We start from the raw sequence: 144,179 nt of genomic DNA, 5'->3' as shown, positions 1-144,179 counted from the left end.
ACTCACTAACAGGTACATAAATGAAGGCAGGATTTTGTTCTTTATTTGTACTCCCACCTCTTTGCCATCTCCACCTGGCAATTCCCTCTAAAGAAAGAGAGCACTTATGCACAAAAGACAGTGGAAAAGATGCTCATCCAAAGAGCTCTCTCTGTTGACACACACACACACACAAACACACACTGACAACTGCACTGACTGGGTTTTTTACGTCACCTCTGTCTGAGGAACTTTTGAATACTTTACTTTCCCTACAGACCTGGATCCAGGCTTACCCAACACTGGGAGAAGTGAGACTCTGGCCAAAATCATGTCAGCCAGAGTCAACCTGACAAGGTGTGAATCAAGTAGTGGATGTGACAGAAGGTAGGTGTGAGAGAGGTTAGCAATTTAAAGATATTGAGGAACTGAGGTAGGAAAATGGGCCTGGAAAAGGAATTCTGTGTCATTTTGGAATTTCCACGAAGACTAAGACGCCAGCGAGACAGGAGGAGCCACACACTTGGCCCCAGTAGTTTCTCCTGAGCACAGGAAGGAAGGACGTATTTGAAGATGTAAACCAGTGTCAGACAATAGACAGGCAAGTCCAGCACTGGAACCTCACCAAGGTCACCCAGAGGGCATCGGTGCAATAGAATGTTAATTATATCCACGTGCAGGATGAACAACAGAGATGCCAATGTCCCTCACAGAGATAGGTTTTCCCTGATACAGGCAGAACCAGGCATCCGATTACAGAAGTTCACAGGATTTGTATCTGTTTCCCTCCACATCTTTTGTTTAGAATTTTTACTCATCTAAATGGCAACTGCAATGAAACTGTTTCATAACAAGGGTAGAGTTCCAAACAAAGTTCTGAGTCTTCCACAAGCCCACAGTGAGGTGCAAAGGACAGCAATGGAAACAGAGGAACAACAATGGGAGATTTGTTGAAGATCACAGTGGAGATAGATCTGGACAGCCTGTTCCCCACATTCATCTCAGATTAAATATCTCAGTGGGATTGTAGCTGTGCATTAGTACTGCACTGATGATAGATCTACCCCTATCAGGTTTGGGTGGCAGAAGGCAGCACTGCACAAATTGTAGAAATATCTTTATCTATTAAGTCCTCCAGAACTGATTCAAAAGAAAGGAAATTTTAAATATATGATAATGATGTCAAAACACAAATTATCACATCCTGGCTCTGCCAAATCAGACTGAACACACATACACGTACAAACCAAGAGACACGGAGAACAAACCCTAGCACAGAGAAGCTGTGGCTTCTCCATCCCTGGAAGTGCTCAAAGCCAGGTTGGACATGGCTTGGAGCAACCTGGGGTGCTGGAAGGTGTCTCTGCCATGGCAGGGGGCTGGAATGGGATGAGCTTTAAGGTCTCTTTAAGGTCAGGAGTTGTGGTCAGAGATCACAAGCCATGTTGGGTTCTCTCACTGCAAGTAGCACCTGTATCTCTGTTTTCATTAATTCTGCAGCTTTCAATATCTTCCTGTACCCAAACACCTGCACAGGAGCATCTGGACAAACAGAAATCTCCCTTGTGAATGCTGTATTTCCAGATTTATTTCAGACATAAAATAATAATAATAGAATGGTCAGCCCCATCCTGTAATGTTGAACAGCGATTACCTTTTTGTGCTATTTAAGCCTTACACGCATTGTAACTTTCCAATTCTTTCTAAAGGGTCAGTTTGATTTCCTGAAATGCCTCAGTATAACAGGCCAGCTTCACCAACTGCTCAAGAAATTAGGCAAGTTTCAATGTTTTTGTTGTTTTCCCAGGGAGGTATTTTCACCGACCAAGCGGCCCCTCCACCCCACTCCCACCCACTCCACCCCAAACCCTTTGGGATCCTGGGAATCCGACTGTAAATGACACTACCAGCTGAGATGTAATGGGTGTTGGAGCAGCAGCCGTTTCCTGTCCAGCAGGAACCCAAAGGTACAGGAATGTGGGAAGACTCCAGTGAGCCTCCTTAAGCAGCCAGAGCGGGCTGGGAACTAGAGAAGAGATAAGGGATGCCCTTTCCTCCTCCACCCACTGCAGCAGATAAGCATCATATGCCTCAGACATCTTGTCCACTGATCTGGGCTTTTCTCCCGTGTCTCAGTATCTGTGACTCTACCTTCCTTCCTCTGCAGAACGGGCCAGCCCGCCCGCGCTGATAACGGGGTCTGGTGCCTGCAGGGATGCAGCGGGGCTGTAAAGGCTCTGCAGCCAGGAGACACCTGGCTCTTCCGGGGAAGGGACGCGGATGAGGCACCAGGGCTCCACAGAGAGCAAACGCCTGTGTTTGAGGAGACAGGTGTGCTCCAGCAGACGGAGTCAGAGCCTATTTGCTCAGGCAACATCCACAGGCCTGGCTCCAAAAGTAATTAATTTATAGTTTGTTTGGACACCAACACAATCACGAAATTGCAACACCTTGCTCTGCAAACTGCAGTGAAGTGCCACGGCCCTGTCAGGGGAGCGACACACAAACAGCAAAGGAGCAGAGAGGCAAAAACTGGGGTTTAAGAGCCATGTACAGGGGGTGAGACACTGGTGCTGTGAGGAGTGCGCTGGGACAGCACAGGAACAGGCCATGGGGCAAAGAAGAAAACACCACATTAAGAGGATCCAAGAGGTACCAGAAAAGACTGATCACAGATTCCAGCTCTCCTGTCTCTGGAAGCAAAGTACTAAATAACTGACTGCTCTGCCTCACAAGCTTGCAGGCTTCAGGCCAAGATAATGACAGTAACACAGGCTGCATGTCATTCCAGAGCATCCCACAGTGCTGAGACAGAAGGCAGCAGCCAGTTAGGCAGTAAGGGAATTTAGGGCCAGGAGAAACACAAGATAAAGAAGGAAAATCCCTAGAAAATAGATCTGGGGAATTTAGATCCTGTGACAAACAGAAATAACCTTTCCACCCAGACACCTCCCCCTTCAACCTCCCTGAGTAATACAATTCCAAAATTAGCCCAGCTAAAACAATCCTGAGTTTATCTCTCTGACGATTCAGAGGATCAGAAAGCCTGAGCCTTTTACACTCTTTCAGGTTTTCTTGTTGCTCATCTAAGTGTTTGTCAGGGAGATTGTGCAAAGAAAGAATTCTGATTCCTGGCTTATTGTTGGCCCTGCTGCGGGAGCCAGAAGATAAGAGCAGGCAGGACTGGTCCCAAGAAAAAAACTCGCAGCTCTGGCACTGAAGTTTTCTTTTTGGCTGAAGAATTGCTTGAAGTTAAGGAATGATGCATTGATTTGAATGAATAAAAACAAAACAATACTCACACAAAAGCAAAAACCAATCAGATTGAGCAACATTATAAGGTTTTCCTTTGGAAAATGGGAGAATATAAACTTAAAATCATCTTTCCACATTATCCCTTGCTATAAGCCTTCCTAGAAGAGAAGGAATGGTATTTCAGCTCAAGCCTTGAGCTACTTTATCTTCAAAGTTTCATTATTACTGCAAAATTCCAGCAATCCTCCAGACCTTGCTGCCTTCTGACTAAGCCTTGGCCTACTTAAACATTCCTTGCCTGAACTGATTGCCCACTTCAGGAATTCCTCCTCATCTGTGCTTCCCTGACATAAAACTGGAAGAGCTGAGATGCTGTTAAAGAGGTGGGGCCCAAGAGTTTTCAATTTCAGTTTTGTGCAGCCAGCTTCAAAGATAGTAAAAGACAGTAAAGGACAATCCTTATCTGATCAGGTTTTTCCATGTGCTGTAGAAGTTCATGCTGAGCTCTTCTCTGATGATAAAACAAATTATTCAGCCCTGCACATGCACAAGTGTGTCACTGAACACACAGTGCCCAGCCCCTGCATTGAACTGAGAACCACAGGCACCACCTGAACCCTTCCATGGTAGGAACAGCCTGCACCTACCATGAATTCAAGAATGTATTTTAATTCCCACAGAGGGGGTCACTTGCTCTTGCCTATCCATTTGCAGTGATATCCTGAGAATGAGGACTGGCCGCAGTCTGGAGAACAGTGGTATTTGCTGTCTCCGCTGCCCCCAGCCCTCCCACACATCCTCCTCTCCTTTGGGGCTCTGATTGACAGACTCTTGAATTATGAAAAGGTAGAAAGAGCCTTGGTGAAACTCAGAGGTATTTTTATCACAGTTTGTGGCCCCCTACCCCCATCATATATATCAGAATAAGAATGCTTTTACACAGGAAAAAAAAAAAAATCTATAGAGTCCTCAAAGGAACAGTTTTTCTACTCCTCTCAGCAGCCTGTCCTCAGTCTGGTTCCCTTTTCAATGGGCTGCTGGCTCCTAGCTGTCTGCTGATAGGAAGGATTAGCTACAGAAATGGCACAGGGAAAGAGTCAAAACTTGAGGGGAGCACAGCCCTCCAGCCCACAGGGCCATCTGTGTGCATTCAGCCACAGTTTGTTAAAAGATCAAACTGCAGGTGCTGCAATATTTCCTTTCCTTCTGGCTGGGCCATCCCTATAAAAAGCAGGAGTCAATCAAGTGTGCTCAAAAATGCTGAGAAAGGTTACAATTAAACAGGAAAATTTGAAGTTATTAATGTAGTCATGCTTTCTCCCTTTCCCATCATTTTTTGGTTTAGGGACTAATATTTCACATTGTTCTTTACAAACACGGACAGATACTCTAATCTGTTTTCACACTGAATGCTGAGAGGCAGTTTCCAAACCCAGATGCCAGACTTCACAATGTGAGTCAGTCATTATTCCTGAAGTGTTGAGCATTCCCCCTCTCTGCCTTCCACAGGAATCTTGGGAATCTTAAAAGCCAGGTTTCCTTCTCTGAGATGCACAAACATAATTTAGGAGGTTACATTTTCGGCACCAACCTTTCCAATGAGACCCTGCTCAAGGCTTTGGATGAGCTCTTCCCCAAATGCAGGCAGGAGCTGTGAGCCCTGGGAACCAGCCCTGCCGCACCAATGGCTTTCTGCATTACATCCCAACCGCCAACACTGCTGGAGCTGCTCCTCTCCACACCGCACAGAACAAGATTTTTTCATGTGCCAGAATTGTTTTGGGGACAAACTTTCCAAAAAGGCATTATGTACCTAATTCCTGTTCAATAACATGAGGCCTAAAGAGTTTCAACCTTTGAAATTGTCTCTTGGCTCCAGCAGGACAGTAGTTGTATATACACAGTGCATTTTTATATTTATTTCCCAGCAGTGTAAAAAATCATCTTCTCACCCTTTTTAAGTACATGAGCACAAGTAGGCCAAGGCCTGCCTTCCTGTTTTAAGAAGTGAAAGCACTGGGGCAGACTGCCAGAGGACTTAATATAGTCTCAGATCTAAATTTAACAACAATAACATGGCTCCAGTCTGACCCTACAAAGAAAAGTTTGGAGAGACAAAAAAAAAAAAAAAAAAGGTAATTCTTCACAAATTAAGAAAACAATAAAGGTCCCTTTCAAGTGTCAAGGAATATTCTTAGCCAGCCTGTAACACCTAAATCAAGAGAGAGGTTGTTAAAATGGCATAATACCAGGAAATTCGCCTACAGGGTCTACTTCCTCCGTGGAGACTCCAGCCTGGAGTGCCGGAGTCAGTGTGCTCGCCGTGGGGGAGGTGGGAGGGAGGAACAGGGAGCTGACTAAAGCGACTCTATAAAAAAAGCCCAGGCTGGGTATCAACACCACCGTCCCTAGATCTAAGATGATACAAGCAGCCTTCCTGGCCCGAGATTCCGAGTCACATCAATAGGCTCTTTAATCCTTTCCCACCCAACATTTCCTGACAGCGACCGCAGAAGTCAACAAGTTCAAGCCCAGCACAGAAATTAGCGCTCGCACACAATACAGCCGGGTGATAACGCGCCTGTATTTATAGCTCAGAGCCAGCCTCCTCGGAGCAGTCATTAAAGATCCTGGTGGGAAGAAAACACAACTAGAAGAAAGTTATTCAAGTAAGTTAAAGATACACCTGAACCCTCCCTTCCTCTCCCACCCCTCTCTGAGGTCATAACATCACAATATAGTCTCCTAAGCAAGGACGTTCCTCCGGGACACTCTGATAGGGAAAGTGTGAACAACAAAAGCCCATTGTTAGCAGGGAACGGTGGTGCCACTTAGACCCTCGTTAAGCTCCCCAGGGGCTGTGGTTTGCGTTATGCAGGCTTAAAAATAAAAGGCACTAGGACAAGGGACAAACAAATAATGAAGTCATTTCCATTTACCTAGACCAGCATGGGGGTTGCCAAGCAGGGTAACCGGTTATTGCTGGGTGTTAGCAGCATCTCCGCCCTGGGACTCCCACTCCTCTACTCCACGCTTCTCCCAGCAAGTTTGTCACACTGAGTGCAACTCCATCCCACAGTTAGATATGGATGACACCCACAGACCACTAGCACATCTTACAAACCCCGTGTATTGGGAGAATCTTCCTTGTACAACATCTACTCATCATCCAAAGAACAGGAAGATGCCTTTTAAAAGAGCTGCAAGGTTTTCAGTGTGCATTACTCTTGAGTTCAAGGAAGATTTTTAAAGGAATACCTCAGCTGCATGGCACAGTTAATTAGCTCACGCTCAGATTAGGCCCTGAGCCTTAAATTTGAACAATTACATCACCTAATAACATTCCAGCTACTGAATCTGAAATTTGCTTGCATGACAAACACAAACTCTGGGCATTGCTGAGCTGCTTCACTGATTCCTTTCCAGTCACCCACTAGAGAATTTTCCATCACACTCAAAGAGGAAGGGCTCAAATGGAGTCCCCTTGAGTCAAGATTACAGGGGAGGTGTTAGTGGCTTGGAGGTGCACTAACCAGCAGTTCCTTCTGGATCCAGCCCTTTGGATAACAGCGCTGTGTGGAGTCCTCCTGTGTGAGTGGAGCTTGTGCTTCTCTGTGATGCACAAGAGCTGTTCCAAGAATGTCAGCAGCCTGTTGGAGAGCTCTCCCAAAAGGGTAACTTTGGGTACTACTGAATCCTGGCACTCACCTTCACATCACAGAAACCTCTGGCAGCCTAGAAAGAAGCTTTGCTGTATTTCCATGGATTAGTAAATGCCTGGAAATCAAGATGGTACAGAAGCCCTTCACCACCTGCTGGAGCTGCTCTGAGAGCTGTTCCAGGTCACAGTAGGAGCACTCTCACCCAGGACACAGCAGGAGCTTGCCTCCTGCTCCTGGCTCTGTGCAGCTGAGCTCTAATTTAAACTAATGCTCTGCACCTGGGGAAAGCAGGTGCTACAGGCATCAGGAGTGCTGTTTGTTTCCTTCACCTTTGCCAACTGCAATCCTCCCTCAAGCCTTGCTTTTCCAGCAGCCTTTTTAGGTAAATGCAAAAAATTGGGGGAAAAAATAAATATAGAGTAAGGATAAAGTGGGTCTCTTTGAAGCCTGCAAACTGAACACTTGTGAAGTTAACATTTGAGTTCATTCCAGTCAAGCCACTGAAGAACTCCACTTGCCATTTCTGTCATGTGATCTAGGATTGCATATTTTAACATGTAAGTAGTTATAGCCATAATTATTATCAGTAATCAGAAGAAAGTTGCCCACTTTAATCCTGAAAGAAAATAATAGGAAGGAGCTATTCTGCCCAAAGCTAGTCCTCTTTTATCCCAGCAGCATGGATCTTCCACAAGAAATAACAATACTTAGACTTACAGTGCCCTGGTAGGAAGAATTACCAAAAAGCAGCCTCTAGCCTCAGCTCTAAAATGGTTTGTGACAGTGATTCACTTTTTTCCTTTCCTTCAGCTTCCCAGTATTTATTTGCACCTTGGGTGGGCTGGAAAATACAGTTTTAAGATGCTCCAGCATGCAAATAAAATATTTATCCATGCTAAGTATTATTTTATTTACTCTTGCAGTAGTACAAGCAGCTGTGGCCAGATTAAGGCTGCACAGCAATTTGCAGTTACAGTGGAGATCTCCTCATGTAAAAACACCACACTGGGTAATTAAACCTTTACACAACCCAGGACTACAACCAAGACTGAAAGCTTGTTTCACATTTACATTAAAGTTCCTTTATACTGCTCTGGCAGGAAAATAAATGAGATTTCAAGTGTATGTGATACTTCAAGTCTCTCTGGTACTACTTGTAGCAAGAATTTAGTAGTAAGGCACATTGGACTCTGAATATTTGAGTAGTTCACAATAAGTCTGCTGAGGAGATGCAAAAATATAAGAGTTTTAAACTAAATGGTACTTGAGCTTACTCTCTAAGGCTCCCTTAGGTACCAGGTGGCTCTACCCACATGAGGAAGACCCTAAATACTGATACAAAATCTCAGGCAGGAGCTGTTCTTTTAATAAAACAGTCTCAACCAAGTTCTTCGACTTGATAAACATTTTCTGCCCAGGCTTAGCATAGATGACCTCCACAGCCATGCCTTCCAAACTCCCAGCTTGACACCTAGATGTGTTTCCAAAGTTCAAACTTTGAGTGCAGAAGCCTCAAATTTTCTGATCATAATTTTCAAATCACTGCTGAGCTTTCTCTGAACCCTGAGTAAAAGGAAAGGTAGCTCTCTACAGACAACTGTCAAACACCTGAAAGGGGATTTCATGGAAACCTCTGCACAGACCCACTGAGGGTGACAGACACAGCCACGGGAGCAGCTCCACGGGGGAAATCACACGTGGGCCGGAAGGAGCTGCATTGTTTCATCTTTATTTATATTCTCATTTATTTAGAAGTAGGCCTCTGAATTCTAAGGTCACTTTCTAAGTCAGTGGAGTCTTGTGCAGTCAGTACCATGGCAGCTGGAAAGGCAGCTCAGGGGTGGTTCAGGATTCACACACAGTTCCGGATATGAGGATCAAATGCACCACACAATGAAATACATTTGTTAAGGAAATTGGCACTGCTAAAAAAGAAACACTCTGCGGAGAGCCAAGGAACATCTAAGGCTCCTTAACCCAATTAGCTAAACACTCTTCTGCCACTGAAAAAAAAAAAAAGAAAACAAAAACCACCTCGTGAAATTGAGCTGAGTTTGGGGTAGAAAGTGAGTATCTTGATAAACTGTTGGTATCTTTGCCTGCCAGAGCTATTAGCCAAGAGTCTGCTGAGTCTAGACAAAGGTTTGATTTTGAATTGAAAGGGGAATCATTTGCAGAGAGTAAAGCAATTTAGGTTTTGAAAAACAACCATGAATTTTTAACTATTAACCCAAAAGAGAGACAAGGAGCCTCTGCAGGCACATAAGGCTTTTAAATATTATCCGCTGCCACAGAAGGTCATTGAGAGTGGAGTGATTTTAAGATCAGAGAGCTTCATTAGGCCAAACCATTTAATGTACCCAAGGGCTGGAAGGAAAAGATGAAACTGGTGGAGCTAGAGATGCTGAGGGAGAATTCTGTATTTGTCTCATTTACTGAAATCACTGGTTCTGCTCCATATGATACCAGCAACAAGCAGCTGCTGCCAGCCAGGAACTGCAGAGATGACAAGCACAAGGTACCAGATTGTCCCTGCCCAATGCACAGAAGACATGGATTTAAAGCTTGTTTCTTTATTTGAGTCTCAGAGTAGACTCTAGGCATGGAATTATTTCCCTCTTCATGAACACAGACAGCACTCGGGCTGCAGCTGGGTGGACAGGCTGGTGGGCAGTCACACATTCCTCCTGCAAAGCAGAATATCCCAGTAGGAACTGGGACTCTTCTCAAATAATTTCTTTAGATCTTTAGATCATTTTCTATGAACAGTGGAGAAAACCACTTTCTGCCACACAGAGCTTTGCAAACAAAGCAAATTGAAGGAAAAGGCCTGTCTGAGGAGATGCTTATGAGACCCAGAGAAGCACCAAGCCTGTCTCAGCATCAGCACACTGTGGAGGAAGCCTGATTGCTGTTAGATTCCCCCCATGATCAATCAGCAGATTGTCTAATCAATGCTGCAAAAAGAGCTCTCTGGCTGGTATCAAACTGCCAGCTGGGGCAGGCAGTGAGGCTCCTGTGCCAGGCTGTGAGTCTGAGGAAGGCCCTGCCCCGACCCCACGTGCTGTTTGCTGCAGCCATGGCAGCTTGTAAAATTAGCACATGAGCGTTTGTTTTCCTTCAGGCCCCATGGCAAAATGTTCCAGGAGGCTGGAGATGAGAGCAGGGCACAGAACAATGGGAAACCAATGAAATAATGAAGGAACAGTTTCTTCACCTTCTGTGGCTCGGTGTCACGCAGAGGAGCCTGGAGGCATCTGGTTTGATCTCGGTTTTCTAAAGCACGGATGTGGTTTGACTAACTCCTTTGGTGACTTAATAACATCCAGTTGCTCCGTGTCCCATTGGTCACTATTTCTCAGAACACTGGGAAATGGGGAAACTGAGGCACTGGGCGGGGACTCTGGTGATGTCACCCCGGCGCGTGGTGGCACCCCCGGGCCGTGCCCTGTCCAACAGCGCCTTCTGGTGGAGGGAGAACGGCTGTGCATGGCCGAGGGCGTGGGCACCAAAACCACCCCACCAAATGCTGCCTTGGGGCCGGACTGCGCGTGTGACTCCGCTCCTGTCCTCTAGGAATTGTTCTTCACTCGCCAACTTCGCTTACATACTCAAGCCAGGCTGTTTGAGACAGCAAGGAGTTATTCTGGCCTTTGAGGATCCCTGGTAATCAAGCATCAGGAAGTCTTTGCTTTAGTAGCCACCAGCACATGGCACCCCCAAAGTCACAGCAGTGCAATGGGATAAATATGTTGTTAGGAAGGCACAGGGCATTCAGTCTCTGCTTTTGTGCTCTCATGACAATGATTGTAATGACGCAGCTGGAGTGGGAAATGGCCCAGCATAAATCCATCCTGGCAACAATACTGTGCAACAAAAACTGTAAAAGGAGGCAGGCATGTTTAGGATAACTTGGAGATAGCAATCTGCTTATTTTTCCAAGGCCCCAGTCAACACTGAGGAGATCCTGATTGTGTCACCTGGGCCCCATACCACACATATCCTTTGCAGAAGAACAATGTAGACAGGAGTCTTTTGGCCCATCTGAAAATGCCTGAGGTAATTCTGCAAACAGGAAACGACATGTCTGCAACAGCCCCTTCAGCCAGGAGGTACAATCCCATCTCCTCTGCCATGGGGAGCACAGGCAGCAGTGCCAGAGTCAACTGAGACACCCAGATTTACATCCAGGGACGAGAAAAGCAAAAGAAACTGCCATGAACAAGGCCAGGACTAAAAAGTACAGCTTGAAATGGTTTAACTACTGAGGAGGATGTATCTCATCCAAAGGGAGCTCTCTGGGCTGCTGTATAAGCACCTCATGTTCACATCTAAGAAAACTGAAAAAGTGAGTAGAGGCAAAACAGCTGGTCAGTGGGGAGCTGGTCAGGAATTTAGTGATGAGATCTTCTTTTGGAAAATTCAATTTTCCAAACCAGAAACTTTCCCCTTTCCAAGAATGAAGCATCATCGGGGAAAAAAAATGTAATGAGAGCAGCATTCTCAGGTTCATGAGTGAACTTCCACTCAGGAAAAAAAACCCCAAACTCAGAATAGCTGTAAAGCTGCTGCCCAGGAGAGGTTCTTGAACTCCAGAAGACTTTGGTTTACAGCTTGTCTTCTCTCCCTCAGGAAAGTCCTGGACTGTCACCTATTTTAGGGAACAGTTGTGCCAGTTTGCTCCCAAGGAGGCTTGTGCTTGTCTGCTCCAGTCTGATCCAGTACCTGGCAGCAAAGGCTTTGATTTCAAACCTTCCAGGTGGCCGAGGTGCCAGACTGGGCTGTTCCACACCTCAGAAATTCTTTCTCTTGGGCCAAGTTCCCTTTGGTGTTTGGAAACAGCTTAAGTCACTCCCTTTTATAATAAATATTTCCTACCAAAAATAAAAACAATGCAAAGCCTTATGCCAATATGCCTTATACAAAAGCAATATATTTTCCATCCCACACTGGGTCAAAGAGGTGAAAATCCCCACATGAAGACCACAGTAGCCACCACAGAAAGACTTTATCCATTCGATGGGACAAATACAGGCACTGAAGCTTGTGAGATCATCTCACACAGCCTGACAGGACAGATCACACACATCTCTGCAGGGCTTCCTTTGCAAGCACTAATTCCTACAGTTTTCATTCCAGCTTATCAGTGAGCCACTGGATGTGGTGCAATTGGGATGGTGTTTCAACACAGACACAGATACACAGAGATACTTCTGCTGGTGCAATTAATTTTTAATAAACCCTTTTTCATATTGCTGTCACTGCAGCCACACTGAAAAAAAAATATCTCTGTTGAACTGTGAAGTCAATTTAAGAAAAGCTGCATATTTGCCTACCATGAAGAGGGGGAAAAAAAGATTCCATTCCTGCCTAACTCCTCCAAAAGGCGGTAACTTAGCTCGTTTCTCTGACAACAGGTTGAACTCACAGTGGAGAAAGTTTCTCTGTTCTTAACTTTGGGATTGGTCTCCTGCCCTTGGACTAATTCTTCTGGATTTGCATTTTGTGCTGAGTGTTGTCACCTCCTGTTCCTTGGCTGAGTGCATTGTGATACAGAAGAGGTGCTAATCCTCTAGTAATTAGCACCTCATTGGGAGGTCAAGAAGGGGTCATGGAAGTGGGCTTGTTTATTTTTCAGGAGAATTCTGGTTTGCTCCTTGTTTTCATTAGGGATGTTGAGGTGTTCCAGCTCTCAGCAGGCTGATGCTGTTCAGAACACAAAGGCACTACTCCGAGCAGCTCATCTTCAGGGCACAAGTTATCTCGGAAGTGTAAAACAGCCATGATTCCCATTTTGACTTTCCTAAGCCTCCTCAGTCACCACATTACAGGACCTGACTTTCAGTTTCACTTCTGTCTGGGTCTGGTCTCTCTCCAACTTTCTGCATGCAAATAAATGTTTGCACAAACTTTATGTGGTGTAGTTGGCAGAAGTACATTCACCTGGTCAACAGGATCATAGGATTCATGATTCCTGCTTGAGACATCGATGATTCATTCACACAGTGAGCCAGATTTAGGACTCCAAATTGGCTTAAATGCTTTTTCCTAAGAGAGCAATTGGACAATTTTAAGAATCAAAGAAAACACTGTTCACCTCCAAATCAGACAGGAAGGTCATCTCAGGGGACAGTGGTCTTCCTTTAAAAGCTGCTCTCTGGGTGAGGTCTCCCTCAGCTGCTGACCTGGTCTAACCTTGGATGAGGAAGCCAAGCCCTTGCTGGTTCTACCGACCAACTCTCAAACAGAACCACTTCTCCCCACAGGTCTTCAAATGGCCTTTTTACTATCTCTAAAACACTCATCTCTAACTTAGTGAGGTCGCTAATTTGCCGTCAATTGCCGTCACCAGAAATACATTCCCTGGACACTTAACAGGTCCATCAGCAAAGCAGACCATCCCATCCTCAACCAGAAGCACATCCAAAGGCTTCCATCTCCACTGGGGATCTCACTGCTGCTACAACATGCAGGGAGAGAAAGCCTTGGATCCTCCATGGCAAAACACCAGGGTCTCCTGCCCTACACCTTTCAGAGGTATAACAATACACACAGAAAAACTCAAAAGGTAACTCTATGTTATGCTGCAAAAGGGAACTTCCCAGAGGATCCAGGGTATCCAGACATCTCTGGACTTACCTAGAGAATGCTTGGGAATGCCAGCAGGAGCTAACAATAAATGGAGATCCTTGTTTTCATGCAAAGGCCAGGACAATTGCATTGTCTATGGGGTCATATCACTGTTGGAATCCTCAGCCTCCAGAAATTTCTCATTTCTCCAGAAATTGCAAGCTCCTCCATCTAAGAGCTGTCACAACTGCTCTCACTCCCACTCTCCCGTCCATTCCCAGGCTAATCCAAAGAGACTGCAGAGGAAGAAATGCTCGGACTTAAATCAGCACCAGCAATGCCAAGGGAGCTGTTACTGTTGGAATTCCCTGTTCTTGAGTGGTCTCTATTAAGATCAATGGACCCCTGTGCTGGGCCCAACACACAAATTATGAGCCAGCAGCCAGGTTAACTCTTACCACAGTGTCTGTAATGACACAGCATCCATGATCACTGGTTCCCATCAGGAAAAAATAAAGCCTGATTATTATTTCCCACATCTTCGTAGCAAGGTTCCTTGCTATCTATTTGTGGAAATGATTTTTAAATATATAATATATAAAATACTGACTTAAATTTTTTACAGATTTGGCCAGTTTTCAATATTTCAGTCTATGTGGAATGATCCAAATATGTTTTCAATATATTTCAACACATACAGTTGTCATATTCAGACCAGTATATTTTACTTATTAGCAAAACTAGCCAAGTATGTGCTATTTTTCAATATAGATGCTCTATCGCCTCATATATTTTAGAGACATGATTGTACAGCACATTTTAGGAAAGATATTACAAATGAAGAAAGATCATTTTTCTCTTACAGAAAGGATGTGGTTTGCTAAACCATTTGCAAGACAGAACTGGATTGCTTTGTCCCTGGGAATGGACTCTGGACACGGTGCCTGGGAGTAGAATCAGGGCAGAGGTTTCTGTGGTGCCCACACCAATCTGTGCATGTGCTGCCCAAAAGGTTTGGATGCAAGACTAAGGAGAAGAATAACCTGTTGTATCTCCCCAAAGCAGACTTTAGGTTCAAGAAACAGGAAAAGGTCTGCCATAGAGGACATAGTCCAACACTCTAAAGTTAAGCTGGCATCACAGTGTGACTGATCCCACATGGACGCCTGATGCCAGCATTGCTCACTGACTTCACACTGCCCACAGACCCCACAGTCATCATACAGGAAGAAAACCACTCACTTGCTCACTAGAGGAGACCTAAAAGGAAAGTTGGAAGAAAGCCTCCAGACCTCCCAACAAACAGTTTTGAATCCTAAACTGAGTCCAAAAAGACCTTCAAAGGCTGTGAAACTCCTAAGTATTTTCACTAAACTCCAATGACTCAGCTACAATTTTTCTGTAAAACTTGCACAGGAGATGGATAATTAGATTTGTGCCCATCTGTAGATGTGAAATGAGCATGGCCAACCTGCCTTGCATGGGATTAATGATGCTGCAGCAGAGGGTCTCCAGATGGCCCTGAGCTGAATTCTGCACACCAGCAGTCTTGAAATCATAAAAAAAAAAAAGAAGGGTAACAGAGGAGAGTTAAAAGCAGTGGTCTCCAGGAAAAGAATAAAGAAAAGCAAACTAAGAAACATAAAATTCCCCAAACAAATCAAACAAAACAACCCAAAGAATTTTGTGTGTTGCTGATTCTTGTGTCACTCTGAGGAACTCTGCAAGAGTTATATTCTAAGAGGCAGGATCCCTTCTTTCTCTTCACCCAGCAGCATTTCACAGCACACATGAGAAAAGCTCAAAATTTATGCCTTGCATGGAAAAGCTGCCATCCCAAGGGCTTTGCCCAGCTTTTGCCCTTCTCGTTCTTGTTACTTGTCTTGCAGTAGATTGGTGACATATTTGAAGGCTCTTGATGCCATGTGCTCATGTTTTCTCTTGTCTCCTACACATTTGCAGATGTTTCAGTCACTTACCTGGATCCCTAAGCTGTCCTCCAGATGACTTTTAATGCTCATTTTGAAAGAGGTCCTTATGGTCAGAGCACAGCAAGAACAAGGAGAGGTTGAACTTTGCTACCACAGGAACAGAAGCATGAAACTGGAAGACATCCCCAAGTATTTAGATTTGAAATAAAGCCACCAAAAAAGCCCAGACTTGTTTAACTTGCAAATTTTATACCAAGATTAAAAAAACAACATTAAAATGAGGCAAAAAGTATTTTGCTTAATACAAAGTATCTTTCCTTGACTTACTTTCTTTGACTGTGAACTCAACAAGCATACATTGGTTTTTCTTAACCAGTGTTTCACCTCATGTAATTACGAGGCTTATGCAGGTCTTTAAGTCATTTCCCAGTCACTCCTATAAGGCTATTGATGGCTACAGTAAAACCAAGAGTTTTTTTCCTAGCCTTGCAAGTTCCTCCTTCAGCTGTTCCCCTGTTTTAATCCCAGAAGGCACAGATGAGTTCCTGATGCCTACACCTACATCCAGCCTAACTGATGACAAACCTCCATCTCCCTGCAATGAGCCCTTGCAGCCTGAATCTCAGGGAAGGGGAAGGGGGTTGTTCCCAGCAACACCGTGGCAGCATCCTGTGTTTGCTGGTGGCTCTCCCATGTTCTGGGATGCCATCAGCACATTTCAGCTGATCACAGCTGCTGGGATTATCCTGCAGCTGCCAACCTGAGTGCCTGTGCTCACTTACCTGAAATCAGGTGGCAGATGCAGAGGCTGCAGAGCTGGCAGCCCAGCATTCACAGTGTGCCAGGCTTCCACACTCTGCTGCATTTTCTGAGCCTTGTTTGCTTCTCAAATATTCTCCCCACAGAGCTCACTGAAATGATGTTTCATGTACTGCTCTCTGGGTGCCATAACCTCAAAGACTCCATCCTTGTAAACTCCAACTAGCTCTTTATAATGAAAAGTATTTGCAGAAATGCTGTTTTAAGCAAAGCACTGAATTCTCATTTCAGTAATGAATGAGCCTTTGACCTTATTTTGACATAAGCTCACAACCACAAAGTAAGTTTTAATAGCTGCTTAAGCATAAGGAAAAAAAAAGATTCTCAGGTACTATGGAAGCTTCTTTGTTATAACAAGTGAAAATAAATGAAGAGTTACAACTCAGAGACATGTCCTGAAGGCATGCTACTCTATTCTGGAGTGCCTCTTTTTTTAAGGCACAACTTAGTAAGGTACTAGGGCAGTCATTATTTCTGTGAGTTGAAGATAATTTTAAAAATGAGAGCTCATTTCCTGAGAACACTTAGCTGGATAAAGCCTGGGAAAAACTGGTTAAGGAGAAGTTATGTTGGCTACATACATATAAGTGCTGCTTGACCTTCCACTCTTGATGAATTTCACCAAGGATCTAAAAACTCAAAAACTCACAAAATCATCCATGAGCCTACTCAAGAGAGCAAACAGAGAGATAAAGGCATGAACAAGGTATAGGGGAAGAGAGATGTCCTATTTCCATCCTATCTTTTAGCAGCAGTCACCTTCAGGACCTGAATCAACCGAGTAAAACAGACAGAAAATAAACATAAGCCACAAAACCTCAACCCTCACAGAGACCATTTAGAAGGAGAAACTCACAGGGCTTCTCCATTCCACCTCACCCTACTCATCAAATATTGATAAGGAACAGCAGTGGCAGTTGTTAGCAGGAGCTGGTAACGGAAGCATGAAAAGTAAAAATCAATGGGATTTCTTATTTTGATGAAGAAAGGCAAAACTATGTGTTCTGTGACAGGGTGTGCTGCACGTGGCCATCAACATTTATGTGGGAAGTACAGGGATAGACACACTGGGACAGGATTTGATGCACACAGACACAGGGAATTTTCTGTGAAGTCACATTTCTACAACCAGTGCTGAAACTGAGGAATGTAAGTGCCACACTTTGAACCTTTGTGTCTGTGCCTTCAGAAGGGCAAATTTCTCCTTGGTCAGGAGGGACTGTCCATCAATCAGCTGGGTTGAGTGGCCTTGCATGTAGGGTTGTGTTTGTTGTGTTGTTTCTTCCTCTGAATACAGAGATGCATTTTCACTTTATGGGTTTGCAGAGACACTCCGGAAACTTCAGTTGTTCCATCCTTGCAAGGGTAGCTAATGAGCTCCTCAGTCATTAATATGTGCCCACATTTAGCACTCCAGCTAACTAGCCAGCTTTCAAGGAGAGTGTTTTTGTGCACTAACACTCCAGTAGCAGTAATTAATAGCTATTTACCATGTAAAAATGATCCGATTGCAATGCAGTGCCAGCGAGCCCTCACAGCAGTGATATCACCAGATGAACCACACACTCTGAGCAGCTCAGTGAGAACTGGTGTGTCCAAAAGGGAAGCCAGAGGTGACACCACAACACATTTCAAGGTCTGGGTTCAATGTCTCACCAATATCACACACAGGGTGCAAATTCTTCCACTGCCTTAATGGAAGAGTGAGGTCTTGGATTCAGATACTTCCTACCCAGTCAGAATTACACTAATCACAGCCTTACATTAAAGCTGTTGACCTCTCCTCTTTCAGCTTGGGCTGGTTTGAAGTAGGAAGCTGAATAGAAGGTGTGAATCATCAAGCCTGTCAAACCAATCTCTTTCAGCACCAATGAGTTTACTTAAAATGTGTCCAGAGGAAAAGCTTGGGATGGAGGGAAAGGCTTTAAAGGGAAAACATTCTGCAATTTAAGATAATGGAATTGGGTTCCTCCCTTTATTCTTTGGTCACAGTTGCCTTTCAAAGCAGTACTGCAACATAAAATACAGGAATCTTCTGAAGGAAGAAAAATACGATCCATATTGATAGAATGCTTCTGTTTGCTACCCTTGGCACAGACCTACTGAAGACAATACACAAAGAAGAAACCACCTTGTCCTCTGCTCAAAGCCCCGGGTCCAGGCCCTCTGAGGTGAGCAGAGACTGCAATAGTTTTGTTCTGGGGTATTAACCCACTGAAAGTGAGGAAGCAGTTGCTGGTACATTCCACTAGAATGGCAGCTTTTCTTGGTTTCCCAATTCAGAGAACAATCAAATGGACCATCTGTTTTCTCACTCAGATAAGCCCCCTACAAATCCCTAGGCTGACCTAGAAGAAACTCTTAGGATAGTCTCTCTTCCTAAAGCACAGATAAATGCAAAGGTCCAAGAGAGACTCAGCATGATGCCAAAGAGGAGTTTCATGCCTCGAGATGTGAATTATGATTTCTGGGAGAGAACTGGGCTTAGTCTCTTGGGGTGCACACTTGGAAACTGGCAGAGACCCTGCCCAAGGCCCCACAGCTCTACAGACATTCAGCTGGTGTTCCTTTTGCACATATCAGCAGGTCCTTGCCTTCTCAGAAAGGCACCAGTCCATGCCCAGCTGGAAGCATTTGAGCCATCAGGCCATTGACACTCTCCTGATTCAGATCCATCAAGGAGATCCCTCCCAGCACATCGTTATGCTCTTTTAGTGACATAATCTCTCTTTTAAAATAGATTATGAGAGAGATCTACTCCGAACTGAGCTCAGTGAACATCGCCCTCTGTGATATGATCCCCATAATGTGGTCAAGAAGAGGGCATTTGATTAAACAAACTTCATTTGTTGGATTAAGTTTGTAGCTGGATTAAGCCAAATGAAGACCACAGAGGGACAGTCTCAGTGCTGCAAACTACACATTCCAGTTCTTTATTTTCCACCACTTCCCAACTAACCAGCTCAGCTTTCTGACCTACAAACAATCAGGCCACTGCATTTTTTTTTAGCTTCCTGGGAGCTAGTCTGGCTATCTCAGCAATGCACTGAAGAGTTAGATCCAGAGGGATGAGAAGAACAACCAAGTAATAAGCCGAATTGAAGCTCTGGTGCTAAAGGTGCTCTGTACACCCTGTAGGATCCATCAACAGCCCTAGCATAAGTGCCCAAGCGAAGGATCTGATGAACCCTCATAAGCCATGAACTCCTTTGAAGAGGAAAGCTGAAGAAAGAAAGGAAAGCCATGTACAGCATCTTTCTGTACCTGGTACAAGTCTGGCTCAATATATCCCTGACCTATGATCGTTTGCTTTTCTCCCAAGCTTACAGGCTCTCTTAAGGATGCCATATTCTAGAAGCTGGTGTCTGCAGGGAAGAGGCAGGCATATTTTCATTGTTAGACAGAACTCATAGTTCATGAGCTCGGGATTTGGAACTTAGGTTTTGAAACAAATCACTGCAGAGCTTTCACTCACTTTGTGCCTGCTTTAGTAAAAGTGACATGCTGTCAAAGGAGTTTAAAGGCCTCATACATCAGTTCTGGGATTGCATTTTGAGAGGAGGAAAGAGGCAGAAAACTTTAGATGCCTAAGCCTTTCACCCAAGAATCCGCACATTGTGATAATTTATAAAAAGCTTAAAATTGCCTAGATATCAGTACATTAAAAATTAATTTTAGATTGAAACTTTTATCTGAATGCAGTGGTCTGTGATATATGTATTCGGAACATCCTGCCCAGAGAACCTATTAAAGTACTTTCTGCAATTATTATTTAATATTGAACATTTTATAGCAGCAGTGCCTTTAGGCCAAACAAGTCATCATTGTGTTACACACCAGACAAATGTAACACAATTAAAACAGCTCGAGTTTAAAGTTATTTATGCATTGTTTGCTACAGCACTGCAAGGCCCATTATGGTCCATTTTTAGGAGGAACTAAGGATATGAACATCTTGCGATTTCTAATAAAAATAAGACACTGATCATGGCTCTCCCTCTCCCCTGGTCATGCCTTTCCTTCCAGCTTCTTTGGGAAGGAATGATCGATATAAAAACCTGGATCATGTAGAAAATTATCAGTAAAGTAAGAAAGAAAATAATTTCTTTCAATAGAATGAGGAGATTTTGTTTTCAAATGCAACTCATAATCACAAATTTTTTGAGATGAGAGGAACCCCCAGGCAGGATGAGCTTGTACCTCTGGATGGTGCTTTCCACGGTCACAATGTCTTAAGTCAGTCACAAAACTGCATCACAAGGTTCCAGGTCATTCAAAATCAAGGTACAAATACCTAAACCACTTTGACTTTAAAACACTGAAAGAAGGAAAGTGTAAAACATCTGAAAATCTACCACCTTCAGCTCAAGACAAACCTATGCAGCACCTGGATCTGAGGTGAAATTGGCTGCACCTCAATCCCCAGGTCAAGTACATCCAAGTTTTTATTATCTGGACTTTGTAAACACATGGTGGCAGACAGAACTCTCAGCAGAGTTCTCAACATTGCCAGCTTATTCCCAGGATATATCAAAGACTGGTGCACCTTAGCATCATGAAAATAATTCACATTGGGTAGAGTGAAGAGCATTGTCCCATGTACCAAACTCCCCTTCACCAGCACACCGTGACAGCCAGGTCACTCCTTGCAGGGCTCTGCTTCCAGCACAGCACAGCTTAATTAGACTTTCCCTGCTCATTTTTGAGACTAAAATCTTAGAAGTGAGACAGCATATAGGTACAATTCACATCTGAACTGGTGGTCCTAGCCCAAATGATTATTTCTGAACATATGTCTTACTGACACTTGATGCATGTAAAGTTCCACCTCCAAAAGTCCGACTGGTTATTTCTAAGAAACAACACCACGGAGTCCCCACTGCTCATTCTGGCCTTGCATGTACAAAGCAGACTGTCTCCAATTTCAGGGTAATGAGCTTGATCTCTTAACTGTCATTCTGTTTAGCCAAAATGTCCATGTGTAAATATTGGATGGTCCTCGATTTGGAAAAGCTGAATCTTTGAAATAAAGAATGAAGAAGATGCAATGGCAGAAAACAGTGAAGGTATGAAGAGGAAAAAATGATCATTAGCAATTCTCCCAATTAATTACACAAAGCTAAGGAGGAAGAGGAACAGAGGCCTTCAGACAGCTCATGGCTGGGTTGGAGGCAGGGGGGTGCTATTCCCCAAGGCCTTTTGTGGGTTACCACAAAGAGAGTTCACAGATCCTCCACTCACTTACTTAAATATTTGATATGAAATTGAAGCCCTGTTCCAACTTGTATGACCACTGTCTCCCTGGCTCTCCCCTCCTCCTATTCCCAGCAGACCCCTCCATCCTTCACATGCCTGTCCTCCGCCCAAGACATGAGCACAATTAGCACCAGCCCACTGGCGCCAATTAGCAGCCAATAGTGTCTATATTGTGGCAGGGGGGGCTGAGGCAGCGGGTGCAGTGTCTCCAGCCTGCCTTCACACTCAATTACATTAAGTGGAGTCTCCTGGCTGGGCCTGGCCGGACAGTTGGTGCAGTAATTGTGTCCTCTCTGGCTGCAGGCGATCTCCTGCAGGCTCTCCCTACCCCACTATTGGCTCCCTGCATTGTCCACTTACATCATCACAGTCTTCCTCCGAGGAAAAAGGGGCAGGGCAGCACGCAGAAGCAGAAGGGGCTGAGCAGGAGAGAGACCCCGGAGTCTTCGTTTGAAAGTTTGAGAGTCTGAAACTCTGGGGCTTTGACCTCTCTGGGGCTCAGCAGTGCCTGTTCCCTGTGACTGTCACAGCTCCAGGGAATGCCCTCACTGGATCCAGCCCCTTGGCATCTCACACGGGAGCCCGCTGTCTTTGTGAGGAATGGAACACTAATAACGTGGTTTTAGCTCAGAACCAAACCTGATCAGGCAATGAGCTGGTGGATTCCCATCCCTGCTCATGGCCAATGGCAAATGCTGGGAAACGAGCAGGATAATTGGCAGACCTGTCTGAACCACTGGAGCACTGCACAGCTCTACTGTAACAGTCTGACTTTGCAGGTATCTGGTAAAACCAAAATTCCATAATTTTCAATAAAAACTAAAATACAAAAAGTTTTATATGTGTTCCCAGTTAAATTAAAATTCTCTTCTTAAATGTTTTAGCATTTGTACACGGTTTCATAACACACTGCTCCCAGTGCTGCAACAGGACATACTTTGATGAAATACTGTGCTTTCATTTTATTTTTAAACTCATGAAGGACAACTGCTACTTAGCACCAACATAAATATTTGTCCTTCTTGTGTAGATTCAAGTGTCTTCCTGTTTTTAACAGCCCAGTGTGACTCTGAATAGGAATAATTTCTACTTTAACATCTTTTTTAACATGAGTTGAATGACACTCTGGAGCTGCTGATCTCCTCTTACTGCCTACAGCAGAGCTGTGATGAAGGATCATGAGAAAGCTGGACTAAAATGAGATCAATCACACCCTTGATGGGACACTGTGTGGCACAGTTATTCCAAGTACTACTGAGTTACTACAGTTATTCTAAGTGTTACTGAGATGCAATTTTAAAACAGACATAGAAAATTTTAAATGTGATATCTGATACGAAGAAAGGGAAGAAGCAATCTTCCAAAGAGTTTTCATAGAATTTAAAGCAATATCAGCACATGTAAAATGGTCAATGATAAAATCAGTTCCTGGGAAAGGTTAATAACACCCTCAATCTGTGAGCAGAACTGTTTGGTGCTTCAATAATAATTCTATTGAAAAGAAAGGATAAAAGAATAGAGGGTGACAGTGAGAATGAATCATCTTCAAAATATATAAACCCATAGTTTTATTGCTGCAGCTGATGATGTGCTACATTTTCCTGGACAAATCAGTTGTTGGCTTCTATCTGTAAATCCCAGGTGTGAGCTGCTGTCAGTCAGTTCATAGCTGATGTTCATAGTTTGTGCAATACATAAAAAGGATTCTCTTTTGCTCTGTGTCAAGACTGAGGATTTTCCTGGAGATGCTGACACAAAGGAACCCTCCAAGAGTAAGATTAAAAATATTATATGGCAGAAATACTTTCTGCCCCTCTTTTCCCTTAACTTCTCTAGACCCAAGACTCCTCTTACAGATTATGTCCTATACGTCATCACTTCAGGCTTCTCAAGCTGTTCTGTGAAAAGAACTCTCCACCTGCTGATGCTTTTTTCCACATTCCTCTCTTTTTCTCCATTTTTCTCCAATTCCTCCATATTCCTCGCTTTTTCCATATTCCGCTCTTTTTCTCCTAGTCCATTTCCAGTGTGTTCTCAGTATCTCTCATCTAAGTTCACTTCCACCTATATCTCCATTTTTCCCCCACTCCATCCAGACATCCTTATTTTCCCTATTTTGCCATATCTTCTACTTTCTCTTTTCCTTCTTTAGCTCTTTCCCTTCTTCAATTATCTCCCTTTCCTTCATATTCCTCCCTGCCTCATCTTCATTCCTATTCCCCAATTCCTTCAATTCTGTCTTCCACCTCTTGTACTTGCTCATTGTTCAGGAGTGGGTTGTGAAGATTCCTGGCTCTTTGCTGTGCTCAGGAAACATTTACTGACATCGGAAACATCCTCATTATCTCTGGACAGGTGGGAACCATCTTTGTTTCCTGCAGGCACCATCTCCTGTCTGCTCCCTAAGCCTCAGTGACAGCTGCTCGGCTCTGACGTGGAGACATCTTCTCTTCTCCACCAGTTACTCGGGCCCCAGCTCAAACCCCCCAGGTGCTGAGGAGGAAGAGGTTGATGGGCAAAGATGACCCCAATTAAATTCAGTTAAAACTCTTTCCTCTCTTCGGACTTTGCAGAGATTGGAAGGTCAGGCTCAAGGGCTAAACATTACCAAGCTCTCCCAGCTGACTCTTGCGGAAGGACAGAAATCGAGCTATTAACAGTGTGAGAAACAAACAAAGGAAGAGAAACAACTAAAGATTAAATTTTTGCCCTCAAATAAGTTGTAGAAAATGTCCATTTTTAACCTTGATCTCACTAAAGTGTTGATAACAGATCAATGAAAACGAATGGCTGCAGATCAGGATCTGGTTCTGTTGTTCATTATCATATCCTAGGTAGAAAAACTGCAAGGAAGTAATTTCATTTTAACAATTTAAACTGACACCAGAATTAGGCAGGTTAGTTCTTTGCAAGGCACTTTTTGTTCCATGGTGCATGTGTTCCCTGTGTGTTCCCTGACAAGGCATTGGGAAGTACATGCTAAGACCCACCAAGTGGTTATTTCTTAAGAATTACAATTCACTATAGAAAATCTAATTCCAAGAGCAAAATCTTTCCCTTCAAGAGCTACTCACAAGTCCTTGGTATCAGATTTGCCCAATGCCATCTCCAACCTCATCTGCAACATCCCTGGAGGTAACATGGGATACAATTCACCGCTGAGAAGTAGCTGATTCATCCTGTGGATATTTTTTTCAGAAAGAAGTCACATATTTGATCAAAGGATTTACTGATCTGGAGATGTTCCTGAAACAGAGCTTGTTTTAAAATCTGTTTGGACAAAATGTGTTTTTGCTGGTTTCACCTGATTTGGGATCACACCTATGGATCAGGGGAAGATGGCAGAATTAAAACCCCACCATCCCCTGCCCTTTCAGCCTTTACATAAGTACAGCAGCACTATTCATATTGAAAAATTACTTCAGTCCCCCTCATCAAGCTGCTGCTGTCCCCCCTCTATGAACCAGGGCAGCAACTTCTCTTGTGAAGCAGGACCCACAGGGAAGGTTACCTTTATCCTAAATGCACTGCAAAGATATCTCCAACACATCTTGTCAGCACTTAAACATCCGTGACAGGCTTCCCGCAACATTTTCCAGGTGAGCACCCTGGCTCCTTCTCTCATGTCCCAGGCTCATCATTCAGCACTCAGACACGGTGGGAGCAGCCTGTTGACATGGTTTCTCTCACTTTTCCTGCCCCCTGCAGCTGACCTCCCGTCTCCCCAGCTAGATCAACTCCAGGAGACTGTACTTAGGGCTGGGTCACTGCGTGGTGTTAAAAGCCTTTCTCTTCTCTCAGCAACCAAAGTTAGAAGGTGGCAGGTGGGAGAGAAAACACTTCAAGTTGACTTTCCTTCTGGAGATGTTTCCCGTCAGATAGGAAAGGCTCCCAAGCACAGGCAGGGGTCTTGAAGGGTTTGCAGGATGGCATATTCACACCTTTGGAGATTTAACAACTAGACCAGATTTTCTTCCCTCTCTTGGCTGCAGCCCAAGCAAGGAGAAGTGATCATATATGGAAAGTTCCCTAGTCAGGGAACTTTTCTTTACTGCTGCTTATGAAAACTCAAGAAAACACCTTTGAAGGGAGATATTAAGTTCCAGGATGTTCTCTCAAAGTGAAATTTTCTGTTTGCCATGCCAGTAGAATACACCACTAGTTTGAAGGGGTTGCAGATTTGATTTTGCCTCATAACATATTCCAAGTTTATGTCCAAGTTGAGCTTAATAATCAGCCACTGAATTTCTGACAAAGAATCTGACAAAACACACAATACAAACCAAACACTCCCATTTATGTCTGTGCCAAACTGGTAAGATAGACATAAATGTGATGTTTCACTTCATGCTTTTCCTAAAGGTGTTCTCCAAGGCAGATTCTAGTCTTGTTTCCTTTATGTCAGCAAGGACAACACCTTTCTATTGTACTATTTAGGAAATAAATACAATAGCATCAATCAGGAGTGGGTCATCTGAAGAGAACAAGCCTTGCTCCCTTGCAGAGAACAAAGACTCAATTCTTCGCCTGCAGTTTCCATCTTGGTTGAATGGCACTGTAAGATGACTGATCTGCCCATCATAAAATCATAAGACTGTGCTTCAAACAGTAAAGAATTGAGCACAGTGAGTCAATTTTTAATCAAGAAATTAGTGTTCTATGTTTCCTCAGAGAATCCTCCTCTTTCAAACCCAATCCAATGAAGCAGCACACAATGCACACTGTAGAACTGATCCTCCCCTGCATCACCAGCTCCCTGGGCTCAAATTCAAGCCAGGATGTTGCAGTATTCTTCCACAAAAGATTGACTGAAAATACCTTCACAATCTGGAGCAATTTAGGATCTGGATTCTGCCAAGGACCACATCTATATTTTTTTCTCCATCACATCATTTTTCCTCTGGCCACTGCAGGTAGAGGCATTTCCCTTCATAAAGTGGATCAGTAGCTGATCCTTACATGAGCTGAAACTCAGATTTTTGCCAAGCTATACCACAATTTCTGATCACATAAGCCCCCATCAGGACTCAAGGCCAAGGAACTTCTGCACTCGCTGTGTTCTGTCAGCCACCTCTAGCCATGCTGCTTGTTCTCCATGCAAAATGCTGGTTTTTAACCATGGAAAAATCTGCACATGCAGTGGGGTCCCCCTTCCCAGAAGGGATAATCAAACAACACTTCTACAGAAGCCATCCCCTTACATGTGGCTTCCTTCCTGCCCAGAACGTGGCTGGGACACTTCCTCCAGCCCACGATCTCAGAGCTTTAGGGCACGAGCCATAAAGTGTATTGGCAAGTGAGCAACACTGCAAACACAGGAGTGTGTGAGCATCCAGCATGGCAGATCCTTAGTGGCTTGGCATAAACAGGGAAGGTAAGAAATCCCATCCTTTCAGCAGTCAGACAGATTTCTCAAGTGGCTTTTTTAAATAGGTCATGTGCCTCATTCAGCAGCTCCAGCTGATGCTTCCAAAAGAAACCCATTAACAGACTCCCCTATGTGTTCCTTATTGTTTGCACAGCTTTAATGGCCCCATCTGGCATCATCTTAAAGCCTCCTGGTCAGAAGCAGAGAGCAGCTTCTGGTTACAGTAGCATGAGAAGTTGTACTTTGCAGCCCCTTTCTCTACTCACAAGATCTAACTTTGAGAATAGATAAATGTTTGGAACCAGGCAAGGGTGAGAAGGTGTAGGACCACGTGAAACCTGAGTGACACCACAGTGGAGAACTTCAGTTCTTTTCCTCTTCCTTCACACTATGGCACACTAGGTACCTGCACACCAGGTGCCTCTCATCCTTTGTGGTACCTAACAGTCTGTGGTACCTCTAAGAAACTCATTCCATGGAAAGAGAAGAGGGAACCAAAGCATATCTCCAGTGATGAGTGATTTAGTAGCCAGCCTCTGGTACCCCAGACCCACACTGGCTGAGCAGGTTCCAGTACAGAGGTGTTACAACGCACACTGCTCTCAGAAAAGCCTTAAGTCTGTCATCCAGTTTATTTTGTTGCCAAAGGTGTGACACAATGATTTTTCTACTACATAAGTGTTTGGGTTACTCTGGGCAACTCCCAGCCAATGCAGTAAAGATTAGCAGGACAGGCTGCAGCACACCTGAGAGCAGCAGAGTCCCTGAGTGGCACCTGCTGGTTTGCTCTGGTGACCAGGTATGACTGATTGATGGATGGTTTTATCTGACTGCACAGACATTCTGACACGGGACACATCTCTCCACCTGGGAGGTCTCTGGATGGCTCTGGGCTGCCAGATAAACACAGTTTATCAGTAACAGATGCTGGTTGGATACTCTTCAGAAGGTCATATCCTCTCCAGGCTTGGCTTAGCTACTGCTGTTATGGGAGCTCAGCGCACCTTTTTGAGGTAAGCCTCAGCTTAGCCAAACATTTAAAAGCACATATGCCCTACTGTCCATATACATGAATTCCGTCGGAAAGCCTTATCCTATAGACACCTTCTGGAGCCAGACTCCCTGCATGAAGAGGTTTCCAGTGTGCTTCTGGGAGGAGCAGCCAGACGAGCAGGGTTAGCACGGGAGCAAGAGCCAAGGCAGGAAGCTGACAGTTTGTTCTCTACCCTCTCCCCTTTCTTCTCAAACACAGTGTTGCTGAGAGCCAGCTGAAAGGCCAGAGACAGTCTGCAGTCGGCTGGTCTTTACCAAACAAAAGTTTACTTTCATCCACTGTGCCGCAGCCGCTGGAGTCACTTCCTCCTTCCTCCAGCCTTTTTTCGAGGCGAGAAAACAGTCGGCTCTTTCAGCACGTTAAGAAAGCCATTACAATCAATTTAGGCAGTGCACAGACAGACTCCGTGTCTACTGTATTCTGTTACCACAGGCCGGGGGAGCGGGGGGAGCGGACCCACTGCCCAGCTCCCCTCGCACTCTGCTCCGTAATGGAAAGGATGCCGGCGCCGGCAGCTATTGGGATCTCGCTAACAAATGAAGCTGTCATCAAACACCTCTTGGGGGAAGCGCTGGGCAGCGGGGGGTGCGTTCTTGTGCCTTAGCTGCCTCCACCGCACTGGTCCTGCCGCTAATTGCTCAGCATGGAGAGCACACACTTAAAGCGCTATCGGCCTTGTCAATAATGGGGTATTAGGTGCCTCCTGGTTAGCGTGGCATTGATCTGTTCCAGCTTTCCCCTGTTGTTGTTGTGTTGGGGTTTGAGGGTTTTTTTTTCTTTTCCTTTGTAAGTGTTTTCTGAGCCTGTGTTTAGCGTGAGTGCTGCTTAAGTGCTAATTGTTACACCACAGATTGATTGGCGACAAGATGGCTTGCCAAGTTTCTTCTCCCATCTCACCGGGTGGGGTGTGGAGGAAGGACAGAGGGTGGGGGCTGAGAAGTGGGGAGAGAGGGAATCCTTTTGCACTCACTGACTTTCTCTCTCACTGTCTCTCTGAGCTGGAAACTTTTGGCCTTTCTGAGCTCCTCCTGCCAGTTTCCATTCCTGTTTTGATGCTCTTTTCCCTTCTACAGAAACTGTACATCTTTCATTCCTGGGAATGTCCCTGTTACAATGTCCTTTGGCCTAGATGACTTGGTGGGTATGATGAGTGCTGCAGTGACAAAAGAGGGTCTTGCCCTTTTCTTTAAGAAAAAGAAAAGAAAAGAAAAAAAAAAAAAAAAAAAAAACCAAAAACCACAAAATCTTGAAAGGGTTCCATGCCTCCATACACTCCCTTTCTCCATCACATTCATGCTTCCAAAAACCTGTAGTTCTGAGGCCAATGGTGAGAGAACTGCATAATAAATGACACAGCAATGCCACGACTCTCTAGAATCCTGAAACATCTGGGCAGGTGCTGGAGGAAGGATTTGAAACCCTCCCAGAGAATCTGGATGAAAGCTCTGAAACACACAGATACTGGCTTCAAGACCTGCACTGTCCTGGCTAACATGAAACATGAGGAATGTTCCCCCTACGGTTAAAGAAGGTGAAATTTAAAACACATTTTCTTCCAAGAGGTTCAACTGTTGCTCAGCTGAAGAAGTTCATTAGCCAACATTTTTTATGATTCGAACTAATTTTCCATGGAACCGCAGAATATTCTGAGCTGGAGGGGACCCACAAGGATCATCCAGTCCAACTCCAATATACACAGTATGCAGAACCACCATTTGTTCTGATTCCTCCAGCACAGCAAGCAACTCACAATAATAATTTTGATTGCTACCAGTGCCACTGGTCAAGCCACTGGGAAAGCAACTTTGCAACATTAACAGAGAAGCAAGCTGGGAACTGAAAAAGCTGCCAATGGAAAGTAATACTTGAACTTTGCTTTTGCCAGTTACATGACACTTTGAATGTAAAATTTTGCTCTCCTGATACATCAATTTGTGGTGACTGAACTAAGTAGAATTGGATTTTCTCATAGTAAAAAAGTTCCAACAGAAGACACAGCCTTAAACTTTGTTTTCTAATTAACATTCACACTAATAACCCTTATATACTTGAACATGACCAAGAAGCAAAGGAAAGCCACATACAATTGAGTTGCAATTTGCTTTTCAATTCAAGCAAATATGCACAGGCACTTCTCAGATCTGTTAAAAACACGGAGGTCTGGCAGTGTTTCCCCAGCCCTGGAAAGGCTGCAAGAAACAGCTTTAACATAATCAGCAGCAGCTTGTTGATGACCATTCACTTCCCTCAGGAGGTTTAGGACATCCAGGACTACAGTACCCCATCTTTCTAGGAAAAGCAAAGCACACCCCTCAGAAAGTAGACAAACCACAGCAGAGGGAGAAAAACAGTCCTTTACACCTTACTAAGTTTATCCCCAACAGCAAGTGAAACTCCTCTAGCTCTGGCTGCTCAATGAGCAACACAATAAAATCAGAAACGAGGAACATTCTTTAAAAAATCAAATAACTGGATGTCAAAGAGGCACAGGTAGAGGAGAATGAGAAACACAGTAAAACAAGCAACTGAAGAAGCAGGAAAATGAGACTTCCTGGATTCATATCAGGTAGGGTGTTTTGTATCCTATTCCTAGAGGATGGTATAACAGAAAGTTAACATAGTGATGCTGGTAAGGTGAAAAAATATATAAGCATAATAGTCATTGCTCAGTTCTAGTCTGATTGTCAAAGACACCAAGCACCTGAGGTTCTGCTTTTCTGTGGGCCTTCAGTACCTTTGAAAATAGGTAATAAAAATACATTGAACAAAAATCTAAGAGAAGCTTCGACTGGCAGAAGATCGTCAGAGAGGAAGGATGAGGATGAGAACCTTCTCAGAAAAGGTTTTCTGTACTTAACTCTCAGTTACAGTACCAAATCTGACCTCATTTGGTTACTAAGCCCAGGGACAAATTCCAGCCAAACTTTTCCATTCCCATTTGTAAACAGTTAACTTGTACTCCCAAAAAGCATTTGCTCCGAGCTTCGGCAAGTCACAGTCAGCAACTTCATGACAGAAGAGACCAGAATGTACAGTGGATAAATGAGAATTTAATCACATACACGCACACACACAAAATAGAGAGAAAAAACACCCAAACACACACACTGAGAAGAAAAGACAGCCATGCTAACAGAGCACATACATGGAAAACTGTTTTCTGAGCTAGTTGTGTCCAAAAACCACAGAACAAATTGCTGAGGCTTTTCCCCACTGCACAAAGTGCCTTTTAGCATCCCAGGTTTTCTCCTGAGGGACAGGAGAAAAAGGGAAAGACAACTGGCGTCGAGCTGCATATTGTCTGAAGATGCTGTCAAGAACATCATAAGGAAAGAGCTGTGTCTGAGGTCATCGGATTAGAGGAGAAACAAGGAACGGAGCAGGGGCTGGGGATGGAAAGGAAAGGGGGAGGCACAGTGACCTGGGTGACCTCTGCCGCACTAACTTGATATAACAAATAGTTCTGAAAAACCAAATACTGTTAACCCTTTTAAACTGGGTCATTCCCTGCTGTGGATGGCTCATGGAGCAGAATCCTTAACTCCTTCCTCCCCACACACTTTGAAACTCCTACACTTGGCACTGCATTAGGTAATAGTACATTTGCAGCTGTCACTATTGGCAAAATGGATTAAAGAGGAATCTCTCTCTACCCAAATGAAAATGTGTCATGAGTTTCAACTCCAAATTTAGCCAGCTTTTTCAAGGCAAAACACAGTCTCTGCAAACATGATCCATTTTCCTAAAGAAAAACTCACTTTTGGATGACATAGTCAGTGTTGCTCTCTGCTGACATCTTCACTCCTTCAGACAAAGGGACAGTCTTAAGACCTTTGATAACATCCAGTGAAAAATCTCTTCTTATGAGGGAAGGCAAAGGCAGGGATTCTCCCAACCTGCTTTGGACTCTGTAGAGCAATAAGTGCAACCTGATGGGGAGAAAATCTTCAAGCCTTTATTGGGGCCCCAGTCACAGACACCTCCCTGTAACCCCAGATCCTGGTTCTGACCCACTCCTGACTGCTGTCTAACTGCAAACTGTAGCAAACCTCCCAGCTCTGAAAAACTGGGCTCCAGACCTTGGAGGAAATTATTAACTTGTGTGTGATTTCTAGTACATTTTTACTTCTGCTCACAACTCCAAATGCTCAAATAAATTGTGAGGTATCTTGGTCTTTCTGGTTCTTTTCCTAACCACAAATTAAAATGGAAAAAATTATCCAGAAATTTCAGAACCCTACAAACCAAGTTTAAATTTCACTCTGGTTTTGAACCTGCGTAAGCATTTCAAAAAGAACGTAGATTATCCATTACTATTTTTTTATTCCTTGTGAAAACCCTTAGTTTTCTCCTTCTATTACTGTGATAACCACTCTTTAACATACCCAGCACTATAGTGCAGTTTTCCACTTGGATAAGTGCCATGAACTTCTAATTTTGAGGCTCCAGAAGCAAACCCAGCCTACCTCTGCTCCACAGTTCCACAGAGAGGTCACACAGCCTCCTTTGGCCACAGCCACTGCAGAAAGGCCATTCCAGCAGGGAGGGCTGGCAGGATGCAGCAATGCTGACTCTTGAAAACTCTAATGAGAAAAGATGGTTGTATGGGATTAAGGATGGAGCAGGATTCTGAGCTGCTCTCCCCCTCTTCTTTGAGCTCTTCTTTGAGCTTGGATTGTACAACCTCCAAAAACCCCTTCCAACTTGTATTATTCCACAGTTCTGTAGGGAGCTAAGGACTGCTTTGCAGAGCAATATGTTGGCCTGTATCAGGTGTCTAGAAACAGAAGATGAGGTCTATTTTCCTACGACTAGTCCCGAAAAAATGTGATATTATCAATAAGCTCTATATGGCACCACACTTAATAGAAGAGATAGAAATTGCTCCTGGAAAAAGACACAAAACCTGCTTGCCCATTTCAACACATGAGTGCACAAGGATCTTTAGAGTTCTCCTGAGGCACTGAGGGATATTTTTACTGCCTGCTCATTTATACCCCACTTCTACAAGTCAGGGAAAGGATTTCTCCCTCAAGTCTCTGTGCAGACAGAAGAGGAAGGCAAACAGGTTTCCCCAGATCATTCAGAGTAGGAGCACAGCATGTGTGATTTGTGTCCTAGTCTTATCAATGCAGGTAAGATACCTCAAAGCTCCATAGTGAATACACCCCATTAGTCACAAACATAAGCATATTCCTTCCAGAAAATCATCTTTAGTTTAATTACAGATGAAATAGCATGGTTGATGAGAAGCAGAAGTCTGTGAGTAGGCCAGTAGATTGCCATCGAGAAAAATGACCTTCGGCCTTCCCTGCTTTATTTGTTGCTTATCTGAAATTGAAAGAGGAGTGATGAGAGGATGGGAGGCATTCAGTCACTTTTGAAAAGCTCCTTCTCTGTGTCCATGAGAGAGACTGGGCAAACCATGTCAGAAGCTGGGAATGACTCAAGGGTAGCTTTGTCTCCAGGCTCTGTCATTCTCAGCTGCTCTGCTCAGACTGACAAAGAAGCTTGAGTAGAGGAAAGGATTTTAAAGCCTTATACTAAAGAATTTGATTTTAAAAGGGTTTCACTGACCTCAGATTTAGAATTTTGTCTATAAAGACTATTCCCACTACAAAAAAACTATAGGCATAGTTCTTCCTCTTTCAAAACTTAGAAAAACATTTCCAGAGGTAGGATTCCATCTTCCTGACTCTGGTAGGGTTATAAGGAAGTCTGTCTAGTTTTTTCCACTTCATTTCAGTGGCTACAGGTAAGATGAAAGTATAGTCCATGTCCCATCTTTTCATTTCAGTTGGAGAGAATTAAATCCCTCCAAACCCACTGGCACTGTTCTGGAACGGTTTGCTGTTTGCCCAGCTTACCCAGGCACATAGGTAGGGCACAGGGTGGCAGTACCAGGAATAACAAATGACACAAGGACTAAACTGGGGGTGACAATATTGTGGCCTAACAATCAAGCCTTTATAAATCTTAATAGCAATGGTGTGAGACTAATCAAGAGCCAAAGATTCCTTTGATTCTGCATACATATGAACCTTGTCCATGATGGTTATCAACACCCAGATTCTCTTCTCTTCCCTCCAAACCAAAAAAATGAGCTGCAACATAAGGTGCACACCTCCTCCAGAGAAGACTGGCAGGATAAGCACTACTGAGGAATAGCACTGTCATTCCATCAAGATGGCTATTGCAAATAAATGGGGCATCAATCAGTTGGTAAAAATAATAATTTGCTTTAAAAAGGTGATGTTATTGGATAACTAACTGGCTCAGTGATGCTTTATGAAGTTGGCCATGTCTTTTACATGTAATGTCTTACATGTACCTCAAAGAGTCCCCTACTCACATGGTCAAAATTGCCACTGCTGGAGTGTCCAGCCCTACCTCACACAGAAACACTGAACCTACTGTGAAAGGATATTCAAGTTTAATAGAGATTAATCATGCTGAAAAGGCAAGTGTAACATCAAAGAGGAGACTTCAAACTGAGTACAGCAAATATGGAATCTTGAGAAAGGAAAAGATTAAAGTACTGCAAAAGTTGGTGGAGTCTCCAAATCATTCAGCAATGACCATTCCATGTATCTGCATGGTCATAATTGTGCAGTATCCCCAGCACCATGGATGAATTCTAAAAATTTGCCCGGAGGAAGCTGTGCCAATTTCTTGGCATGGAGCAGAGGAACACAGGACATTGCAGTCTAGCATTGGTATCTACAGCAAGCACAGCAGCAAATCTCTCTGTACTCCAGCTGTAAGAAGGGCTCAGAGCTGTTTATTTCTGCTTCTGTCCCCCTCATACTCATTCCCCCTGTTTCCACCAAGGAACTTCTAAAGCCAGCAAGTGAGGAGATCTGCTTGGCCCTACCTCTCCAAATAAAGGAGAAACTTCGAAGCTGCCTATTGCGGGCTGACTGTGGGGGCAGGGAGGCTCTCAAGCAGCCTGATGAGAATTTACAGGTCGCCGGCTCCCTTTCCCCGCTGTCAAGCAGGGGGCAAACCCTTAATGGGGCGGAACGGGGAGCGCGGGGCTGGCTCCCGGCTCAGCCCCTAATGAGGGCCGGCGGCTCGGCCCGCAGCTCGTTAGGGAAAGGCGGGCGCGGCACAGAGCGGGAGCCAGGGACAGGGGCACACAATGGCTCTTGAGGGACCAGCAGCCGCAGCACTGGGGATCAGGGGAGGGGGCACAACCACCCCCTCCTCCTCTGCCTACTACTTGCCTCTTAAAATCCCATTACCTTCCTTTTATTTCACAGTAGAGACTGGTGGGAGGGAAAGGAGGGGGAGATGTCCGGGAGGAGCTGCCTCTGTCTAGTGCCTTCTGTCAGCAGAGGTCAGGCCCATAGGATCAATTTTTTTCTGTGGATGTGATTTTCTTGTCTCCCTCTCTTTTTTTTTTTTTTAACAAGAATACGGGCGCCAGGCTTACAAGAGGTCCTCAAGAGCTGTCAATCATGGGCATGAAATATTCAGAGAGCTTAATCTTCTTAGGAGATCTGTAGAGACCCCCTCATGGGGTCTGAATGCTCTTCAAGAACCTGCAAAGAATGGGTAAGGGGAGGGAGGAAAACAAACACAGCTGAAAAGAATGAAAAGAGAGACATCCTTAGACAGACACCCTCACATCTCGGTGAGGGGCATATTGTAAGAATTTAAACAGAATAGAAAAGACCTTTTAAGACCCAATTAGTGGAACAGTCTCCTTTCTGACTGGGAACCTGGAAAACTACCTTTGGGTACTCTTCATCATGGCTATTTCTTCCCTTTTTTGCTCAACAGGTAGCCCAGTTCATTGGCATTCCCAACTCGGCCATGACCTAGTTTTTGACCTTATACAACTTCTGTTTCTCCACAGACTTTGACTTTCGTGTGGTTTGGCCAATACACAAAAATTCCATCGATCTGCTTAGTTAAAGGTCAGGAACAGGTACACTGGCCTGGTGGGTAGTCTGCAAGCTGCATCAATTTCCTTTGAGATCCTGGGAATTACATGTGGATTTTTTAGGGTATTAGCACAATTGAAAATACTTAATTACATTGGGCTCACAGCAAGTATCTTTATTAAAGGAATACTATCTTAAAAACATACTGAGAGATGTGATTCATCTATGTGAGCAATAAGAGCCCTAACAGAGAGATCTAAGATAGATGCAGATCATTACATTTTAAAGTGAAAACTTGGCTATTTTTCAAAGACAAGCCAGGGACATGCTGTTTCCTGTTCAAAAGTCATAGTAAGTTTTCTGAAAAGAGACTCCTCTCTGTTTCTCTAACTCTTTATATCTCAACTTAAAACATCTTAAGGAAATTCTGTGTGAAGAATGAATGCTGTAAATAAAATAACTTGTGTCAAGTTATCACTCTCACAAAGTCATCTGTGTTTCTGAAACTTAAATGTTTCATGTCTGTTGTTTGAAGGACCATGTCCAGCATCTCTGACAAGTCCATGCAGTCCCCAGAGATTCATGTCCACCATATCACTCCAGCCCTTAAGAAACAAATTATTAAAATGAGCAGACCGATAAACCCTGTACCCTGTATTTATCCCTTCCATTAGCATCCAAAATGCAGAAAATAATTCCACTATTTCTGCAAATTCTACTAGAGGGGAAAATTTCAAATCACCCTGGGAGGATATTCCAGCAGTTAAAGACACTAGTTCTGAGTTTAAGCCTTATGGGTTTGCACATAAATGCCTTGTTAACCACTGGGCCTTACTTAAGTCAAGAAGAACAAATAGTTTTCATCCTCTAGCTGGTTCACTAAATCCTAGTTTGGGAAACAACTCTGCAGCAGTGTAGGACACCTGAGCATCTGGCCTTTACCTGTCCTCCTTGCCCCACTGACCCATGTAAATACTGCAAAAAATGAGCAAGGGAAGGCAGTTTCTGTGAGGAGATGTATCCATTTACTGCTATATACTGGGATGGATAAGAGAAGGATTGGTACCTTCCCTCCAGCCAGCCCTCGAGGGAGAAGCTATCCATGTAGCAGTTTGTGCTCATGCATCTCATACAAGCTGTGGTGAAGAACTGTGCTCAGAGAGTTTTACATCTAGAGGGCACAGTGAGGTTGGAAGTGTTTGCTTATTCATTGAGGGATGACAGCTACAGCTCTGCAGAGAGAACAAAGTGGATAAAGAGGAGAAAATCCAGTAACCAGCCATTGAAACCTATAAAGGGAGAGCTTATGGTGTAGCATTTAGGAAGAGAAAGTGCCAGTGCAGGTCAAGAGAGGGGGCAGTACAAAAGCAAAGACAAGGTATATTTTTCCAGGCAGTGGTAACAAATTAAAAAAAAAAAAAAAAAAAGGGAGAAAGCTGCCTTCTCCCTCCTCCTCTTCTCCTGCACCTGGGGTCATGCTGTGACCTTTTAGAGACGGGATGTAAAAGTGACCTTTGTCAGAGTGTGACAGAGCATCCAGCCAGGCTTTCCGTGAGCAGACGTGGGAGGCCCACAGGCAGTGCTCCTTCCCCGGGCAGAGGTCCTGACCTGCAGCACACTCAAGGCAGGCTCCTGTCCCCAGCTCCTCTGCTTTGGGAAGCACAGACAGGAATACAGCCTAGCACACAAAGAGCCTGCTCTTAAAATTTTCTAATCCTGCCTGTAACAACAGAGGTATTGCTTGGGAGCTCTGAGACAGTGTTTCTCTATTTCTCCCTCTGTCCTTTCTCTGAGTCCTAAAATAATCTTATGAAAAGGCCACAACCCCTAGATGCTTGAGTTGCCTTCAAGAAGTCACAGGCACACTGAAGTGCTTTGAAAGGCAAGAGAGGGGGGAATGGGGCCAGAGATTCTTTGCTGCTTTACTGCCACCACTCTATAAAAGCAAACCACCCAGCACATGTAAATGGATGTGTTGAAGAGGCTCAGGAATGGCTTGGTGGACACCCTTCTCTGGCTCTTCTCTGAGCTCCAGGGCTGTGTGCATATTCCTAAATACTCTATGTCTATGCATTTTCCTGCAATCAATTGCACAGATGTGGGAGAACAAATGAAGCTACAGAAAAAATGATCCAGCCCTGAGACAGACCCCAGCAAGTTGTAAACACGTCAGTCCCGCACAGCAGAGCAGGGAAACCCTGGAGAAAACCCAGCAGGAGCTGTGTGATACCGGTTCACCCCACAGACGCATGTTCTGCTGCCACTTGCAGGAACAGGCACTTCCCCATTCTGCCCCTAAGCCCCTGCTTTGGCTAATTTACAGCAGATCCTCTGGATAAACACATCTCTGTTGGGCATGCAGTTCAGGTGCTGGTTGCTCCAGCTGGGAACCCCTCATGTCCTTGCTATGTCCTGGAGGCATGAGAGGGCACAGGAAGCAGGGCAATCTCCAACCTCCATCTCCTGCTGCCCCACGACCCCTGGGCTGCCACTGCTGACCCTGCTGGGGTTGCTAGGAGTTGACTAATTTGGACACGTTCAGGCAATTGCTGTCATCAGCTTCCTGCTTTGGGGATCAGGGAGGTTTTTGCTGTAGGCGGGAGTCAATTATTTGGCAATCTCGGGATGATCGGAAGAGACTATTAGTGTTTGACATTTTAAAGGGAAATGGAAAACAGCCCACCTCTCCCTTTCTGCTAGCTAAACCAACCACTTCATATTAAACCTTACTTGGCTCCTTCCTCATACAAATTGGCTCAACAACTGCTGCTAGTCTCCAATGTCAATGGGCCACCTCACAAAAGGATGCTTGACCATGACTCCGAACCTACTTTCGCAGAAAGTGGCATCTAGGCTGCAATGGAGCCTCTGGAAGCCTATGAGCAGCAAAAATCCCTCATGGAAGACATAAACCAGCAGGATGAGTAGGGAACACAAGTATGGAAGCATCCCCAAATCTGTTAAATGGAGCTATATTCAACATCCTGACCTGACAACACAAGGATGAAACTTGTTTGAAACTTAAAAATCTCACTTCAGAGAAAGAGCAATCCTAAGTGGTAGGATGGAAAATTTAAGAGCTGTTCAGCAAGTCCATGCAATTCATGAGAACAAACTAAATCAGACACTTTTCCAAAACTCCATTCTATGCCTTCATATGGGCTGAGAAGGTTATCCACTTCTCCTCACAATTTCTTTCTGGGGATTTATGCAGAAAAGAATACTTACCTTGAAAGCATAGAGCAGAGACCAAGACAGGCCCATTGGTAATGTAAGCAGCAGAATATAAACCAGTAGCCCTGGTTCCAACTGTGTTTAAAAACTAGTCCTTGAGAAAGAAGGGAATGTAGTAGGGCTCTTGTTTCAGAACTAGTAGCAATGGAAGTGATGTCTCCTGGGTTACAAAACAAGGTTTCCAGCTTGGCTATCTGTCTCCTGTCTGCTTTAACTGCAGAATATTACTATTACTTTTTAGCAGGCAAGTGTAGAAATCCCATCTGGAATCAAACCCTCACTGCACCTCCCACTGTGGAAATATACAGAAGCATTTTGATCTTTCCCTCCTTTAATATGAAAACTTAAGGTTTGACCAGCAGAATTTTTTTTATTTCCAAAGGCTTAGACAGACTGACACCAGGGAATTCTTTTAGAAAATCATTGGATATTAACAACCTTCTCCCAGTGTAACTGAAGGATTGACTTGAAAGTGAAGGCCACATTTTCCTGTAAGGACTGAGACAGGAAAGCCACTCTCCAAGGCTCAGACACAGCAGTTTAGCAAGAAAATGCCTGCCTTGACTCCTGCTTCCTAACAAGGAGAGAGGAACACAACTTTATGGTCTCCCCACTGTTACAAATGCAAACAGTGGCCCTAAATAATGGATTTTCTGCTCTAGAAGAATAACCCATGATGGAGCCTAACGAGGGGCTGTTGGTGAGGGCTGCTCCCTCCTCCCCTTGCCTTTATTACCACCAGTATCCAGTTGGCCCAGGTTCCCCCGGGACTGGCCAGGGTTTGTCTGTGTGCAGACAGCTCTGATGTGGCAGCAGGGCAGACTCTAAGCGCTGGTGTGATTTAATAAACAGACACTTAAGGCAGTTTATGCTGGAGTCAGCCCACTTCGATGGCCTTCTCTGCTAATTTAACACTGGCTGCAGCCCCCGAGCTGGCGTCTCCCTGCTCATTAGGGAGCAGGGGTGTGTGTGCCTGTGTGGGGGGGAGGAATGCTTGTTTCACATTGGTGCTCCAGAGATTTTATTATATTGGGCAGCTCATTTCAGTCACTATATTGCAGAGGATTTTTAAAGAGAAAGGGGGAGGCAGGGTATGCTAGTTAGGATACTTCCCTGTTGTTATTTTCATTAATTTTCCTCTTTTTTTGTTTTGGTTGGGAGGGGGATGTGACAAAAAGGGACAATAATTGCCATTTGCCGCAGACTTTGAGGAGTCCTCCTTAGCCATTACAGATTAAATTGCATTCTGTACAAGTGTCCATCAGGCCCCAGCTCCAGACTCCAGGCTGGTTAGAGGGCAGCTGATTCAGCTGCAAGAACATTTTGCTCCACTTCTGATCTGTCCTAATTATAAAAGGGATGCTCTTGCCTTTAACCCCTGGAGTTCTCTCTCCCCTATTAGGATGGAACAGCCCTCAGCCAGTTCTTCCACTGCTTTAACTGAGTCACCTGGACTGCCAGCAGCAGAGAATAATCTACACATATCTCTGCTGCCTCTCTCCTCATTTTTATCTCTCAGACCCAAACAAACAAAGCCTTTCAGATTCCAAATGGAGAATGGTAAAACCAGGACAGGTTTACTTGCAGAAGCCATTCAATCAGGTTTTAGATTTTGTAAAATCAAATCTAAAACTAAAGAAAATACCCACCCTTTGAGTCTAAAGCATGAACAGGTTGAATAGACATGGCTGAGGTAGTTTTAAGGTAGTGAGCATCTGTAGTCCTAGGAGTATACTGAGGCAGAGTTAATAATGTTTTTGGAGAAGGCACACATGGAGTCTATTATGGTTCTGGCAGCACAGACAGTAGTATCAAGGCCAGCTTGTTAACAGCTGCCTCAGGAAGAGCTACACAGCTGTACTGACAGCACTGCAGTGTAGATACAGAATGCACACCTGGACTGAACCCAAAGAGCAGTGGGTTGTCCTTTTCCTTTCAAATAAAGAATTGTTCCACTTTGAAACATCTTACAATGGATTTTTCTACATCTTTGGTCACAATGAGGTGCAACAGGACTAAAAACAAAGCAGAAAACGTTTGTGGCCCTGATACTGCTCCTTTCAAGCCTGATTTTGATGCAACTCTGACACTGACTTCAGCTGGGCTACATCAAATAAGAATCTACCTTTGTTTGATTTTGGCTTCTGCAGCACAGACTCGCCTCATCCCCTCCTAATAGCAAGCTCCTGCCTTTTCCCTCTCACAGCTAGTTCCCATTCCTTCCATAGCCCCTTTCCTAAGAGTGGAGCAGGGTTGGGATTCAGGCTTCCCTGAAAAGTGGCTGTGGGCCCAAGCTGCCCAAGAATGCCATGAGCACTTGTAGCCCTACAGCACCACAATCAGGACAAAACTGTCCCTTAGCACCACGCTGTTTTGGTTTTGTTCTGTTTTCAGTGAGTTTACATTCTGCTGAATAATTCTTAGAACCAACACCCCTTTAACCACTGGCTGCATGTTTAGAATACATTAGTGGAAAATGTGAAAGAAGAAAAAAACTTAATAAAATATCCATGAAGAAGTGCAGCACAGTGTGTCTGCTCCAGCAAGGACTGGACAGCTCCCTCAAACCAGGCTCTCATCCTCAATGCCTAATGGCACAGGGAGCATTTTAATACCCTTCTGATACAAACCAGAATCAGCTGTTACCAAACCCATGAACCAGGTCTATGAAAACACTCAGGGACACCGTGCAGAAGGCTTGCAGCAAACAATCTGGAGAAACTTTCCTTATAAAATAATTTCTCTTAATTTATCCTCAGAGTTAGAGAGTGACATTAGTGCCAGAGATCTTACCTGGTAAAGCAATTCCTTTGCTGCCCTTGTGGTATTTTAATTATGCTTACCTTTTGGATTTCAGTGATCCTTGTGAGCCTTCCAGCTTGGGACATTCTTCAATGCTCTGATTCCACCTTCTAAACCCCTTTTCCGGGAGAAGTTCCTAATACACATCTCTGCATCATTCACTCTGCGAAGACCATATTTACTCCTTTTGGACTTACCCATCTTCCTATACAGCAACACAGAGGCGCTGGTCAGAGCTGGACCTGTATTTTAGTTTGGAATCCCCTGTGCAGTCCTTTAATGCAGGATAAGCTATCTCCAGCTTTTTAAAACCACATCTCTGAAAAATCAGAATTCCCACTTCAGTGGACAGAGGAAAGATAGTTATAGCAATGTAAAATTAGTTCAAAATAGGTGCCACACTGCAGTAAATAACATCAAATGATCACATATGTAAGTAAAATATTTATAGCAGTAAAAACTTGATAAGTGAATGAAGCTGTAGGGATCAAACACAGGATGAAGGATCAAACAAACAAGGAACTGCATTTCACTGAGTCAGTCAGCTGAGCTTCTGTGACTGTTCATGTGCATTTTTAGCTCACCCTAATTTTGAAAAATGACAAATTAAAATCAATAATTACTTAATGAGTAAATGCTTAATTGTTTATTTATCATCATTATTATTAGTTTACATATTACTGCTAGTTCCAGATGTTGGAAAAAGACAGAGGAAAGTATAACATAGCAGGTGTGTGAGACATGGTTGTTTAAGGAGTTTAAGAAGTCAAAGAAATCCTAAACAAAACTAACAGAGGGAATGTAACTGACCCTGAAAATCATAAACTAAAATCTAATTAGAACATGTGAGGCTGGCACCAGGAAAGGAATAACAGCAACAGAAGTGAATTACGCTACAGAGCTACCTAAGAATCTCTGCCACTGACCATAACATTTGTACTACAAGCTGTGCTAACCCCAGAGAAAAAGAGAACCCCCATAGGGAGAGTGCAGAAATAAGTGTAAAACGCTCCAACTCAGTAAGTATTAAAAAACGTCTCCTCAAAACTCAAATGTAATTTATTCTCTTCAGCACTGCCATCATTTCCACTTGTGAACTCAAAGCCTGGTGCAAAGGAAACAACTTTTCCTTAGTTTGCACAGCAAGTAAGTGGATAAATCCCTTTGCTGGGTGGAAAGACAGACTTGGGTTTAAGGGAAGGAAAGGAAGGCCAAGCTTTCAGCCATTTTGTGCAGCCGTTTCCAATGCCCTCGGACGAGCTGATCGTGTCAGTGTCTCAAGGTCTCCAGAGACCGTAATCTTATGTGTTCAGAGAGGCTTTAGTTCATGCAAGGTCAGAGTAATTGTGCATGATTAATGGTTTATCTCTTCCTGAAAGCCTTACACAAAGGCTCCAAACCAAGTTAGCCGTAATTCCATACTCCTTACAGTCCGCTTAAAGGGGCAGCATCCTATTTCCTGTTGGTGGGGCCAAGCAGGTTGACTTTATCTAGCAGAATTGGAAGTGAGCCATGTGGCCTTTAAAAGAAGTTCCTCTCCCCATTCAGATCCCAAGGAAACATGAATACACTGGGAAAAAGGAAAAAAAAAAAAAAAAAAAAAAAAAAGAGAAAAAAAGAAAGAAAAAAAAGTCTAAATTCAGTCTAAACTGCCCTAAAGTCTGAAAAGACTCCTCTGTAACAGTCCCCAAACCTTTTTCTGTGAGATTCTTTGGTTTTCTACAGAAGTGCTCCTTATCACATTGCCAGAGCAGGACACATTAGAATCACCTTAGAATCCCATTTTTATTCTGCAGCCTTATTTTGTTACAAAAAGGATAATTTTTAATCAATTACAGCTTTGTGACCATGGGCAGTCAAATAAGCTGATTAAATTATTATTTGTAGATAGAGCTCACAGATAATTCCTTAGGGATAGCCGCAAATGTAGCGCTTTTTTGTTTCCCAAAGCATTAAAGCGCACAATTGCCCCGAATGCATTGTGCCTTTTGCTGGAGCTTTCAGCTGCCTGTTTTCAGACTACAGAGCATTTGTGAGCTGCTCGTTCAGCTCCTTGGTGACACACAGGGTGTAATTGGGCACCTAAGTCATATGCTGTTGTTTCTGCCCTCTGAGTGGATGTGCAAAGCCCTTTACCCAAGAGAATAGTGAAGGGTTTTCTTCACATACCAAATCCTCCTTGCTCTCTAAGATGTTCAGATCAAACACCACATTCTCTGTGGTTTTACGCAAATCAAAATCCACATACGTTAAGTTTGTTCCCTAACAGCAAATGACAGGAATCACAAACATGAATGAATACAAACAGCAATTGGCAGCTCAAATATACTTTTGTCTTTTGTAAATGCAGTTGCTGTAAAACCAGCAAAAGTTTTGATTTATCTGGGAATTTGAAATATTATGTCATGTCAGAGGGAGGAAAAGGCATCCAGTGTGGTTAGAAACTTCCACACAGCAATAAGAGGAGTTGCCCAGAGCTCATGGAAAATGAGCCAGAAATCCTCTGGAAAGGCAACACTGCCAGTCAAAGACTGCTCACCCCACTCTGCCAGTGTGTCAGGAACACATTTATTTCACAAGGTGAAGGAGTTGAACTGAGTCATCAGCTGCCTTGAACACCCTCCTACCCAGCAGGAATGGACTGGCTGAACACTGCAACCAGAAGATAACTTGGATGAAAAAGAATCATGACCTCAAATGTTTTGCTGTCAGAGGAAAGGTAATATTGGACACTGGACTGCAAAACAGGAGATGCCAGCAAGCTGGGGAGATTAGCTTCTTGAAAAGACTTCCCATGGGAAGCAAGGTAGAGTAAAGCTGGAATTTTCTGGACAGACTACAGCAAGAGTACAGTGGCAAACAGACAGAAGGGAAATGGAATGCCTCTGATCTTAACTACAAAAAATTGAACACTAACATGCAAATAGCAACACACAAGTAAGGGTTAAAATCAAGGAAGAGCACATGAGGAAGAGAAAATATTGGGGATAGAACTGCAAAACAAATTACATGCACCACACATAAAAAGTAGAAAGGAAAAAAATAAGAAAGCCATCAATGCCTTCTTTACTTCCACGTTCACTAAAAGATTAATGGTGACGCAAGGTAATTTTTTCCTATCAAGAGAAAGACACAGTCCAGAACAAAGACAAAGCAGGTTGAATAACACTTCTGTCAGTACAGCCCAACTGGGGGGCTGTGTGCTAAATCCTCTTTCCTCAGAGAGACAAGGAAACATCATAAATTATCCAAGCTGTGGAACAGATTCTATACACTGGGTTTGGATCACCACATGCCCATAGAGCCAGGAACTGGGAATGGCTGCAGGCCTCCTTCTGTATCAACAAGCTCTGGGGAGAGAACTACAAAAATTCTAGACCTCATGGAAGCCACATTTGGGTCACCCTGAGCTCTCCACCTGGACTGGCCTGAACCAAAACACTGATCAGCCCAGATCACTCAGCAACAGGCAGTCAAGACTTTGGTCATATAAGCAAGGTGTGGCCTGAGGAGATTCCCCAGGAATAGCAACTCAGGAATCCTGGACTGGCTTTCAAGTCCCCCATCAAAGCAGCCAGGAGGTTTGCATTTGACAGTGCAGGACCTGACAGCACCATGCAGGGTCACAGTGCAGCCTCTGCTGCAAACACAGCATTAGAGCTTCAGTGTCACCAGCAGGCATTGTCTGCTCTGTGGTCACACCCACAACAAATGGGGACCTGCCATGTCACATTTCCCTGGCTCAATAGCCATAAAGTCAGCATGTGATGCAGAACAGATTCAAAGAAGAAAATCACTGCTTGCATCTTCAGCACACATTTTCTGAAGCAGACTGAAGATTTATCAACTGGCCACATTTTATTCTTTGCAATACCATGAGGAAAACAAGAGAGACGCCTATTCCATACACTGCTATGAACGTCCCTTGGAACAGCAGCAAACAGCCCTGGCTTAGAATGCAATGTCCCTTCCAACACGGTAGCAATACATCTTTCCTAGCTTTTTTTTTTTTTTTTTTTTTTTTTTTTTTTTAACTGTTCCAGTTACCAACCATTTGAGCAACCTAACTCACAGTTGCCATGGAGCTTGGGCCTCAATTTCTTTTTCTTCTTGTCTCTTTGGGGTAAAGTAGATTTCTCTGCCAGATTAAGCAAAGTGCTGCTCTTCTTTGATCTACAGTTCAGGCCACAGTCCTGACTGGAGAAGGGAAAAATAATTCACCAGGGTGCTCCTAACTTAACTACAGCCAAAAACACTTGGGTTTCCAAGGTTCCCCCTATTTCCTTTTCAGTAGGGACATCAAGAAACAAGTAACAAGTTAAATATGTTGAAATACATTTCTGGTTCGCTCTTCATTTCTTTCCCGTTTGCTCTCTTTCTCTACAAGTAGAACCTGAACAAATAGAAAAGCCTCAGTGTGAACCAGCAGAAGTTATATAAAATACTTCTAAGTTATTTAATAATGACAGTATCCTAACCCTCAATGCCCCTTTTTCACTTTGTTCCTTCATGCCACTGTTCAGCATAAGACAGACTGTAGAATTTTGAACAAAAATTTCTGACACCACATTTAAGACATCTTTAAAGAGGAGGAAAACTCTAGAGAGCTTAATCCAGTCTGGTGCATATGTCAAATGACAGAAACATCCCCACATTCCTCATTGTTTATATTTAGCTTCAAACTCCCATTAATTAGCATTCAGGAACCTCTGTATGATTTTAAAAATGCAATAATAGTAACAGCTATAGCTGAAATGAAAACTTCATCAGTTTGGACCTTAACTAAGTCAGGCAGAACAGTGAAGTTCTAAGACAATAAGGATAAAGTCATCTAAAGTCTAGCATGACGATGACATGTGCTTACTTGTGACAAAATTAACAGTAGAGTCTGCATAACTCAGGATATAAACAACACCAGGTGCTTAAGTAGCACTTAGCCTGGTGTTAATTATATCTCATGAGCTCTGTCTTTCAGCAGAAAAGTTTCCAAGAAATCACTCTTCAGTGGCACCAAAGGATTTGGAAACAGCTAGTTAGTACCTTACAGAAACAAAGGATTAAACCGTGCCTTTTAAAAAACCTCCAGCACAGGCTGCTGCAAAGCCATTCAACTAAATCCAGTGCTTCTTACAATCACTGTGAGTGGGACACTGATAGAGTTAGAAGGACAAAGCTGAGAAACAAAAGCAGTCATAGCTATGAGGGGCAAAAGTAGGGGAACTAGATCAGAAGCCAGGCCTTCTGTAGCCCTACAATTTCTTTTCTTCCACTAGTTTTGCTCTTTATAAAGTTACAGACCTCCTTCTGTAGCCTGGCCTACTCAGCCAAAACACATATTCCAAATATTTCAGTCCTTCCTGTGAAATAGCTCAGCTGTTGCTAGGCCTGAGGTAAACCCATCTCCTCTTCTCCCCTAAAATGATGTGATATTGGACACCAGACAGTTGATTTCAACCCAGCATTTCGTTACTCTGCAAGTGAGAAGAGCAGTACATCAACCCCCAACCCACATCTATGTAACAGAAAACTGACCCAGTCTGGGTCAACACCCAGGACACCAGAAGGTAAATTTTTTCCTCTATTAGAATACTCAGTATGCAATGCAAAATTATTAATTATCTGGGGTGTTCTGTGCTTTTTTAATTAAAAGGAACAGTCATGCAATCCAAAAATTGACTTTTAGAGGGGATTTGAGTGATATGAGTAGCTGTTGCATTCAATTTACCTGAGCCTCCAGACAAGTGATACATAAAGGACATCAGCAAATTTGGGGTTTTACACCATTCCTGTATGCATTTAGTTGGAAGAACTCACCAACTTTCAAAACATAGTTTATAGCCCCTGAGCTCAGCTGTGCAACCTGGAAAGTGGAAGTGAGGAACAGCAGCAGCAAACAGGCTGGCTGGGCCCAGGGAAGGCTCATGTCTCTCCAGACATTCAGTCACACCTGTCTGAACACTGTCATTCAACCTTCCCTTCACAAGAGTGTTCCCTCCTGCTCAGAGGGTCTCACATCTTCCCTCTTCCATGGGGTCCAGCAGGTTTGCAGAATTGCTCTCTACAGTAAATGCCTCCATCAGAAAAACAGAAAGTTATTGCCCCTAAAATCATAGGAAAATAAATAAATTGAAAAATTTGCATCAGCACCTGTGTTAGTAACAGCCTAGAAAAAACAGGGGGATTTTGAGATGCTGTCTTCCCAGGAAGCTTCAGTGGTTTACTAAGTAAAAAACACCATTACTCCAAATAAATTCCTAACTATTTAACTTTGGATTCTTTTAGCAGATAGTTCCACTCAAATCCAAACTCCTCCTATTTCCCTACGTATTACAATAGGACAGATTGAACCTACTGAGCAAAGTAGTTATTCCCTAATATCTGAAGATCTTCACCAAGGGGATGGAACACAGACATGCACCACACAGGTCACGCTTTGACAATCATGACTTTGATGGGACACCAAACACTGCACAGACTGATTTTGTTTTGCATAAATATATGGTACAGAAAGGAACAGGTTAACAAGAACACAGGAAACTCCTTACAAATTGGTAGTGATGGCAATTTCCTGCAATAACTTAGAAGATTTTCACTTGCTTGGTTGGGTTGGTAACTCATATCCTTAGGTTGAAATTCAAGAACCTCAAGTCTTGACACACAATCCAGTGATTAATAATATAGACTGTGTGTACAAGAATGTGGAATATACAGAACCAAATTCATGGTATCCCTACATTAGATGTAACCTAAGTGCCTTTCAGACAGGTTTTTGGTTTCAATACACTTTTGCATGGTTTGTTACTGGAGAAGAAGCTTTAAAAATTGACTATTCAAGAAAAGCTACCACTACAGTCAATGAGAGTTATGTCCAACTGCAAGAAAAAGAGCTGAGCAAAGACTAGGATTCAGAATGGGATTTTCAATATCACTCAGATGATACAGGGCTATTGAATTATTTTTGGAGGCAGTGAGGGCATTTCAGCATCCTACTCCTATCAGCTTTCTTAAGAAGGTATTAAATTATCGATCTGCCATTTGTAAACATGCCTAATCCTAAACCAAGTAAGCACTTTTAAAAGTCGTAATGTGAGCCTTTAGCTGTACAGGTAAGTCCTATGTGGTTATAAGGAAGCACAATACTGGTTTTCAAAAGAACAAACTACATTGACTACACATCAAGTGCTGAGCTCTTCTGAAAATTCAGGCACTTGATTCTGTTGCAAAAATGTAAAATTGACAAACTGCAAACACTTTTCTAGCAAAGATGTGACGATCTGTCTCTGACCTCTGCCAAAATCCGTATATATTTGGCCAAAATCAGAGGAGGGATTAAAAACAAGCGCATATGGATTAATACATTCTTTCATTTTCTTGGTCTTTACAAGCACAGCTTTAGTTGATTTTTAACAACAGAGATGCTTCTGTGTTTAAGGGCAGATTAGTGGCTAGAATATAGTACATCTGAGGAAAACAGGAGGAGAAGGAGGCAGGAAAACACCCTGAAATCACTGTTGTGAACCAGACACTTCCACCTCACAGCCTGACATGAACCACAAGGTTTGATGGCCAAAGGGCAGCATGTCATGCTTTAGTGTTGCATTTTTCTCCCCCATGGCAGTGAGTTGCATTACAATCTGTAAAGCAGCAAACCCACAGAGACCATTATAAATAGTCATGGAATGCCCTGGAGTGACTGCAGCAGAGCTGGAACTGTGCCTTCTGAGCCCCTCAAGGAATTTCAGCTGTGGCTTAACTGTAGGGACATCACTTATCCTATCAGCTGAATATCTAGAAGACAGGTAGATGTGGGCCTTCACACAAGATGTGACAAGGTGTACAGCTGCTTCAGTGAATCCATGTTTGCTGGGATGAGGCTTTAGGGCCCTCAGTTCCTGAAAACAGCAGTCATCTCTCTGCCATCTCATCTCCCCCCAGTCTATCTTCTACAGAGAATCATCCCCTTGTCCAAGGCAGGAGGCAGTAGCTGAGGCCCAGTTTAGGAGATCACTTGGAAAACAAGCCTAACTCAGCATTTCTTCCTTGCCTCACTGATGTGGTTCCTCACATGCACCCCACTGAAAATGTCCCCAGCCCTCACAAGCAGCCAAGATAGATTGACAGTGTCTCTTTTGCTCCATGGACAATGGCTTAGGGAGATGCCACCAGCAGAGCCACAACACTTGCAGCAAAACACTGCTGCAGTTCACAGGCACTACCTCCCTCTGGAACCATGCCAATTCCCACCCTCTAACACAGAGCTGGGCCTCAAACTCCCTCCAGATGCGTGTGGAAATGTCACTTGTCCCATTGGGTGCCAGGAATAAAACACAACCTTCAGCTCTGCTCTGTCCACAGTCCCCAGTCCTGCTCTTTCAAAAGTTCTACCAAGGTGGCTTGAGGCACTTTCCACCCACTGGTTAAGGTACAGGATTACACATTTCCTTTGGGAAGCCCTCTTATTTCCCTTTTCCCCCACTGCTCATTTCAGTTTCTAACACACACTGCAGCTACAAGAGCTACACAAGGTTCAGTTCTCTCACCAACTGGTGTTTGTGTCACCAAGCTCCTTGTCCTGCAGAATCAGCCTAGAAACTCCTCCTGAGGCTTTCCTGGCTTTGTGTGCAATAATGGCTATTCAACACTGGGGAAAACCAGGAACTGGAGAACACTTCCAGCATCTAAAAATTATCTCATATTCTCACAAAAGCGGAGATGAGATTGACCACAATTTTTTTCTCCTCCAGAATTCCACTTGGCTCTTACTTGTATTATTTACTGCCCAAACTTGTGTGATTTGATTCTCTGCTGTATTCAAGACTTCACAGAACTTATTCATGTGCCAGGTTTGTTATGAGATCTCAGGCTGTAGCTTCAGGCAGCTCAACTTTCATCAAGTTTCTGCCTCACCTGCACTGTAAAAAGAGCAGTGCAGGCCCTACCTGCCTGTAGAAAGGGCAATGCAGGAATCAGCTGCAGTGGTACCACAGTGTGCCTTGCAGAGCAGCAATTCCTCCTCAGTTGCATAACTCACAGATAGGTTCTGTGGTGCCAGCCTGGTGCTGGAATGACACAGCCGCAGACTGGGCTGTGCCGTGTCTCCTCTCTGAAGGAAATGAAGAGAACTTTTGTCACTGTCCCTTTCAGGAGCACATAACTGAGATGGCTCCTCTCCCAGTCCCAACACAGAGGCGGGCTCAGGCAGGTTTGCAGCGCAGTGCCTTTGGCTCTTGCACCAGCTGAGTGGGGACACAGCAGCTGTGTGAGCCCACCGCCATCCCGAGCCAGGGCTGGTGCCTGTGCAGGGTCTGAAGTGCCGCAGCAGCTAATTCCTTACAGCTTGCACTGCTGAGCTCTCGCCGGGGCAGACACTTGGGCGCCCCTGTACAGTTAAAGATCACAGGCCTTGATAACCTGGCTCTTTGATTTATGACAGCCTAGACCCTAGTGATCACCTAATGAGGGGAACCTGGAGTGTCAACCTGTTTATTAAATACCCAGAACCAGCTGTAGACCCAGCCAAGGAAATAACTTAATCATATTTCTCATTTATTTTGTGTATCCCTCTCATTCCCTGGCTCTCCCCATTCTCTCCTTCGTTCTGCCTGGCTCCCTCTTTTCATCTCAGAAGGGGAGGGATTTCGGACAGGTCATTTATGGAGACTGTCAGGGGGCCAAAATGTTTGCGATTTCCTACTGATTTCTTAGGTGTTTAGAAGTTAATAATATTCAGCACCTCATGATTCTTTCCTAGATGTCAAACAAAGACATGAAAGGCAAGCAATCCAAGAGGAAAGGCGGGGGAAGGAGGGAAAGGGATGGAGCAGCAGAGGCAGCAGGAGAACAACTTTCCCTTTCCCCATAGTTTTAAAGAAAGTTGCATCCAAGAAAAATCCAGCCTTAGTACTAACACAAAAAAGAAGCACGTAAGTCATGCAAAGATATTTCTATTGCTTTAGTCTGACAAAAATTTCCTTGCTCTTCTTTGTAACACCCTGAGCAATAGAATCTAAGATCCAAAAGGCAAAGATTCAACCTGTAAAACCACATTTATGAATTTTCTCTTTTATCCCTGTTTAGAGCTCTTACTGGCCTAATCCATTCAAGTATTTGGGTTTGTTACATTTTTGGGATTTTTTTAACACCTTAGAAGAAACATGAATAACAAGAGTAACTTAAAAAAAAAAATCACAAAAATCACTTGTATCCATCCACCTGATAGGACACAACTCAGAATCCAAAAGAAAAAAGTTATCTAATGTTGTGAAAATATCAGATATTACACAAATAATCTGGATAAGTCATACACAAATCTAGGGCACAGAGCAAGTGCAGTTCTGTCTATATTGTCATATTATTGTGAGGTTTATAATCATTAAGACTTTAATAAAGCTCAGCTATCACCAATTTAAGTGTTTTCATTTCTCCTTGACCACAACAGATCACTTCCTTGAACTCAGCGGAGTTTTAATCAAGAAAGTACATCTCTTGTACATGAGCACAGCTTCTGCTCCCTCACAAGATGAAGCTGGCCCCAGCAACTGTGAATCTGCTTCTGAATAAGCCTGTCTGCCACATCTGGAAATATAAACCTCAAAATCTGAGGCAATAAACACCCTTCTTTATAAATACTTTGGTGAAACATAAATGTGCAGAAAGCTCTCAGATACCTTCTCTGATCCACACAGGACAATGAATCAGGCCATATCTATCCCTTCTGCTGTATTCACAAAGAATGAGGCAGCTGATACAGAGCATCAGGAAAATCCAATATTTAGTGTTCTTAAACAATAGTTCCCTATGTTTTACTCCATCCCAACCAGCAGTGTGCTATTTGAATTGCACTCAGGACTGTTCTGAGAGCTGGAGCACATTTGTGCATCCCAGCCCTGAGGTTAGCAGGGCCTGATGCAGTGCAGGTTCACAAGCAACACAAGCAGTCAGAGCCCAGGGCCAGCTGCTGGAGGGAAAGGCAATACCTGTCTCTGTTACCACCTCAGAGGCCAAAAGGAGAGGGCTATGGGATGACACCGCTTTTGAATTGCAAATGTCAGATAAGTATCTTCATTTCTGGCCCAGCAACAATCAGATACAGCCTGAGGTCTGGGCTTACCAGACAGGACCTTGTTCCTGTTTTTGCTTTGCTTCCATCAGAAACTAGGAGAGCAGGAGCTGGCTTTTCAGGGAAGGAGAAAGGGCCCTGAATAGCACCTTCTTATTGAGTAGAATCAGGATGCTTCTAATAGTGCCTTCCAGAGCCTTCAAGCAAAAACCTTCCCCATCTTCTTTCACAATGTCCAGGTGAGATCACAGACTGAGCTCTGCGATGTCCTCTATGAGTGAACTAACAGGGATGGAAAAGAGCCCACATGATTCCTTGTTGTCAGCAGCTGCAGAAGAAACAAACATCCTGATGTGCCGATCCTGCAAGTCTTTGAGTGAGCTGACAAGACCTCCAAGGAGTCTGGTTTATCAGAAATTGTTGCCTCATCCTTCCAGGCTCAACGTTTGCAGAATTAGCCTGAAACATCAAGTGGTACTATTTACAGAGGCTCCACCTTGATAGGATGATTTTCAAAGGTACCAGACACCCAATCTGAGCTGAACAATTGCAGTTTCAGCCTATGGTATTTCAATGTTGTCCCCTTTCATCCATCCTGAGGCAGCACTCACCTCAGCATGTACCTCTGTCTCCTTGTGCCCCTTCCTAGGCCTTCCCATAACACTATTAACTGGCTTTTGCAAATAAAAGGACAAGCTCAGCCAGGCTTAAGAACCCGAGATTGACAGGTTTACCAATTCAATCCTCTTCTTACTGTCACAAATGAGTGCTTCAAGCTACCAAGATCATGCACCCTCTAGACTACACAAGAATCTGCCTAAAGCTTCCCCACATCTCTCTGGCTTGCACTGGCCAGCAGAACCCATAAGGGTAGCCCAGAGTGCACTTTCTCTGGTTCTTTATCCAGCCTGCTTGGAAATGATGAGGAAATGCTTTGGGTTGCTGCAGACTGGCCCAATTTTTAGCTTCAGAAACCTTAACGCTTTGCTTGGTTTCCTTTTATCTGCCTCTTTATCTGTTTAAATTTAGCCTGGTTCCTCTCTGCTGTTTCCCAAGTCCGAGCCAATATCTGTTACCCAGTAGCCAAGAGGGATCTTTCTCTGCCACTTTCCTTCTTCTTTCAGCTCTGCTCATTTTCTCACAGGAGCCAAGGCTCTCTTGACCCAAAACCACAATCCTGCTGGCAGCTGCTGCTACCGGAGGTAAGACGACTTCAAGGCATGACATCAAGGAGTAATGCAGAAAATAGAAGCAAATCCTAAAGGCTGCCTGTGTCTATATAATATATTTATTTAATTGATATGCTCTCAGCTTTCCTTAATAGAAATTGTCAGAAGCATCCAACAGATGAGAGTTCTGCCAGTCTCTTGCTATTCACTGAGTCCCCCAGAGCAGGCAGGTAGCAGATGGGGATGGGAAGAAATTGCTAACTGCCCTTATTGTGTGGAAATGAGCCTGCAAGCACTTGCAAGGAGGAGTATTTCAAGGCTCAACTGAGAAATAGTACTGTGGACATTGCAGCAAGCAGCTAAAGCGGGAAACAGGAGCAAAACAGGTCTGTGTTGAGAAGGGGCTTAAAGGAAAAGAATGTACCCAGTGGCTGCTGGCATGAGGAACAAGCCCTGGGGGTGGTTCTGTAGCTGGGGATGTGGGAGGGGGACACACACGGACACAAAGGAGTTGTTTTCCTTCCCTCTGAAGACCCTGCAGCCAACATGACTGGCAGCTGTCACTCAGCCCCTGTCTGCTGTGCTCTCTTTCACTCAGACGATCTGGCTGGCATGGAAAAGAGCAGGATGTGTAGGGAAGCCACTGCAGGCAGCTGCCTCGGCCGCTCTGCTCTCAGCCCCCGGGCAGGTGGGACACGCCCGCAGCACCCGAGCTGTCGGGGTCGCTGTGCTGTCACCGGACAGTCACGGCTCGGCACGGTGCTGTCACATCACCATGGCCCCAGAGGGGCAGCAGGGACGTGCCTTCCCTCCTCCCTGCCCTGCTCCCTGCCCTGCCTGCTTCTGACCGTGCTGTAGGCCGAGGGAGCTTTGGGGCTACTCTGCCCACACTGTTCCCCCTCACAGACACTCCTCAGGGGAGGAGACCAACCTAAATCTTACCCACATCCATTTCTGTTTAAAGCAAGCTCTTGTCACCACTTCCCTGCTGGATGGAATATTCTGTGCAACATGATCATGGATCATTGTCATGTTTTAATTCCTCAGCAGCCCTATCAGGAGAAAGGATTTTCAAGACTAGGTGAGAATCTGTTGCAACAGTTCTCTAGCGATCAGATCTGAGATAGCCATGCCGCAGGGGTAGGACAAAGAACGGAATCTTTACAAGTGAACATGAAGAATATTTGTTTAAAATCTTACTTTCTTCCCCTCTTCTACCAGGCAGAAGAGCGAATGCATTCACTTGTTAACATCCTTTCAGAACAGCAGAAAAGCCCTCAGAGCCAGCTGCGACTGTGATGGCAACAGCAACGGGGGGAAAAGAACTTCAGTGGTTTGGCTGCTTGCATGACTTACAGTGGTGATGCTGGTGCTTTCCCTGCTGCACAGTAAATCCAGCCATCATCTGATGGTTAAAAAAAAGGTCCTCACCCAGTAGCACAGACCTAGAGCTTCTTAAAGAGCTTTAAAAGCATGAGGCACATTCTCCCTTGTCCTCAGAGCCTTCAGTTACAAGCGGAAACAAGGAGTATCTTGCACAAATTACTTCAGCTACTCTGGCACAGAAGTCCATTTGGGCCAGGTGTTTACCCATTTTTCTTTTCCCTTACTCCATTAACGAATGCTCCCTTTTCTCTTTCACCCCAAACACCTTGTTTGTTTTGCTTTCCCCCATTTTTCTATGTTGAGCATCTTGTCTTCACTGCTAAATACCCCTCACTCCAAAGGGTAATGCTGGAATCCCATTTTCCTCTGTCACATTTGGTTTTGCTATTGCATAACAAAAGTAAAGCATATGTAGAGCACAGTGGATGTCAAGCTGGTCAATATTTTCACTGCAGCAACCCCCTTCTGTTTACTTAATTTTGGCAATGCAGCATTTTCAGAAATACCCCCAATACTCTGACTTTCAGTGAGACTGAGCTGGGCTTCAAGGTCAGATGTGCTTTCCTAAAGATCATCTCCATAAAGCCATACAGGCAGCTTGAGACTCAGATCTTGGACCAACCTTCTTATCTCTACTAGTCAGTCACTTTGAAGTCAAGAGGAGACAGGTCTAACTCATTTGGTGCTTTTGTAAAGATCACCAGGCATTTCAGATATCTACACAGCTCTGTAAATCTGGCCCTGAGGCGCAGACCCTCCAAAAAGGCATTTAAAGATTTCAGTCTTCACTGCCTTTAGTGGAAGATCGGCACCTTAATACATTTGTAAATCCAGTGCTCACGCCTAAATCACCTTTAAAAATGGTACACGGTGAAAGTCAATACCGCAGCGCATCTCCCAGGGCAGAGGTCCCTAAGCTGCTAAATCCCCCCCAACCCGGCCCTGCCTGGGTGCGGGGATCCCGCAGAGCCCGGCCACATTAGCAGGATACCGCACTGCCCCTGACAAGCCCCACCGACTGAAGACTTGCCCTGAGGCTTCTGTGTCACTTAGGTGCTTTTAAAATGTTGCCCTTCAACTAAATCCAGCTCCCAAATCAGTCTAATGACAATTCTGCCCCCTTGGCTTCACTTCTCAAACATTTGTGTGGCTGGAATTCACTCGCACAAACACTGGACTTGTTTTTCTCCTGCATGTCCATGCATAAATCAAGGCATTTGCCCATGAAACTCTTCCTCAACCAACTTGTTTGTAAAAACACAATTACTTGGGGGAGTCCCAACAAGCAAAAATTCAATGCAAGCTTGCTAGGAGGCTAATAAATTTGACTCATTTCAGTCTTTCTCCCTCAGCCAGGAAGGAACCCAGCTATTTTTAAATCTGGATTCGTGTATGTAGCCAAATATAATGTTCTTTCTTCTGTGAGAGAGAACAGGAAAAGATTTTAAATGTCCTAACATTTCCTAGGCCAGCGTATCTCTCTGTCACTCTCCCCAAGAAAAACCCACTGTCTGTCTTGTCTGTTTAGACTGTATTCTTTTTCTTTTTAGGCCAGAGTTGTCTTTTATTATGTGTTTGCACAAAGCCTGGTACAATGAGACCAGCCTCCTCTGGATACTGCTGTTGTTGGAATAATAAGCCTGTGCTGGGGGTATATAAAGCAACAAGATCCCTGTTTTCCAAAGGGATGACCATGCAGGTCTAGGTCCAGAAAGTAAATTAAAATGTCAAAAATAAACAAAACCAAAATTGAGAGGAAGGTTTTTCAGAGATGGAGAGGTTAGGTGCACACACATCTGATTTCCTTGGCCCCCAGCATAGTAGCTGTCTTTACTCCATGGCCTTGTTCCCATAATTAGGGGTAAACAGGTAGTTTTATACTTTTTTGGCTTGTGGCCCACAGTCTGGCAGAGTGATAACCACCAAAGCTGATGCACAAAGAGCAAATGCCGAGACATGAAGGCAGCCAGATGCAAACTTTTCAAAACACATCATTATTAAACAGAGGTGTGGGTGGGAGGAGATTTCAGATCAGAAAGACACACCCAAGGTTACCACATTGTGTTCTAATTTTAACACTTCTTACAACCCAGCAGCAGTACCTCTCTGGCTTCAGCTCATAATATCTCCAAATCCAGGAAGCCATTATGATTCTCCAGGGTTAAAGGTTGCTTGCATTGTAATTTGCTTCCTCCTTTGGAGGTTTAATTTTGGAAATATTTCTAATTGCCATTGTATGTGACATCGTCTTTCAGATAACCATGGAATGAGTTTTCTATTTGTTGGCTATGACTCAAGTATCCAAAACAAAAAGAAAAAGCAACCCTGTACTTTCTTTGGAACAATGATTTAAGAGTGACACAGACTTCACAGAGGCTGTTCCACAGTCCCAGTTCTCAGCTCTAGGACTGGGAGGGTGGTGCCTCCCATATTCAGGGAGCAAGGACTACACAATGGACACACTGTCAGCGTGTTGGAACCGCCTTCCCAGGCTTCCAAGGCCTCTGGTGTAATTAGTGAATGTTCCCTTCTCAGCAGCTTTAAGAGGCACTCATGGCTATCTGCTGTTTAGTTCTCCTTCTGGCCCTTAATGACTGTATGTACCTAATGACTGTATCTGCCACATCTACATAGGCTCCTCTCCCCAAACAAATCCCCTGATTTTGCTCTGGCACTACCTCCTCTTCATCTTACTTTCCATAGCCTCCTTCTCTGAACTCTTCTCAATATCAGTCTGATCACAAGCCTCCCTTCCATTTCATTCCTACCCATAAAGACTTTCCAGCATCGCCTGCTCACACTGTCATAATCCCTAGTGGTGATTGATGCTGTTCAAGTGGAAAATGGAAGAGACAGTATATGTTATCCAAACAAAATGCATCAGAAATTTAACAGGTTTTGTCTAAGACCACACTGGTGTCTAATTTCTCATTTCCCTCTGATTTCCTCCACCAGCAACTTGACAGTTTTGCTACTGGTCTTTATTGTTCAGTGGCACCACAAAAGTTTGAGTGCACCATACAATGAGCACTGTGCAAACACCTACAACACACTGGGACCAGTGGTGCTAGTACAATTGTTAAACGTAAAGACAAGTCAGGATATAATAGATTTGAGCAAGAGTAAGGAAATAAAAAGTGCATTATTACAAGGTAATGTTTTTGTTCCACCCCTAGTCAAGAATTAATGGTTTGGTCAGAGAAAATGCTTCAGTATCTGCAAGCGTTCAAGTGCAATGGACTAAATCCTTCCAGACAAAAAAAAAAAGTAAATCGCCTTTTTGGATTAACAGCTCCCAGCATGCCAACCCCAGCAGCCTATCCAGTCATGCAGTTGGTGTGGAGGAGGACTGTCTGTAAAGGAATTAAAACACTTCCAGCCCTGTTGACGCTGTGAACCAAAGGCTGGGGGTGGGGTGTGGAGGAAGTGTTAGAAGTCAGAGTCTGCTGGACAAAGTGTGAACAAGCCAATTAAACCCCAACATTTCTGGACAAAGAGGTCTCTTAGGAAGAAGGAGATTAGCACCTCCTATTCATCAAGAGCAGCAGCTTTCTGCAGGCTGTAGAACTACCTAGTCGATCTCAAGGAGCCACCAGGGGACCAAGGGCCCTGCTGTCATCTGGGCTGGGTGTGCTCACCTTCTCCCAGCAGGATGGGGCCCTCTCATGTACCTTGCCTTTTGCTTCAGAGTGTGTAAAGAAACATGGCTATTGAAATCACTGCCACACTGTCACTGTGGCTTTGTCAGGTACCCCCATGTTCATATTAACAAAGCCTGGTACCTTCACCAACACTGCAGCTACTTTCATCCACCTTTCTTTAAGCCTAGGATCAATACAATAAAACAGACAGCCAAAAGAACCTCAAGCTCAAACCAAGATGGACCCGGACCTTGATCCGGGCACATTATGGACCCAGAGACAGTCTGAACCTTGGTCAAAAATCACTATGATATGCAGATTAAGACTGTGCTGGATCTAAAACTCCAGAAAGACCCTGTGGACCTGCAAGTTGGGCATTTAAAGGTTCCAGTTTAAAAATAAAATAATGAATCATGGTACTGGGTGTAGTATTCCTGGACAGCAAAAAACATGCAAACCAAACCATGTAAAATTTCTCAGCTGGGACATTGTAAATGAGGCACCCAAAGTACTGGGAACTGCTGGGCTCTTGTACATGCTTCACTTCCAGTTACACTTTATTCCAAGAGGACAATTCCCAGTATTATACACCTGACAGCACCCTGTTGTTCACCGCTACAGTCTTTTATAAGTTGTTCTTCCACTTGTTTACATAATGGCACTTGCAAATGTAGCCCCAGGTTTGAGGAGGTTCAGTAAAACCAGAGCTCTAAGAGGAACAGTTCCATGTTTACCCAGCCGAAGAAAGCCAACAGAACATGAAGAGATGATGCTGTTAAAACAAAAGAAAATACATACTTTTTGTAACTGGAGAGTAAGGTGAAAAACATGGCCTTTTGAGACTTCCTACTCCTCCCTTCTTTGCCTTTTGATTTCACAGTGGCCTTAGGCTGCCTAATGCCATCAATATGGAAAACATTTTTAAGGACCTTTTCCTTTCATTCATTATTTGCCACTGAGTGTACACATACTCTGAACAGACATTACCCAGATGAGATTGTGTAAACAACAATCCAAAATTCACACATAGGTAAACTGATGCACCTTAAAAACAAGTGGACTTTCATTTGGCTCAGCTCAATGACCAGAAACTGTAAATTATCTCCAAGTGCTTCAGATCAGATGCTATATAGTTCTTGTTGTGACAGGAGATGTGAGTTCAATTTTTGATTTAGGTCTCAAGGGAATTTTCTACACCTTGAATTAAAAGTGCATGTACCATTTGACTGTTTCCTTGAACCCCTCCACACCTCATTCCCCATATCTTGACATAATGCCAGAGAAAGCACAAGGATGGAGAGCTGGGTTATTAATTTGAGTAGTCAGGAGGAAGCAAGAAGCCCGAGCTAATGAGAGCTGAGTGAATGCTCGACATTCTCTCTGGCTCTCCAACCCATGAACTCATTTTGCCTGTGCTCATGGTTCCTTTGGGGTTCACTTTCCATGAGCACTCCAGCCAACCAGTTTCTTGGCAGGAAAAACCTCAGAAGCAGCCAAGTTCTAAAGAAACATTTAGAGAATACTTGTGGAAAAGGAATTTTCAGGTTGTCAAACTCCACTTTCATCCCAGCAAACAGGTCGTTGGTGCTGCTGTATGTGTTCATCTGATCGGGGTGCAGAGAAGATGCCAAATGATCAACCTGCCCAACAAAGCTTAGACCAAATTAGTTCACTTCTCAACACTGAGAATTCACACCTAGATGCTCATAATCTGCCAACATTTTCCAGCCAATAATTAAAAATGCCATTTACTACTTACATAGACAAGACCTTTTTATTAGAAAAATCTCATCATTAACCAGAGCTCCATTCACAAATACAAAATCCTTTCCCTTCCTTCCTGACTGTGATGTTATCCAGCTGGAATGACACATTGCTCAGTGGTAACCTAAAATACTGACATTTTTGGTCTGTAATGTAGGCTCAGACCTAATTTTCCACTTTTATTCTGATATGCCATCTCTAAATTCTATGTATTTGGTGGCAAAGAACAGAAGATCTTTTCTCTAGAACCACAGAGACTTTCTGAAGTGGTTGGGATGATATTGAAGGAACTTAGAGTAAGAACAATCCTGCTTCCCAGTACGGCTGCTCTTACTTGGTTCACTCTGAGAAGTACCTCAACTGCAGATAACTTCAGTGACTTTAGGCAATGAAGCAAATACATTTTTCACAGCCAAGATGAGAAGTTCTTTCAACACCTGTTTGGAAGTTCTCTGAAGTTAAAAAATATTCTCCCATTAAAACCACAGACAGTGGATTAGTTGAATGCAAAGAAAGGGAGGAAGGTGTCCTTCAGTATGTACACAACTCACATGAAGTCACTCCTTGTCTTTCAGTTGAACCAATGGCCTCAGATCAGAGATCATTAAGAAAAAATGGATCAGTTTAATTCAGTATTTTGATTTAAACCTTCAATGTCTTTCTCTTTAGGGCATGTGTTCACTGGTCAAATAGTATTTAGGTTTTTTCCCTTCTCTTCCCACATTTAATCACAACATTACTAATGAAAACAAAAAAGAAACTCTAGCTGGGCCTTACATGATTTAGGTACCAAGTAAACAGTACTTAACAGTTCTAATTGAAGGTCAGTAAATCCCCAAGAGATTAAATGAATCCTGCAGTGAGATGTGTAAATCTCACTGCCTTTTACGGCATCCCAGCCAAGACCCTGTGCTGGGTTGTGCAAGACTTAATAAATGTGGTATGCACTTAATCAAAACCATTTTGCCACCAAAGGGGCAGTGGGTGTAAATCACAATTACTCTTGGCACTAAACCACTGGCACAAAGAGGCCCAGCGATGCCAAACATCACCGGGCTGACTCCCCGCGCCTACTCAGCTGTCTGGCACCGCGCGCGCGTCTGAGCGCCCGCTTGCTGCTCAGCAGGGGAAATCCAGATGGGGAAAATAAAACACAGCAAAGGATACTGATTGCATAAGGGTCGTGCTTCTTTCAAGCTCGCTCTCCATTTGCCCTCTGCCAGCTCTCACCCCAATTTAGTAACTATTAATAAGCTAAAGCATAGAGCTTTGGCAACAGCCTGGCTCTTTGCAGCTAAACCTTGTAGATTTAATAATCCTATCATCGTTTATGTTCCAAATTGTATTTCAAGGTTTAATAACTGGTGCACCAAGAGACTCTGAAAAGTTTTTGAGGAATTGGTTTCTTTTAGCCAGTCAGGAATTTGGAATGGGCAAAGAAAGAGTGAACCAGTGATGCTGATGGTCTTAAAAGTTTTTTCCAATCTAAACAATTCCATGATTCTATTTCTCATGATGGTCATCACCCAGGAACTTTTACCCATTCCTAGATGAGCTACCAACTTAGGATTATGGGACAAGGACACTGGATTCCTCAAGAGAGTAATAATATATTTAAAAATAGGTGAAGACAAAAAATGGACACTCAGCTCCAGCAAAATATTTCAAAACAGATACAAAATAGAAGATCCCAGATAATAGGAGTTACTAGAAAAGAGAAAGTCATGATGATGCCAAGCAGCAGGGAATAAGCAAGAGAACCTGAAAGTCAGAGACTGAACAGCTGGAAGAGATGGAAACCTCTTTGTATTCAAACAACAAAATTGAAAAGATAGAAAAGATCTAGTAATTTTATTATGAAAACATTTGGGGTTCATAAAGAACACTCAACTCCTAATTCAGCTGTAATCTCAAAATCTTTCAGTACTTTCATTTCCCAAGGGGCTGATCCTTGTATCTCTTCCAGTAACAGATCATTTTCACGGCACAGCAGGTGAGATACAAGTTGCTTAGCTTACTGTTTCAATTGTAAGCATTAATTCTGAGCACTGTCAAACTGGGGTTTTGGATGCATCTGATGAGTTGTTTTCAAAAGTAATTCAATGCTTCTCTCCACTGACAGACAACTGTAAAACAGCAACTGCTTTACATTGGTAGCTCACTGTAAGTCAGTAATAAAGGGATTCTCTAGCACCACAGCTGGTGGACTGGGACAATGGGCTTCTTTGCCACCAACAGCAAGTAGCTAAAAACACTCAAGTTGCTCTCATCTCCCTGCTTTCATGGTTTTCCTTGCCACTTGTCTCATTCTGCTACCTCCTCTTTCTTTCACCTCGCAAAGCCACATGTTCATTCCTTTATTTCCTTCCTGTTCCCCCTCTCTTTATTATTCCTTCTTCTAAGATATTTTCATATTTTTTCCCTCATATTTTGTCCCATGCTGCTCTTATTTCCCATTCTTCCATGCTGCAGTTTCTCTTTCTTCCCCCTCTATCTTTACTTCTCTCTCCCCTTTCCCCACTATCTCACTTTTTCCTTTTATCTTCTTTTCCTCTCTTCTCCTCCCCCAGTGTGCCTGGAGCTTGAGCAGAGAGTCGGCTGGAGCCTTAATTGCTGCGCCTCTGCCTGACATCCATCGGAGATGACATCTCCTGAGCACAGAGCCGCAGCCGTCCTTTTGCATATTCCCTCTGTCTGAGCACATCAGGAGAGATGTCACAAGCAGAAAGCTGGAAGCCTTTGCAGAAGCAGGGAGCCACGGAGATCACTGAAGCCAGCATGAAACATTGGAGAGGTTGGTAAACCTCGCTTCCACAACGGGTTCTTCCAACGCTTTCTGCACTGTTGGTCTCAGGCTCAGAGCCTTTACAGGAACTGACATATCCAAAGTTGCACAGCAATGTTACACCAGGATTTTTAAACAAAACAAATGTTTGTGTTCAAATCCATTACAGCTTCATGGCTCCCTGTGGGAGGGTGACTTTCCAGTAATTGAGCAAAGATGGTGTTTCATAGCATAAGGGACACTAAGTACTTGCGCCATTTTACATCTGATCTTTGACTGAAAGAAGGAGCTGCTCACAACACAAGGAAAGAAACAGCACAGGCAGCTGTGTCCATGCACTCAGTCCCAAGACCTGACACCGGAGCTTTCATACATTACTTCCACAAAAGGTGCAGGCATGTGCAGTTCATCTCCTGCTCCCACATGACCTCTCCCCAATTATTTAACTAAAATAGTGATTACAGTATCAGGCCCTTCCTTATCAATTGATTCTCCTCTAGTCTGTCAGCTATTTAGCTGAATTAGCTATTCAACTCCTTAACCTCACTTGAATTCTGCAAATACACTTCTCCCCAGATCTGCAGATAAAATACATGAACTACAGAAATGCCAGCATGTCGGTTTGGTTCACATCAGCAAATGAGAGGGGACTTCCAGCAGTGGCTGGAAGGACTGAAACTCACCCTGTAGTTCATGCAAAATGGCTTGAACTTTGATCCTAGGAAAGTTTGGTCTAGCACTCTAAATTGTGGAGGGGAGTACAAGAAATAAGGCAACCCTGTTATCCAAGTCCTGTGCAGTATTTCTTTAATATCATCCTTGGCTCACACACATAATCAGGCACAACAGTAATTGCTTTTAGTTTGTTAAAGTAGCACCTTAAAATGCTTGTGGAAAACAGCATTTTCACCAAACAAGCAAATACTCTGCAGCAATTATAGGTTCTATTCTGTTTCATGGTTTTATTTTAATTGAAAATGTCTTCATTTGAATCTTCCTTCAGTTTAAGGAGTTGCTCTCCTAGAAGATCACTCTGTATCATCCACCAGATGGGTGAGTTGAACAGCAGCAAACTGTTGCTCAAACCTTCAATCTTAGCTGCATGGCTCACTTCAGAACATGAATTCAATGCCATAAAGGCCTGTCCTGTTCACATAAGCTCAGCATTCTTCATATGCCATTTTAAAATGCACCACCTCTAAACTCATACAGGAACACATATTGTGAACTCACATGCACATCAGCAACTGCAAGTGGTTCACATTATATGAGAATCAAGAGTGGAGTTTAGAGCAAGAAAATTGTTTTATGTGGTGCTTCTGAGGCATTTATTTTAAGATTTTACCTGAAATGGACCACGATTGTCACACTTTCAAGAAACAAAGCAGTAAGAAATGCAGTTTCAGTGTCTTGTTAAAACCGTCAGGTGCCAAAATGCCTGGGTTTCAGTTAACCACCCCACAGCAAGATTTTATTTCAGGATTTTCAATGTGTTCACATTTCAAACCTTTTGCTCTTTGGTGTTTTCTGTGTTATTACACAGAGACAACACAGTTAAGAACAGACTGTGCTGTGTAGGTGTAACTGCTAAACATGTACAGATCAGGAAAGGCTTCCCAGAGCAAGGTAAGTGTCCTCAGCACCATATTCCATATGAAACCACTGAGACAAGAAGGGAAATCACTGTGCTGTATGACCACAGGCAACTTAAGAACTCATGTTTCCTGGCTGACAAGTCACTCCTAGTTCTCATCATACAGGCACTGAAACTGCTCCTTTACACAGTGACTTGGGACAGATGCTGCTGTTTTGAGGACTAAGTTTTTAGTGTCTGCCCACCACTACAGTTCCCTTTATATTAAAAATTACCCAAATGCAGTTAAAATACATGCAAAGTACTTGAAGTGTGTTTACCTTACCTAGCTACCAACTAGCTATTGAAAACCTATTCATCTCCACTCTTCTGATCAGTTTCTAATGGACCTTACTAACCACAATAAAAATCTGCACCAGATTTATGCAGTTCCATTTCTAACAGGTGCTGTAAATCCTCAAAATAAAGAAAAGAACAATGAACAATGAAACTCACCAACTGGAACCCAGAAATCTCAGCCAAGCAGGAACCTATCAGAGGCAGTCAGTGAAGCTTTCTACTACACGTGGGCTCCACAGAGCTCCACAAGGCTGTCCATGTCAAAGTACAATGTGTTGGTAGCACATTCAGTGCAACTCCACATCTACTTGGGGTGGAGATGGTGGGAGTCACTTGGCAGCCTCAATCATTGCCTGAGAACTGCCTGTGAGTGAACAGAACTGAAGCCACCTAGACTCTTCCACATTCTCTTCATGCTAATCTGTCCTGGGAAATACCCAGGTGCAAGACACCACCACAATATTCACTGCCTCTTAAATGGGAACTGCTGCCCTGAAAAACAGGTTCTCAAACACCACAGGCGCAAATCACAGATTTATGCTGTGCTAAAGAAAAATGCTATGACTGGTACACAACCCTTACTCTTTGGTCAATAAAAACTTGATCTTGCAAGATGCAGACACGGTTCCAGGCTTCCTAAATCCTCCACTAATCTCACTGGCTCCCAGAGTTCCAGATCTATAGTGCAATTTAAAAATGGCACATGGATAAGAAATACAAACCTGCTTTCCCCATTTAAAACTGTTACATGGGACAAGGGGTTTTGACTTCAGCAAAAGTGTTTGTTAACAACCTATCAGATGGGGAAGGAGTTCTGTAACTTGCTTAAATCACCGGAATAAAAGCAGACAAGATAACCAGGAAAAGAGCTCCTGAATGAATTACTGTGAATTACCAGGTTGGCCCAGGAAAAGCAGTTCCAGGTTTTAGAGATAAGGCAGCTGTGTATATATAAAATGGGAAAAAATATTAATAAAGAAAAGAAACCAGGGAATTATGGAGTCACTATGCCAAATTCAAAAGACAGCCGTACTGGATGGGTACAAGTGAGCACAGAGAGTGATTTCAAAGTAAAACTCAAAGTGTGTGTATGTGCTTGTGTATTACTACAGAAAGATCAGACCATACCACCCCAGCTCAATATTTGCCCTCCCTTCTGTGATGCTGTGACACATTACCTGAGCACACACACAGCCATTTCAGAGCCATGTGAACCCAGACAGCTAAGGAAGGTCTGATTTGACTCACTGAGGGTAACAAAGAGACTGCAGTAAACTGTTTGTCCTACTGGAAATAATTAGCAGGGTTTTCATTCCACCCATCTTAATAATAAAAGTCACTTGATGCTAAAGGAAGGGCCAAGGAAGGACCAAAACATGGGTTTGCTGATGAGCTGAAGCTAAGTACAAGATCACAGGCAAAGAATATGCCTGTGCCTTCTTCCCTTCAATCAGAAGACAAGCAAATTTTCAATAAGGATTGTTACACTGGAAACATTGCAATCACCTTTCATGTCTTTGCTTTACAAAGTTCTAAGACCAGAAGTCATCAGGAAATTTGATTTTTCCATCTTCTCTAAGATCTGTACTAAAATGAATAATTAATTCCCTGTAACTTCCCTCTAAAGTAACCAAGGAGGGAAGCTTGCCTAGCTGCACACAGAATGGCATGTATCCCTTGTTATTTATCTGGAAGTTAGCACAGATCCTTCCTGTCACAATTCGGTGTTCCTAATCACAACACCACATTTTAAATACTGCATGCAATCATCTGTTTGAAATCTCAACCAAGCAAAACTGGTGCTGTATTTCTGACAGGGAAGAATCATTCTCATTTACCTCTATTGTTTTTAATCCTGGAGCCCCAAAAGTACAATTTAAATGTCAGTTGTTGAATTGTTTCACTCCTAATTATTATTTAAGTATTTTTGCTGAAATGTGTGTCCCGCAGCAGGAGTGCCCACTATTGTTCCACAGGCTGGTATGGAAATTCTATGCAAATTCCAAAAAGGAATGGCTCTACCCTATTCTTTCTTTCTTTCTTTGTCCTAGCTGTAGCCTGTATCAATCCTTCCATCTAAATCAATACAGATTTTCACAAACAGGAGAGCCAGAATAACAAGAAAGGAGGTCTCTTTCCCTGGAACTGTTGGCTCAAGAGGCTCAAATAACTCCTAGGAGGGGAGAGTGTGCATACATACGCACCCCCCACACACTGTCTCAGCTGCAGAGCTCCCACAGCTTCAGCTGAAGCTTCTCCACAGAAACTTCTGTTTTCATACTCAGGATGTAGATTTTTATTTTGACAGCAGTAACCAAAAAATGAAAGTGTGAAGACAGCTCAAAAGAATGAATATTCAATATCATAATCAGTAAGAAGGGACAGACTGTATGGTGTATTTTGTACATTCCCCCCATAAAATTCTCTCATTTCAGTAGAAGGGCTACAGAACTCCCCACCTTCTATTCCACAACAGGATTCCCTTTTCCACGGCTTCATCTCCAGGTCAGGAAGGAGAGACATGAATATGAGGCATCAAAGAACTTGGCTGCCTGCAGCTTGTGCTGGTGCAGGCCAGAACCTGGATGGAAGGTGCCAGTACCAGTCCCTCAAGATTTTTTCTTCACTAGTATCAGCTCACCTATGGAAACTGAACATCAGTGACAGCAATAAATCAGAGACACTCCAAGCATCTTGAAATCTCCCTATTCTCTTAATCATGCACAGAATCCAACTGACTTTCCCTCTTACACCTATCCTAAACCTTACATACTTGCTTACCTAGTGCATGAGAAAAAGTAAAGCCACTGAACGCTCTTGCTGGCCATGTTTTCCATGGTTTAGGAGCTGAGCAGTCAGTGATCTCAACTTCAATTGTGTGTGAGTATCTGACAGGATTCAGGTTGCTTCCAACAACCAGGCACACTGGTTTGTGGAGACTCAACTGAAAACTAATCACCAGAGATGCTCATGAACATCCTCTTCTACAGGGAAAACAAGTTACGGAAATGACACCTGATTTATTTTTGGGGGGCGGTGTGTATTTTTTGTTGTTGCTTCTTGGACGTTAATTTAAAAGTTGTAACCTATTCGCAAACCAAAAATGCAGCTTTGGTCCTGTGCAAATGCAGTATTACAGAATCACTATTATGGAGCAAAAATATCCTCAGGTGGCTTGTATTCAGAAAAAGGGCTGTAGGCAGATACACACAATAAAACCTAAGAATTTCTCAGAAATACATTGAGATGATTAGTTCAGTCAACTCAGTCAAACTGGACCACACAGGGTTGTTTGTCTGGGACTCAAGCTTCAAAATCCTTGCTTAGAGTAATGACAAAAGACAATATGTTAGTCTAAGGAGGATCCTCACTCTCCCACTGCAGTGAAACTCTCCAATCAGCACTGACATCATGGCACAGGTAGCATTTGCATCCTGAAGGCAGGCAAAAGTTAAGTTTCTCAAACTCTAAAAAGGAGGAGGAGAAAATTAAGGAATCATCCAGAAAGTAGAGAAAACATATCTGAAAGCCATATTCAAGTTAGCCTGATTTTACTTTATATTTTACTGATATTTTACTGGGTGTTAGGGGGAATCCTGTGCAAACACTAAAACAGTGTTTCTTCAACAACAAGAAAAGGCCCATTACAGTGGACTGCCCCATTTTCTGTACTAGCTCCAACCTATATCCTGCCTTCAGCAGGACCAAAGACCTAAGTGAAACAGAGAAAAGCAAAACTAATTAGTAAAATTACCAGGCTTAAAACAATTCAGAAGTGCAAATGCTAAGGTAGTGTTAATCCATTCTTACAGTAAAGATCCCTCTTTTAGTATGGGGATCTTCACTACTATTGCACTGAGTGCTCTCAGCTCTGGAGGAACAGGGATGTATCAGCAGTTACAAGTGCCACTAAATATCCAGTCCTTGTGGAATTAAGACAGGTTGTGCCATTATAAATTTTAGCACCTGGTTAAACTCATGATTCTTCCCTTCAGCTTCTGTGTTTTTATTGCACTAGAAAACTTCAACCAATCATTGGCATGCACCATACTTGTCTCAAATTTCCATTCCTGTTCCCAAGCTCCTCATACATCTCTGAACACTGGCAGATAAAGCTCTGCTAGAGGATGGGATTGCAGCACAGACACCAAGGCTGTCCTTGCCTCCTGGAACATGTTTCCCAAAGAAGCACAGCAACCTTCTCTACCTTTGTGTCAGACAGGTATCTGCACCTGACTCTGACAGAAACTAAAAACATGGTTCAGTGCAGTGTTCGTATGTTAGGATGAGCAAAGGTGCACATCCATGAATTCACAGCTGATAGAAATGTGTGGGATAGCATTTTATGTATTCACTCATGCATGCCTACGTGCAAAATATCCTTAGCTTATTCTCTGGAATAAATCTCTAAAATCCCATTCATCTCCAGCAAAAGCAACACTTCATACACAAAAGATTCTTGCACTCCTATCTTCTTGAGTTCATAAAAGGAAATTTTCACTAAATTTATAATCTCAGTGCAAAATATTGACTTCTTAAAAAAAATTCAGCTGGTATGAAATAAGGGTTTATTAAGTCACCATCCATGGAGATCATATGAAATGTCAACCCCCCACCCATCCTCTCCTCTTGCTCTCCCTGTCCCCCCTTCTCTTTCACTCCCTTCCTAACCCCTCCCTGGCTCCTCTGAGCTCCCCCTGTCCCAGCCAGAGCAGCTAAAGACATTACTGACAGACACAAAAGGCGGCAGAAATCAAATAAAAGGCAAACGCAGCAGCCGCAGGTCAGCCTTGTATAAATATTTATGCTGGAGGAAGGCTCAGTGCCTGAGTAATGACCTTGTGGCTGGTATTAATAGAGATAATGTGAGTCTGTAAAGACATGCTGCCAGAGAGAGGGAGAATTTGGAGGGTTATAAATCTCTGTGTCGGGCTGCAGCGCTGGCTGACCTTTACACTGCTCTCTCCTGCCTTCCATCTTTCTTCTTCTTTCTTTCAATAAGAGAGAGATTGGTAGAGCACATTAGCAAGGGGAGGAGTCCCCAAATCCAAACCATTTGCACAAGAGGATTTGATGCAAGTCAGAATTCCCACAGCAACAAAAATCAGAGTGGGAAATCCAATACATGCAGTGTTTACCTCCATGACACATGCAGACCTGCACAGATTCCCCTGTGCACACACCTCTGTGATGATCAAAAACCATGGATAGAAACATGTGTTTATACTTTCCATGACTTGTCTGAATGCATGTTAATGCATATATGCATCTATATATGTATATATCGATGTAAATACACATAATACAGAAACTCTCTGTACCACATATATGGATGCTCACAAAAGTAATCTGCACTCTCTCGTAACTATATAGCAACCATGGCAGAGAAGGAGAGCTGCAAAGAGTGGCTTTAATGAAAATTTAAGGCCCCAGTGAGAGGGATTGAAGAATCTTTTGAATTTCTGCCACATACAGACCTGCAACAAGAGGTTGCAGTAGCAATTGAAGGAGAGGTAGGAGCAAGGTTTTGATCCAAGGTACAAGACATCAACCTCAAGCACTGCTGTCTCTTATTAAAAGCTGCTCCTACTGTCACCTAAGTTCCAATGGAAATCTCCAAATTATTATAAAGTGACTAAGACTGAGATCTGAAACAGCCACAACAATTCCCTCTTGGGTGAGCATTACTGGGCCATTAGTCTTGAGTCCCTAGAAGATTAACCCTTTGGCTTTCATCATGTATCGTGTCATCTGTGCTTCAGGCAGACACTCAGAAATGCATGAAAGGGAAAACAGCAGCATTCAAACTACAACTTTGGGGCTAAAAGATTGAAGAGAGAAAATAATAATTTTGTGGGGTTTGCTGGCTTTCCTCTGTTAAACTTGAGTAAAAAGAAAGTGAGAAACCACAGCAAATGCGCATAAAGTTCCATTCGATAGCCACTTAGTCTTTAATATAGATTTATGTCTCTTGGATTTTTCTTCTGAAAGAAACCTCCAACCAGCCAACCTTATTAATATTTGATAGGAAAATAATTTGGTAGAAACAGGCTCCACAATCTTTTTAATTCAAACATCTAAATGACAACTTTGGTATTTTACTGTACGGTGACTCACAGTTGGAGCTGGGTTTTGCTGGGTCATGTACAAAGTAAGATACAGACGTTAAAAGTGAGATGGACCATACAACACTGTTGGTGGGGAGCTGGACAGTAGAAACCTTAGAGCCTCAGGAGCACTACTGGACCTACAAGACTGGGTTTTATAATGTCATTCTGAGGCCCAGCAAGTATCAGCTGAGAAAATGTTTCAGGAGGGGGTCAGACTGAAGAGGTGCTTCTGAGTTCTTGGAAAGACAGCAAAAGGCAGACAGAACCAGCCAGACTCACTATGGCCAGGCAACAGCACCTCAATTAGTCTGACACACAGTTCACTAAGAACACCAAAGAATGACTGCTGATGTTACTGAACATTTCTGGCATCAGCATCACCTACTCCTGGTTCTGTGGTATTTGCCTCAATCTCTATGTTGACCACATCCAGGACTCTTTTCCTTGAGTTTCTGTTTATTTCTCCTCTGCACTGATGATTTTCATCATCCCTGCACTAACAGAAATCTTAACCTACAATGGCAGAATAGTGTTAACAGGTACCCAGAGTATAAAGAACACAAGTTGTTAAAAGTGTCTCTGTCTCTGTTCTAATAAAGTATAGAATATAGATACAATATTAGAATTCACAAAATAATCTCACAGGACATGGACAGTTTTTCTATTTCCATTTCATTCTACATGAGCTTCATTCAAAGTGTTACATGAAAAGTAAAAATCAGTTCCAATAATATTGCCCTCTCAGAAAGGATAAGTTGTTATCAAATTCCTGATCCATATTTCACCATGTGAGATCCCGACCTTATTCTCTACAAGGCATTTGTTCCGTGTATGACTTGCTCTGATTTTGAGCTATGTTGCAACTACCTAGTAGGCCAGGATTTGCAAGCACTTCCCTCATACATGCAGACATTCCTAGCCCAGGGATATTCTAAGTTACTACATAGATGTCTGTGAAAGTTCTGATTCTTTGGATGGTGTATAATATATGGTTAATGCCTAATTAGCTCATTCATGGGTAATTCATGGTTAGATATTAACAAATGTGAGAACAAACAAGAGCTATATGTTGAAGCTCTTAAATCATGGAACTAAACATGTCATGCAGAAAAGAGAATGCATGATTTATTCAGGAAGACAAACATGGAGCCAGGTGACCACTGGGCAGCACAGAGGATCCCCACTCCAAGAAACTAAGCTTCTCAATCACCTGAGAGAAGAACTGAATGCTTGATTGCCAGGCTAGAGGATACAGCAATGTGAGAAGATAAAGGTTTGTGGCTTAATTCTGTCTTTTCTGAATAGGTTCTTCATAGAAGAGAACAGGGCTATCTAACAGAAGGTCAGACTGGCCCCCAAGACATTTTGACTTGAGAGTCCAACACACCAGAACATCTCACTGGATAGAGGACTGGACACTCCCAGGTACACCCATATTTTTTGGTCTGTGGGGGAGCTGGATGACCAATAGAGCCTGTGACACACTAGTACGTGCACAGGCAGATGGAGACAAACACACCACACAAGGACGAGGAGCATCTGAGGGTGTATGCAGTCATTTCCAGACATTAGACCCCTCTCAGCAACATTGTTTCCCACTATAAAGCCGAGTGAATGATAGCATACAGGAATGATGTCCCACAATAGAGGATCATCCCTTATATTATACAAGTACTTTATGCAAACTGGAAGAGCTCCAAGAGGAATTTTATGAGATCAACCACACACCACCTCAAAGCCCAAGATAAGACTGTCACTCAACAAATGTTTGAATTATTCTGCACTTAAGTCAAGATCTAAGCAGTGGAATGAAGGTTTCCTGAGCATGTTTAATTATTTCTGAACCACACTTTCATTTGGACACACAAATTTAATTCATTTTAGGGGATGGATGTTTGAGCAAGTCTTGCCCTACTGCTGAGCTATTTACAGAAGGACTGTTCCTCAAGCAAAAAATCCATCTCTGAAGATCAAAAAAGGGTTTTCCTTCAAATTTAGGTAACTGCTATATATCCCAGTACAATTAACATGTTTTGCTATAACATTCCAGGAAGTAGAAACACCATAGTATTTCACTGACCCACTACAGAGCACAAATATATACACAAAGCCCCCAAGCAAAGAGAAACCAGATGCAAACTGTATAAGCCTACTCATATTGGCAGAAATCACTCCATATAAAGTGGTTGCTGAGCAATTGAAAACAATGAATACATTCCTAAAATATGCCTACTTGTGCATAATTCATGAACAGAAACAAGCACTAAATACATTGGATAAATTGTGGACTATGAAGCGTTTGCCCTGCTCTAATTATAATTCCATTTCAGTCTACTAATGGCACCATAAACCATTTGAGTTTCACCCTTGTGGTTTATTGCCTCATTAGCTCTCCTTTGAAGTAATTAATGCTTTGTCAATTTACCTGACTAGAGCTCCCATGGTGGCTATGGGTGAGATCCAATGAACTCCATGCACCCAGCAGACTTGGGAACTTCTGCTCAAGCGGGAGACTTCAAGCTCTTTGGGACTGGAGCTTTCTGTGCTCTTGTCCATACAACACTTCCTATAACAGCCCATGCCTACATACATACCTGACTACCATTTTTGAAGGCTACCATAAAATGGACTTAAATCCAGGTATGGATTACTGATTTTTAGGACAACGGCATCAGGTAGAACTGTTGAGGGGAGGTGTGTATTATCTGAGCCAGCATTTTGCAGTGATATTTTTTTCTCTCATGTGAATAATCAGCAGATCTTGGGTTGACTTATCTAAAGTTAATACCTTGAGCCTAGCTTCAGTGAAAAAACCACTTGTTTTCACCCATTTCTCTCCTTTCCTCAGCTAGCCAGAGATCTGCTTAGTCCAACAGAGGGCAATCCCAAGCTTGGGCACAAAATATATTTTCAAAAACATAGCAAGCCCCACTGTTGGATTCAAACTGGACCACACGTGAGAAATTCAATAAACATCATTTGTCAGAAGCCTTTGTTGGCTCACAGCTGTATTTATTTATAGGCTCCCTTGTTATTTATTGGTCCTTGTGCTCAATATAAAAGCTGTGCAAAGGAACAGTGGTCCTGATGCAGGGGGAAGGGAAGGCCAAGTGTTCTGCTGATTATACCAACACCAGAGTGTCTATTCTAAGAACAAAGAGGTGAGCATCTACTTCATCTCCTATCCCCTTCCCATGGTCATTGAAACCAGTAACTGTCAAAGCCTGGTTCAAGTTACTTTCAATTTAGCTACAGACATCATTTTGAAGAACTCTACCAATTTGGAGACCGAGGTTTGGAGTGCTGTTGACTCTTCCTAAATGTAGACACCCTGTGTAGATGTTAAAAACTACAGGATCTTGTCATCTAACATACAGGAACTTCTGTACCACAACCTTCTCCTTCCATTCAGTTTATCACATCTTCCATTGGGCAATATAAAGGATGTAAAGCTCAACCAAGGTCAATGTGCTGTGAAGAATAAAGTAGCATAGTTCTGTGCCCTCTGCTTATTACCTGTTTTGTATTAGATCCTTGATTTCAAATTTTCAAACTGTAGACCCAGACTGTTTTAAATTATTCTGAAGCCCAGGAACATTATGGCCGAAGGGGCTGAACATCGTTGTTACTAAATCTGCCTGTTCTCTCTGGTGGTTGAAATAAAACCTTGACAATGAGAAATCTAAAGTGATATTTTGGAACCATTTGGCGGGGGTGGGGGGCAGAGTGGGGGAAGAAAAGGGGAAAAAAAAGGACAAATCTGGTCAGTTTCTTCCCAATACAATATAATATAAACCTCAGAAAGAACTGCTGAGCATTTAGAGATGGGGTAAGAAGGGAATGTCCCAGAGCTTTTCTTTATAACACACAAAAAAGAAAGTTAGGGCCCAAAACCATAAATTCTAACATATGTATACACACACACCCTGTGGACAATATTTAATTCTGCACACCCACAGAGAATACTCAATACTTTATAGTTCTTTGCTTCAAAGAGTTGGATGCATGATACAAATCAACATAGCCTTATTATAGCTCCATTAACAACAAGTCATACCTGCTAAGGAGCCAACCCATTAATTAATCAAACTAATTCATTTGAGATTTCCACTAAGGATTATGTAGTAGTTTGAAAAATGAGTAGGACACAATAAAAGAACCACATAGTTATCATTCCCTCAGCAAGCATTTTAAATCTTGGGTGTTCTCCTCCTGCCCATTTACTGAATATAGAACCTGTAACCTAAACAATATTCATAAATAGAAAAAAGCTCAAGTGACACTCCATAATCCATACTCTGAGGGAACAAAGAGAAAGTAACAATTATATTGGATATTATTTCTACCCAAAGAATCCTGAGCAGTGAAGAAATTTCCAAGTTACAGAACAAGAAAATCTTTTATACTCTTCAACAGACGTGTCATTTCTTGTAAGATATTGTTGCCTTGCCAGTGGACTGTTCACATTTGAAGAGTCATTAAATACCCTTAAAGCAGATGCTGATTGCCCTCAAAAACAGAGAGTTTGAAAAAGACACTGTGGTTGGAAATATGCTATCTGAAAATCTAGACATGCTCCCAATGAGGTACACAGCAACCTCAGCTACCAGTGGATCAGGTCAGATGAGCTGCTCCTGTGGGCCAGATGCTGATGTCAGTCTCATGAAAATCCACTGCAACTCTACTGCAGAAATGGGTAACATTTTATAGGTATCCTATTGGGACTAAGATCACAGACCTGCCTTCTGCTAAGAAACTGCTTTGGCTTACTTTATATACATCCTATTGAATATGAATTACATCTCCCTCCATTCCATTTCCATTAAACTGATTTCCATGAAATGCAATCTTTGTTTCTTAAAGATTACAGATTTATTTTTGGCCAAAATACACCAAGCCTTGTTTTTCTGGAGACTTAGTGGCAGTTCCTGCATTCCCTACTGCTTGTATCCATTGGCAGAAATTGGCAGCAACACACAAGTATTCTTTGGCTACGATGTGGGAGGGCAAGAGCACTGTTTGAAGAAACACTGGCTGGTAAAGCTTCATGTTGTCCTTGGCAGGTGTGCATTTTGCTGAAACAAAAGGCTTAGGTAGGCTCTCCCAGAGCAGTGTGGCCTGAGATGTTACTTGGAAAGGGAGGCAGCAGAAGGCCTTGGTGTATTTGCTCAACAGGAGAAAGGACTCATTTTACAAGAGTTGCTTCTGGACTTGTAAACACTGTGGCACAGAGAGCAATGAGGGCTTTTCTTCCATGAATTACCAAATCCAAGGCATTCCCAGTGATGCCCAGCAGAAAGGGAATACCTGCAGTGATGCAATCTTACAGGCATAGCTATCCTGGTTCACATACACTGCCTCAAATGCCAAGTAATGTCTACATTCTCCATAGCACAAATCTGCTTCCAGAATGAATCTTTGAGTCAATGTGGTACTTTCCATCACTAAGTCAGGAGCTCCCCAGCATGAGTCCACTACAGAGAATTTAGAACTGCCCCTTCCCATATCTGCAAAACTGATGTGTAAATTCACAATTGCATGATTTTGAAAGCCAGTCAGAGGAGCTTAAAAACAAAGAGAAAGATAAATGAAAAGCAAGCAGTACTTTTGGATTCCTAAAGAATAAAGTGGGGACTATTTTCACCCACCTTCTCTTTTTTCAGCCGTTACCATACTTAGGGAACACACTTTCAGGCTCTTCTGTACCATGATCAAGACCAGCAATATGACCCTTTAGTTAATGATAAGGTTTTAATGAAATTCCGAAGTATGACACACCCAAAGTACTGAAAGATTTAATAACACTAAGGCAGATGCAAAACTAACATCACTTTTTCTTGTCAAGCCAAAAGAGATGACAGTAGCTCACATGGACTTAATTTTATTTGGTTTGCATACCCTGCAGGGCAATTAAATCATTCAGTTTGCAGGCTGAGCACTGCATGAAACTACACACAACTATACACAAGACAGATTCTTGACTGAAATTACATGAAAGTTATACACTGAAAGATCTGAGCTTGGGGCTTCAGGTGCAATCTTGTAACTTAACTTTGTCTTCTTCTAGTAGTAGGAAAAGATGTCAGAAAACAAGACAACAGTGCAAGAGGAGCTGGAAATAAACACATTAAGATGGATAATATCACTGTACTACTTTTTCCACCAGGAGCTGTTGTCCGTGCTTTACCCCACCAGGGAATTAAACATCTTAGATAAGGCAGTGAATAATTCTCCACTGGAAATTACAAGGGAAAAAGGATGCAGAGTACAGAGCAAAAGCTCAAGCTGTAAATTTAATCTGCATGCAGTTGCCAGTGGATTTTTAATGACCCCCAAAGAAGTGGCCACTGTTTGAAGTCTTTTTTTAATGACAGTAATTGCCAGTCATCAGTATGTTTACTTGTCAAATAAACAACACTGTTTGGTTTAGGGGTTTTTTTGTTTTTTTGGTTTTTTTTTGTTTTTTTTTTTTTGTTTTTGTACAGAGGGAGGGATGGAGACCTGGAGACTACTATTATCCCTGTTATTCAGAACAACAGATGCTGTCACAAAGTATGCAGACATTAATACTGGTTTTCTGGACCTCTTGTAGCAAACAGCACAAAGGATTCTAGTATATTTTAGCACCAGCCACTACCAGTAATGCTATTAAAAATAAGTGTACTAACATAACACTTATTTTGTCTTTTTCAGCACCCTCCTTTTAAGCTAGCACTTGTTGCTGGAAGAAAGCAGATGAAAGAGTTCATTTACCACCACGCTTAGCCAGCCTCAAATACGATTTTTGGCAAAGGTTTCTTAACAAGATGTTTAAGGAAACAGATCCAGCAGCAGAATGAACTTGCAAGCAGTTAGTGTCATAATGCCTTGAGTGAGTCAGAGATCTCTTTGTCTAAAAGCTTAAGTTCCCTTTGTCTGAAGGAAAGACTTACGCACACATTTTCAAAAGCAGCAAAGTAATTAAAAGAAAAATTCCTTTTGAATTCATCAGCCCACAGCATACAAGCCACTTCTTACCTATCTCCTCCCTACAGTTACTTACATTATTGATTACCATTAGCTAAATGAAGTCCTTTTGGATATAAGTTTGCAAACAACCCACCTCTCTCCAGGCCTGTACCTTGATTTTACTGCTTACAAGCAGCTGAGAGAGGGTAGTAGACAAATATGTTTCATGGGGTAAGAAGAGAGCAGGGTGGGATGATCCCAAGGTTAATGCTCTCCCAGGAAAATGTTAATCAAACCCTGTAAACAGAAGTTCCACAGTGCATTTCGGTCTCCGTAAGAGAAGAACTGGTGGCCAAGCTAAGAGGCATAGAGTGCATAAAGCAATGAAAATTGGGTCTGAGGGAATGGTTAAAACCTCACTAACTATTAATTCAGACATGTCATAGTCCAATATATGAAACATGTTTATATATCCATCTCTACTGAAATCAGTAAGAGGCAGATACCTGATTATATTCAAAGAACTGGGTTTCTATCTACTGATTTTTAGTAAGACTCAAACTCATGTGTGTTGCTCATGGGAATAGTATATGGAGCATGGGGAAAATTACCTGGGTGCCCTTGAAAAGATAGCTCTGCTCAACCTTTAGCAAAAAAAGGGCCAGTTTCCAGATGGGAGGTAGCAAGGAACCAAGGTGTTCAACAGGAGCTGTGTAGAACAAAGCCTGCAGGCGAATGCACTGGAAGCTGGTTATTGCTCAGAGGATCCAATTTAAAGCATTCTTCTGGTATGAGAATACTACTACTGAGAATACACCTCCTCACCACTGGGCAGCATGTGGAGAGAGAACCATTCCTCGCCTGAACACCCAGCCCTGCAAAACTTTCCTTCACTTACAGAGATTGGATCCCTCAGAAACTGAGGCTGAGTGCTACAACACTCCCAGGCACAAGGTCAGCTCCTACAGGGATGCTGAGCTCCTAGCAGCCACTGTGAGGAACAAGGAGGTTCACATGACACTGGTCCCACAAAATCCCCCACTTTTCTTTAGCTCAGTCATAGCTTCTTCTGACTCTGCATCCAGGTGCCACTTCTGCAGCACAGGAGATATTCTAACATTTCTTAAGCCTTTTCCAAATGACTTTGTGAGGCATGGAGACTACTATTAATTGCACATTTTGAAATTCTACAAAGTACAGGAATTGCCCTTCATGTCTAATAAATGCCTGAGTAAAACAAACCTTTTGTGGGCAGCTGTGAAATATCTCAACCATCACAAAATATTCATAATAATCCTTTATTGTCACAAACAGAACAGCACATTCGTTGATAAGGATCAGGTGTGTGGAATGGTGCAGAGAAAGTACATCTCTTGGGGCACTAAGAGGAGGTTTTGCAACTGTGAGGAGAAATGAGAAAGGAGCAACACAGCCAGCAGTTCTCTTGGCAAACCTCAGCTTTAACTAGAGTGTTTGCTGTGCCAGAGGCAAGGTGGCAATCACACCATTTCCTTACCTTGCAGGGGTGTGAGGTGAGCTAGTTAATGTCTGCAGAGTACAAAGTCAAAGCTGACTATTATTGCAGGGGTATTACGTCCTACCAAGTTTCTCTGCGCAGTAGGACAGGGAACACTGAGTGGAAAATTGCAAATGTAATAGCTGAAGTTATTCATTTTACAAGTTACCTCAATGTTTTTCTTTTCAGCTGTCAAAGTGCTTTATAAAAAGCAGCTCAGCTAAGCAACTCTCACCCTCTACAATTTGGTTTTGTTTGCTTCCCAACCTGGAAATGGGCATCTCTTGTCTTTATTTCATTTCCAAGTCAAGCCTGAAAAGAAAAATGCTTGTAGAAAAATCCTGTAACTACCAGATCTGATTTTCATTTTAAATTTTGCTTCATTCATATGGTACCAACAACTTCTGAAATTCAATGAAACTAATGTAATTACAATTTATATGGAAGAGTGAGTGCGAAAAGTCTTTAAGTGGGCACATATATGACAGACTGTATGTCCATAAGAGAAAAAAAAAGTACTTACAGGATTAATACAGAGTCACAGGAATGGTAATATATGAACCGGCTTTCCCGAAGAACCCAGCCTCCATTTGGGCATTAAAATAAGTGGCTAGATTTTCAAAACTCCCTAGCTTCCACCATGCTGAGCAATTTTGATTATCTGGCCATAAAAATGTCTCAGTGAGAACTGCTGGGTGCCAAGCACTTTTGGAAATCTGGGCTCAATTGTGGGCTCTGAACATTTGAGAAACCACTAGCTCCAAATGTAAATAGTGGTTGTATAAAGCAATGGGTGAATGTCATATAAGAAGCATATATATGTTTGAAAGTATGTGTATTTTCTTAGCTTCCCTTACACATCTAATCTGCATCCTACTCCTGCATGTTACCATGCAGAAAGACACAATCATGTTGCAAGTTTTTCTTTTGAAATGAAAACAAACCTCAAAATTCAACTGTGTCTTAAATAAGTTCTGCTTCAATGCATAATCTCACAGGAAAACTATGAGGATGCTCCTTAATTTTCTGTATTCATCCAAATGATGCAGGATGGTGCCGACAGAGGATAAACTTACTTACCATTGCAGGAGGAGTCATAAAGTGGTTAAGAGCTAGACTATGATGGACAAGTTCATCACACATCTGAAAGAGACACTTCCTTTCCAACCCCACCAGAAAAAAAAAATACACAAAAGAAATTATATTATTGGAAACAACAAACACTGAAGTCTAACACACCAATGAGTGCATGTTTATGATCCAAGCAATGCCTGCACCATTGCTCTTTTTAGCCACCATGAGCCTGTGTAGATTTGCTTTGCAGTTACCTGGTTGCCTCAGACAACAGCTCACCACAGCTCAACTTCTCTGGACAGGTCTGGTAAAGCCAACTCCTTCAGCAGTGCCATTTAAAACTTGTCAGTCATCACTCCTTTGTTCTGAGCTATTTAATCAAAATGGAACAGAAAGAACATCATGTGATCTAGATGGCCAGAGGCATAAAAAATTTTGAATACTTAAGAAAAATAGTCTCATAAAACTGTAAACAACTTACAGCTTGAAATATATTCATATGCAATATTTGTTAGTTTTACAGTGACAGGTATAATTATATAAATAGTTATGGAATATTGATAGATGAAATTTGACAAAAATGTCAAATTTGTCTTAAAAATAGTTTTCCCAGCTCAATACGCAGCTGTATTACAATAATGTTGTACTTAACTCCATCATCTTTAATAATCTAGAAGAAAGTGAGTAAATATCAGCTGATGCAGAAAGCTGCAAAGTATTTGCCATCACTTTATGAAGAGATACTTTCTATTAACCCTACATGCCAGTCACTTTGATTTTGTGAAAAAAAGTGTTGCTCAGTGCCCCAAGGGACTCTGCAGCTTTGTACAGATGCTGCTAATCTCAATGGTCAGGCCAGAATCACAAAAAGAAATCAAACTCCCCACACAGATGGAATGTCATTAAACATTAAATTAAGCTGGCATTAATTAGCAAAGCATTGGTTAGTAATTTAATGAGAAAGATGGAAAAAGAGAAAAGGAGGTAAAACAGAAAACAAAAGATGCATGGTAAAAGAAAGAGTGGCATGAAACATTTTCTTCAATTGCTTTTGATGCTTTTAGAAGAGAATACACAATTCAATGAAGTAACATCTACAAAGAGTATATTTTTGTTCCAATAAATGCTTAATTTCCCTCAAATCTGGATAGCAATGCTTCCTCTTTCAAAAGTGCCTCTTATTGACTGGTAATAGTTAATCCCCTTGTTTTTAGGTGACTTTGCTGAAGGGGATGGAAGGGAATCAAGAAAAAGTGTTTTGTTACTTATTTTACTTCCCTCACTGTTCTCCAAGAGCTTATGAGTAGTATATTTTTACCTGTACCAAGCTTTCCAACAATTGTGATTTAAATGTGCTAATGGAAATGCTGGGAAAAAATTGGCAACTTTTAAGTGTGTGACTATTTCTAAATTAAAACAATGAAACTTCTGTGGTGAAAGCTTTGGCCCAGGGTTTGTTTGCTCCCCTCTCCTCCACTCTCCAGCCCCTGCCTCTCCTTGCTCTTCAGGTGCTTGAGAAATCAAGTGGCTGTTTTGTGCTTCAGTGTAGTAGCTCATAAGGCAAATGGATCCAATAGTGCAGATTATGCCCTTTAGGCCTTTACAACCCAAACCAATTTTTCCTTTTTAACTGTATAAGGTAAGCATTTCTTGAAAGCACAACTATTAAGCTACACCAGATCCCTATCATCTGTATCAGTCAAATAGTAAGAATCATACCAGAAGAGGATTGGTGCACTTCTACTCACCAGCTTTAATGAGGATGAGAAACTGTCTGAAATTCATGTGTGCAAAGCATTTGGAATTTTTCTCTTACTACTGCTGTAAACCATTCTCAGTATGGACTGTTGGACAGAAGGAACTTCTAGACAGCAGCATGACCTCATGTGCGGAGTGACTCAGCAAGCAGTCCAAGTGCTCTCCACAATCCAAGCTGGGCTCACCGTGCCTGCTCAGATCTCTGTGCACTGTGAGACAGCCTACATGGGAGTTCAACACAGTAGCTGCCTCTCCCATATCGGTGAATATTCAGCAACTGCAGCAAAACTACAATTCCAGAAAGGCTGTTGAATGTCAGGAAATCCTGGGCAAACAGGCAGAGCACAAAGTTCCTTTTCATTTATAAACAACATTACAGGAAAATTCTGATATATGGTAGCCCACATTGATAGTTATAGGGCACAGATTACAAATTATCACCACTTGAAAAAAAAAGCCCTTAGCAGCCCAGCATGGATGGTCCTCGCGTGCTTTTTTGGCACAAGTAAACATGCTCGCACTGTGCTCCATTCTGCACAAATGGCTAGATTTTCAGAACAGCTGAAGTACCTTTTAGGGTGACTAGATGGATTTTTGGAATGAGTTAAACCCATCTGATGTGTCCTGGATGGAGAAAATATTTTTAATCCTTATTTATTTGCCCAGGTGAGAAGTGAAGCCTTCAGAAAATGTGCTCCCCTAACATCAGATACATACTTTGTTTTTGGCATCAGACAAGACAAAAATTTTAAATCAGGCCTTGCTAGTGCTAGTTTAGTTTCCAACTTCTACTGGACTAGAATGTTAAAGGTAAATCATCAGTTTATCTTTTTGCACTTCATTGCTACTTTTTGCATTGAATTGCCTTGCAAGCCCCATAGAAAGGAAAGGATCAAGACAGAGGTTATTATGTATTCTTGCAGTTCAGAGCTAGTCTGTTTGTTTTGTCCTAGAAGGAGCCCCGTTTTAGTAGTGACTGACAGATTGTATCATACCTAATCCTGTCCAGAGTGGCTACAGTACCTTCTCAGGAGAGAACTCTGAGGAAGCAGTAACTCCCACGATGGCTGAGCAGAATCTGTGGGTAGAAGCTGCAGAGCTCCACACCCCTTTCATTCAGTGAAGACCTACAGAGACACAGAAATTCACACAGTTGCTCCCAGCATTGCACACCACAGACTTACAGTGAGGAAAAGAGAACAGATATTTTCCCTCTTCCCTGTCCATGATTTTATCATGAACTTTTCACACACAGACCTCACCAGGCTCCCTGTCCCTGGCCTGGCAGCAGCCCTGGCTTGTTCCCTCTGCACTGCCTAAGGGGAAGGGCCATGAAACTACCAGGGGTTAAACTTGCAAGTACTTTCTATCTAAAGTGCCTATGAATAGATGCAGATATCTATTTTTTTAAAAACCTGGTCACACTACACCCAAAAGTGAGCATATTTACTGGCAAGTATTTCTTACATGTCAGCACAATCATGCCTATATCAATAAAAAAAAAAAAATCACATGCACAGAAAAGTGATCTGTTTATTACAGCAGCCTGGTGACAATTCGTTTCATTTCATTTAGCTTTGTTTCATCTTTATCTCAAGAAAACAAAAAAATGCATTTATAAACTCTGTATATTTTTTTTTATCCCAGACATGCTAGGTCAGATTCATAATGCTAAGAATGGCTCTAATTTTAAAAAATTGTTTTAATACTTATAAATAATAAATGTTATGAAATTATACGTAGAATTAATTAGAGGCTCATTGTGGGTGCAAAAGAAATTTTATGAGATGTGCTATATTTATGTGTGGATGCTGCTGACAAGCAAAGATAAAGGCAGAGCTATTTGCAGTGTTTGCAGAAGATAAAATTTGTCTACGTACATAAATATATGTGCCTGTAAACACCATGCAGAGGGAATTGGTGCCTTTGGCTGCTCATCAGCATGAGCACCAAGGGACCTTTCAGAACATTTTTGGACTCCTCTAGAGCATCTGAGTTTGACCATCCAAAACTAAAAATTACATCAAACTACTAACAGCCTTCCGGAATTTAATCAGCTATGTATTCATGCAATTTCAGTGTATAAGACTCCATTTATTCTGAATTTCAGTTCTGTATCTCAGAATCCACTACTCTGCCCATTTTTCATTAAGTACACAATTATAAAAAAGTCTATTTTTGAAAATTCTCCATGCAAATGTCTTACAAAAATCTGAAAATATAAATAAACCCACCAATATTTCAATTGCAGAAAAAAAACCATAAGGAAAAAGTATTTCTTAAATTGTCTTCCATATTTTACTGTAATTGTTCTTCCAAACTATACTGATTTATTTGTTGTTCATTATCACACAATGTTCCTAACCACAGTTTGTAAAGCTATGCATAAGATTTGAAAGGAAAAAGAGAATGTGAAGTGTGGATTTAAGTCAGCCAAAAGAGATATTTAAATAAATGCCCAAGAATTTTGTTCAGAAAATAAAAATTATTTTAAATGTGCCCCAAATATCAATGCATTTTACACAACATTTATGCACATAGGATCCTATTTCAATTGTTTTCAGAGGCAGCAACATCATCTGCATGTAGCAGCTAGCTGCCAGCAAAGAGCTGCGATGGATTTGCAGTGTATATTTCTTTCCTATCTATTTCTGAACACTGCAAACATTGACGGTACCTTTGAATTTGATTTCCTCTGTCACTGGCTTTTAACCTGAGAGAAAAAGGAATATGAGCCCTTCTCTCTTGTGTACTTTCATGATTTGAGATATATGGAGGCAGAGGGTCTGTTTAATGGGAAATTATTTCCTAGTATTTTCTGCCTTGCTTGGATTTCCTTTCTTTCTAGTATTTTTAGATCCCAAGATAAAAAACCCCTTGGTTTATTTGTGTTGTAAGACAATCCACCAAATAAAGCATGGATCACTGGGAGACTTTCTTCAATGAAAGGTCCAGTTTAACTGGTTCACTTTTAATTTAATGAATGGCTCTTTCCCTCAGACAAGGAGAAACCGCCACAGACATTTACAAAGACACAAAGCCAACACTGGGCTGTTTTATGTTAGTGTCTTTTCTTAAAACATTTGTTTTTAACTTGAAATGTTCAAGGCAGAACTCAAAGATACAAATCCTTCCCCTTATAGAAACAAAAGTGTTTATATAGCCCACAGTAAATAAACCTTAATTAAATGTATGCATCAATTATATTCCTTTATATAATTTATTATTTGTTTCCAGAATGTAAGATAATGTTTGATGGAGACCTACAATTAAATCTTTATCATATAGCAAATGCCGTTTTTCTTTTGAATATTGCATAGCCTTTTCCTCTTTAAAAGGCTATCATGTCTAATAGATACAGCTTCTTAACACCAAATCCAGTACTTTCTATCCTGTTTGGTTGTGTTTTGACATAAAACATAACCGTTTAATGCCATCAGTTGCTGCCTCTAGTTTAGTGCAATTGGTACTTACTGCATATTTCTATAAAACATTATTTCCTCTTTTCCTCCTCCTGCAAAGTTAAAATGCAAACAGCTCAGTGAATATAACAAAAAGAGAGGGGGAAAGGGAAAAAATAAAAGAAAAAAGAAAAAGAAGAAACAAAAACCAGGCCATCTAATATAGTCCAGAGGTTTTTTCATTGTTTTTACAGAGGTTTACAGTGAAAAATGAAGGAAAAATTCATATTTTGTTTTCTGCCTTTCTAGTGGTTTGTGCTTGTTGTAGAAATAAAGTATTACAAATAGAAACCAGAGAAAGAAAAAGAGGGGGCGGGGGAAAGCTCGTTTAGTTTCCCTTTTTCATTTCCTTTGCTGGAATCCTGGTTTGGAACATCTGAAGACACAAAGGATTTCAAAGTTGGATGTTTTGTTGCTGTTTAAAGGAGCCCTCAGAGCAGCCACGGTCCGGGGTTCGTGGTGTCACAGCGGCCCCTGGAGGCCGCGGCCCGGGGCACGGCGGCGGCTCGGCCCGGAGCTCCTCAATGATCGCGAATTGCTCACAAGAGCTCTTCCCTTTTCCCCTTCAGCCCCCTTTAGTAGGGGTCTGACCTTGGCCGCTTCCCAAAGATTTTCATCTGCTACCTGTGGAACTGGCGAAGGTGGGAGCATCTATGGAGAACTGCCCGGAGTTAAAGTCTTCATGACCAAACTGCGTTGGCTTTGTCCTTGTAGCTTAACCCCTATAATGATGGAGTTCATATATTAGTTTTAAACTTTTATGTTTAACAGCACCATACTAAAGCAGAGAAAGTGTTCACCACATAAAGCAAAGTCTGTCATATTTGTTTTTATCATATCATATCAGTTTTTAAAATGTACTAAATACAAACCTGGTAGTCATATCACCTGGTAGTCATATACAGATCTAAATACTTGTATTATGTGACTGCCAATTCCAGTTTGTGTTCAAAGTTGTGAAATTCAGTTACTTTTCTGAGAAATAAATATATCTAAAGTGTGGTATACCATCAGAATCCAGTTTATTGCTTCATTAAGACACAATTCACTATGCAAAATATCTTGGAGGGTGCAGACCGGAAAATGAAAGATTCTGTTTTTGACATATCAGTATCTGTTGATCCCAAGACTTTTGTTTATCTGATAAAAATTGCTATAGAGGCAGAGAGATTTCATTATAATGTTTTAACATTTAAACATGTGTAATCAATCACAAAATTGGGCCAATATATCCACAATTTTTGTTGTTATGAAATTTCAGTTATTGCCTTCACTGTTCTTCTTAATATTGTATAAATATTTCCTTCCCAAATCATTCTTTTGGGAGAAGTGGATAGAAGCTCACTGCAGCAGGAAATCTGACTGTTTAAGTTTTAGATTACTAGCACACGTATTTATTTTCAATGGTAAAGAGACTATTAGGCTCAAGAATTCTTAATTTCATGTTCATGTTCATAACTTAGATACTTCATGTGATTTTGATATTTCTGATAACATTTTTCCTCCTCTGTATATACTTAAAGAAAATTTAAATATACATTAGATAAATCTAATATTTTGGTAATTCAAAATGTTTACTCAAAGTGAATAATAATAATAATAATAATAATGTCTCCCAGTGGGAACCTGTACAACTTTGATATGATCCTGCTATATAGATCAACTAAGTGCAAAAACATCTATTTGTGCTTACAGTGATGCTTTTAAAGAATCTGTAGAATTAAACAAGGTTTAATATAGAATCAGTGGAGGTGTCTGCCTCATATACTGTCCGAAGAGTTACAAATGTAACAAGATGTGCACACGTAAAAGGATTTCAAACTCTGTTGACAAAATAATGAAGTAGGAAAAAATCCACCTATGTCAGATAAAAACAACCATAACCTGTCATTCATTATGAATATACACAATCTCCATTTTCCTTTCACAGCAACCATGGAACAAGAATCTCGTCCTTCAGTTCTGACACAACCAAGACCTGCATTTCTTACTGCAGCAGCCCCTGGATCCAGCCTAAGCATTGTTCTGGGAAGGACACAACAGATCTCACTCCTTCCATCTGACCTCCCAGCTTCCAAGCAAGTTCTTTACTTCCTAAACCCGCCAGGAGAAAAGAAACTGACTGAGTGGCTCTAAATCAAATAAAAGCAGACCACCACTGAACCTTAGAAATCATTTGTAAAAACACCTTTAGTGGGTGTTTAATGAAAGGTACTGCTCCACTGGGAGGAGGAATTTTTCAGTCTCCAACAGTCATTTAAATATCAGATGGAAATTACAAACTAAAGTAACTGTATTTAAACACAGCTGGAAAATACAGGAGAGATTTTTCTGAGAAAATCATGGCAAATTCTGATTCTACTCCCCCAACAGCCAATGTTCTGCCTGGACAGATAAATTACGATTGTATATAATACACCACTCTGGAAAATATATTTGCCCCCTTTTTGAGGAAATTAAAGACAATTTTTTAGGGCTGTGACACAAACCAACAAAAACCAGGAAATGCAGTGTTAGGACTGACGTTGTGTTCGTACCTCTCTCATCATTGTGCTTTTTCCCAACAAAATGCACTCACAATAGCATGAGGCAAGTGGGGAATATCAGTCTTAACTTACATTTCCTGGCTTCTTCCAGCTGCTGTCCAAAACCTTAGAGTTGTTTAGACAGAACAGAGTTCTTTTGTATTTCAAGTTTGTGTTGTGCATACAGGAACACAAAATGCATCTAATTATGAAGTCAACTAAAAAACTGAATACACAACTTTTTGCTGCGCTAAGAAAAAAAAAAAAAATCATGGTTTTATTTCTATGTTAGGAATGGGGAAATAACTAACAGGAATAGCTACCAATGAGAAACAAACCTTTTTCTGCCATTAATGCCACAACGCCGTGTACTATTTAACATCAAAGAGCATTTTGAACTACATTATTTACCAAGGACGCCAATGAGACGTAAAAAGAAGGCCTCAGCCTCTAAAGATTTTTGTTTAAGAGGGTGAAATATCCAGGTATATTTGAAGCAAGTTGTCCAAAAGACGGCAAGGTACAAAGGAGAAAAAATCAAGAAGAGGGGGAAGAAAACCCAAAAAAAAACCCCCAAAAAATACCCACCAAAAAAAAAAAAAAAACCAAACAAGTTTGAATGCTAACACTATTACTTAGTGCTTAATACTTCAATGATACTGAGTGATGAAAGACTGAACATACAGGTTTTCTCCATGTTGATTCTCTGCAAGTTCTTTTGCATATCTTCTTCTGCAAAATGTTTAAACTTTAACTACATTTTAGCATTTGAAGCATGATATATGTGCATGTAAAACTTCCCAGTGTGTACATAGTTATTCATTAAAACAAGCTTTATGACACTCTCAGTTAATTTTTGCATTTTTAAGGTGCATGCAAGGAGTCATGGGGCTTTTTTTAATGCATTTTGGTTGGATTTCATTGAATATGTTGTACACCTTGACATTTTAGGTACTTTAATGGGGGTTTTCTTAGTTCTTGAAAGAGAGGTTGAGAAGGGGGGAAATCCTTTTAGGAAAAAAGAGGGGGGCGGTATGGGTAAAAGGACTTTATTTTCTAAAGCTCAAATTCCAAAGGAGGAAGACGGGGAGAAATAGGAACTGAAACTAATTTACCTGCATTCCTTTGTCACTGCTTGGCCCTTGACTAGTAAATGATTCCTTTCACTAGCCAATAAAACCAAATCAAAAGCAGGCTTAGGGAGCAGAGGGGGAAGGGGGGCAAGAGAGTAGATGAGAGAATCAACTTAAACTTTGAAAAAAAAAAAAAAAAAAGAAAAAAGGAAGAAAGCAAACTCACTCCTCTTGCTTTCCAGAAGCTCTCAGGAGCAGTATGCCTGACTCCTTGTGCTAACTTCCCAGCATTAGCACAGCACAAAGGCATTCCCTACCTGCTTTCTTGCAGCACTAGCTAAGGTTGTTCCATTGTTCCCCAGGACAGATAGAGCTGCTTTTGTCTCCATGCCATGCTGGTCCCAGCCTTGCCAATTTAGGTACAGTGGGAGGCCTGTACAGCAGCTTCAGAGGTGAATGGTATCCCAAAATGGGTTTGCTCAGCACTAACCTGATGCCACAGCAGTGGCTCTGCAAGACCTGGGAAACGTTCACTTTGAAGGAGGCACATTCAGTAACATGACAGCAGCACTAAGAGCTCTGAGGATGAGAGCCCGGGGTCGTGGATGCTGTGCAAACATGTATCCTGGTATCTTCTCACCTAGAGCACTTCACATTCTAGAGAAGCAAGACAGGGGTTCAGAAAAGGACACAGAATGTACTGACAGGGTCAAATTTTCAAAAGTGCCCACATGCTTAAGGTATATTGAAATCTGCTGAAAGATACTTTGAATTTTGATTTCAATTTTTACCCTATTTATTATTTTTAATAAATGAATGGTGGGAAAATAGGAAAGATAAGCTCCTCAAAACCAGACAACAGAAAGTACGATATGGACATTCTTTGTTCTCGAAACCATTACATCATATTTTTAGCATCAAAGGGGTTTCCTCGGAGCTCAGTATATAGCTTTTTTTCAGAACTGGATTTTGTTTTCTTCTTTCATGCCTCTCTTGACTAAAAAGAAGAGTTGATTAGAATGAAAAGGAGGCAGTAAAGAGCATAATGAACAGAAAAGCCAAATAGATCTCTCAGTAACACGCACATCTTCAAGTGGTTGTAGTGCTGCCAAATACAAGTCAGGACGTACAAGCACAAGTGGAAATAATAGCTTTAAGTCCTGTCAAGGTTAGGATCATTTAAAACTTTGTATTTTAATTTTAAGGCGTTATATTTTAATTTTAAGGTGTTACAAGTCTGTGGAGAGAGGGTGCAGGGACTGGATCAGACAGAAGCAGAACTTACCAGCTGCTCCAGCACCCTACATGTGTTGCTTCACCAACTCTCAGAACAAGTCCTGTGGACTGCAAACCGCACAAAGACATGGATCAGCAGCAGAGCGGAAATTGGACCAGATCTTACCAAGATATCAGACATAAACAATCTCCATGAGCCTATGGTACCTCTACAACAGAGGTTAAGATACAATCACAGACAAATGCTTACCTATTTTCTTCCTGCCTAAATTAATGGGTTGTGCCCAAATGACTTGTATTCATCTCCATGGCAGAGGAAAACACCATCAGCATATGCACAGCGATGTAGTATTGTTGTCCATATCTGTATTGTAAAAGATACAGGCCCACCTTGGGGAACTTGGATGAACTTCCTTCCCAGGGGAGAGGGAGAGCTGCCTCAGGAGACCATGACAGTTCCAGTTGCGGCCAATCAGCAAAATTTTTTAAAACTTTCCACCTTAGGGAAAAGCTTCCTCAATAAATTAGGTCAGCATTCAAATAGCAGGTGAAGTAAGCATACTTTCCCTTTCAACTTTCAGGGGTAGGGAACAGTCCAGATTCCCACTGAGCAGTGTTTGGAATTTCATGCAGAGTACAGGGTATTTATTCTAATTAGCAGTAAATATAAACATACAATAAGGAATTCTAAGAATTCAAAATTTCCCTTTCTGTGTATGCATATATATACACACACACCAGGTTTTACAGTCGTGCTTTCCCAGATACTCAAGCTAAAAATCACAATATAGGTATAGTCTTGAACAACTTGTTAAGATGTTTAATATGGGAAAAAGAGTACAGTAAGTATCTGTGTGACAGAAGATTTCAGGAGCTCTGGGTAAGATAAAATGAGAGCACTGTACCTGCAAAGGATCAACGCTCTTTAATAAAGGGTTCCATTTATAGTGATGAAGAAATAGAAAACTAAAATTCCTTGGTGCAGCTTGAAGCTGCACCAAGGCAAGTGTACAGACTTTGCATTGTGAACAAAGAATGAGCTGTGGTGCACAAAGCACCCAAATATCAGACACAATAAAGGTTAGTGATATCAGACATAATTACCAGAGGGTGCAAGATCTAATAGTGGCATAAAGCCCCAGAACCAGTACAGTGACACCTAAGTGCAGATTTATTCTGAAAATGACAGAGACATGTGCCAGCTCATACATCTGAATTCACTGGGGTTCCAAATGTGGACAGCAGAAACTCTGGACTGGTGACTACCTCAGTGAAATCCCATGGAAAGAAGGCTGCAAAAGAAAGCTATGACAGAAGAAAACCTGTGGAACATGGGGTCACACTTCTTCCTGGTATCTCAGAAAAATACATCACAGAAGTTTCAGCTTTTCAGTGCAGATGTTAATTAATAAAGTATATTTTTTCCTACTGTCAGAAAACCTTGAACAGATTTATGCATATGTCAGATATTCAGACTTATATGGAAGAATGGTAATGGGCAATAAAAAATACTATTAAAAGCAAATTAAATCAATAGGAATCTATGATGTCTGTAGCCTACCTGAGAGAAGGTGTTAGGAGCCTGGTTCAAATGAAAGTCACTAAGCCCATGGCAGAGTTGTGTAATGTAAATTTGAACAGCTGAAGGAACTGCAGTCATGAAAATCCAATGGGAATGCTGGGAAAATCTTAAACATTTACCGCAACAAAAGAAATTGTGAAAAGATGGAGTACATAAGAAACAGGTAAAAAAAAAAAAAAACTCTCATTTGAAAATAAATTATTATACACAGGAAAAGCACTACCCAGACAACCAAATTCAGTCCAGACTGAGACACTGTTCTATTAAGCATGGTAGGAACATATAAGAATTCCTGGCCCTGTCTTGAAGTATTTGCATTTAAGATGATGAAAGGAATTCATAAATGCTGAATAGTTGGGATGTTCTATGGTCTGTTTGCAGACAAACCATGAACAAAAACAGGGATGGAAAAAATTAAATTAATCAGGAGAAAATATGCACTATTACTTATCCTAGCAGACCTCAACAAAGCCAAGGATTCAGGTTTTTTTTCAAAACACACCACTGATCAATGACAAATATTTTTAACAATATCAGTGTACAAGCATATATTTCTTTGTGCATTCTTGGACACTAACTCGGAATGTGGAGTGAGTCAGTCATCAAGTGTACCTGTAGGAACTTCAGCATATTTAAGGTCTCTAATTTTTCCCACTGAATTTTGCGAAGTTTTTAAGACTAGCAAATTACAATAATATTTTGCTTTGTGGAATAATCTTCCTTGCTCTCCCTAATCTCTTTGTCTCCACAAAGTCTATAATTTAATGGAGCAAGATTCTTCAACATATTGCCAAGGCCATTATCTCCAGTGGTATTAATAAATTTGCCTCCAAGACATGCCCATACTCACATTCCCACATGTACCCATTTCACATGGAAGGCACAGAGAATGCCTCAGCCCCTGCGGGCAATGTTTCCGAGTGCTATGAAAGAAACACTGCTAAAGCAGATATAGGTAGGGCATGGCAAATACACAAAAACCACTCTCATATCCACGAGAAAGCAGGCTGAGCAGCCCATTTGCCAAGCTCTAAGTTTCCTGGAGCAAACAAGTTGTAGGAAACTCCTCAAACAAGCCAGAGCTGGCCACACAAAAAGCGTAACCCCTCCCTCTGGCTGTTACGTTTTTAATGGGGCAATCCCTGGCCAGAGGGCTTGAGGAATAGGAAGGCAGGAACAGGAAATGTCAAGATCCAGTTCCTGGAATACCATGGTGAAACACTGGCTACCAGAGCACAGAAAAATACATATCCCCATCAACTTCCCCTGATCTAAAAGCATTAAATAAATGGTTCAGGGAGATAAAGTCTTCTCAAAAATGTATAGAACTGCTTTGTCAGTCACCCATAATTTGTCCAATAAATACATCAATGCACAGCAGGTCAATACAGGCACAGACACACTCAGGGAGACAAGCAGTGAGCACCTCTGTCTACACAGGTAGCCAGTTGGCTTTCTTGGTTCCACAGAAACAGGTGATGAGGCTGGTCAGCTACAATCATACCTGCAGGAGGAAAACACCACTGATTTCTGCCACACAGTTGTGCTCCAAGCTGCAGTGCAAGTTCTTATTCCCTGAAAACAATACAGACACAACTCTTCTAGATGTTTTAGGACAGCCTTGGCATTAGCTAAGAGCATGATGATTTGCAAACACTCAAGATCTTGTTGCTCTTTTCCTCCTCTTTCTGCTGATCAGGATTGTTCCCTCTGCTGGCTTTTAACAAATCTGCTAATTCACATCAGGACACTTCACCTCCTCTCCACACTTTCTACAGTGTCTGGTCTCTTGGAGCAATGCAAGAGGTGTTAAGCTTTATCCCCAACTTCTCTATGCTCCCCTCACAGACCCTCTTTGCCACTGGGTAGAGCCTTGTGATATGGTGCAACAGCAGCAAAACCAGTACATGTGTAGTTTTCCACACACACGGCACTGAATTTACTGGTGACAATGACCTCTCTGCCATGTCACACCTCACTGCTTCCTGCCTTTTCCCCTGCATCCTTTTAGCACCCCTATACCCATTCCACCTTGCCTTCCCCACAAACACCATCCAAGATAGTGCAATCAGTCCTTAAACCACCTGTCTGCTAAAAACTACAGAAGAATTGCAGATACTTTATTTTCTCTCAGGAGTCCACAAAAATCTCTCTGTGCAAGCACTAGAGAGCTGGGCCAAGACACCATGTTAAAATAACCAAGCTTTGGGTTTTAGTTTTCACCCAGAGAAGGAAGTACGTTCCATGCTTTGCTGCTTCCAGGCCTTTCTTTGAAAATCCTTTCTTTTCTTTAAATAACAAGGGGTAGCAGTCAAGTGAAAGCAAGGGCTACTTGATCCATTGTTTGGCCCCCAGCCAGGTTCTGCTGGTCCCGCTTTCCCTCTCAACCGCCCGTTTTTCTATCGGTCCTGTAATTTGGGGAGATTAAGATGTATAGCCTGTAAATTGGCTAAACTTTTCCAGGCTGCTTTAATGAGACTTCATATAATAGGGTTGGCTTTTTTTTTTTTTTTTTTAATATTTTCCTTAACGTGACCCATATGGAAATAAAAAGATATATTTTTTAATGTATGCTAGATTACGGCCGACATTTTCCCCAAATTAAAATCCATGCTTCAGCAGCAGCATACATTTTCAATGATGTCAAATATATTTTTTCAGCCAACTGGCTGGGGTCACCCTTATAACTCAAAGTTTAAGTGTGCTGGATAATCAGTAGAACATGTGAGACTCTGTAGGGCACTGTGGCTGCCTCGGTGCCTGCTCAGGAGCACACAGGGTCTATTCTACTCCAAGGCACTCGAGGCAGGAGATATGGAATAAGACAGGATAAAGCTCTGCCCTGGAATGGGCTGACAGCACATGGCTCACAGCAGGAACCATGTGGCTCCAGCCCAGGCTGGCATCAAGCTCTTCCAGCAGAGATCACCAGGACATGATCACCACGCTCAGCTATAGGCTAAAACTAAATTTACAGGCTGAGCTAAAACCACCAGCACTTCTCCATTGACAGATGAGGTGTCCTTTGTTCAGAGATGCCATACAAGCCTTGTCAACCATTCCTGTTATCATTTTGTTGGGAATGACACCCAGTGGGAGCAGCCACAACCTAAACAAGGGCTGTACTTAGCTTTGTTCATTACATTTACATTTCAGAAGTACTTATTTACCTGATCTTCCCACCTCAAGAATAAAGTTACAACATTACCTATAGCGTAGCAAATGTTTGGGCCCATTGACACTATGTTTTTAAACCTTGTTTTAAAGCAACTTGCACAGACTGCAACTAAGGCTGAATCAGAATTTAAATAAATTTCAACTGACATATCTGTAGAGATTAAATTCAAACAACTTCGAGAAACATTTTCCAAATGCTAAAGCAAAAGAGAGAACTGTAACAATTTCCATGCAGAAGTTCAGTTTTCTAACAACTCTTTTAACCCACAAGTAGATGATAATGAATCCACAATTGCGTTGGGAATCACAAGAAACACTGGGCTTTCAGCTTTAAATAGGTTAATAGGTTTTCCTCTTTTTTTTTTTTTTTTTTTTTTTTTTTTTTTTTTTTTTTTTTTTTTAATTCCATACTACGGTTTGTGGTTAGAAATTGCATTGTCATACAATTCAGTCCAAAATTCCCATTTCCATCAAAAGGATGTCCATTCAGCTTTACAGAAAATTGTGTTTTAAGTAATTTTATAGCTAGCACAGGTAGCAATAGCTTAGAATGGAAAACTGAAACCTGGCCTACACTTAAAAGTTGCATAAGAATACTGGTATTGACTGGGTGTAGAGAGTTACTCCTGTAACCCTAATATGGATGAACTCAAAAGTGGGCAAAAAACCCAAAAGCAAAAAACCAAAGTCAATTTGCTTCCAGGGCTTGCTTCGGGCATGAGGAAATCCTTATAAACTATGTAGACAAATGGTTCTTTTATGGCCATGGCTCCACTCAGAATATTCAGTGATACAATTGTATCAGGGCACTTATGGCAGCAAATACTTTGTAGCTAATACATAAAAACTCACCAAAACCTCATTTACAGTCGAAATGACAGGTAATTAAGATACAAGGGATTGTGTTACTTCAAATAAGATTCAAAAAGGCTATGGGATACAAGTATCAGGCTTCCCCCATAAATAAATTTGTTCAGTCACACCTGGTTTGCCCAACCCCTCTGTCTTCCCATCACTATTCTGTTCCTCTTCTGTTTAAAGATTCATCCCGTGAAATATTCATTTTTAGCTCAGGTCGCAGAGAAATTGAGCCCTCTGGAGCCTTGCTCTATGACTGTAGAATTCTAATGGGGTTTTAACTAAACAACAACAAAGTTATTTCTAAATGACTGTACTAAGAACATAATTGTGACTGAGTAGATTCAGATTTCCTGGAGAAGCCAGTGCTACCTTACTGAGTGTTGCCCAGATGAGCCACCAAATGCTCTGGAGCAATTTTATCCCAGGATACAGAGGATACAGTGAGAATTAAAGAGAAAATCACATGACCCTAAAGGATGGATCTGCTGAACAAGAATAAAAGAGTTTTGATATAAACTGCCTATAGTCATAAGCAGAAACAACCATAGTATTGGAAATGCAGACTAGGACACAACCAAACCTTTAGGCAGGTTGTTATTGAAATGAACATGAAATTGACTTGATACCGAAACAGACAACCAAGAGTTTCAAAGTCATTTGTAGCATTTCACAAACAATACCTACACGAAAGGCCATAATCTACAACACAAGAAGCTCCACCTCAGCATGAGGGAAGAACTTCTTTCCATGGAGGGTGGCAGAGCTGCAACACCTGAAGTCCCCCTCTCTGGAGACACTCCAAACCCACTTGGACATGTTCCTTTGTCACCTGCAGCAGGTGACCCTGCCTTGCAAGGTAGTGTGACTGGGTGATCTGCAGGGGTCCCCTCCAACCCTGACTATCCTGTGAACCCGCGAAAGCCGCGTTTACTGCGCCTGAGGGCACAGCCTCAGCCTCAGCCTCCTCCCGCCGCCAGCGCTCCCTGAGGGGCCGCGTCACCGCCGCGCCTCGTGTCCCTCCGCGCCTCACGGCTTCGCGCGCTCGAGCCGCAGCACCGCGCCACCGCCGCGCCTCGTGTCCCTCCGCGCCTCACGGCTTCGCGCGCTCGAGCCGCATCACCGCCGCGCCTCGTGTCCCTCCGCGCCTCACGGCTTCGCGCGCTCGAGCCGCATCACCGCCGCGCCTCGTGTCCCTCCGCGCCTCACGGCTTCGCGCGCTCGAGCCGCAGCACCGCGCCACCGCCGCGCCTCGTGTCCCTCCGCGCCTCACGGCTTCGCGCGCTCGAGCCGCATCACCGCCGCGCCTCGTGTCCCTCCGCGCCTCACGGCTTCGCGCGCTCGAGCCGCATCACCGCCGCGTCACCGCCGCGCCTCGTGTCCCTCCACGGCTCGGGCCGCCGTCGCTTTGCCCTCCCCGTCCCGCCGCCACCGCAACAGGTAGCTGGTCACCCGTGTCCTGCCAGGAGCACATGCCAGCGCCAGGGACATCCCAGGTAGGTTTGAGGAAGCGAATCCTCTCGGGCGTTAGAGAGTCACAGAATGGTTTGGGTTGGAAGGGATCTGTACGTCTCATCTCGTCTGGAGCCTTGCCATGGGCAGAGACACTTTCTGCTATCCCAGGTTGCTCCAAGCCCCTTCCAGCCTGGCTTTGGGCACTTCCATGGATGGGGCAGCCACAGCTTCTCTGGGCATCCTGTGCCAGGGCTTCACCTCACAGTATTGGGATCCTGTAAAAGGAGAATGTGGGCTACCCTCAGGTAGGAGATGAGGGTGACAATTATTTTCCAAACTCAGCTTTGTGTCATTCTATTAAACTCGCTCATGGCATTGAGTCAAATAAAAAAAAAAATTAATTAATTAAATAAGTTTGTCACCAGAAAGTAACAGAAAACACCTTGGTTTCTTCTCCCATTGTGAGAGCTTGAGTGGCCTTTCCCCGTCTCCTGGTCCACACTGGCACTAGCAATATTGAAGCATTCAGATAAAACTAAAGGCTGAAATGGAGGCGAGTAACAAGGATCTAGATGATTCCCGATAAAATTAGCTCCACTCTTGGTTTCAGCTTGGTGCTAGTAACATCAAGGTTGTAGGTTCTATCCCTGTACAGGCCATATATATTTGAGAGTTGGACTTAATGATCCTTTTGGGTACCTTCCAACTCAGAATATTCTATGAATCAAAATCATAGAATAATCAAAATCAAAATCAGTGTTTACTCTATACTGTCATGTTTGTTGAAATGAAGCAAAAATACAGAAGGTAATTCAGGCAGTTTCCTGAAAATCAGAAAATTCTCCCATTGTTCTGAAGTTTGTTCTCCTGTGTTTCACTCTAAACTCTGTATTTAATCAACCTGTTGTCATTGATCAGCCATACTAAAGCAAGGCTGCAGTTCTGATTGGATATTACAGCATTTTAGCTGAGCACCAGAAACATTTCTTCATGATAAGACCTGTTAGACAGTTGAACTCTCTTCCAGTGGAGCTCACAGAGACCCTGTTATTATAGCCAGTGGTAAATCCATTCTACAAAATACTCTGTAGGCAGCAGTTTCAGGACAAAACTAAACTGATGTTCTCTCTCCAGGATTTTGGGGAGTTGCTCTATGAACCATGGGAGCTGTGAAAAAGCTGGGATTTCCTAGCTGCCTTGCCTAGATTGCTTACACCTGTGAATAATTAAGAATTCACGTCTATAAGCTCTTCAGAACTTTCTGGAAGGTCATATGTAGCTTTGACTCACCAAATCATTGAAATTGTTCAATTTTCAGTGGCAGAGAAGGGTTATATCTACAGAATCAGGTTCTTACTAAAACACAGAAATGGGCAAGAGCAGTCTTGAGTCAAAATTTGAATATTGCATTGATATATTTATTTATTTTGATAGTGAACATTTTCACACTCTACAGTAATAACAAAAACATTAAATTTGCATTTAAATCTCCTTATTCCATAGCTAACACACTGAACTGTGAAAAATATTCCAGACTATTTTTCTCAGATAATTTCTAGGTGTCCTGTATCTGCTGGTTTCATTTAGGAACTGAAGGATGAAATGGAGCTAAAAACCAGAGAGTGGTATCTTGAAATTGCCTGATACCCAGATACACCAGAAATCTCATTAAAATATTATGTATTAGAGTTCTATAAAGTGTTTTCGATCAAACAGGTCTATGGAAATATCCCTAACTATCAAAGTAGAGTAGAGAAAAGGGTGAAGAGAAAGAAGCATGCAGATTTTTAAAGAACTTTGGGAATGCTGAACAGAATAGATCTCCAATAGGAAACAGGAAAAAAAAAATCAAGTAATTATTTTTGCCTCAACACTAAGTATTACAGAAATACCCTGCTTTGGCTGATGAGAGGAAAAGACAGGGAAACAGAAGATGTTTTGAATGTTCAGTGCCCAGGCTGTGGAGCGGTTTGAAATGTGCTCTGGTACAGCTGTGTTTTGTCACACAGCCACGTGAAGGCAGCCTTTGGTCTGCCTGCCAGGACACACAGGTAAGAGTGAGCAGAGTCAGCTCCTGCCACCTCCCAGCCCCGGCTGTGCACAGCAGGTGCTGCAGGCTCCTGCCAGCTGAAAGCCACCTTGTTTTCCCAGTTAGGCATTCCACAGGGTTACTGGAAAACTGCTTCAAGTGGCCCTCCAGTTCTAGGGAGTGTTTTTCACAACCTGAACTGATTCTAATGCACCCTAGAGGGCAACTGGTATTTTCTAGTATTTGCTATGGCACTTCAGGAATGAAAATAACTCTTGCCAGACTAAACAAGGCTAAATTAAATGAAAAAAGATCCTGTCTCTAGGACAAGTGCCATAACTTGTAGTTATAGGGCAGTGGAGGAACTGACAGAATAGTTTCTTTTGGATACGATGACATCACAGTGCACAGCTTTGGTCTATTGACTGAGGTGGATTTTGTATTCCCATGTATCTTATCATCAGCACTTTCAAATCAGTTTTACCCTTTTGAGGAAGGGAAGTGAGAGTTGGAGGTTGGATTTTTATTAGGCACAGCTGGTCCAAGGGACGTCATTTATTCCGAAAGCCAGGGCTGTCTTTCATATGAAACCACTGGGTAGATGGTGGGCAGGGGGAATCACTCGAAGTAGTTTCAACAGCTGGGGGTCAAATTATAGGGAAAAGTGGAGAGAAGGGAAATTTATAATCTATAATTTGAAACCAAAATAAGAATGAGACAAGCTTATTTGAAGGACTGGAAGGAAAAGGATGTGATATATGGCCTGATACAGCCAAGCAAAATGAACACTGCCATTGCACTATTACTTTGCAGACAATCCAAAAAAACCAAAAAGGGCCTATTAAGGCTGTCTCAGTGGAGATCTAATTAGGTCATACAAACAATCTCTGTTGTTAATAGGGCCCTTTAACTATACATGGACACTTTAAGAAGTCTGTAGCAGATATAGGAAAGATTCTGATCCATGATGGGAATAAGAAGTGAACAAGAGTAAAGAAATAACAGATGAGAAATTGGTATAGGAATAAAAAAAGGTCTATAAATAGAATTATTGAAGTAGGAGAGGAACATGTGAGCCTTATTCTTCCCTAGAGGTGACATCCTATTCCGTGAGACATGATTTGCTTTGTTTGCTTGAAGTTAATGGAATGGAGAAGAGGAATTGGTAGGAAACAATGCATTTTGAGGGGGAAGAAAAAGCCTCCAAGGGAAAGTGTGGGAAAGATCATGTTAAAAGAATGTGTTTGCTTAGAGTGACTGATAGCAGTGACTACCTTTATCATCCTAGTGAAGGAGATCTAGAGGACAGTTGGGTGTAAATTAAAATAGAATCACAACAAGTGCAGTGGGACCACTTCTGGCTTCAGGACATCATGTAAGAAAGTGTCAAACGTGTATGGGTCTTCACTCAGTGCAGATTGGACTTGCTGAGACAACAACAGCACCAAGTAACCCAGTCACCCTTACACTGAAGGTGTGGTCCCTCTTTACACTTATCTTCTCTCCCTCCCAAGTTTCCAGGTAGCAAATAACTGTTTCACACCTGTTACTCCCATTATGTCCCAATAATATTCTAACCACTTCTCTAGCACAGAACCCCATTCCTGTACTTGTTATAGCTAAGGGCTGAGTAATATTTTTATGAACATATCCTATAATCTTGAAAGAGTTATGTACCTAATCATAGCAGGATACTCTGTGGGCCAGCAAATGTTTATTGTATATAGCAGTGTTACCTGGTTAAGGGAGAATTTAATATCTAAATATCTGCAGAAAGCACACACTGAATGAGCAGTTGTTCATGGCATACTTGGAATGTGCTGTTCAGTCACCAGTGGGTGTACAGTATTGCTGTCACCTGAGTCCTGTAACTGGCTCACTTGGGGTGAATTTGCAGGTGGGATATTCACAGTGGCCTGGTTCTGAGCTATTTGCAGCAAGCAATATTGCACACTAACACTTACAGGTAGTAAAGCATCTGAAATTTCAGAATGTCACAATCCACTTACCAGTGGCTCAATACTATAAAGAGCCTAATTCAGTACTCAGACAGAATCTTCCCTTGGGTATTTAAGTCCCACTGAATCAGATGCTAAGAGAGTCAAAACCATGAGAAAAAAACCACTTTGGACACCGTTATATGCATTTCAATCCACCAGTGCATCACCCTACAGCATTTTATCAGCAGTATTTAAGCTCAATACCCATGTGAAAACCAGAGGGGTCATATGGCTTTGCTTATGCTGTGCTGAATAATTTCCTAAAGATTGTGTAGGTAGCCTGTAGTTCAGCCAGTAAAAAGTATCCCATCCCAATCCTTTGCTCCTCATTGAGGAAGACTGCAAGTATAGCTGTCCCAGGGAAAGAAGTGGCTTAGGAGATTTGTTGGGCTTCCTTTCTGACCTCTTTTCTGTGACTCTGTGCTGTGTTCCATAAATTAAGTCTGACACTCCACTGCTTGGATTTTGGAGCGGCCAAGTTATAACTAGTTGAAAAACCCCTGTGAAGGGACTGTGTCTATTCATCACCCTGGATAGTTTTTACTAGTATATGTTGCCTAGAACCAAGGGCAAGACTGGAATACTGCTCCTGGAAGCCAGGACTTTCAGAAGCAGCACTGAAAATAAGATGAGCTACCTGTAGCAGAATTTCTTCAAACTCAACTACATCTGCATAGGAGTCTACAGAAAAATATCCTCATTTTAGATCGCTTTATTCACAAATCTGTCATCTGTTGTTGTATATGCAAAGGAAGCAGTTAAAAAGCTGTTTGGGAGTTCACCCTGCCGTGACTGAGGGGCATTTCACTTTAGATTGGGATGGAACTTCTTTACAATAGATGTCTACTGCAAAAGTTTGTGACCAGGGGTTTCAAGAGGGCCAAAAAAAAAAAAAAAAAAAAAAAAAAAAAAAAAAAGTCCAAAAGCTAATTTTAAGTATTTATAACAAAATAAGTAATCTATATGCCAGTTATATACAGGCACCCTGTATATCAGCAGGTGCCACCACATATAGGAAACTCAAGGCAGTGATTTGGTAGCAAACCAACTGAGCTGATACCATGTTTTGCTGGTGACATCATCACTGCTGGATGGCTCTTTGGAATAAATAACCTCTTCCACATGTCCCTAAGCACACAGCTCCCAAAATAAATTTGAATTGCTGTAAGGCTCAAGGACGTCCTAAATCACCTTGGGTTAATAAGCAGCAGAAATAGAGAAGGAAGGAATCCAGGATTTGTTTTTATTTCACTAGAAATACTTCAGATGAAGCAATGGTTTAATGCATTAAATACTATGCAGGGCAAGCAGGAAATAAAAGCATGAAGGTGGGAAAGATGTTTATATCAGATTAACATACTGAAAACCTGGCAGGAAATACTACTCTAACTTGTGTATTGCCAGACTGAAAACCATGGCAGCATTCAAGATAGGTTGTGGTTCTGTAACTGTTTAATGAGCACTGGTTTTCTCAGGAGTCTTTGCAGAGGGTTGTGTTAAATATTTCAGAGTATAGAGGAAGTTTAATGTGAAACATCCCTGAGGAAAGAAAACCCCACAAGAATACTTGCATTCTCACTCACAAACAGCAAAATTAATTCCCAAGTAGATGATCAGTGAAGGATGAGCAAATATAACTTCCACTTAGACCTAATCTGTAATTCCAGAGTGTAAATGGTGCCTTTATCTCTTGCTCTGAACAAGGAGAATTTAAGTATGAATAGATGTGTTATGGATGAGTAATGCCAGTTTATTTAGAAGTGTCCAGAGCAGTTGATCTTCCAGGAACTAACAGGTGAAAATGAGTCCTTAGCCAGTTTATGCTGGTTCTCTTTATAAAGAAGTAGGATTTAATTATTCTGATGTGGTCTTTGTTTATCAGTCTGTAATACTGTCTAGAGACATTTTGCATTTAACATGCCCTGTCATTGCAGCAAAAGGTAAACCCTACTTTAATACTCAGCTTGTGTTTCACTGCATTTTTGAGAATTTTGGCTGCTGCTTCAAGCCTTGCACATCTGTATGATGCACCACAGAGAACAGCATGGCTGCATTCCCTGAGACTTTGTGAAGCTGGAATTTTATTTAAATAATAATTGGAATGTTGTTATTCTTATTAAGTTCCAGTTTCTAAAGACATACAAAGCATAAGGATTAGAGGTGTAAATAAATTATGAGTGCACAGTATACAAAACATCTTGTCCCTAGAGCTAGAGAAGAGATGAGGGATTTCTCTCTGAATGTAGTGGATGCTTTCTAAACATCAGGTTTGCCTTCTCCCTCTGCCCTGTTATGTTTTTTTTTTCTTCTTACAATGGATAATAACAAAGCATAAAAACACAAGAACCTGCCCTGAGTAGTGTTTTACCCTCAAGACTTATAGGGAAACCATTTACAGGAGTTGCTACCTCTGTACAAAACTAAGAAGGAAATAAAAAGCTCATGAAGTTGGAACCAACTTTCTGCTTTTGTGAGAAAAACCAGGCTTAGCTTACAAATGAAATGGGAGAAGTGACCAGTGTCCAGTACAGTTTCCCTTCTTTTTCACATGTTGTACTATGGAGCACAACAACATTTTGGTTTGTGAGAGAAAATTAAAAAGGAAAGACCTAACTTAGGTTAGCAAGACCACTTGCTAACCTAAGTGGTGGGTGGTTTTTGATTGGTATCATTTGGCATGTCTGGTGGTGTGAGCTGAACTGGACTGAGAAGCTGTGACAGGCAGGCTTTCAGAGAAGTGGTACATTCAGAAGTCCCATTACACCACTCATCTCTGCTGATTTTTTCCTCACAGTGCAGTGTTATCTCTTGTTCTGTGTTCAGTGCTGTCTTAAAACAATTTGAACATCATAGTTTCACAAGTCCCTTGCAGACTGCACTTGTCATTCTGCATTTCATCCCATCCTACTTGTTCTACTCCCCAGAGAAGCTGAGGCAATACCTTCCTTGCCCACCACAGCTGGGTCAGCTGCCAGAAGTGGAGGTGAGCAGGAAGCAGTGATGGAGAGAGCAGAGGGGAGCATCTGGTACTGTGAGATCACACTAGTAAGAGCTGGTTTAAAATTTCTGTCGATGACAGGCAGTTCAGAGACACCTGACAGTTTTATCACAGCACAGCACACTGTAATTTCACTGTTTACATGGTGCATGTGCTTGCATTTTACTGGCATTTTTCTCCCTCCCCACCACAGTTACCTGAATGCAGTGACTTGAGTCACAAAGTTACTTTGCTCTCATTCTTTCTGTCCTATACCACATCACACGGAAAATCCAGTAGGGAAGAATGACATCTATTTATCCCATCTCCCAGGAAATACTGGCAAAGACTGGATGTTTTAAAAACTCTAAATAGCACAGGAGTTTGAGTGTTCCACTAAGTGGAATTTTCATGTCAGATTAATTTTTTTTTAGAGACTTGCACCCTTTATAAGCGTTTCACCCCATATTTGCTGTGTAGAAATGATTCTCCCTGTCCCAAATTCAACTCCATATCCTCTGTTCCACCTCCCATGTTTACAGAGAATGCCATAATCATATAGTGCTATTATTTGTGCCTGTCACAAAGCAGATATGTCTAAATAGTAGCCTTTCAGGCTTTTAGCTCCCTCTTCCAGAAAACTGCAGTTGCAATTGTTTTCAGCTGCATATCCTCAGCTCAAATCAGCTGAGATAGAGACAATAGCAATCATTTCTCAGAAGCAGAAGTGCCAAAGATGCCTGCATTGGGGCAGATTTTTGTAAGCCTTTAGCTGTTCCACAATCCTTCCACAACAGTGAGAGACTTGTGTGGCAAACTCTAGGTATGCGAGTCAAGATTATTAGCATATGACACCACCACCATGCTTTTCCACGGCAGCAGGGCACAGTGCCTGGGACACTGAGGGAGCGGAGCCGGTGGGTGACCGGGGTGTGCTCCCTGACCTCCCAAGAAGAGAACCCAAGTAGTCTCTGACAAGCCTTGTCCTTCACACCTCGAGACCTTGCTGTAAGCGCTGTTCTTCCAGACCAGTCAGGGCAGCAAGAGGAGGGCTGGGACAGAGGACAGCAAGCCCAGGGAAGTTTAGTTTAGCAGGCTATAAATCCTCCTTCCCCTCCTCCCTTCTTTATTGCCTGTCTTTGGAAAACACAATCCGATATAAACCAGAGAGAGTGGAAGCAGGGCAATAAAACTGTACGGCAGGAGCACGAGTGTCACAGGGGTGTTATATTACTGGCATTCCAAGTGGCTGATGTCAGGCACTGAGCAGCAGGGCCTGCAAACCCACCAGGGCAAAGAAATGTGCCAACTGTCCTTTGTGGCCCTGTGACATCCCTTTCCTTCAGATCCATTCTCAACTCTTATACTATTCATCTCTTCTGCCCTTTGCTACTCCCAAGTCCTTGCATTATGATGTCAGGAGTTCTGGTTTTCAGGCTGTTCAAGTTGAGCACTCAGGCCTTTTGACCAGGAGTTAAGATACTCTTGAAACACATGATGTGTTTTCTGATCCATGTGTAACAGGATCAGCAGTGCCGCACATACAAAAATTATTTCTTGATGTGCACATAGCTGGATTAATATGTATATGTATTGATTTATTTTAAAGTTAATTTCTGCAAACTCAACTCTTTTTAGATAGTGCCAAGAGTCTCAAAACTGGTTAGCAGTTCTGAATGCCCTACATGAATGATGGTTTTCACAGAAATGGCTCCCAGCGTTTTCTGAAAACCAGGTCCCTTTAAGGTACAATTAATTGTGCACTTAAAAGAGTTTTCAACTGTCTTTTCAATGTTTGCTGTGAAAAATTGAAGAAAAGACACTTAACCACAAGTTCTGAGGTATAACTATTGCTCAGAAACTCAGATGTACTTCCATTCATAGGAGCTGGCACAAGTACGATTTCTTGGGGCTAAGTTTCTTTCTCCTCAGTTGTCTTCAGTTAGGTGTTTGCTATAAATTAACTTGCAAAGCTTATATAATTGATAGACTGAAAGAAATCTCTGGAAAAGAATTCATCCTGCTTTTTTTTCGGATACGGTCGCACAATCAAAATTAAGCCAGCTTAAGTCAAGATGCATAACTCATGTTTTTCTCTCTCTTCACGTTGTTGGTATTGTTCAGAGTTGGTTTGGGTTGGATCAGTTTCCTGACTTGATTTGTTCCGCGGCTGTGTGAATGCTTCTGGCACATGAAACATGGGGAAACATGCAGCTAAGGACAAGGGAATATGAGGTGAACTTTTGGGGACAACCTCCCCTTATGTGGATCTACAGCAACCCTGTAACAGCAGCCTCAGAGATGCCTACCCTGATGGCTTTGTCATCCTCTAGGTTTGCACACCTTTCTGTGGAGTTAGGACATGTAACAAACTTAGAGACCTGACTTTGGACAACCAAAATTTGGTGAGGTGAATCTCACCATTTATCATTTAAGTATATTCCAGTTCTGAGGGCTACTCAGCAGTGCCAATATGCTTATTGAAATGGCAAATTCTGAATGTAGATTCACAGAGCCCTGTGCTTGAATTTCTCTGCCATTTTATAAATATGACACATGTACTCTGGGGTAGCTTCAGAGCATGTTGGGAAAAAATATCCGAATTAACTTTTGAAGTGGACCAATTAAAGTATAGTAAATCCCTGTGTAAACACTCTTCCTGAGTATCAAAGAGGCCTTAATGCAGGTCAACCTAATTTATTTTGTATTGAAGTAAAACAAATCAAATAAAGGTCCCTTTAATCCTAAATGAGAGTGCCTCTGCAGGCGGGTGGAGGGGGCTTAACGCTATTCAGAATTTAATGGCATTTGATAGCAATTACTTAGAATAATCTCCTTTATGAGGTTTTTTGGACACTCCTCTCAAATTCAGTTGCACTGTTTGTTTAATTATATGGAATAAAGTTGACATTGAAGAGTTAACATTGGAAATTGAATTCCAAAGGGTTTGCTGTACATTAAATGTTGAGATTTTGAATGACCAAGGAAGCAGGAGAAGGACATGTGATTATCTCACAATTATAGATATGCATTGCTCTCCATCTCATTTATTTCTACACATTTCCTCAAGTCTGCATAGCACTGATTTTTAGATCTGAATTAACTTTTTGGTTCAACACAGCACTCATAAAAGAAAACTTTTAAATTAATGATTGAATTTCCTGGTCTACATATGAAGGGAGGTTCTTTTCATTCTCTTCTCCATCCAGTTGGAAAGTTAATGTACAGAGTACCATACTTTTTTGCATGAACATGTAACACCTTTAATCCTGTGATCCTAAAGGGCCTTCCAAATGTCAGTGAACAAAGCCTCCACGCTGCCCCTGAGAAAATCAGAGAAGTGCCATTATCCCAGATTTACAGATAGGAAAGACACATCCTAAGAAGTGAATTGTCTTGCCTAAGGTCACACACAAGGAGAGAATGACTACACGGAATAAAACCAATTCTTCTAAATCCATGTCTTGTGACTCAGTCACAAGACTGCCCTTCTCTATTGTTTTATAACAATAAACACAAGCCTTATTTCCACTATCTCCCCTTCCAGAAATTCTGCTGTCAATACAGTCCTTTCTGTGGCAGCCACATTGTCTGGCAGTATCTATTAGGAAAGATGGAGAAGTTACTGGTGGTATGCTTTAGGGCCGCCATGGCACTTGAGTGTGGTGGGGTCTTTCTGCTCCTAATCCATTGTATCAGCTCCTGGCAATTCAAGCCCTGTCTACTGAATTGCTGGGGGTGAAAGGTCAATGCATTAAGCATAGCAGATTAATACACTGCAGTAAATCCCAGAACCAGCACTTTAAGGAGCCAGTAATATTTCACACGTGATTGTTCTACCAATTGATTGCACCATCTTGTGAGTGCGTTGTGTGTGTGTATTTCTTTGACTCCATTTACGAGCTTTCCCAAGCTCCCCTGTTTAGTGGAGATTGCTGTGTCCCACACTGGTTGCACTTTGATCAGGGAAATTCAATACCTGAGGTCTGGGCTTTATAGGAAAGCAAGGTCCAGATTAAGGGAATTAGCCACAGTATATCACAACTAATAAAAGAGTGATTGAGCCCCACCACAGTGCTGCCCCAGGGGACGGGAGGAAAAAGGAGGGGGGCAGTTAGTGGAGGGGGAGGAAGACTTGCAGATAAAGCCATGTCCATAATTAAAAATGAATAAACCTGCTATCACATCATGCCTCTTACTGTGCTAGCAACCAAAGCAACATCTTTTCACAAAATGTTACAGCTATAGATAGCCTTTACTTTTTTCCTTTCCTGTTTCTTCCTGTTGACCTTGTCCATTCCCACATTTTCAGTGCAACTAAATTACAAGTCTTTTTAGGAATTTTGTGGACAAATAAATTGCATATTTGACTGATTCTTATGTCCATTTCATGGCAGTGATTAAATGACGCAGGTAAGTAGGAGCTACAATTTCAGACACTTGACAAAAGCAGGAGTAGGAGCACCAGCTATTGTGTGGATGCTGGGATTTCTCTCAAGATAAACCTTGAGAGTTTTGTAAAGGGCTGCCTGTTGTTATTATGAACCCAATCAGAATTATCAATCATTCTTTATCCATACTGCTTTAAAGAAAAGAAAAAAAAAAATCAAACCAGATCTGAGCATGTAGTTTGCTCTTGGACTAAGAAAATTGCTGCAGTAATTTTCTTGGAAGGTTTTCATAGTAATATGCCAAGACACAGTGTAACATCTGAATATCCAAATCAGGAGAAAATAGGTTTTATTGTTTTATAGACAGTGACTGAGGAAAGATTACTGATCATTCTATCAGAGGTAATCAGACTGCTGCAAAATCCAAATCATTCAGTTACAAAAAGATTTTGTATCTACTGTCTTCACTAAGGCTGTGAGCTTCACTTTGTTCTAATTTCCTTGCCCATTTTTTTTCTGAGTTCTTAATCCAGATCAAACTTCCCTTGAGTTTTTCTTATTCTTTTTAAAGATGTTTTCTTGAACTAGAAGTGGCAGAAAGACTAGAAAAAGACCCAGCACACAATGCCTGTGTCTGGCATCTCCTTCGTCATACACACGGCTAGGGCTGGGTACACTGTTAGAATATGCAGTTGTACATGAACAGCCTTGATTTGTTTCCCAAATGGAGTCCTCGGGTTTTCATGTTCTTTGTCCAGGATATTTGTTTAAAAACAAATATAGAAAAATACCTAATTTTATAGTATCTCTTTGCATTTAGAAGTCTGATAATGTAATGAATTTGGAGCTTCCTAATTTGACTCTCCAAAAGCATTTTAGCATATACATAATCTGACCTGTTGTGTGTTTTAGGAGTTTTCCTGCAGTCAAACACAGGGCTAAGTGCTTCAGTGAGTCAGAGCCACAGCAATTTAAACTAGACACATAATGAAAGGAAGGGCATGTTAACCATACTTAGTGCCTTGCAGAGTTTTAGGAATTCATTGTGTTGGATAAACATCAACATCATCTCCAATGACAAATTCCTATCTTTTTTACTAAATCTTTTTGTTTCAATACTCTTCAGCATTCCAGCATGAACAATGGTTCAAGCCAATGAAGCCAATGGAAAGAGTGTGTTCAACTAAATGCATATTTGGTCAGGTTCTTAGAATCCATTTTCACCTATTATTTATTATTACTATTTATTATTACAGTACAAAGTAGATGGCTACATAAACAGATATTCTGTCTAATTAGGCTGGTCTGCCTGAAATCATCATTCATTTGCCAGGTAATGCATTTTCATGCAAGTGGCACAACAGTATTGATTAATCACAGTAACTCTTGACAGTGTTTTTAGAACACCTGACCATGCACAGCACTTTGAAAGCATACGCAAATTATTTTTTGTCCCTTTGTGCCAGCTAATTAAATTTACCCCAGGTTTTCAGAAGTACATAAAGTAATTTTCTTCCAGGATCAGGATTTTCTGCTTTCTAACACTTCTGTTTTCCTTAAGACCGGGAATCTTTGTGCCAGAGCACACATTTGTGCTTGTCACATTCTCTCTAAGCAAATGAGGTTTCTAGCCTCCTCACCTCCTCAGCCTTGTTAGAAAAGGCTATTCAATAAAAGATTATTCAATTCAAGTTCTTTACGTTGTGAAAAGCTGTCAATAATTCAAGATAAACAGTTGGTTGACTTAGGCAGAAAATTCTGGTTAAATATCTGGTCCTAGAAAGATTTTTTTTTCCTGACACAATTGAGCCATCTCTTTGAATTGTCTGTCAAAAGTGGGCTAGACTCAGAAGCAAAATTATATGTATCAGTTGAGACAGTGACAGCACTGAAATGTATTAAACTTGCTCAAGTACCAGCAAACCCATTTTACTGTGGTACAGAAGTTAAACACTCAGGGACATACTATTTTATTTGAAATTAAAATGTAAATAAGGTGGAGAATTTCAGTTTTGGAATCACCTGCTGTTAACAACTTAAACCTAAACCTTGTGTCCCATAAAATCTTATTAGATCATGCGCTCTTATGTAGTCTCTTACCTCACAGTAATTAAAGACCAGCTCAAGCAACTTTGTTACAGCACAGCAGCTCTTACTGAAGATGGTCAATGCTGAGCAGTTTTTCTCTCTCTAATCCCCCACTGTCACCTGTAATTCTGCTGGTTTAGATTATTATTTTCTTATTCACCTGCCAAATAATAGGGAAAAAAATATAAACCCCACTTTCTCTAAAAAACCCTCTAGCTGTCACATCAGAAGACACCTTTAACCCAGTGTCCTGTGTATGAATGGATTGTGGATTTGGGTATCAGTGAGACAAAGTTGTTTAGGGAAATCATGTCAATAAACAAACAGGGAAACTTGTTTGAGAAACCCATTTTAAATTACATGGGAAATCAATGTACCTAATGCAGTTCAGCTTTCCTTAGCATCCCCAGTCCAGTCCCTGATACCCCTCCAAACTACAACTAGTATAAGTTTACTTCACAGTCCTGAAACTTTAACATTCTAATGAGGCAAAGTTTTATCCAGTAGAAACTAAACTCTACCAGAAATGCCTAGGTAAGAGCCTGAAAATTTTTATGTACACAGTAATTCTTTTTCATACAATACAGCCATACAGCTAAGAAATTGATTTCTTTCAGAAGAAATCAAGAGACCAGCACCCATTAGTTCTTAGTCAAATATTAGATGAAATTACTTATATGCAAAATTTAAGGCATTCATTCAGTACCAGATTCAGACTAGTTTTTTAACTGCTTTGTTACTTTTTCCAATCCATGAACAATTTACATGGTGAGGGATTAACTACCACTTCTTTAGGCATTTATTCTTGCTTCAAGTGAATGGTAAAATTTTGATAGGTTTGAACAATGAAGAATCAAGGCTGATATGAAAATTCCCATCAATCCCCATAGTCTTTGCAGCAGGATCTCACATGAGTGTAAACTTGAAGCAGCTCAGTGGAGTTATTTAGAATAACCCAAAACAAGTCTGTTACTGTAACTTGAGCCTGTTTTATGAACTGGCAGGAAATGAAGACAATGTTGATGGGCGGAACTCTGGAAATTGATTAAACCCCTCAAAAATCTCTCTTTTGAGATCCATCTCCACAAGCAGCAGATGAATGCTACAAGTGATGATGAAATGCCAGTGAGCAGGGCCAGCCCACATCAACTGTTTCATGACTGCTTGCCAGACAAACAGATTGGTTGTCAGAGCAGCAGGAGAAATACTTGGACTGCCAATAACCAGAAGTTGAAAATCTGGCAAGGTCAGTCTCTCCCTCTGATCCCAACGCTCAGATACTCACTTCTGGTCCTCCCTGACAATGTGATAAAATTCATATAAACTAAAACTGCTTTTAAAGTAGTTAGATAGGTAGCAGCTAGGCATTAAAATATATGTATGAAGATATCCTAAGCTTTGCCAAACAGGATGCACATTGCTGTATAAAAGCTATCCAGACAGGACATTAAAGTTATGATGCTGTCATCTCCACACAGTCAAGAAAGATACTTTTGTGAGACTTCCACATGCAGCCTAGTTAGCATTTCCCCAGTTCCAACTAGACTGTACCTTCCAGTAATGCTCTAAGTCCAGTCTCAGCTGTCCAGTAACTTTTATCTTTCATTTTAACACTTCTTATCCATTTATGTCAATATATGTCTTACAAAGAAAGCCCATTTGTCCTTATCATTTCATAGATAGGGACAAAATTATTTACTCAAAACACTCCAGTGGCAGAGCCAGCAGTAAATGCAGTTTCCTGACTCAGTGCCTTTTTGCTGAACCACACTGTGCTAGTCTAACATTCCCTAATTTCTGCAATCTCCTCCAGTAGCCTGGTTATCCCCCCCCTTATCTGAAGAAGAAGTAGTACTGTATGTACTGTAGTGTTTGGCTCTTCTAAGAAATGAGAGACTAGCAAATATTAGGTATAATTTTCTGATTTTGATTACTGTTGGCCTAAATGGATAGTATCATAGTTACCACCTCCCCATCCCTCTGTTCCTACTCAATCATGTATTTTGAAACTATTTGCTAAATAAAACTTCACACTACCAAGGGGTCTGGAGAGATTTTGACCTATACACTGCTACTATTCTTCTTTTTTGTTTAAAACGGTCCCTTATTAAAATGGGAACATCTACTTCAGTCCAGATTATCAGTATGGGTTCTATGTTCCTTTTACCTGCACTCCAGGTATCTCTTCTCTGTATTTACAGAAAACTGTAAACAGTTGTCACTTGGACAGCTCAATGCAGACCTTTTGTCCATACAAGTAGATTTGTTCATCCTTTACTTGAGCTGGTACCACATATCCTCCCACTGTCACCATCTACCACAGCACAGGGGGTACTAATGTTCTACAGGAACAGGTTCTGACTAAGCCCTCGGGCCTCCAGTTTTTCCTAAGGGACAAAGAACAGAACAATCAGGGCTTTGGTTAATAGAAGGTGAGCAAAATGCTTCCCAGGTCAGCTTGAAATCAAATGTATTGAGGAATATTTTCTTTGAATGTGTTCTCACAAGATACTCAATGTTTTCAGTGCTTCCTTACATAATGATGGCAGTGTGCAAGGAGCTTACTTGGCAATCACAGAATAAAAATCTTTGGTTTGGGAAGCTGACAGATCTTAAACCTTGGAGATGGCTATCATTTTACCCTGGCAGCTTGTAGTTCTAGGCTGCCACATTTGGCACAGTTTCTTATCACCATTGTGTTCTGGTAGACAAAATACGTAACATTTTTAGTCAGGCTGCTATGATGAAAAGCCTTTTCTACACAGTGATTCTGGCTGATCTCCTCTTGCCTGGGGTAATCCTAACAAATGAAGTGCTGCAGTCAGGAGTGAATGTCAGTATACACGTGTTCAGAAAGGGCAAGTTTATTGCTAAAGGTAACATGGAAGTAGCACAGCAAAGTCGGTATCTAAAGTGTGGTGATGCCCCCAGTATGGACTCCTGTAACTGCAGACTCGGGCACAAAAAGCCTGCTATAACCTTCTATTAATTTGTTTTCATCTGGTTTTGTAACCACTTGGCCCATGAGAACATGCATATAGCCACAGATAGATCTGGTTTTCCTATGATTCTGATGATGTGGAGGATTGTGGAGCTTAGGAGATCCCAGAAGAATCATCACAAAGGGGTGAAGGTTGTTTGACCTGAGCATCTTTGATCTTCTGGACAAGAGGCTAGTTTGAACTGGAAATGGAGATACAGGTGACTATAAAAGGCAATAGTAGAGAGAGAAAAAAAATCTGCTGTTTGGGATCAATGTACCTGGATTTGCCATGGTGCTGTGCAAACAGCTAGAGAAATCTGACTTCCACTGTATAAATGAAGATAGCTTTTCCTGGGGAAATCTCGTCTGGCCTTCCATAGGCATGGAATGCTTTGAAGCAGCAATAGGAAAATGATAGAAAAGTCCAGTGAATAAAAAATTTAGATAGATAGATACCTAGCACCCAAGAATTTCTGTGATTGCACATGGGACATCAGAGGATCTGGGCAAGGTTCAAAACAGGGAAAGCATGGGACAACTTGTAAATTGCCCTTCTGTCCTCCAGTGACACCGTGTCCTCTCCCTACTCCGCTGTTGGGTGATGGAACTTCCACACAGTTTCCAAAGATGCTGGTTGCCCAACAGGAAGACTCTCACAGAAGTGAGTCCTCAAGGCCATACTGAGACAAACTGAATGCTTACCCCTTCACTGTGATTCTGTGAAATTTTCCAGCAGGTACTCAGAAAAATATTTCACTGCCCTAAAGGCAGGTTCTTAATTTACTTCCTGCCCTGCACGGTGTCTCACTCTTGCTTGTGTTTTTCTCTTTATTTTGAGAGTAGGGGACTGGGTTTTTATGGTGGCCATGTTAATCGTATCCCTGGTGGTCACAAAGGAGTTTAATAAAAGGGGTGGGTGGCTGGGTTAATTATTTTTTCCATCTGTCTTAGGAGAAGAGTGTTTTAAATAAATACAGCTCTGTTGGAGCAGAGGGGTTGCAAGGGTAACGTTTTTTGTTTGCCTTCTTTTGTCAATCCACCACCCTCCTTCCCACCCCCCACTTTATTTCCTGCTGTGGAGACAAGTGACTTAATAAACTATTATTTATTCATTAAAGATGTCTCTTTCCAGCACTAGCTTTCCTGCTGGGGAGATGAGTGTCTATAAAATACTTCCAAAGGTGTACCTCCTTTAAAGATTTAGTGCGTTTCCCTATAGCTCACTCCAAGTACTGCTGCTGTAAAAGTTGCTGACTGTTTATTTTTCAACATGTCTAAGAACTTTAGTGATGGAACAAGAGGAAAATTTTGTTCTTCCATGATTTTTTTAATCTGCTTCTATTCTGAGTCTTAGTTCTGTACAGCAGGAGCAAACTGCCAAGCCAGAACTGAGCCCTATTTTGTTTAACAAGGCTCTGGTTTAGCTCAACTTTATACCATGCAGATTTGCTAAGCAGGATTGAGACCTTCATTTTAAACAACTTAGTGAACAGTTGCTGAGCAGGGAGGCTTGAAGTTAAACTCTGGGCTGGAAGGCTCTTGGCCACAGCTCTCAGTGTCACAGTGCCCAACTCCGTTTCTTTAATGTTTCAAGACAAGTAATATTTTTACTACACCAGCATCTATGGAGGAGACTAACTACATTATGTTCCTGCTGGAGAAAAAGTCAGCATGGACTTTTTTTCACCACTGACACATCACTTCATTTTTTAAAAGCAGACTTTAATTTCTAGTTTTTGCTCAAAAGTTCATTCTCTCATGCTTAATGCTGTGTCCAGCACCTTTCTGCTTTCCTCATAGAAATCAGTAGAATATACTACATAAATACTGCATTCTAAGAGTATATATCCTCATAAATGGTATACAGTTTCTTCTCCAATACTGTAGAATTTGGAATTACTACTGTAGGCATCATGCAATGTGTGTAACACAACCTTCATACACATACAGCATTACAGTCTGGTGGCCCAGACAAGTTTAACCTGCCAGCTTCAGGAGCAATGATTCTGTACAATATCATGTCATTTGCTTTTTATAACCTCCCTGTATTACATCAATTCCAAAGCTACAGGTGAAACCCCACCCACCTTTGGGTCCAATTTTTCCTTGGGAGAAACCCTCAAAATTGATAGATTGGTGGTATGAAGACATCAACCAACCCAGTGTCTCTTTTGAGTGAAAACTCCTTCCCATGTGGGGTTTTGGTCCAAGTTCTGGTTGTTCAGTGCTGATGTTGGACCTGTCACAACTTTTAAGCCTGGAGTTTAGCATATTTAGGAGCTACCTGAAGCAGGAGAGTACTCGGGAGCCTTCCAAAAGTAGGGAGCTCAGTGTGGTTCTCTGCTTCCCCCAGGTGGAGGTATCTATGCTGGCATGGTTCTGAGATGGGCATGGCCTCTGCTGAGAGCTTTCCTCAGCACAGGGGGAGGATAAATCACTAGGGGGTCCCTGAGACAAAACGGGTGGGAGGAGGAGGCTGCTGAACAGAAGTCTGTTGGAGACATAAAGAAGAAAGAATTCCCAGCTTGGGAAGTAGGTAGAATAAGACTGAGATGCCAAGGTATGACCAAGGTATGACTCTGTCCACTGTTCTGGGTGAGTTGTATGTGAGTTTCTGCCTGACATCTTCATTGAGCAAAAATGCCATCTTGCCATCATAGGATGGGCTTAGCATTCTCTCTGTTTGTACATTACTAGTGAAAGTGTTCCAAGAATATTTGTGTCCACCACCTAGATGAAGTAAGAGGGAGACAGCTATGCAGGGAGAAGATAGGGGGAGGACTAAGAAGGTTTGAGAGAAGAGCTGAAACATCACTAGAAAGAGGCAGACACTGCATTTAGTTCTTTTAAGCCTGGCCTTACCAAGTTTGAGACAACACATAGGAATCTGCGTGGGAAGTACAGGGCTCAGTCCCCTGTGTGGTTGACCTTGTGTTGAACAGAAAGAATGCAGAAAAAGTAGAAAAGGCTTGGAAAATGGTTCTTTTTTGACAATTCAGTTGTCTAATCTCAGGAGGGCCCTGAAGAGAGATGAACCAGTGCATGAAAAGAAACCAAGAGAGGGGGTGTTGGAAGCAGACTGTTAGCCAGTAACGACTGACAGCTGTATAAAATTCTGGAGACAGAAAATTGTAATCAAGATTAAGTCCCACAGAGACAATTAGTTATGTGAATACAAACCAGAGCACAGATAACTGAATGGAAAAGAAATATTTTATTCCTGTATAAGACTGAGAAACAGCTAGGAAAAGTACATGAAGAGACATCCTATGTACCATGAATGAAATGATTATGTTATTTGAAACTTCTAAATTTCAGGCATTATTCAACACTCTAACTATGTATACATCTACTCAGAGTGGCCTTATCTGCAAGGGCCACTTAGAGTTTGTGCTTTCACCCTTATCCAGATTTGGTTTTTTTTGCTTACTCAAAACACCGGTGTGAAATTGGAGAATTCTGAAACATCCCTGGATTTAAAGCAGTGGAATCTGAAGTCAGGACCTTCCCTTAGCTTTGGCATCACCTTTCTCATTTTGTCCTCATTGATTTCAACAGTATTGCATGTGTAATAAAGTAAACATGTCGAGATTTGGCCCATAGCAGGAGTCATAAATTCTTTGGTTTTGAAGGCCTGATCCTTCATCCACTGATGTTAATAGAGGAATTCTTATTTGACATCATTTGGGAGGAACAGATCCCAAGGCGTTTGTTCTCAGGCATATCAAAGCAACTATTTTGTATTGAAAGTAAATTAAAATGCAATATTCCTACATTTGCCAGGAGTGTAAATCTGAGCACCACAAATCAAATTAATTGTATATCTATGTCCAATATTTCAAATGAAAACTGTGACAGTCAGACAAGTTGTTCGATAACTGATCTTTTAAAAACATCAGAGCAAGATTATTCAAAGGATTACTTCAAACTACTTTTTAGTGGCTGAAGCACAAAACAGTCCCGATTTAAAGTTTAAGTATAGCAATTTAATTTGAAGTTTCTCTGTATTTTCTCAAGGATGCTTGAGGACAGAATGTCACCTGAATGAGCTACTCCCTACACTAACCAGAAGGTGACTGGACAATTTACTGTGTACTTATTGAAAGGAAGGCTAAAGAATCATTTTTGTTGGTGAGTCTTGTAACAATGTTATTATGTGGGAAAACAAGCTCTAAAAGAAAAAGAGGGAAAAAAATTCTAAATTGTCTCTGATCATATCCACCTTTAGAATGATGCGAGGCTATCCAGGATAAATCTTGATGCATCATTTTAAAATCATTTAGTTTAGCAACACACCCCCACCTCATTTTTGTTCAGTTTTTTTACAGAACATTTCTGGCACTATAAATACACTATTTAGGGTTACATCCTTACTTTAGGAAGGAATAATTCCTTTGCTTGTCGTGCTAATACTTGGCTGTTTTACATGATTTATGTGTTTTACTTGTTGTGGAAGTCTTAGTCTATTTGTGTGTATACACATACTACATATATATATATATATAAAAGTATAATATAAGTATATATAAGTGTGTATATATATATAAGTGAGTTTCTTTTCTGTTTTTCTGTAAAGTTTCTTTCTAGGGAAGGCTACTCTTTCTAGGTTTTTATAAGCTGATGGAACAGGCTTGTCAAATAGTCTTTATGAGAGAAGAAACAGGAAGATGGCTTGGTTTGCAGACAGAGGGTTATTGGGCAATTATGTTTTTTATAGAGCTGTTGTAGGACAAATCACGGGCCTGCTTTTGCCTTTGATGCTATGAGGCAGACGGCCCAATAAAGATCAGAACAAGGGAGGGCAAAGGGGGTCAGGGACAGAGCCTTCCCTTGGGGTCCCGCTTCTGCCGCTCGCCTCAGAAACCAGACACCCCTTCCAGATGCACCATAGCTCCCCTGTGACCCTCCTGATGGGCTGTGCTGGGAAACTGGGAGTGCTCCGGGAAGTGTTCACCCTGCGCAACCAGCTCCAGGCTTACATGGATGCTGGGGAGAAAGCTGCCCTCTGTGGTGTCCTGGCACAACCACAGAGATTGTTTGCTCCCATGACTATAAAAAGCCAACATTCAAGAAACTTTGTGTGAAGAAAAAAACAGCTTAGCTTATGCAAAGTTGTATAACTGTCAAGACTCTCCTTGCATTTGTCCCTTTCTTGATATCTATTTCCTTTTGTACTTCTGAACTCAACTTTCAGCCACTCTCTAACTTTTCACAATTAAGAAGTATTTTCCTTGGGGCGAGTTGTCCTATCAATTTTTGTTTTGTTTCCCCTTCATCTGTAGCAGTTGGGCCTGTGAGAGAATCTTGGCTTGCATAAACTACAAGTTATTTGTCTATGCCAATTCTTTTATATATAAACAGTGTTTATTAGAAAGGTGTGTTTATTTTGATAATGGAGATTCATCATATGCCCACGTAGGGGACACTGGGGAAATGTCATCTCTGGAGTGCTCCTGATCTCCAAACATTTCTCCTGCTATTTAGAAGTATTTCAGTTGGGCAGTTCATTCCAAATACAAAATAGATAAATAAATCTGGAAAAAAATGGTTGCACATTTTCATCATCTTTTCCTCATTATTCAGAGCATCACATGATATGAACCCAAGCTATTTCTGTTCTGTTTTCCTTTGAGACTCTTTGATGGCATTAGTTAGGTAAAGACCATATCCACATAAATGCTGTGAATAGTGTACTGGAGCTACCTTTGGGAAAACCCTGCTCTGCTCTCAGGGAGTTGGTGACTGGGACAAGTGTCAGAGCCCAGAACTGCATGGAAAGGAGCCCTGTACCTCCAATGCTTGACTGGCCAAAGCTATAAAATAAATACATACACAACAACACAGGTCCACCTAAGAAAGCTTGGGGCAGTAGATCTGTTAGAACCAAATTATTTCATAGGGTTAAAATTGTGGCTCAGTTACTCAAGACAGTTCCTGCACTGACACCTGGCACAGGCTTCCAAATTATCTATTTTGATCACTTTCACCACTTTTTTCCTCACAAGGAAAATGTGTTGTGTCATGGATATTGGAGAGACCAGAAAGAGGGGACTAAGGGTGCTGAATCACACAAGTAGATTCAGTGTACATTATGTCAGGGAAGATGGAAGTACTCAGTGTGCAAGTATCAGATTTTGACCCCTGACTTTCCCTGCAAAAAGTGTTGACCCCCTCCCCTGCATCCTCAGGCTATCACAAAATTAGCTGTTTGGAACAAACTGATCTTAGAAAAAGGTAGGATTTATTAAATATAAAATTGACTGACAGGGTGGAAGCTCTCTCCCCTTCCAGCATGCCACTGATCTACTTGAATACCAATGGGAAAGGGAAGAAAATGTATTGTTTAATGAAACTCACCAGTGTTTGCTGTTTATTTGCTAAATGCTTGACAAGTTACAGAGAAAGTAGAGCACTGTCAATTTCTTATTGGAATACCAGCGAGATTTGCTGGGGAACACCTAAGAGAGATAAAGATGGATCAGTTCTGCCTGCTACACTTCCTTTTACTGTGACTAGTTTTCCTGTTTGATAAACCTGTAAGCTTTCCCTTTCCTCCACTACCAGTCACGGTTAGGCTTTTCCAAAGACATCTGCTGCTTGTTTTTTGTGGAGTTCTTCAAATGATTGTTGGTCTGTGGCTGTTTTCAAGTGTCTGCTATAAAACCACAACATGACTAGCTGATGTTCATTGTTGTTATTCACAACTCAACATCAAAAATTATGTCTCATTCTGCACTCTGACAGAGAGAGAGCTTTGAACCACAGCATTGGAATTGCCACCAGATTCAGAGCCCTATATCAGGACTGTGCAGGATATATGGGATTCTAATTTCCATGTTTATAAGAAACCTAACTACTTCAAAATGTAAGACTTTATGGACAACTACTTATCATGCAGTGTATAAGAAAATAAAAGTTTAGGGCTCAGAAGAGCCTCCTAAACGTGAACATTAGAAGTCTGAAAGTCTAGAAGATGGCTCAGTATAGGGCTTACATCTTTCCCTCCTAGAGCTGAGGAATCTATATGTAGCCCATTGGCTGAGCAGCTGGTCCCTGACAATCAGGAGAATTCCAAGACAGTCCCTTAGGCCTCTTCCAGTAGAGTCACGGGCAAGAGCCAGGCAGAAGCACCAAGCTCTGTGCCCGAGACATCTTGAAGACTTAAATAACTGCACATTCCCTGCCTTCCTCTCTGCCTCTGCCCCCCAGTCATATTTCACCTACCTTGGGAAATCTGCAAAATTTCACCTGTGACAGCTCTGCTGACAAACAGGGGAGATCAGAGCTTTCATCTGGGTGATGAACTGCCAGGCTGTCAGAACAGCAGAGTATCTGTGCCGTGGTGAGACGGGTCAGGGCTGTCTCAGGGGCTCTGCATCCTGACCTTGGGAAGGCTCAGGGAGGACTGGGCTGTACCTGCTCCTGCCTCTCAGGGTCTGCAGGACAGTCGTGGCATGTGTTCCCTTACAAGGACACAGAGACAAACCAGAGACATCCCTGAGCACACACATGGCTTGGGGAATTGTCTAGGATTACACTCCATTCCTCAAATGAGGGCCTCCTGCCAACTAGGCAGGTAAGTTATAGAAACTGATAGTGAGGCAATTACATGTAAAATTAGGTATTTTCATTTGAATACCTCACTGTGAAGCCATAGCATTATATTTCCCCAGCTGTTATTCAGGACAATTTAATCCACCTGAATTTTGTTACATTTATAAAGCACCAAGAATAGCAATTTGTTTTTCCGCATGACACCATATACAGAAGACTCTGTGAGTATTTAAGGAATTTCTCAATATGTCCTCTTCCAGCTTCACTGGATCTGGTCTTTGAAAAGAGAAGAACATTTTGTGTCTACTTGTCTGGACATTTTGCTATCTACTCACATACATGTGGACTGGGTTGGGAAAACTCTGCATGGTTGCAACTTCCTGGATCAGCCCAGAAAATTGGAACAGAAAAAGAATTTAGAAACCCCAATTTCATGCCCCCTTTCTTTTTAAAGTAAGCTGAACCCACATCCAATTCTCTGACTGGCCTGAACAGTGTACTTAAGTATTTCTTGTGCCTAGGCTAAATATTTTATTTTTTAAAATGGAATAGAACTAAACCTGAGCATCAAGAATATCTCTATATCCCCAAATATCCAACAGCCTTGTGTCAGTGCTTTAAGGAAGATGCAAGATCCAGGGTTCAGTCAAGAAGCAAATGAGGGCTTTTAAGCCAGCTTATTAGTTCCAAGGATGAAGACTTTGTCAAGCCCTGAACTTTATTTTAACCCCTCCCTACAGATGAAGTCTTCTGTCATCTCAACATTAATTTCTGTCAACACGTGGGGAATTTTGCTGAGAAATTTTCCTATCTTAACACATTACAGATGCATTTTTCTGCAAACATCTTGACTACAGGGTGGCAGTTTCAAAGCAGAGACAAGGAGGTAGGAAAGGTGGGTCTCACTGCAGTGAAAGCCAGTTATGAGAACGTTAGTAATCTAATCCCTAATTTCTGGGGGGACTGGGTTGGTATAAAATCACTTTATACTTGCCTTGTTTCTTACAAGCTTTCCATTTGCATCTACTAATGACCATTGTTAGCAGACAGGATGCTAGGATAGATTTAGTTGCGATCTAATCCAATCTGATTCCTCTTGTGTGATTTGATAGTGGCTCCAAGACACTGCTCTACAGTGAGAAGATTTACAAGGTTTACCCAATTTCAGTAGTCCCCATCAGTGGAGTTAGGGAACTGTGGTGCCTCTAAGTGCTTGACAGAAGGACAGTGGCTTTGTTCATCTGAAGTGGGACTGAGAGGCCTCTCGAGGCAAGTGCCTTAGTGAAGAGCAAGTGCTATCATCGTTCCCTTCTTGCTCCCTAAATTTAAGACACTGAACTGTTAAGATCAGTTGCCTGAGGTGAGAATGTTTCTCGGTGCTATAACAGGATTCACTTCTCCTGGGGAAAGTACCGTGTCAGACTAGTTAGTACCTCCTTGCTGCTGGCAATTTATTTCTAATGGCAGGAGCCGGAATTCCCCTTTTTCCACAGGAGACAAGGAAGACAGGAGGCTCTGGCTGTTTGTTGGGTTTTCTTGCCTTTTCAAAATACTGTTTAATACTTTCTAGATGTAGTTTTGCTTATTCACAGCACAGCGTAGTGCTTCTACACCTCTGTTTTCTCTCCCCCCATTCCCTCAACTGTACCAAGAAAGTTCACAAGTGAATTGCAATTAGAGTGTGAATGCCAGGTTAGCTGGACCAGTAGTAAAATACAAAAAAAAACCAGGATGCAGCAAGTTGTTGACTGCAGAGAGAACCTATGACCAGTAGAAGGTAGAGAGGGGAGGAAGCCTCAGCATTGCTGATTTGTGTCTTTAGATATCACAGAATAGCCTCAATGAACTCTTAACTGCTTAAAATTTTAGAAATAGACTCTTCAATGTGTTTTGAACCTCTCTGCTGTTCTGTTGGCACATAATACCCTTGTAGGACTGGCAGTAAGGGCTCAGGGACAGATTACTGCATGGAGTGCTCTCTCTCATCATCCAGTCTTGTATGGAGCTCTCTGAAACTTAAGAGCAATGGTAAAACAAGGGGAACACTGGAAAATAGGAGTAATACTAGTGTTTGGATGGTTCTTCACTAATGCTGTGGAGCAGTACCTGGAAAGATGGTATAGTTAAAATGGAATAATGTGCAGGTCAGTGTCAAGGGCAAAGAGTTAGTCTTCTGCATCTGTCCTTGCATTGGCAAAGGAACTAGAAAATCTGGTGAACATGAATTAAACCTTTGGTTTTTTATTTTCTTTTCCAGTCACCCCTTGAATTTAGGTCTCTCAGATTTCAGATATGTCCCAGAAATACTGCAGAATAGTGAAATATCATACTTACAGTGTTTGAGGAATCAAGAGGAAAGTGCTTAAACTCTTCAATTATCTGTTTTTCCTCTAATCTCCCTCCTTCTTGCTAATGTAAATTACACCATATTAAACTCCCTCTTGCTGTGGGGACAAAACTGAGTGCACAGGGGGAAGAGTGGGAAGGGAAGAGGAAGGGAAAGAATGTGATATTCGTGCACTACTAAATAAACAGGTCAAAAAAAGTCTTAAGTTTTACAGGAAGTACACAACGTGCCGAGTCACCCGTCCCCTGCCACCTGCCTGCCCAGAGCACAAAGGGGAATCTCTGGACAGCCTCAATTTCATTTTGGGTTGTGTCACTAGACTCAGAAACTGATGGGATGAAGACATAGGTAAAAGAACCTTAATCTTAGGGCAGCCTTCTTTATTCCCACCTAAAAGCATCAGAGAGGGGCTTTCCTCTGCTCTTTGTAGAGAGAGCAGAAATCCCATTTCACCCTTCTGTTCAGAACTGCCTGCCTGTACCTGCTCCTCCTGCCTCTGCTGGTCTCCTGTGTGTGTTTGGAATGAAAGATTTTCCCTGCAAGCCCTGAACCTCTTCCCTGGCCTGTCAGGCTCTTATCAGCACAGGTTCCTCAGTGGGCCACAATGATTTACTGTCCAAATAGTGCTGTTCTTTGTCAGAGATTGTGATCGAAAAGCCTTACTTTGCAGCTAATAAGAAACTCTTCCCTTTCCCTCATGTTTTTTTACATTTCTTCAAATATTGTTTTACGAGCCCATTGCTTGCTATCTGCCTGACACAGAAGCTGTGCCTCAGGGCATCATTTTCTCACCTCTAAGCCAGAGGGTTGTTGCTTTGATGCTGGGTTTGAAGAGCTTGGAACAGCTCCATGAAGGGTATCTACCCTGTCTCCCCAGGGCAATCTGCTCAGGTGAGGAAAGTTGCCTTCATGGTTCACAATGGCATTCTGCACATTGCTGTTTTGTTTTGTTTTTCCCTGACACAAAAGGAAAAACTTGTTATAAAGGGAGAGGGCTTGACATTTATCAGATGTTTGAAAATGGCACCATGAACAGGAATGGGAAAATGCCTGTTATTCACTGCACATTTCTAAGGTTAAATTTCAAATGCTTGAGCACTTTGTTCTTAAGTGGTCAAAGAAGCAATCAGGGAAGGGGATTCTGGGCTGCAGTATACTTCCAAAAAATAGGAGAAGAAAACTATCCTTTCACTAGTCCACAACTTCTGTTGCTACTTGTCAACTTTCTTCCCATATAAGAAAGGTGATGTTTTCTTGTTGATATCAAGCAAACCAGACATTCTACTGCTTCATTTTCATTAGAAGCTTCCTATTAATCATGCTAGTTTCCAGAAAGATCCCATTTCTATTTCTGCCTAGGAATTCACACACTGAAAGTATGCCCATAACCTTTAAACTAAGTCTTGTCCTGAGATGCCTTCAACCATGCAAGAAGATTTGATAGCACGGACACTGCAAATGCTTTTTCTCTTTAATTTAAACACAAATATAACAAGACACAATCAGCTGAGATGATATTTCAAGCACAAGGCAATAGAGATGTCCAGACTACTCACAATTCCACTCTGAATTGATTTTTTTTCTTTTTTTCTCCTTACTTTACATAGAGGCACGCCAAGTGTGTATTTCACTATTTATCTTCATACTGTAGAAGTGTGTATTTTACCTTATCATTTTTCTCAAATGCATGTTATTATCCTGGTGTACACCTGAATGGTGACTTGACAGCCTATCATTTTCACATGTTAGAACACATTTTAAAGTGTCTATCAAAGGAGCCTGTTCTTAGCACCAGCTCTGTCACCCTTCAGCAGGGTTGCTTATTAATCATCATTCACATAAAAAGCTGTTTCCTTTGTGCAACAAACATGAGAAAAAGAAAAGGGCAAAAAGGTAAAGATGCATAGATTCTTTGAGATTTGGTGAAGTGCAGTTGAAGCTTGCGTGCCACCTCATGATATCTTGTCAGATTCCATACATTTTAAAATGAATTCCAGAGCAATAAACGATAAGAGCTCCCAAGTCAATGCAGCACTGCAGGTAGTGATGTAGATCAGTAGGATTTCTAAACATCCTGCAGCAGTCTTTGCAAGTACAGAGGTGCTAAACCTGACAACCCCTCCAAATTCCAGCTGTAATTGTTTTCTTTCCATTAATGTCTCATTGCATTTTCAATGGAGACATCATTCCTTGCTTTGTCCTGAGCTCATGTGTAACATTCCTTCATCACATTAAACTGCTGCCAATTTCTGCCCTTAAGGGGGCTGCAGTTACATGGAGGATTAATGCTACTGCTTGTTTGACCCAAAACTAGCTTGGGTCCTTGCTGAAGCAGAAATCTGCTCCAACTATTCTTTTGGATTTCTTGGTTCTTGAAAGAAAAAGCAAATGTGGACTTCACACCTGGCTCGGAGTGTGTTCATACAAGAAAGTCAAGGGTAGCTGTGCATAATCTTTGCTGTTTAACCGGTGGCCAAGAGGCTTCCCATGAATGGGCAACTTACTGATACAGTGTCAATATTGACAAAACAGATCAGATTAATACCTTGCCATTTAGTTTCTTCTTCAAAGGGGTACTAAAACAGTATCTAGTGCAAGAAGAGCTCCTTCTTATACTCTTCATGTAGCTTCTAAGTTGAATTAAGAGCTTTTGGTGGTGGTGGAGTTTTATTCCTTCAAGTCAGATTTGAATTTGGTTTGTGTATGCCAAGCATTTGTGTGATCTGCCTGGAAGTGCTCAGCATCAGTGATTTTGGTTGAAAGATAGTTCTGGTTTTGTGGCTCTCAGAGGTGGTATTTCTCACCCTTTCCTGAATCTGAGCAGCACTTGAGAACCAAGACTTTAATTAATGATGGCATCTCAGGCAGCTGCTGGTGGCTGCCCTCTTACAGCAGAGTACATCTCTGGTCACACTGACAGCAGAGGGGGCAGGGGAAGAGAAAACAAGGAGACCCATGTGCACAGAATTGGAAACCTATCTTCTGCTTGATTGTGTTTTAGCAGTTAGAACTGAACTGTTTAGGACTACTTAATTTTTTTTAGGTTCTTAATTGTTGAACCAGCAGTTCAGCATTTCAGTCTCCTCTGCAGTTTTCACGTTGCTTGTGTCAGAAGGGATGTGTCTCATCAGCCAAGTGCCCACTGACACAGGCACTGAGAGTGTCCAAAATGCCAGCTGCAATTAAGCATTTCTGTTGTGAAGCCCCACAGTTTGTACATGATGAGAACAACTTCCCTCCCTGAGCACGAACTGGAGCCTACCAACCTCAGCAGCAAGAAAACCACTCATCCTTCCTCAGGTACTCACAGGCACACAATACAGAGGCTCACATGTGGATTGAGCAATATATGACCATTCTATGCATCCATCCACAGCTTACAGAGTACAGAGGTAGAACTAACCTCAGTGCTGTCCTTAGATTTCTCCCCAAACTAATGGTCTACTATGTGACTGCTTACTTGATGGCCTTGCTCCCTCTCTGTTACCAGTCATATTCAAATTCAGGGACAGATTTTGGTTTTTTTATTTTAAACCCCCCTGTTACCCCTGAAGAACAAATACAGTCAAGAAAATAGTGCATTTTTATCACTGAATCTTTTGCTGATGTCACAGAGCTGATACAGGTTTTACTTTTGTCCATAACTATGTACACAGACAATATGTGATGGTGTAGTTTAGCACCAGGCTTGGCCTATAAATCTGAGCTGAGGGAGGCTGAGGCAGCTCCCCCTCCTATTTCAGTGTGAAGTCCTGTTCATTTGCATTTAGCCTGAGTTTGCAGAGCCAGCAGTTCAAGTTGACATCACTTCACTTGCAGAGACAGCACATTTGAGCTGAGGTCTATGGAATGCAATACAGAACAATGCTCCCTTCTCACTGGGGAATGGCCCAAATGGCTCCTGCTTGAATCCTCAGGGTTTATGTGGGACTCAGAGTTATCACCTCAGGTGGGTTGACCCACCTGGTTGTGACCTCCAGCTAATGCAGTCCTTCATCCTACACAAACAGAGAGTTTTTCTCCTTGCTACAGAGCAAACAGGTTTAAATAGTGCAGATTTGCTTCCTTCAGGGCTGAAGGAGACAGAAGGCTGGAGCAATAAAATCTGTTATATATATATCATTTTGTATCTCCTTATCATGAACTCCTAAGAAAGGTACCTAAGAGGATCACTACTGAGAAAAGCACTATAATTGTAGCTCCTGAGCACCACATGGAGAAAATTGCCAAGGCAACCAATCATTCCACAGCAAGGGCAGAGGTAGTTGAGTTAAGATGAGGTTGTTACAAACCCCTGCTGTGCATAATCATATAGTAAGCAAAATTTTTAAAAGGCTCTTGTAAAAATAGGACAGAGTGGAAAGGAACAAGAGAAATTAATTTAGTCCTATTTTTCTGCTTGTTCACTGATTGAGGTATAAGAGCAAATTATATGTGTGCCCTGCACCTGAGGACACTGGGGGTTGGCGGGGAACAGCTGCTTCCTTCAAAACAATGCAGAGCTCTGACACATAGGCTGCTGGGCTAGTTTTACCAGAAAAAAAATATACTTTTGTTTCTAATGTATTTTAAAATATGAAATCTGAACAAAAGTGCTCTTCTAATGCAGAAGCTTAAGTCTTAGCTCTTTGTTACAAATTGCGTTCTTGTGGGATTGTTTGAAGTCAACAAGATCTTTGTGAATAGGATTTACTCCTGAAGTATGAGATTTGCAGATCAACTCTTTGAAAATTAAAAGGGTATATCCACAGCATCCTTCCACCATCAGCAAACTCCTCTGAAGCAAATCTTTCCCTGGATTCCTCCATCCCATTACTCCAAGCTATTTATCTGAGCTGCTAGAAATCAGCTGTATAGCAGTACAGTGATTCACATGGCTGGATCATCAGCTGAAGCAGGTAATTTTATTTTTTGTTCAAACTGACCTTTCCAGGCAGCTGTATTAGTAGTTCAGCCTGTACTGCTGCCCCACAAACAGTTAACCAGCACAACAAAGCCATGGCCAAGTCTAGGTACCCCAAGTACGAACAACTGCCAAAAAAATCTGCCGCAGGACTTCAGTGAACAGCACTTGTCACTTCTCCAATTCTAGACACCGCTTTCCTCCAGTGACCTTCTACTTAAACAAGGAATAATTACTGATTCACAAATGCCTGTTTCCATTGGGTTTGCTTCCTTTTTGTTTTGAGCCATGCTGGCTCCTGCTAAATAGTTTGCAGACCAGACAGGAAGTGTTCTAGACCCCTCTTGTGCAGATTCCAATTTCCACAAGTTGAACTGACCCCTAGTTTCTGTAGCTAGAACTGTGTCCATCATACACGTGAGCATCAGAAGTGGGATTCACCTGGGATTGTCCCACAGTGATATTCTTGTTGCATAGCTCAGCAGTAGCCATATAGCAGAGAGCAAACCAAAAACATAACCTACAAAGCAAAAGCCCCGTTATCTGTCTTTATTTGTATGACCTGAAACCATACAACTACAATTAGTGCACTCTGAAAAATTGAGCATAAAAACTTGTGGAAGAGCAGAAGCCAGCTGGAAAGCTGAAGTACCACAGTAGCCTGTGCTGTTGTGTGAAATTTTGCCTCAGAAAAGTCACATGTAATAAATATGATACTGATCTTTGCTTTATTGGCAATTAGCAGGGGTGATTTTTATTCAGACTGGTATCTAGTGGCGGACTAACTACAGCACTCTCCTGCAGTGTGGTCTGATTTAGTGATGTTACAGCTAAAAACCAAATAACACTTGCCCAGACATTTCTTTTCGTAAAATTAAACCCCAGCTCATTCCTAAACAAGTTTGAACTCTGTATGTTTGTCCTTCTGTACCCTCCAAATGAAAACTGACATTCAAGGAACTGAAAAACAAATCCTTTAGTTAGCACAGAACCCTCGAAGAAAGTGGTTTTTCCGTACACATGAGGTGACCAGAGAGATGGATATCTCTCTTCTGTGATATTCTGAACCTATGGAAGGATGTTTGCTTGTCCTGCTATTCAGGATTCACTTCAATATTGATGTTTTAAGCTCCCACCCCTTTAAGGGTGCTCAAAGTAATCTGTATATCTTTTCACTGACAGATTGAGCTCTTTCCCAACCTTCATTTTAGTAGATGAGTCCCAATTTCACTGTTTCTCACTTGCTTTTAAAATATCTTTCCTGTTTTATACATTGCCTTCAGCCTGCAATACCACATCTTTCCATAAAGAATTTAGGTGTGGGGTTTGTTTGGTTTGCTGAGGAAGGATGCTTTTATGTCGAGGCAGACAACTGCAGTTGAGGGTATTTAGGTTGTGCCCACAGGGCCTCTCAGAGTAAGCAGTGTGTGTAGCAAGTTATTACTTGACTTTTATGGCATTGCTAAAAAAGATAGGGATAATACTTCACTATTTCAAGGTGATACAAAACTAGAGTAGTGCTTGAAATCATGCTGAAAACAACCTCTTTTCCTCAAATAGAAGGTGTAATGGAGGCAGCAGTTTGTTATTATTATGTATTTTCCCAATCTCATCTAGATTTTACATGTTTTTGCCCTGTGGTTATGTCAAATAGGGAAGAATACAGGAAATATGATTATATGCTGTGAAGTAAATTGCTCTTATTTGCTGTTTTTGTCCATAAAAGCTTCCTGGGGGAGCTAGGAGCTCGAAGGTAATCTTAGCTATGTCAGAGAGGGGTTTATGCACCAATGAAAGCATTATCCTCTTCCCTGTCCTCTTTGCAACCAGAAAGTGATTTGGGCTCCCCCTCTCCTTCTCCACCAGGTTGGGAAGGAGCCCATCTGGGGTGGCAGGGCTAACTGAGCTACTCAGAGCTAATTTGCTTATGAGCTGCACTTGCAAATTCATCTGTGGAAACACAAGCTCAGAGCTTGGCATGACCCATCGTTGAGACACAATGGCTCTCCCTTCACTCGAAGCTGACCACAGCCAAGTTCCCTTCTGGTATCACTTTGAATTACTGTGTTTAACAGAAATTATATAAACAGTATTTGTACAAAACAGTTGTGTGCCTACCTTGTTTTTCTGCAGCCTTAGGATAAGAATTGGACAGCACTACAGTCATCGAGCTGGTGCTGCTTGGGTTCTTCTGGAACTGAGCCATGGATCAGTGGGCTCCTTTCTGGCAGCCTTTTGCCACACCTGCTTTAGTTACTATGCTTTGCTTTACTCCAATTTCCACACAAATTGTGCCTAAGTGTGCAGGAGAAGTCTTGAACAAAGCTAGAGAAGTCTCGCCTGGTTTTTCTGGCTTTATGGTCCCAGTCCTACGCAGGTGCTCCTGGAAGCCTGTACATCCCAGTGGCTTGGACTGAGGGAGCAAGACTCTCCCGGAGACCTGGTGTTACAACTTTGGCTTGGCTCAGAGAAGTCAGGAGATTGTCAGTGCTCCTCTTAAGGCTGAAAACAGCATTCCCAGTCCAGGGAGCAATGAGAGGGAAACACACCAAGGTGTTCTGCACATCAGCACAAGGTACTTTGTCCAGATTATTCCAGACAAAGAGCCTTATATTTATGCCTGTGAAGTTTTGCCATGAAATGAGAACTTCTTTCCCTTCCCTTAGATTTGAAACAATGCAGATGCAGCTCCAGGTTATCAGTCCTAAGATGTACAAACCGGTCTTTTTTATCACTTCAAAGCTGTACATTCTGATGTGTCTCAGGTCAACCTTTATCTCCTGAAATATATTGTAGGAGCAAAAGAAGTTATTAAACTCTGGGGAGAAACTGGTTCCTTTCCTGTGAGACTTTGCTCACTCTCCCATTCCCTATGAATGTCATTGTATCTGCTGTTTGCTGAGCAGGAAATGCATTATTAAAGCAGTTTCTCCTCCATAAACTGCTTTGCATCTGACTGTTCCATTGTAAATCCGTAGCCACAAAGTCAGGCCACCTTGGGATAACCCAACATGAAATCTGACCTGATGAAAATGGTTCATGCCTCCCGGCCTGCATTGCAACCTGTGAGAAGGGCTTTTATTATTTATTCAAAACCTGTTTAAATCCCCCTTTTTCTGAAACAACCATTTTAAAAATATTAAAACACCACAGCTAAGCTGGGAGATTAAACAAGTTTAAACCTTATCATTGCAGGTGGGGTATTAGTCCAATAAAATGAGGAGGTATGGCAGGCTGCATGGTAACTGGAGCCCCTTCTACTCAGTAACTAATCACTGAGAAAGCATTTGGGGAAGGGGGGGAGAGGGGATGAGGGACTGACACAAACAATGCATCCAGGCTCCTGGCAACCCTCTCTGTTTACCATGGTGATGCACAAAAGGAAGAATGCCACGCAGAGTAGCAGACCTGGTTCTATCCCCATAACACTTGCCCTAGATTCAAGTGCTCTGAGAGGCTGAAAATGTGACCTTCAGATATTTTTTCTGATGGGTGATGCTGCAGCTGGATAACACTGTTCCAAAGCTGTCAAAAGGCTGCAGAATATTTGCCTACATTTCTTCCATTACACATTTTTCTTTTACATCTTTAGCTATCAATGCCTCTCTTCCACATTTCCACTCTTGTACTGATGCTTTTTAAGGAGAGCCACAGTCTTTCTGTGGGCCTTATTCACTCAGAAGTGTAACTTCATTAAAAGTATTTGAATTAAAACCCATCAAAGTCCAAAGTTTTCAGGTGAAGGATGGCTATTTAAAATAATATTCTTCTCTCTTGAGAGTAGTATGTTCTAATAAGCCATTCGTGTTCTAAGGTACCCTAACCTTTTTTTTTCCAGTCAGGAGTAGCTTATGGGAACAACTTCAGTATCCTACAGCTGGATCAGCCCCTCCCTTCTGTCCTCAGACTTCGGTCCCATCATGCAGGAGGACCACAAGTGGAGGTACAGCCTGGGGAGCCCCAGCAAGAGATGAGGCACTTCTAAACCTGAGGCACAAATGTGCCAAACAGGAGAATCCTGCACTGCTCAACAAGATGATAAGAAAGGAGTTTATCAGTACAGGTACTTGACCATCTGGGGGGTGAGAGAATCATTTAATGCTAAGAGAAATTACATTGGTTGCTTACAAGTTTAACCTCTTCTTGTCACCAGCATTGAGACCTATGAAGCTGGTCCCTTTCTAGGGCATCTTTACACAGGGACAGACATACAGTGGAGAGGATCCAATGTAAAAGAAAAAAACAAAGAAAACAAACAGTGCAAACAAGATTTTCAGGGCTACATAATTGTCCTGAGTGAGGGGCAGTAATCACTCAGTGATATTTCAGTAATTCAAGTTCTCCAGCCTTAAGGAGTTTTAGGAGGAAAATTCTAACATGTAAAAAAAATCCACTGTGATCTTAAGTAGAAGACAAAAGGGCTAAAAACCACACCACTACTCCTGTCCCTCACTGTTGATTCTGATAAACGTTTTAACCAGAAACTAACACTCCACGCATTCTACAAAGGAGAAGGAAAGTTTTGAGAGCTGGAAGCTGGCTTATTTGAGCTGGACAGGTTTCATCTGGCTATCGTAGAGGAAAACTTTGAGTGTACATTCATTTGTTTTAAACACAAACCTGTTTCTTACAGAAGAATTTGTGCTTTTACCATGTATCACAGGTACTTAGGCAGGCAGTGTTCATTGTATAAACCCAAATCATTAAATGGCCCTTGGCCACTGTTTAAAGTGAGACAAGTATCTGCCTGAGCTGTATACTTAAATGCTTAAGAAAGGAAAAAAGGGAGACAGAGTTAATAGAAATCTCAGAGCACTAATAATGCAAGTGTAACTCCTAGAAGGAGAGCTACTGAATGGTGCATCCAGAAATACTTAGGAGGAATCTGAAAATAGTGAACGAGGTGCTTTGAAGGGGTCACCAGTGGGTGTGAAGGACAAACACACTGTTAGAGACTGATGGGGAAAACCCCCTAACCTTGCTGGATTGCCTGAGACCCGAGCCAGGGGGAGAATAGATCCAGAACAGGTGTGTGATGGTCCAGCCTTCAGGTATTTTTGAATACACTTGCCTATCAGCCTGCTGCCCATGTCCCCAGCCCTTGATGATTGCATCTACCTCTCCTTGTCATTACCACACTTTTTTTGGTGGCAATTGTAAAGAAACATTTGTTTGTGACTGAAGGAACACTCCACCAGGGAGTGTGAGAAGGCTGATTTCATTGAATTAGCGATTTCCATGAGATTCTAAGGAGTAGCACAGAAGTGAATATACAGGGAGGGTCCATGTGGGCCACAGAATATCTGATTCCTTTTGGAGGATGAGCTTTCTACTCATGACATAGTTCAGGTATGTTTCCAGCTCTCAACTCCAAAAGATTAGAGTGATTCCCCCGTGGTTTGGGGTTGTGTTAGCATTCTTGGATTCTATGGGGTTTATTTAACCTCCCTCCCACTAAGTATGGCCTCTGCAGTCCAAGATGTTTCCTTTTTCTGAGAGTGACACAGGCAGTTTATCCCCATTCAGTATTCCTATATACAGTTAAATTTTATGTGAGGGATAATCATCACTTCTTATCTCAGCTACATTAGTCACTTCCTGTATACCAGCTTATAATCACTGTAAGTTTGGGATAGAATACAAGTTTAAAGCATGCTGCTAAAATATTCTTGCATCAGAGGTGTACAGAAAACGTCTCAGTCTGATGTGTGTGGCTACATGTCTCCACACAACATTGTCCAGTGGGGCCCAGTTTGTACTTTGCAAACAGCACCAGACCAGCCAGTGCTGAGCCTCTGTTCCACTGGCTGCTGTATTTTCAAGTACAACAAAGGGGTACCTTTGATGACCACAAACACAAGTGCTTGCATTCATGTCTCATTCAAGTCTAATGGCACTCAAGATGCCCAAAAATCAAGTTAATTATATGGTGCACAAATGCTCAATATTGCCTTCCACTCTCAGGACACAGTCCCAGCATTCTACCAACCATGTAGAACCAACCATGTCTTCAGTGAAAGCCTCTTTAAATATGTAAATATGTCTTCCTTAATACAACTAAAGCAGCTCCTTATCAGATCTCTCCGTATATGTAAATCCAGGGTTGTTTTGGTTTGGTTTGGTTTGGTTTGGTTTTGGTTTTGTGTTTTTTTTTTTTTTTTGGTTGTTGTTTTTTGTTTTTTTGTTTTTTGTTTTTTGTTTGGGGTTTTTGTTTTTTTTTTTTGGGGTTTTTTTTTGGGTTTTTTTTTTTTTTTGTCAGACCAAATCCAAAATCCCTCTGGTTTTGAACATTTATTAGGCTTTAGCACAAAGGTCACCCACAGAACAGAACCCAGCCGGCAGGGAGAGCCCCTCGCCCTCTGCTCTGCTGCAGGTGAAGCCCCAGGTGCGCCCGGGGAGCGCTGACAACGGGGGATGTGGGAATGAGATCGGCAAGGGGAACCTCAGCTTGCTGCTGCCAGAGATCACGCAGGAGGGGTCGCTGGAGTCTGGTTCTGCCACCTGAGTCTGAGGTGTCCCCTCAGCCCGTGTCCCGGCACAATGGGGACACAGCATGTGAGGACACAGCCAGTGCGTCCTGGTGCCTCGAGCCTAGGGCTGCGGCGACACCTCCCGGGAGCTGACGGCAAGGAGCAGTACCCACTCCTCCACTGCTCTTGTGCGATCCACCAGTTAGAGACAGCCTTTTGATTTTTAACATGGGGTCCAGAAACTTTCCCTATTTGACATTTGTTATGTTCATTCCTCAGAGAAGTAGCCCTTTGTTTTACTACCAGGAAAACTTCTGATCTTGCACACACCACCAGTATTAAGCTTGTAGGAGGCAAGATTCTAAGCTCTTTTCTATAGAAAGTACCTGAAATTTAACTGCTAGGTGGGTGAAAATGCTTGAACAGTGGTAGTTAAGAGTCCTTTTTGGTTCTTAACCCCGTCAAAGGCCCAGAACATTTGCCGTTATGGACAAACGCTGGCGCTGGTGGTTCCTGGAATTGGATCATAGGGATCAATAAGTACCTGCACGGACTAGGCAAGTTGTTATGCCCCAGTTCAGCCCAAAGACTCCTAAATACAAAGCCTTTGTTCTGTTTATGACGTTTGAAAGGTGATGTGTGAGAAAGGAGGACTCTTTTGGGAAATCCTTTCGCAAGTCAGTTGTGGTGTGACTGGGTAAGTATTCTCACATCAGCCCCTGTGCAGGTTCCTGTCAGTGGTGTCTGTCACACTCCAGAGAGTACTGAAAATTGAAAACCCCTGACAAAGACAGAAGCTTCCAAAATCTGAGCAGCAAGGGACAACACAAAATGTCCTTATCTTCCTGCTGATGACTTGGGCTCACTTAGTAAAACCAAATGCCCTCTGTAGTTCCTCACATCCCAATGGGATGCCAGTCCTTTACCAGTGGAACAGCCTGGTCACGCCAGGACAGAAGCCTCACAGTCCTAGCTGGCTCTTTGGGGGAATTCCAGTGTTTGAACAACACAGATCAAGGGATGCAAAAGTATCTTGCTAAGCTCCCTTTGTAAGCAAAACCTGGGATTTCACACAGACTCAAGCTGGGGGGAAGCTAGCTACTGAGAACAAGAAACAGGACTGACTTCTTCATGTCACTGCAGAGACTCCTCCTGTCAGCTCAGTCACATCCTGTCTCCTGAGCATGTTTCATTCAGAAAAGAATGGTTCTTGCTACACTTCAGAAATAAATACATAGCAGTATCATTACATTCAGACAAAAAAAAAAAAAAAAGCAGATTAAATCATCTGACTTCAAGCTGAAGTGGGACTTTAAAGTGTTCTGCCAACTTGGAGTCTTGCTGTCAGTTGCTGTGCAGTGGGCAGTGGGACAGGACAGTATCTAAGCACTCTCACTACCTTTTCCTCAGAAATGAGTGCTAGAGTTGTAACAGCAAGAGTATTCCTAGATGCTTGTTTTTCAGTCTCAGCTCTTGACCATAAGGGTTTTTTTACCCTCCTTAACAGAATGGCACAGTCTTCAGCCTCCTCCCCTGGTTCCCATCTTCTTTGGAAAATAAACAGCTCTGATTGTTGTGCACTTGAGATTATGAAAACATCAAGTCCATTAGTATTTGGCAAAGTGCTCTCATTTCCTTCTGATGTAATAATTGAGAGAGAGGGAGCGGAGACGGCAAAGATAGCACAAGGCACAAGTTAATGACCTTCTCGCATGTATGTGTGGGCTCTTTGAGAGGGAGCCTTTTCCAAGCCCCATCTCGCCTCCACTCATACTGTTTCAGCTGAAACACTGCTTCAATATGGCTTTTATTATTTGATCTGATGTCCCTTGGCCAGCCTTCAGAGGCAGCTAAATGGCAGGCAGGTGTGGGGGGCTAAGAGACAAAAAGCAAATGGAGCTAATGCTTCAGCAGGCCTGCTGCACACAGGCCCTCGGCTCCAGCTCCGCAGGCAAATGCCACTGGTGCCCATTTCCTCTTGCCTGCTTTGGTTTCACTTACACATTTAAGTCTAGAGGGGGAATGCATCCTGCTTCGCTCTCTGAGGGAGATTCTTTAGAAGACTGAAGGCCTGATAAAAATCAGAACGTGGGTGGAATGGCTGAGTGTAGAAAGATATCAGCTGTAGAAAGAAAATTAACTGAGGTCAGTGGTTGCTACTCTGTAAGTGTTGGATTGGCCACCCACTTACTTGATTACCAAATTTGTGGCTTCACTTTGGGTGCCTAGAGCCAAATTAAAGTGGGATAAATTCCACAGAAGGGTAGTGGAATTTATCCATGTCCATAGTGTTCCCTGCTGACTTTCTCAAGACTTTACTTTAGTCCTTTGAAGTGCTTCTAGAAGCCTCCAGAGATGTGTAGCTTTCCACATTAGCTTAACTGGAACCTAAGCCAAAAATCTCATCTCATTTAAAAAATAATCTGAATTTGACAGCTGAAGTTTTAGATTAATAAAAGAAAATAAAGATTAGCCTTTGCCAAGTAGTCCCCTTTGAGGGCCCCACCTTGAAGTGACAAGTCCCTGGACTATCTGAGCCAAAAGGATGGATACTGCTCTTCCTCTATGACATTGAAGCCAAATCCTTCCCTGTACCAGGTGTCTCTGCTCCCACTGGATTCACATAGTCAGCACTCTGGAAAGAGGAAGCACGTGAAGGATCACAAGTGGATTTCAGTGGGGTACTCCTTCCTGCAGCCAAGGGCTTCTGTCAAGGAATGAATGGAGCTCTGATCAACCTGGTCTAGTGGAAGGTTCCCTGCCCATGGCAGGGGGATGGAACTGGAGGACCTTTAAGGTCCCTTCCAACCCAGGCCATTCTGTGATACAGGATTACTGATTTCTGGGAAGGATTGACAGCAGTGCCAGAAGACATTCCACACTTCCTGGTTCCTAGAGGAGTCCTTCCCCTTTCCCCACAAGTAAGGGTGTCCACCTCTTCCTTCTGTACCTGAAAGTGTTGCAGTGGGAGAGTTAAGCAAGTTAGTTTGATGTAATCCAAGTCCCAGCAGGTTTGAGCTGGCCCCTGTTTGCCACCACAGTACCCTGGACTTATGTTCCAAGGCAAACCCTGTGTTCTTTGTGCAGCAGCATTGGAGGACTGCTGGGGGGATAAGTTTTACCATCTTTTCACCTCCCATTCAAAAAGCAACTGAGAAATGGATTACAGGATTGATCTGTACCAGAACACAATTTATTTTTAGAAGGACCTTTAGAAGGTCCCCCCAGTCGGTTTCAGGGCTTTGTAACAGTCCTTCCCTGCCAATCTAATATACCTTTATATTTGATAACGAAAAATTTCATTTCAGAAAAATGTGCTTTTCCAGACATAGCTGCAAGGATAACTGTTTCCTTCCTCCCTGTACATTTCTTCCCCTCATATTTTATACATGCAAAGGCATATACATTCTTACTCCTTTCTGCCATCCTTACATGGCTGTAGTTTTGATTTCATTGATTGCACACACCAGTGTCTGCAGAGCTACCTTAAGTAAGTCGAAGCCCTTGGGAATTCAAGGTGAATACATTTTTCTCCTTCAGATACCTTGTTTTAGTTAAAAGCCATTGCGGCTGCTCCATAACAAAACCAGACACAGTGGGCCCCATTGTCCGGCTCTTGGCCAAGGTAGCATGTATGGATTAAGTGATGAATTGCAAAAGGGCCTAAAAGCCAAGCTGTAACTTCACAAAAAGGCCATTAAAGGTGAGCACTGTCAGTGAAGTGCCCATTCAGAAGGGCTTTTATGACTCTCGGTGTTCCAGAGACGCTCAGGAGCTACAAATGGTTCAGGCTCCCAGACTTGCTGCCCAAGTGACACATCCTCAGCTGAACCTGGCTGGGAGAGCTGCTCCTTGCAACGATGGGGATGGGACACTGGCACTATATACACCCAGCAGATGAGGAAAAGCAACACCTTGGTCCTGCTCAGACATACAGACATAAGAAGTCATGAATGTAACCTCAAGGTAAAAAAACTGGGGAGAAAAAAAAAAAAAAAAAAGAACAGAAAATGAAAGCACACTCTTTTTGGGATACTTTTACCTCCTAAACTTCACCCTCATCAATTCTGCATAAAATCTAATTTTGTCTCTTTGTATACATTCCTTCATATGGTTTTCAGTGCATCTATAAAGCATCATCATTTCAATTATTGACACTTCTTTAGGCATGTCTTAGAAGTTTGTACAGAGTGGAGGGGTCTACATAGCTTAGGTGACAGAAAATAGCTCACCTGTGGACTGTGATGTGCACATCCTTTAGTGGCATAAAGCTGCTAGAGGTAAATTGTGCCTGAGTTCCCTGAAAGATGAAGGAGAATGAATTAAACCTGAGCCTGATTGTTTCTATCAAGCTTTAAAAACACAGTTCATAGAGCAGCAGATTCATTACAAATATTTTGATTGCTCCCTGAAAGAAAAACATGCAACTTTCTTCTTCGTAGGGGAACTGAAAGGAGTGGTTTATTGACTTCTTTGTGGTGCTTTGAAATCTGTAATTCAGTGCACTTGTGAAATGTTGGATGGTGGTGGTTTGAAATAATTTCAACTCAAAGCAAGTAAATCTACCCAGGCTGGAGCATTGGCTACCTCATACAGCCAAAGTGAGCAGTCATTTCTCACCTGGAATCCACAGCTGAGAGGTGTTTTGGGGGAACTGCAGTTTAGCTTGAACTACATTCAGCTCTTGGCTGAATTTAGTGTTTCAGACAAGACATGCTGAGGGCATTTATTTTCTCCACAGCAGCAGCTGCTTTTCCAGTACTGCTTTTCTGAGATCTGAGCTGTCTTTGCTAAGATCCCCTTACCTGGACCTGCACTGGCCCTTAAACCCCAAGTTCCTGCTTTAGTCCAGTTGTAATGCTGAGCTGAGATCAGCCCTCTCTCTCTATCTTTGGCTGAGAAGAGCCGAGGCTGGAAGCAGCTGGGTGAACTTTTACCAGTTTGGTTGCAGTTATTTGCTGTGATGCTGCTGCTCCTCCATCAGCAGCTCCCTCCCCAGCACCCAGCCAGACACAGGCTCTGCTCAGCCCTGAGGAAACAGCTCCCCTGGCAGCGTGCCTGTGTTTGGGGCTTCACTCTGACATGTCATAGCCTCACACATTGCTGGGGAGGTGTTGGAAAGGCACCGCAGCCTCTCTCTGAGCGGTGCTCTTTAAACTTTCTACTGATTAGGGGCCTTTTAGCACTCAGCTGGCTTTTCCTAATGGATTTTGCCTTTTCATTGAGACTATTTTTTTTTGCAGGCGTTGCCAAAGTAAACAGTCACGGATGGCTATTTGGAAAGCAGGGGAGAGAAGAAAGGGACACAGAGTCAGGACTGGTCCAAATGTGTCCAGACAAGCACTATACATCAGCTGATATATGTTGGGGGCCAAGTGCTGCCAGAGTTAAAATTTCTGGGAAAAGGAGTCCATTTGTTGAGAGACAGGCACAACAGATACAATTGTAAGGTCTTCTCTTGGATCAAAGATGCGATGTCTGAATTCTTGAGCCTTTAGGGGGAGCAGGGTGTGAGCTTGGCATTAATCAGCCCACTTATGATTTATTTCCAAAGTCTTGAAGTCAGAGGAGGTGTTTGAGTAATTCCAAGCTTACAGAGTTCAAGCATATCAATCCTTCACTGCTCTGAAGCAGATAATTTAGCCTTCAGCCAGCTCACTGTATGGGAACCTATCAGGCACTGTCCTAAATGAAACTCCCTTCCTCTGCGCTGTTCTGGTCCGTGGATATTGCACATCTCTGCAGAAGTTCAGAATTTGGTCCAAGCCAACAAAGAAAACTGGGTACAGTGGCTCTGTCCCCAGCTGGATCAGTGTGCCTGGTAACTTTTGTGTAGGCTCTGGATGCACTGCAGAAGTGTTTTAGGGATGTAATATATTTATAGCCTGCATTTTTTATCAGGCTCTGAAGAGTTCCAGATTTTACAGTTCCTTCTCTGCTGCCTTGACATGGAGTACAAGAGGAGCAAAGCAGACGTTTTGTGTAGAAATGTCTTCTTTCCCTGTCCCATCTCTGCACTGATTTGCTCCTTAGTTCAGCCAGCTGCTGAATGTCTGCTCTTCTTCTTCCTCAGATTAACTACAAGAGTTCAGACTTCTCACCTTCAGCTGGGACATGTTCCTTGCTGGAAGCTTCGGCTTTGTTTCATCTTACAAAGCAGTGAGGGTTCATCTAGCTCCTTCTGGTCAGATGAGCATAATTCATGGACAGAGCTTGGGCTACTGACAGCTAGACCTGATCAGATGTCTCAAGTGCTTAGGAGCCTGAGCCTCCTCTCCCCACAGCAGAGTCACCAGAAAGTCCAGGGGCAGGCTCTCATGTGACTTTGATCCATGCCAGGGATGGATTCCAGATGGATACTTCCCCAGCGTTGGCCTACAGGCATGTTTCACACAGCATTGATGGGGTGTTAACGATGCTAAAATTTCAGCCAAGCTCCTCAGACATGCTGGGCTGGGAATGAGGAGAGGAGTTCTTTAATAAAAACCTGATGTAGACCGGGCACTTTTACCTGTAGTGCAGCCAGAGGAGCCATCAGGGCACCTGGAAAAGGGAAGTGAAGGTGCAGCCCCTGCCTGTCACCAGCTCACTGAGGCACCAGTGGACCTCGGCATTTCCCAAGCCTCTGGCTGGAATCGGGCCTGGGATGAAGCCATTTTTTGGAAGGTGCAGGGTGGTGTGCAAGTGGTGGCTTGATCCTCTGGGGTCTGGAGGGGATTTGCCACCGGGAGCTGCGAGGTGGCCCAGGGCAAGGGGAGCTGAGGGAAGGATCAGGCACATCCCCACGGAGCTGTGGCTGCAGTCCTGCTTCCAGCTCCCACAGGGCCTGCAGTGCTCTGGGACACACACAGAGCGTGGAGCGGTCCTGGGAAGGGGCTCAGGTTCTGCTCTCCCCTGCCCTCAAGTCCTGCCTGATTCCTGGGGTGGGGACATGCCCCAAGCAGAATGGAGCTGAGCCATTGGGCTGGGCTTGGGCTACCTGAATGGCATTACCACACACCTGCTGGGGTCATTTTTGACCCAGACATCCCACTTCTTTTTTCCTGAAGTGAATGATCCTAATATGTATCCCAGTTTAGAGGCCATTCCACATATATGTGTTTGGCTTAATGTTTTTTTTGTGTGTGTGTGTGTCTTACTATGAATTCCTTCTGATATTTTATTGGCCAGTTCCACAACAGAAGGCTTTAGTTTTTGTTGTCCTACATAATTTTATGTGATCTTGACTAAAGTTTGCAAACTAATGCTCTGCATTCTGCTGCCTGAAAGCCTTAAAATGAACCAGAGCTCCAGTGAGCCAGTGGCATTGATTGTTACACAGGCAAGGAGTAGCAAAGCCAACAGTTTGCCCAAAATCCCACATTGGTTTGGGCAGCTTTAGAATTTTGATCTTTCCTCTCCTCTCAATCCCTTTAGCATGCCTTCCTTACTTGCTTATTAAATCTGGAGCTGTTCTTCTAATTAACTGCACCCTTAATAACTACAAAGCCATTGCTCAGGAGGCTGAAGGGGTGGGCAGTAGTTGCACAGAAACCTGGAACAGCAGTTCCATTCCATGAGTGCTGGCCTCAGGCACTCTGAGGTTATGCATTAACACTGCGTGCCAGTGCCAGTGCCCCTCACCTGCACAGGCACCCTGGGCTGCCATCTCCAGGTCTCCAAAGGAACAGGGAACTGGGGTGGAGGAGCCCACACCAGAGTGCTGCACATGGAACAGAGGTCACCCCAAATACCCCTCCCTGATTAGGAATCTGTAGACTCTACAGCAAAGGATTTGTGCTCCTGAATGGGCAGGGGACTCATCTAAGTCACCTAAATAACAAAAGCAGAGAGATTCTGAGAAAATGAGAAAAACATCCTCTCAGCTTCTGACTGAATTTGTTTAGGAGGGAAGGTTACATTTTTGTGGAAAGGGATGCTCACTTTTGTGGGATATTTCTAAATAAAAGTAACATTTCACTAGTGAAAGGGCCCACCATCAAAAAAACAAGTCAGCAACACGAAGTGCAAAGAGAAGGGCAAACCAGTGATGAGGAGGGGAATCTCCAAGCAAAGGAGAGGTGTCTGTCCCTTTGTTGCCAGAAAAGCAAAAGAGCCCTTGGTGGTAT

At 42.4% G+C, this 144,179-nt stretch overlaps 4 long non-coding RNA genes across 6 annotated transcripts in view; 1 reads left to right on the top strand and 3 right to left on the bottom strand.

The window, feature by feature from the left end:
• LOC137484783 (uncharacterized) overlaps positions 1–7,111 on the bottom strand; it is a 14,780-nt gene extending 7,669 nt beyond the window's left edge. Inside the window, exon 1 of the long non-coding RNA XR_011005030.1 lies at positions 6,943–7,111. This is a non-coding gene — a long non-coding RNA (uncharacterized lncRNA). The remainder of the gene's footprint in view (positions 1–6,942) is intronic.
• A 72,689-nt stretch (positions 7,112–79,800) lies between these two features.
• On the bottom strand, positions 79,801–86,478 carry LOC137484782 (uncharacterized). Of its 3 annotated transcripts, XR_011005029.1 has the most exons (5): positions 86,437–86,478; positions 83,986–84,089; positions 81,459–81,574; positions 80,398–80,442; positions 79,801–80,246 (listed from the first exon to the last, which is right to left on the bottom strand). It is a non-coding gene; the product is annotated as an uncharacterized lncRNA (long non-coding RNA). The 3 variants fall into 3 exon arrangements; XR_011005028.1 differs by having other exon boundaries at positions 79,801–80,442; positions 82,953–84,089; XR_011005027.1 differs by having other exon boundaries at positions 79,801–80,442.
• An 11,835-nt stretch (positions 86,479–98,313) lies between these two features.
• LOC137485026 (uncharacterized) lies at positions 98,314–133,871 on the top strand. The gene is made up of 3 exons (XR_011005158.1): positions 98,314–98,370; positions 118,815–118,937; positions 133,450–133,871. It is a non-coding gene; the product is annotated as an uncharacterized lncRNA (long non-coding RNA).
• A 4,217-nt stretch (positions 133,872–138,088) lies between these two features.
• Positions 138,089–140,375, bottom strand: LOC137484781 (uncharacterized). Its single transcript, XR_011005026.1, has 2 exons — positions 140,304–140,375; positions 138,089–138,193 (listed from the first exon to the last, which is right to left on the bottom strand). It is a non-coding gene; the product is annotated as an uncharacterized lncRNA (long non-coding RNA).
• Positions 140,376–144,179: the final 3,804 nt, after the last annotated feature.

The sequence above is a fragment of the Anomalospiza imberbis genome, chromosome 18, assembly GCF_031753505.1.
Source record: "Anomalospiza imberbis isolate Cuckoo-Finch-1a 21T00152 chromosome 18, ASM3175350v1, whole genome shotgun sequence".
NCBI classification, from domain to species: Eukaryota; Metazoa; Chordata; class Aves; order Passeriformes; family Viduidae; genus Anomalospiza; species Anomalospiza imberbis.
This window is presented reverse-complemented; position numbering and strand designations above follow the sequence as displayed.